General features: G+C 47.7%; 1 protein-coding gene across 4 annotated transcripts; it reads right to left on the bottom strand.

Moving 5' to 3' along the window:
* Positions 1–55,613: 55,613 nt before the first annotated feature.
* On the bottom strand, positions 55,614–141,847 carry ZNF516 (zinc finger protein 516). Of its 4 annotated transcripts, none has more exons than XM_036418225.2 (6): positions 141,360–141,847; positions 98,642–100,542; positions 70,637–72,043; positions 64,597–64,701; positions 63,695–63,762; positions 55,614–58,446 (listed from the first exon to the last, which is right to left on the bottom strand). In XM_036418225.2, exons 2-6 carry the CDS (start codon positions 100,365–100,367, stop codon positions 58,387–58,389), a joined length of 3,366 nt encoding a protein of 1,121 aa, XP_036274118.1. In that variant the 5' UTR covers positions 100,368–100,542; positions 141,360–141,847; the 3' UTR covers positions 55,614–58,386. The 4 variants fall into 4 exon arrangements, 3 of the variants coding, with proteins under 3 accessions (XP_036274118.1, XP_036274119.1, XP_036274117.1); XM_036418226.2 differs by lacking the exon at positions 141,360–141,847 and adding an exon at positions 140,953–141,089; XM_036418224.2 differs by lacking the exon at positions 141,360–141,847 and adding an exon at positions 137,677–137,775.
* Positions 141,848–144,179: the final 2,332 nt, after the last annotated feature.

Raw genomic sequence — 144,179 nt, 5'->3', positions numbered from 1 at the left:
TCAAATGCACAGGAACCCATGAATCATCCAGCGCTCTAATGAGAGGAGCCTGTGCGAAGATTGACAAGCCCAAAGCCCCACGTTCTCCGCCGATAAAAGTTGAACAAGAACAGGCAGCCCCTACTTCCCTTGACCTCAGTTCTGCTTTAGCAGAAACAGATTAACAGAAAGAAAAAAAGAAAAAAGAAAGAAAAGAAAAACTGACACTAATATTTTCCATAAGCAGCCAGAAGTCATCTGCAAAACTTCAGCACAAAGTGGAAGGAGGCACGTGGCCCTGGGACGTCCACCTCGAACACGTTCAAGGCACTACGTGTCGGGAGCATCCAGGTGAGCACCAGAGCTGAGGCAGGAGAAGGGCCGTGTTCTAGGAGTGCCTTCATCTTGGAACATGCTCTAGCAGATCCTCCAGATTGCCTTGTTTTCCCTCCATAGCGATCGGAGGAAGTTGGAAGCCTTCGATGCTTTAAAATAGAAATCAGTCCCAGTTCCCACTGGGACACGGTGTCACGCAGTGTGAAGAGTGTGCTCGGCTTCTCCTGGTGCTGATGAGTTTTCTGAGGCCCCATCAGGAAACCAGGAGAACTGTGAGCAAAGCTTTCTGGGGGGAGGCCTTGGCCATGAACAAAAGTCATTTTAGGCGAAAGCAATCCATGCGAGGTCTCCTTCCTCTCCAGAGCTCACCAGGACCTTTCAAAGGAGCCAGCATGGATATTGGGAAGACAGAATGTTCTCAGGGGCCCCGGAAGATTAAGCCTTGACAGTGAGATCAATGACCTGCAAGGAAGCCCCTAAACGAGGATTTTGTCAGCATCACGCTATTGATGTTCTGAGCTGGATGATTCTCTGTGGTGGGGGCTTCCCTGTCCACTGTAGGAGCTTCTACCCACAAGATAGGAAAAGCACCCCTTAATGTGATAACCAAGAAGGTGACAAAACGTGCCACCTGTGGGGAACCACAGCCCTAAGTGAAGGAGGAAGGTCTCATTCGTTTGTGTCACCAGATTTCAGCCAATGCCTATCACCAGACTAAAGGAACCATCATATGTTACACAATCAGACCTCGGCTGTGGGTGAAGAGGACAGAAAGGATATCCTCTTACGTCCTCCCCAGAGATTTCCAATAGGAAGACTTCCGAATGAGGAGGGTGATCCCTTGTGTTTCATGCATGGGACCCAGACCAAGGGTGCTCAGTTCACACCTTATGAATAACCACTTCATCCTCCCTAGAGGACAAACTCTCTGGCTTTCCAAGGACACCCAGACAGGTTGCTTAATGATCATGGGGACATTGAGGCACCGATTTTTAAAATGAAACACATATAAATAACCTGAGCTTCAGGACCATTTCTCTCTCGTCTTGATGCCGCTCTCATCTTAAAATAATTAGCAGGACTTCTGCACCCATAGAAGGTCCAGGGCTGTTTTCCTTGCATCACTTTGCAGGGTACTTATCCAAACCCAAAACAAGGCCCGGAAACCGAGGCGCCCTGGTGGGCTTCTATAGCTCTGAGTCCCCTGTGGTCTCGCAAAGGGTCACGTGGTGAGAGGCCAAGCTGCCAGACGTCTTCCCTCGCAGCCTTTTTAATTTCCTCTCTTCCTTCCTTTATCCTCAGAGATACTACATCTTCAAATAAAAGGCAGTGCACAACTTTACAGAAAATTTTATTTTAAGTAGAATGTTCTTGAATGTACAAAAGAAGAAGAAAGAAGAAAGACAGGGAGGAGGAGGAGGAGGAGGAGGCAAAAAGAAAAGTTTTTTCTTGATAACTTGCCTGGAGTTCTTGGCTCAGGCCGTTGGCCTGGTTCCCACTCACTTCCTTTTTGTGCAATCGGATACTCTCAGACAACTAGTCAATGGCAAAGGAGCCAACAAGAAAAGGACCGGCTCCATGGCGGCTTTTCTGAGGCCTCGCTCTGCACAGGAGATGCTCTGCATCTGCCTCTCTCCGGGCCTCCCTGTGCTTGCTGCTCCCTTCTTCCTCAGGGCATCCTCCCTGAGCCAGCTGTGTGCGCAGGGCTCACCTTGGTGGGTGGCCACCCTCACATTTCCGTGATGTCCCTTTCCTTTTCAGTAGGGTCCCCTCCCAGCACCCTTCATAATCACAATTATGGGTAGTTTGGGGACAGGCCCCTGAGAACCCAGTTCTTTCCCCATTAACACCTAAAGCCCCATCATAGGAACCAAAGCATTCTGCCTGACTGACAACAGGTCTAGGTTTGTCTCCTTTTTCTGATTTTCTGAAAGCTCACGCATCTTATTACAAAAGCAACCTGTGGAAGATCACTTCTTCCTCCTTTAGACAGTGTTGCCGGCATGGGAACCGTCTTGGCTCTCTCACGTCTGTGTGCTTTTATGCTGTCCCTACACAGGTGGAGGAGCCTGGGATGGCTGTGATGTCATTCTGAAAGGGAGAACTTGATTTTGGAGCCTACATTGAGGGCTTCGGGTTGTTTGCATTGGAGCACAGCCTCCCCGAGGACAGGTACTCGCACGAAGCCCTCTATCCTTTGTAGGGGTGTCGAACTCAATCAGAGAAGGGGCCAAAATCTAAAATCCAGCCTAAATCACGGGCCGAATGGTTTACGGAACAGTCATAAACTGTCATTGTGATGGAAATGCAGCGGAATGCAGTGATGACAGCGCGGTGCAGGCCACATTGCAAGGCCTGGCGGGACGGATTTGGCCCGCGGGCCTTGTGTTTGACACATGTGCTTTATAGCATCACCAGTCTGGATTTAGGACAGGTGTGGGCAATGACACGCTCCATTCATAGTCTGGATGAGTTTCATAACATATGATAGTCCCTGAGGGGGTTGCCTCCAGCATGTGGATGGACCCCACATGGGCAGAGGAAAATCATGGTTGTGTCAGGACATAACAGGGAGAGAAAGAATCTATGTCCAAAAAAAGGTACACAGGACCCCACCTGCTTGCTCAAATGCCTCCAGGGGAGTACACCCTCATGGTAGATAGAATATCCTGGCATTAGCTTGAGCTAAAGCTCAGGAAAACCATGGTGAAGTCATTGGGCAATTGAAGGAATGAAAATGGGCACATTGAGAAATAATGAGGGAGAAGCACTGAAAGAAAGGAGGACATTATGTAATGATGAAGTGTTGGCCCACCAAGAAAAGGTAACAATTCTAAAGGTATATGTATCAAATAATAGAGCTGTAAACTGTGTGAAGCAAACACTGATAGAATTGAGAGTAGAAACAGACAAATCGAGAATTATAGTTAGAGATTTCATTACTCCATTCTCAACAACACAGAAATCAACACAGAAAATCAGCAAAGATATGGATGAACTAATCAACATCATCAACCAATAGGATCTAAGTGAAACTAACAGAGCATTCCACCCAACAACAAACAGCAGAATGCACATTCTTTCCAAGTGCCCATTACCAAGAACAACCATATTGTGAGCCATAAAAGAAACCTTGCAAAATTTAAAAGAATTAAAATGAACAATGTATTTTCTGACCACATTTAAACTAGAAACTAGAATGAAATTAAAAACCAATAAATGCAACAAAAAAAAAACAGCTCCTAACATTTGAAAACTAATGATAAAACTGCTAAATAATTTATGGGTCAAAAGAGAAAAAATACTCAAATTACTGTTATCAGGAATAGAACAGAAGCTATCACTACAGATGCTATAGACATCAAAAGAATAAAGAAATAACACAAGTAATGCTACAACATAATTTAACAGATGAAATGACCAATTCCTGAAAAAAAAGACAAAATACCTTATCTCATCTCATGTAAAATAGATTTTTTAAGTATTCAAACAACTATTAAAGTAATTGAATTTCTTATTTGAAAACTCTTGGAAAAATTATCTCCAGGCCCAGATAATGTCACTAGAGAAGTCTACCAAGATTCAAAGAGGAATTAGCACCTATACTACACAATTTTAATAAATATAAGAGAGAACACTGCCCAATTCATTTTATGAAATCCGTATTGCCTTGATACCAAAAACAAAGACAATGTTTAAAAAAAAACACAACTATAGACCTAACCAGTTTGCCTCAGTGGATAGAGCATTGACCTGTGAACTGAAAGGTCCCAGGTTCAATTTTGGTCACGGGCATGTTCCTTGGTTTCAGGCACATCCCCAGTTGGAGATGTACAGGAGATAGCTGATCAATGATTCTCTCTCATTGATGTTTCTAACTCTCTATTCCTCTCCCTTCCTCTTTGTAAAAAAATCAATGAAATATACTTTTTTAAAAAACTACTACACACTGACATCCCTTATGAATATAGACATAAAAAATCCTTAACAAAATATTTGCAACAAAGAATTAAGCAATTCTATTATTTATTACTAGAGACCCAGTGCATGAAATTCATGCATAGGGGCGGGGGGGGGGGGTATGCCTCTCCAATCCAGGACCCCTCAGGTGATGTCTGACTGCTAGTTTAGGCCTTAACTAGCAGTCGGACATCCCTCTCACAATCTGGGACTGTTGCTTCCTAACCACTCACCTGCCTGCCTTCCTGTTAGCCCCTAACTACTCTGCCTACCTGATCACTCCTAATCTCTCTGCCTGCCTGATCACACCTAATTGTTCCCCTGCCTGCCTGATTGCCCCTAACCACCTCTGCCTGCTGACCTGATCATCTTTAACTGCTCTCCCCTGCTGGCCTGATTGCCCCTAACTACTCTCCACTGCCTGCCTGAGCACCCTTAATTGCTCTTCCCTGCTGGTCTGATCAACTCTAACCACCTCTGCCTCAGCCCCCCACCATGGCTTTGTCTGGAAGGATGTCCAGAAAACGTCTGGTCTATCCAGACTAATTAGCATATTATCCTTTTATTAGTATAAATTATGATCTTTTATTATAAATAGAATTAAGCTAAGGTTTGATGTACAAATGAGATTTATTCCAGGGAGGCAAGACTAGTTCAATGTTTGAACAGTTCCTGGCAGACACCAACTCTGCTCCACTGCAAGGCCTGGATCCCCTTTCTCCAGAATGTTTTCCCCACCCCCATGCACCCTGTTTCCAAGTGGCTAGCTCCTTCTCTGGACTCTGACACGTTCTTCCTCTGCCTCTTACTAGTTTTTGTCATGGAGCAGGTTATATCTTGAAATTATTTACTTTTTTTTTTTTCTGCTTAACGAAGTTTCTCTCTGTCTGGAGCCATGTTAACCAAGAGTTCTATCTGTTCTCTAGAAATGCTCTAGAACTGTGCTGATCAGTATGGCAGCCAACAGCTGCACCTGGCCATTCAGCCCTTTAAAGATGTGGCTAGTGCCACCGAGGAACTGTGTGCTAAATGTCACTTAATTTATAGTTTTTCCTACTTTGATTTTTTAAAAATTTTTATTGTTGAAAGTATTATATATGTCTTCTTTTCCCCCATTGACCTCTCCCTCCCTGCACCCCTCCCCCAGCCCCAGGCCTTCACCACCCTATTGTCTGTGTCCATGGGTTATGCAAATACACGAATGAGTTCCTTGGTTGATCTCTACCCATCCCCCTACCTTATTTTAAACTTAAAAAGCCACATGTGGCTAGTGGCTCTTGTGTTCTGGCCCCCTAGGATCTCAGCTTTGGACCTGCAAATATAATATCCGCTACCTGGAAATCACTACATGGATACCTGTGAACCTAACAACCAGCACAGGGCAAGGTACAAAGTTGTTATTCAAAAAGTACTTTAAATTAATGAAAATGCAACCTCATTTTTTATTTGCATTTTTCAAATTATAATGGGATTGAGCATATTTTCAAACATTTATTGACCATCCTTTATATTTCTTTTTTGGCATGGGGTGTCCATTTTTCTGTTTAAGCTCTTGATTCTTTTAAACATTTTTACATATTAGAAAATTAATATATAAATATTGGATTCTCCAATATATTGTAAATACTTTGAGATATTTTTATTGTGGCCTTGGCCATTTGGAAATTCTAAATTTACACAGAATTAGTTTTATCAATCTATTTTTATGGTTTCTGGGCATAAACTATAGAATGCTTCCTTTTATCCCAGAGTTTTTCATGAGAAGGAAAACCCCAATCATAGTTCAGAATTTCTACTTGCATCCTGTCAGTTATTCCTCTTTATCAGAAGGGTAATAAGTCTCCACGTCGGTGGCCAGTAACAACTATGAAAAGAGGTGGCTGAAAATTAACATGAGCTGAGAGTAGTAAGGAGAAGAGTTGCATAGTCACTGAATTAAAATTTCATTTGGGGATTGACTGCTTTGGTTTCCTAGGAAGGAAACAGCTGTTAAGAAACCCCACCCCCCAGCATGGGTGTTCAGAGGGGTGGCCCAGAGTGAGTGCTAATGGGCAGGAAGCTTACCTTGGACCTCCAGACACATGACAGCCTAAAACACAGCTCTGTGCGAAGTGGGAAGATAGAGGAATAAAAGCCTAACACCTCCCCTTACCCTCTTCTCTGGGGCCTTGCCTAACAACATGGTCATAAAGGCCAGCAGGAACCCCGCCTGCCTCACCAGGCAGGTGGGAGTTAAGATCACCTTGGGGACCAGCATGGTGGTCCCGGCCCCTGGATCCCAGCACACTTCTACAGGCACAGCAGGGGTCTGGGGAGGGAGGGGCGAGCACACTTCATTAGCAAATGCCAGAAGCCTCTCCCCTCCTACATCTTACCCACCGCTCTCCAAATTATCATGCTTCTCACTGTCATTTAATAAGAGTTCCCACTGTTGTGACACCTGACAGGCACTGCCTATGTTGGGGGAATCATCCAAAATGTGAGCAATTCATTGTTGACTGGAACAAATACCTGTCAATTCCAGACTGACAATTTCTACTTATGTTAAATTGCAGGAAAAAGATAAAACACCCTCTCCTATGAAATTGTGAAAAGAAATAAGGAAATATTTGATATGTGCTTTTACAGGTTTGAACAAAACCTTAAGCTGTAGCTTTCATATTTTCCAAAAACAGAAAGGAAGAGAAAGAATGAAGAGAACAGAGCTGACACTGTATCAGATTGATGGCTACCTCCCAAGGTCTCCTCTTCACACACATACATATGTAGCTTTGCATTGAGACTCCATCACATCGAAATGAAGAAGAAATTAAAAAAAAATAAAAAAACTGGATCTTGTTACTAATAAAGTGAATTAGGAAAATGTTTCTGGTGCCAAAAGTCTCTCCTTCCTCAAATGAGCCTAATTAGAAGGGCCATAAAGATCTTCATCGTTTCCTCAAACACGTACAGGTGTGGGCCTGGTGAATCTCTTCCGTAGGAAACTCCAGCCCTTTCCCTAATGGCTCATTTTCTTAATGGCCTGGCTGTTCCCAAGTTCATTTCATTGCACTGTTGCTTGTTATTTCCGACATGAGTTAATATTGCAAATGAAAACACTGAGTGGCATTTCTCCACCACATCCCTTCTCCCCACCTGCAGAGAAAGTGGGACAGAGTGAGGCCAGTAAAGAGGACCCCGAAATCCTGAGAGCACATTTAAAACTCGAATTGGAGGAAGGAGATGAGCTATATCTGGATGCTAGAATAAGTACCTCTCAAAATAAGGATGAGAAACATCTCCCCTGACACACACACACACATAATACGATAAGACCCTAAAAGGTAAAGAAGGAAACTGCACCCCCATGGTGCTGGTTAAGGCAGGGTCCCTGCTGGAGTGTGAGCAGAGACAGCCTGGGAGCCCACTGTGTCACCATTCCCACCCAAGACGGAAAGCAATACTGAGAAGCGCATTTTGCTCCTATTCTGACAGTCAGGAGCAAGCCCCACCAGCAAACACCTTTTTTTTTTTTTTTTTCATCAATAATCTCTGCTTGCATTAATGATCTTCTGTGTTGCCCATCACAAATTCACTAATGACGAATCCATTCCCTTCTATGTTATCCATGCAGGTCTGTCCCTACAGAAGTCCATCCCATAAAGCTGAGGGATGTGGTGGCAGGCATCCTTGGGGTTCTCTGGTCTAGCACTCAGCCTGTCCCAGATATACAGATGGAAAAGCCAAGATTCAGAGCAGTGACTTCTCAAGGTCACACCATCAGTCCCTGTCAAGGACAGTGCTACAACCCAGGCTTTCTAAGCCCCAGATCCGTGCTCCATGCCAGAACACGGTGACTCTCGTTAGATGGAAAACAGAAATATTTACAGGGTCCTGGGAGGGTCTTATTTCTTGAATGGAAAGTGAAGACCTGACATTTTTTAAGACCACTGGTCAGCTCTAGACAAGCCACATTAAATGATGAAGTGGGAACAGGGACTGTGAAAAATCTAAGGGTGGGAAAAAAAATTTTTTTTAAGCAAATTGCTGTAGATTTCAAAGCACTTAGAATTATTATTTTCCTTTCATATCCTTGGCTCCTTCTTGGATTCTGGGTCCTGTTCAAATGTTAGTTTTGCTAGAGTGTTTTATTGAGGCCAAATTAACATCCAAACTGGAATTAATGCTCACCTTTGTTCTGCAAAGTTAGACTCCCAGATGTCTCTTAGGTGTTGAACACATTTTAACACTCAAGAACATTTCACGCCAGAAAAACACATCAATTTACCAAAAGGCAAGAACCTCAAACTTTTAAACCCTAATCCATATTGGCTGCTAGGAAGGGACTTCCCTCCACCCCTCCCCTCCTCCTCCCTCACTCTCCCCCTGCCTGGGTATTTCTCCTGCATTGTGTCATCCTGGGACCAGGGGCTGCTGGGGGACTGGAATCTCTCCTGCAATTCTCAGTTCCTCAAGCAGTGTGACCTGCCTTCTGTCAGCCCCAAGGCAGGAGGAGGGAGATAAATCTTGTTCCCCGTGCGTTGTCACATCTCTGGGCGTGCTGGGGCTTCCACGCGAGGTCTCTGGGCACTGGAGTGCCAAGACTCCACAAGGCTGAATACCGGGTTCGATCGTCTTGGCAGAGGCACGGACTTTCCACAGACAAATTAACATTGTTTCATCTCATTTTGACACCATAATGTCTTTTCCATATACCTGCTCTGACATTTTCATGAAATCATTGCCTCCCAATCAACCGAGTGGGGAATTAGCATTGTTCCACCAAACATTCTGAGAAGTGTGGCTTATTTTTCATATCTAAATATCTCATCCCCATCTGCCTCTTTGGAGAGATAAATTCGAGATCTAACACCCTGCAAATTTAAAAGTCTAAAATATGTATATTTTGCTTTACAATCTCCCTATTTACAGTGCAGACCATGCATAGCTGTAGTCATACTTGGGTAAATGCATAACTTTACAGTACATCACACCTAGGACTTTCATGGAAAATGAATGTTCCCATGTTTTGGTGTGTGAAATTAACCAATACTTCTGGATTGACATCCCTGACGTTTCAAATAATGGTAATTATTATTGTTGTGATTAATGAGAATCATATTGTTTTTGAAATGCTTTCATATAGCTGCTACCATTTGTGCCACAATAAACTCCAATAGGATTATTTTATTATTGGCTTAACTCTACAGGCAGAAAACTCCTACTCAGAGATGTTGAATGGTGGGGGGAGATGTTTAATTATTGGGGAGAAGGGGTGCAAGTCCAGATTTTCAAACCCTCCATACATGGGACACAATGGGAGAGAACTGTCTTAGTGACTGCAAGCCACAACTTCTAATTGCAGCTAAAATGAATTTCTAAATCCTTCAGTTTTTTTGCTTTATTTTTTAATGTGTTATTTTGTGATCCAAGACATAGCTCCCCTAAATCATGTTGTTTGGGCTATGGGAGGCTAACTGAAAGTTTACAAATGTCACCACGGAATTGGATGGTGTGGACAGCTCTTTCAATGGAGCCTCACCTGTCTTGCCTCGGGCGTGGTGGGCAGGAAACTTCTATGGCTTGCTGATAAATAAAAATGTAAAGGAAACATTTGGAAATTGTTCCCATTCGTATTAAAGTGGAGGAAATTGTTCTTCAGTTTGCCCAGCAAGAAGTGCTTTCACAGATTTGAAACTAGCATTCCCCTAAGTACCTTTCACTTTCTCCTTACCTCCAACACTTCTACTCATCCTGCAAAACCTAAGCCAAATGCCATTTTTCTCTTAAGTCTTCCAGATAAAATTAATAATTATTAACCTATTACACACTCACTTTCAGCAAACATATTGAACTATATATACACTTGGTCCAAGTCATTGATGCCTGTGTTCATGTCAATTTCCCACTATTTCTACCTCCAACCTGGGACCTGTGGAATCCTCCAGGGTAGGAACAGGGTATTAATTTTCAAATATCTCTTTTTTATTGAATATGTTGGTGTTATATTGGTTAATAAAATTATAGAGATTTCAGGGGGACAATTCTGTAATACATAATCTTCATATTGCATTGTATTCACCACCCCAAATCATGTCTCTTTCCATCACCATTTATGTACACTTTACCCTCTCCTGCCTCAACCCTGCCCCCATTTCCCTTTGGTGAACACCATACTATTATTTGTTTATGAGGTTGTGGTTTTTTTTAATGATTACTACACAGAAAGCCTATTAAATGAACAAATTGTATAACAGCCTTCCTAAATAAAACATTAACCTTCCTCCTCCTGGAAATGATCTCCCTCGCTATCTATAGGGCAGGTAGAAAAATTATTAAATCAATATATCTCCAAATCAATACCACAAATATTGATCTCTCCATTCTGTTTAGTGATGCAATGTGTATACAAACCTGCCAATTAGCTCCATCCTTTTCCCAGTAACTAGTGTCCCATGCACATTGAGGGGAAATTAATCAGCAGAAATATTTTAATATTGCTATTCACATCTTGCTAATGAAAAGAAAATATTCTACTGTGTCTCTTATCTACCTACTCCAGGACTTCTATGAAGATCAAATGAGATGGGGCATGGGAAAATGCTTCACAAACATTTGTTTAAAGTATAAAATGTTTGCACCTGGCTATAAAGTAAGTTGGGTTCCTGGGCTGAAAAAACTCCAAGAATGCTAGTCACTAGGAAGAGGAAGCCTTGCTACATGACTTCATTAACTGGCACCCACAGCCACCGTTTGCTAGGCTGGGCTATGGGCTGCATTTTGAGCCATGAGGTCTTGGCAGCATTGGCTGTGATTTGGTGCTGTGTCACTCCAGGTGGTGGCAGGGCCTATATCCCACTTGGGGAAGTCAAGTGTTAGTTTGTCAGCACCAGGTCCATGGTGCCATTTATTTTTAAATGGCCAGTACACTTCATGGCAGCTCCTGCATTGAGCATCTGTCCCCTGGTGGTCACTGTGTGTCATAGCTACAAGTTGGACAGACAGACTGTTTTATATACATAGATTTTGAACACAAGTTTCTGTGGGTGCACCTGCAGTTTAAATAGAAAACATTCTATAAAAATCCAGGAGCAAAAGGTGAAGTTGCTTCAAAGAACTTTCTAACTTTATCTTCTTCTCCAAGCCTAAGTTTAATGTATTAAGGAGAAAAGTGTGTGGGGAATGTTACTTCACTAATGGTAACCCCATTCAAGTCCATTTGCTCTAAGCTGTTAATTCGTCACATGGCTGCTCATTCTAAAGGGGGTAAGCTTGGTAGAATTGATGACATTTTTTTGGTGACTGTCTATGGTTTAGCCTTCTCAGAGTTTGCCACAAAGAGCAAAAGCCTTAAGAAAGGATAATATTTTTCCTTTAGGTGCTACATTTTTTAACCGTGGATATTAAAAATGGAGTATTTAAGACACCCAGTATCATGAGTCATTCTACCTGATGCCAGTGAGATTATTTGTGTGGGTAACGGGTCTGGGGTTTCAGAAAGCACTAGGGACCTTCTGTAGCACCTGCATTTTCATGGGAACATGTCTGAGAAGATTGACCTTTAGCTGATGTCACACTTGTCCTAGTGACCTCGGTGTTGAATTGCCAATAAAAGTCCCATTCAGGCCCTGTCCCCCCAGGGCCTGGCGTAGATGGGACTCTCCCAATCTTAGGCTCCACAGGGACTGGCTATGCTCTGATGTCACAGGAAGGAGAGCAATGTACACACACAGCAGTATAGTCCTCTGCTCTGAGCTCTCCATGGCTCCCAGCACCAGAGAAACCTCTTTCAATCTCCACTGCCTTTTGTTAGAAAGCTGAGGGCCAGATTCTCAGGAAGTAAACCTACTTGAGATAGAAACAGTCAGCCTTGTCTTCACCCCTGCGCATGCTGGGATAGGGCTGTGAGCGCTTGGGCGTGATCCCAGCCCCATACAGTCACAGAGCCAGACCCTGAGGAGTAGGAGCATCAGTGGACTAACAACAAGCAACAGATAATAGACAAAACCTCAACTTCAGTTCCAGTTCATAGCGGAGCCGTGGCCATTAGGCCTTTTGCCTCCACTCGGATCCTGTTTACATGGACCTGGGCTATCGTTTAGGTTTTTAAATTTCAAAAGGTTGGCAGAAGATGACGTTTGGCTTTTCAGCAATATGTGCTCCTCTGTGTGTGCCCATAAAACATTACATGAGAAATACACGTGTAGAGAAAGGCCAAGTTAGAAGCTGAAAACTAAATGTCGTGGGTTGACATTCCCAAAGCCTTCCTCAATAGGTTGTTTCATTTAAGAGCCTCAGTTCTTCTCCTTACATTCCCACAACACATGCAAACCCAACCCCCATTCATGGTACAGGGCTGGGTTTCATTAGTAAACATTTCATTAAAAATAATAATAATAATAATAATAATATATACTAATAAAAGGATAATATGCTAATTAGACTGGACATCTTTCTGGATGACCTTCTGGAATGTTCTTCCAGACAAAGCCATGGTGGCAGGGCCGAGGCAGAGGCAGTTAGGAGTGATCAGGCCAGCAGAAGAGAGCAGTTAGGGTCATCAGGCCAGCACAGGAAAGCAGTTAGGGATCGGGCCTAAACCATCAGTCAGACATCCCCCAAGGGGTCCCAGATTGGAAAGGGTACAGGATAGGCTGAGGGACACCCTGAAATTCATGCACCTGGCCTCTATTAACCTCTTATATAAAAGTCCCATGGCCATCATGCCATAATGCTGTCATGCCGTCACAACCAAACGGTTGGGGTGGGGCATGAGCTACTCGCGGCAGAGAGCTACGAGTAGCAATAGCAACGGAGAGCTATGAGCTGCAGAGGGTGGGGCAGTGAGTTTTGAGTGAAAATGGGCAGGGTGGCCAGCTGAGGCAAGCAGAAGCGAGCTGTTCGCATATGATTTTGTGCATGCTGGGCCTCTAGTAATAATAATAATAATAATAATGGGCTGAGTTGTAGATGGTCTTAATCACCATCATTCCGCCTGTTTGTAGCAGGAAGTGTGTCTCATTCATTTTGGTCTGGCTTGTCTGTGACCAATTTCCCTTCAGGATTCTGGAGAGAACACATGTGCTCTTCCCTCTGGCTACTCTTTATCTGAAATTTCATCAATCTATTTATTGGGAATTTCAAGCATCACATAGGCTCAACGCAATATAAATATTGGTTTTGTGTCATGGGATTTGTGCTGAATTTGTCCTAAATTGAGGCAACGTTTATTCTTAGGATCCCTCCCAGACCACAGCTTCCTCCCAGGTATTCATGAGACCAGGATGTGCACAGCTGACATCTGCCTTCTGGTCTGGCTGTTTCATGAGCCAAGAGCTGGTGGGGGTCAGGGGCTCCTGAAGATGAAATGAGAAAGCCAAGGATGACAATGCTGTCCACAGTAGTGGCTCCTCCATCCTGGGAACTAAGGGTACTAAGGGCCCTCACTGGAATGACTGCTGAAAATTGGCACTCATCCGTTATTTAGATTCTTTGTTTATCATTGTTGTTCAGCCAAGAGCCCAGGTGTGTAGGGAACTAGAAAGAGCAAGAGAGAGTGGGGGAGGGAAGACCCTAAATGTAGACAGGTTTGCAGGGTGACATCTTGGAACCATAGGAGGTAAACATGGTCTAAATCTCCTGCGTTGGGAAGATTAGTGCTCAGGGTTCTGTAAGCTAAATGCTCACCGTTGAAATTTGATTGAAAACTTTGCGATGTGGAGACCGAAAATCACTAGGAAGGAGGCAAGCAGTGTTTAATCTCCTATTGGATGACAATTTCAGATGGGCTGATAGAGATGCCTGCCTCCTGATAGACCAGTCAATACTGTAGATGGTAGATATGTGCCAGAAACAGATCCAGGGGAAGGGTGGGGGTGGGGATCAGTCTCAGCTCTCAGCTCCTTGATAGGTCAGGTGAGACCTGTTAGGCCAGGTGAGACCTGTGCTTTGCTGTATCATGCTTATCACTCTGCAGACCTGAAAGCCACACCAATCAGATCCTGTGGACACGCATTTCTTTGGCATGTCATTTGTCCACGACAGAGGACACCTGTCAGTCTATCCTGAAAATGAGATCTATCTTGAGAAAAGCCAAATTTTCAGGCACAGAATTTTTTAGTTACTCTGTGCCTAAAATTCTCATGTTTTGTTTTGGTTTTAGTGCTTGGGCAGGAAGATATAGGCAGTCACAAAAGAACCAAAGAAATCACTGGGTTTATCCAAAGGGACAAGGAGACGGCATACACACATCTGCAGTGAGTAAAACAGGGCACGAGGGAGCCAGGGTTTCTCCAAGGTGAGCAGGCGGGTGCTTGAGGGGCCCAAACACCCTTGGAGGCGCTGGCTGCTGGCAGGACGTCCACTGTGCCACGTGTTTGGAGGGAATTGGGGAAGATTCTTTGAACGTGGTTGTCTTCATAGATTTTATTTATTAAATAACTCATGAGGCTTTTCTTCTGGAAGATTTTCCAGCAGAAGGAAAGCCAAGAGGGAAAAACATTTACAGCAAGGAGAGTCTCTGGACCAGCATCGCTCTGGGCTCTTTATCAGCTGAAGCTGTTGCACCACTGTTCCTACTGGAAATGGTTCGTTTCACTTCCCTCTGTAGGTATTTCCCCCCTACATGTCAGTGCCAACTGTGGGGGCTGGGGAGGGGGAGAGAGATAAATATACTAATACTATCTATCATTTTCCTGGTTTCCAGAGCTTCTTGTGTATGGCTCCACCTGCTGGATGGAATCTGGCAGTTTTGCTAAGTGTGGCTGGAGCAGCGCTGTGTACTCGGGAATTTCTCCTTTCATACAGACCAAATAAACATGTAGAGTAATTTACCTGTGTAAAATGAACCATGATGCATCAACCCTCGGCAAAAATTCTGTAATCAAACATATTTTAAACGTATTTTGGATTAAAAATAACTTCGTTTTTGTGGAAAATAGTTTATGTTGTTGCAAGTAATCTAGAATATTTATAAATATCGTCAATTTAAGGTGAAACGTAAGTGGTGGTGGTACATACTTTTATTGCCCGTGCTGCCGTCTATCTCTTTCATCGGCGGTTGAAAAGGCGGCTGCATCCGTCTGTATGTGGTGCCTGCATGGCACAAGGTGCATACACAACAGTGTATTCTGTTGGGGGCCATGCACCTGGCACGTGGGCAGATTCTAAAAGTTCACAGAATTTACCTGATAGATCAGGAGCCACTGCAGCCCGCTGTGTAAACCCACATTTTGGCACTCTTTAAAAAGCGGAATATTATTGACCCAATATACCATAACAAGCTCAAAGAATCCTGTTGCTATCTGTGATGTGAATCCTTCATGGAGAGTGTTTTATGGACCCTTTGAAGCCATCACTCCAGCCACCCTGTCCGTGCACCTAATGCCTGTGCTCAAAACGCCTCGGAAATTGAGTCAGATTTCCTTTGCTCTTATCCAATAAGCCGCAGCACAAAATTGGCTATTTCTACTGCCGATTCCAGAATTTTATTTCCCTGGGTTTATAAAGAAGTTGAATATTTGAAATGTGGGTGAAAAAGTGGTCATTTGATTTCAAAAATAGATAAATGAGAAGAAAAAGCATGGAGGAAACTGAAGAGAATCTTTGCTTTGCAGGAAGGCATCTCAAAGTCTGTGTGGATGTAGCAGCTCTGGAGGTTGGCAAACACTCCGTGAGAGTTCTCTCCTTTGCACTTTTTGGGAGTCGAATGAGATCTTTATTTATGGTTTACATGCTTGTTTTGTGCTTCTCTACCTACCTGTGCTCTTCTTACCTTTAAGAAAGTAGACACTGGACTATTTTGCCAGGAAAAAAACTCTTAGTTACTTGTACAGTCAGTAAAAATAAAACGGTATTTTTTTACTGAGGCTGCAAGTCAGGAAGCTGGATGCCCTCCTCAGCTGGCGGAAGCTCTGTATTGTCACCTCACACATACATGGAACAGACCAGCATGTCTGTGGTGAGGATCAAGCTGTTTGTGATTCTCTGTCCCAACATTGCCTATGCTGTCCACATAGGCATGGATCCCGCATCTTCAGGGGCAGGACATATCCCACAAACCAAGAAATAGAGGCAACGTACAGGCTGGTGTTACCCACCGGAGGTTGAGGCTTGGTGTCATTAGCTAACACCCTTGAAGCAAATGGGTGGTATGTCTGTGAAGCTGGGCGGAAATGTTTATGGAATGATAGTTTCAAAACATAGAGTCAGCAAAACATATTTGCTAAGGAGGCCGGTGCCCTTCACGGTATAGAAGAAAAACAGAAAAGGAAGGGTGAGACCCGTGCAGTAAAACTTTACTCTTGGCCCTAAGAAACAGTAAACACACCCATTTTTGTACTGTGTTATTTCAAGCTCTAAAAGGTATAAATGATGGCTTAGAATCCAACAGTCAGAGGTGTTGTGACAAATGGAAGACAGAGCACTAGCCACCTCTGACTTGCTTTTCAGGACTCTACCAGCTCAGATGAATGGAGGCAGAGTTAAGAACTACACATTCCTCAGGAATCTCCAGTGTGATTCTCCTGGGAAAATCCCATTTATTTCAGGTTGCAGATACCTGCTCACCATTGCATCACACCTTGTGTGTGCTGTAGACGGAGCATATGTGCATCTTCCTGACACTGTGCAATGAAGCTCTTCCCCGAGCCAAGGTCACCTGCCGTCCTCTGGAGAATCCATCTGAGTACCCTGGAGGACTCCAGCGGCTGCCGTGTCTCCCAGCGGCGGTACAGGTGGGCAGCCACTGCAGGGAGTCAAACCTATATCACTGTGCATCTCCGAAGAGAATCCCAGCCCCTATCCCGGCCCCACCAGGCCTGTGGCCAGCCTGCAGCTTGGGCAGGAGAGGGTTAACACACACAGCTGCCTAGCAGGAGCCAGCTGAAACATCTGCTGGGAACCCTGCTCCTCAGCTGCATTAACCCTCAAAAAAGATCCAGAGACCCAGGACCGAGGACAGCCAGCCTCACTGAGCCTCCAGTTCATTTATTCAAGGTTCACACACAAAGACACACTCACGCGCACAAACACACACACACATGCAAACGCACTCACACAGGGCTCCTTTTTGCCTCATGATCCCTCTGCTTCTTGCCCTGATTTGAATAGGAAGTGCTATTTCCAAGCACAGTATTTTCTAACAGGGCTATTTCTGTAACGTGCTGTGCCAAGTATCTGTCTTTTAAAAAAATATTTGGGCACACACTCACACACACACACACACACACACACACACACACATACCAAGCACAGAGACCTCGCATGCTGCTGCCAAGGAGATCCCTGGGTAGCCGCTGCCCTACGAGTATAAATACCCTCTGGTTTGAAGATCCGCTGGCCAAGGCTGGGCTGAGGTCATGGAGGGGCCAGCGTGATGGATTCTGCGCTGCCTGCGAGGCACCATCCCCACGTCCACATGGACTCTCTGAGCAGCACCCACGTGTATGGGTTCTGCACGTTCACCAGCGTGAATATTTATCAGCAGAAGGCAAAATGCCACTCTCTTTTCCTTGGAAAGAAGGAGGTGGATCCTGGAAAATATTTGAAATAAAATGAAACTCCAAGAGAATTAACCCCTTCCTTTTCCTGGCTTTTATTTGAATTGTGGTCTGGCCTGCATACGGGGAAATGGGCACCCATTGGCACCATCAAGCATGGGTGAGTTTGGCAAAGTGAGGATTTGGGCTCCTGCCCCGATGCTGAGTCACAGAAGACATGCTCCCAGCACCCACCCGCTGGGACTCCTGGCCCAGGGAGCCCTCTGCAGCCCACACCCCACCTGCACCACGTGTGTGTGTCTGTGTGAGTGTGTGTGTGTGTGTGTGTGTGTGTGGGTGGGTGCTGTCATACATCAGACTTTTCGGGCTGCACATCTCAGAAGGTGGATGCCCGTCACTGCTCAGCAGATACCCTCTCAGGATCAGCACGGGCTCACCCATCCAAGCACACTTTCCACTTTAAAAGCCACACATCCGAGAAGCACCTTCCAGAACAATGCTGGTCAGACTTAACTTTTTCTCTCATTCTCATTAGTCCTCAAATTTCAGATCCAAAGGGTATACCTGGTGGCCAGAAAAAAAAAAATTCTTGTGGAGAGAAGCCTGGGGGGCAGCCCCCTCCTGCAGGAAGCTGAGCCCCTCAAAGGCCATGTTCAGGAAGACCTGTGTGCGAAACCCTGCAGCCCCATTGGGGGAGGAAATGAGCCCTCCAGACACCCCGGCCAGGCCACTCAGGACAAGGTCCAGGAAAGCCCAGAGGCCCAGGCAGGACGCCCAGAAGCCCACTCCCCTCTGTGGCACGGTGTGCAGAGGCTGGCACTTCTGTCTGGGCCCTGTTTTCTGAATGATGGTGAGCTAGGTCTTTTGTTTAAAAGGAATGTGAAGAGAAGACAAACACTGGCGAGCCCAGAATAAGAAACGTGGTTTTTCTCTGGTGTCCATCTGTGTACATGTTCTACAGGCTGTCCTTCAGAGACAGAGGGGCACAGACACGTGAACACAACACGCAGGTGTCTTGGTGACCCCTGATGACACCTGTCTGGAGGAAGCTGACCCACAAATAGGCCAGAGCCCCTGGGGCTCTGTCAGGGGAGGGAGCCTCCAGGGAGCGCTCACCCTTCCTGAGTCCAGGAAGGAGGACAGAACTCTCTGAGCAGGATGGAGGCAGGTCCCCAAGAGAGCTCACTTATTGCCTTAAAACAGCTTCCCCTGAGCAAGACAGGGGTCTCAGCCCATCCTGAGCCCACTGTGTTCTAGGGATCAGAGGAAGAGAGACACCCAAGCTCCTCAGAGTTCCTGGGGTGGGTCTGGGAGGGGCCTGTGAGGAGCAGCACGTGGGGGCAATGACTTCCTGTTTCTCCGGGACAGGTGACATCACTTATGACCCATTATGTAATGACACGGGCCTTACAAATGGAAAAAATATCTCGGTCTCCTAAGATGTTGTAAATAAACGTTTCTGGAGAACGAACTGGAGCCCAGGAAGTGCTGGGGGAGGGGAGCCACTTCCCAGGGTCCGAGTCCCTTTATTTCCATGAGGTGTTAACAATGCACCGAATCCCCAGGAGCAGAGGAGGATGAAAACAAGAAGGCGAAGGACAAGAGGTGCAGGGGCCAGACCGCTGGACCAGGGCCTGGCCAGGACAGAAGTCAGAATTCTGTCAGTCACACCTGAGGCCAATTCCAGCCGTTCCTGCAGGGTTTGATCACCAACTCTGGTTTATTCTGAACCCTTTAATCATCTCCTTTATGGCTTCCTTAAGTAAGATCTGAAACCCCTTCTCCACACACCACACCCTTGTAAAAGAAGCCCGCAGTCAAAGGACAATTCCTCGAGCCTCTGCTCCCGTTCCCTGTGACTTCTCCGCTTTAACCCTAGTCTCTAACCTACTTTACACGCCTGCCATTTCCCCGTGTTAGAAGGGAACTTTTTTTCCTCCATCTTCCCCTGCGAAGATGAACTTTCTGGGCAGGCCTGGCTCCTTGGGCGCCCCCCGCTGGGACCATTGTCTGGGGGATAATAGGGGAATGAGTGCCTTTGTGGCAGGAAGAGAGAAGACAGACATTAGGATGATTGTGAATCCCAAGCTTTCCTCTCTTCTTTCTTCCCTTTTATTTTTTCCCCTGGATCTAACAGCTGTTTCCCATCACAACTGGTGTTTGAAAGACATTGCAAAAATGAGTGTATCGGTATCACAATTAGTTTCACAGGGGGCTAATAACTTACTTGCCATCCATGCCGGATTTCATCGGATGCCCGGATTTATGCCTGCTTACCAGCGCCTCTTCTTGTGGCTGGGGCCTCGGGGAGGGGCCCTGGCTCCGCATTGGCACTGGGGTTCTGGTGGAGGGAAACACCCTTCAGGGACCCTCACCATGTCCAGTGAGGGTGGACGGGACCAGGGCTCCTTCCCAGGAGAACCCCATCCCAGGAACTCCAGAGACTGGCATCCCAGTGTCTCTCCACCCCCATACCCCCAGCTCCCCTCCTCACACTCGAAGGTCAAAGAAACTTCCAAGGGTCACATTAATTCATACGTGGACGTGCCAAGCTGTGGTGGGGAGGCTGCCAAATTGTGCATGTCCCGATTTCTGATGTGAGCCACCGCTGCTCTTCAGGGGCGGGCTGACTCCCGCCACTCATTTGTCTCAGGGCCGCGCACTGGCCTGCGGGAGTCCCAGGGCTGAGAAGCCCCTTCTCCTTTGCTCACTCAGCAGCTCTGCTCTTTGGGGTTTTTTTATTAATGAAAAAATTTTTATGTAAAATAGCGGCACATTTTTTATGTAAAATAGCTGATCCACATTCAACCTCTTTGAGGTTGAATGTGGATCAGCTCTCGCAGGATCACGAGCAGGGAACCAGGGAAACAGCAGCGACAGGAAGCCCATGGACATCTGTGTGCTGGAGGCAGCAGGGCCCCGTTCAGGTGCAACAGCTGGGCCTCACCAGAGCCACAGGAACAAGGAAGGGGCGGGAGTCAGCCTGGAATTTTGGACTTCGCTTTGCTTCACGCAGAGCACCTCAAAATGGCCACGCAGACATCGCGAATAAGCCAGGCTTCTCTCTCTCTTTGGCCAGCAGACTCTACAAAGGAGTAAGGCAGAAGCATGAGCCAGCCTAAAAGCCACTTCATTTTGTGTCTAAACCACCAGCCTTGAGTTAAGGAGACTCGGAAAACCAATGAAATTCAGGGAGTAAAGCAGCAGAGCAGGGGAGAGGCCTGGACTCCAGTCCAGGTCCTCCAGCTCCTGCATCTGTCCTGGCAATGACAGGTGAGAGCAGGAGGAACATCAGGGCAGAGAAGGAAGGCAAGAGCCCTGGAGGAGGCAGCACACACCCTGGGGGCTCCCCTCCCCTCCTTTCCAACTCCCTTCCCCCCGCAAGACCCTCTCAGTCTTTCAGGTCTCAGAGCAGAAGCCTTGGCCCAGGGTCTAGGCAAGGTGGGGAACAAGGGCCATTTAGATATTTATAACATCACTCTCAGGCCATACAAAATTATCAACTTAAAAAATAGCCTGCTCTATTGGGTCAAGCATTCAATGAACTCATCCCCAATGTCTAGGCAGGGCCAGACCCAATAATTTCTCGGGCCTTATACAGCCTGAGGGCCAGATGTCCCCCACCCTTGGTAGAGAGTGACATACACAAGACAGCCAGCAGGGCAAGGGCCACAACAAGCAAGAATTCCCAGAGGCCCTAGAGGCTAGAGAAAGAACCCTCTGACTACACCCCGGATCAAGCGAGGTCCCCCCTACACAAAGGTGGGCTCCCACACAGCCTCTCACACCCGGATGTGTCCAAAACAGTCATGTCACCAAAGCCAAGGAAGCTGCTGCTATCGTACAGATGAAAAAGGAAAAACACCTCCTGGGAACGGGCCCTCACATGGCGACCGTGTGGCCAGCTGCTACGTCTGTGCAGGGGCCTCATCGGCACACGGTCCTCCTCAGGCTCCAGAGCTTGGCAGCCGCCAGGGCCCGGGAAGTGAAACCTGCGTTACCAGCAGTCACGGAAATCTGTTTGCAATTACTGGAGCAGGGGGAAAAGAGCAGATCTGAAAGGTCTGTGCTCACGGTGCTAAGTGGAGCTCTTGGGTTTTATATCTGTGCTCACCAGGAGCCCGTATTTTGGAGAAACTAGACCAGAGACAGGCAAGCACTCAGTTTCCCCCAGTCCTGTGTTTTGTTCTGTTTTGTGTTTTCTTCTGGGAGATGGCTCAGTGCTGGGACATCGGTGGTGGCTTCCTGGTTCATTGGGGACGGAGCAGAGAGGTCCCTCAGTCCTCACCTTAGGAATGTATCTAAAGGGAAGAAAACCACGACTGCCTGCCATCCCAGGCGAAAGGTGATGGAAACTGGATGCGGCGATTTTTCTTCCGTGTTTCTGAGCATTTTTTTATTTTATTTTATTTATTTATTTTTTTTTGCATGTGTAAAAGACAGATCGGGTTTGGGGTGTCAGCGAAGCGCTGATTGGACTTCCTGCCGGCTAACCGAAGTCAAAGAGGAGAGAATGAAAGAGAAAAGTGACAGTCCATCCATCTCACTCGGCATGTTTATATGTTCTTCCAACCAAAAAAGAGAAAAAACTGTTTACAAAATGGAGTGTCAGGAACATTGTGTAAAAGAGCACTTATCTGGGAGACTTTGATCTCTCTCTGAAGCGCCATTAGGAGGCCAAGAGGATGATAGCTGTGCCGTGGGGGCGGCAGGAGAACCGCAGTTTCCCAGGAAAAAATCGCATCATCGCCCTTAAAACGAAAATCCTGTGAGATCCGCAGAACAAGCTGGAGGGGATCGCCGGTGGGGAAACCCCATAGGCCAGGCCCACAACACCCGGACTTCTGGAAACAGGCAGCAGCCGCCACCCTCCCTGGGCTGAAAGAGAAGAGTTCCTGTGCAGAGGGAAGCCGGCTCCGGTACAGAGGAGCCAGGCCACCCCACTGCCCTCGTCACCAGCTCTGACCACACATATGACTTCTTGCTATGAATGCTAGCAGCGGACCGTGGGCCCGATTTGCAGAGAAATCACGAATTCCTGGCCCTGGCTGCACGGAGATCCCCATCCAGCAAGGAAGCTAAATTCCTTAGAGACTTCACCCCACTGCCCTTGGGGAGGGGGTGGGCCTGGCAGTGGGCAGCCTCCCAGTGCATCACGTCCTCTGGGCACACTGCCCACTTTCTGGCTGACCTGTGAGTACCTGGGGGAAGCTCTGAGGCCGCAGCAGCTCTCTCTGGCTCTGTGAAGTGGGGAATTATAAAACCCTCCTCTCTGTGCTCGGTGAGGATGGCGGTCCTATCAGGACAATGCAGGAGGCCTAACCCCCGCCCCCACACTCCGGCCACATAGTTTCCAGTATCTGATGTCCAGTCCCATAGACACCAAAGAAAGTCCCCTGTGCTGTTATTCCACTCTTCCTGCCCAGTCACTGGCTCTTAGTTCCTCCATCAAAATACACTTACGTCAGGCCTAAAGGTATCTGGCAGGGTTTAAAAAATTGTGTAATTTTCATGCAAAATGAATCCCAATCAATTCCCAATTGGCGTTCACCACTCGTAACTGGTGACGTAGGGTCTGCATGTACCACAGAACAACAGTCACCTCTGGGTACATGAAAATCTTCAGAAAAGAAAAACAACTAGGTAAAAATTTATTGCATGGCCCTGATAGTTTGGTAAACTTGAGTAAGAATATACCGGTACCACTTAAAGACTCAACCCACAAAATACACAGTCTTTTGTAATGTAATAATATTGTGATGTGCAGTGTTTTACATAGCACCCTGCCCACCCCGCTAACCAGCTCATCGTTTGGAAGGAGGTCACCCAACACTGTACCTGTGTCTTGCCCATCTGCCATAAAACTTGACAGCCTGGATTCCCCCTTTCCCCCACCCCCACCCTGCCCTTAACCTGAAGAGATAGACAGGTAAGTGTGCAGCCATTCTTTTAAGAGTTTACCTGCTCTATCAAGATGATGCACTTACAAGGTGGCCTTGAAAACCTGGCTTGATTGTCCTGTGCTCAGGGGACCAGGATGTGCATCGTGGAGAGGAAATAAGGGAAGTATGTTCCCAGCCCCCAAGCCTCCACCTGCGCTGAGGGACGTCCCACTGCGGAGAACATGCACCTTGTACGCAGATCCCACAGAAATGCACAGCTGTTGAAGCACAAAAATCACTCTTTTGTACTTCCTTGAGCAACGGTGCCCCTCATGTGAGATAAATAAAAATTCCTGTTATTACTGGACCCAGAACCCCCTGCAGGGTGGGGCGTGGAGATGGTGGGAAGGAGGCCTGAGAATGCAGGGGAAAGGACAGGAAGGGATGGAAGGTGCAGGAAGATGAACCAACTGGGACCTCCAAAGCAGGAAAGATTCTCAGAACCCTTCCTGGGAGCGGTTTTGTTTAATGGACCTTTCATATTTGACACTGTCTTTGCAACACTCTAATGGGATAAAATGCCCAGGTGTCATAAACAATCCAACCACTTAACCATTCAAAACAGTTGAAGTTCGCTGGGTAAGACATTGCCTAGATTTTATTAACAAAAGTGCACAAGCTTCTTCTGTTCCCCACAACCTGAGCACACACCCGTGTTTGTCTGCCCCATCCATGTGTTCAGCTTTACTCCCCCGTCTGAGTTTCCAGGGATCAAGGAACTCCTAAATGATATTGTAATATACATGGGTTTAAGCAAGAAAAGGGGGCCCCTTCTGCACCCTGAGTGGTCATGGGGCATTAAATGCCCTAGAACTGTGGTCAGCAAACTGTGGCTCCCGAGCCACATGTGGCTCTTTGGCCCCTTGAGTGTGGCTCTTCCACAAAATACCACAGCCTGGGCGAGTCTAGAAATGGCGTTAAAAGAAGTTTAAGTTTAAAAAATTTGGCACTCAAAAGAAATTTCAATCGTTGTGCTGTTGATATTTGGCTCTGTTGACTGGTGAATTTGCCTACCACTGCCCTAAAACTGCATAAAAAAGTAAAGGCAACCAGCTAATCCTATGAGCAGCGTGCGCTGCTGTCAGGTATGGTCACCAAGCAGTGCTAGTGACATCTTGTGGCTAGAGCAGGCGACAGCCCTCCCCACATCTCCACCATGAGGACACAAGCTGTCACAGCTTCAAGCCCTGTCATTCCTCAGACATCAGCAGAGAAACCTGGGGGCTCTGCTAACCACTGCCAGCACCCTCCAGTGCACCCACTGGGACTTCTCTCCGCCATGTGGCTGAGCCTGGCCACTACCACAGCTGCCAGCTTCTCTCCCACCAAAAGCCTTGAAGTGGGGGTGATGTTTGTGTTAAATCGCAGTTGTACCCTTTGGTGAAATTCATACAAAAAGATTCTTTTTCGGTGTAAATCTAGGTAATATTTGTGAAGGCTAAATAAACTCTGTAAAGAAAACAGTACAGGAAGCATGACAGGGAAATGCCACCACCAGTTTAGAAGGAGTGTCCTCGGTGTTATGCAGAAGCTGGATTTTCCAAAACTCAGATGAATGAGAGGTGCCAATGGTATACACTCATGTTCCTCTCTCATACATCTTCCCAGCACTTCCATTTTATTCTGATGATTTTAAGAGGTGATTTTTGAAGCCATGAATTCTTGCTTGGAGTTTGAGTCATTGATGCTCAGAAAAAGTAATATTATTTAATGAAAGCAAACATTATAATGCATTTATTTTCAAGAAACCAAGTTTCATGTTGGGACCCACCACAGTCCTGAATACAAATGAAATTACTTTACTTTGATCACATATGATTTTTCAAATCTGACCCTCTAAGCATACTGCATCAGTGACCATTATTACCAAGGATAATTAATATCGCACATCACTTTGGCTGTACTGATTTTTCTATTGTAGGCATTTTTATAACTGTTGTTTAATTTGCCTTCAGGACCACCTGTCAAGGTAGGAAACGAAGACATTCCCATTTCCATTCCCACTTTTTTCAATAGAGTAAATGGAAAAAGAAAGAATTTATCTCTGAAGTTTTGCAATTAGTGGCCTTGAGATAATCTTAAAAGCAGCAAGAGAAAAGCAGTTAGTCACCTACACAAGAGCTCCCATAGACTGTCAGCTGATTTCTCAACAGAACTTTGCAGGCCAGAAGGGGGTGGCAAGAAATATCCAAAGTGATAAAAAGCAAGGACCTACAAACAAGATTACTCCAAAAATCTATCATTTAGAATTGAAGGTCAGTTAAAGAGCTTCCTAGACACAAAAAAAAAAAAAAAAAAAAAAAAAAAAGCTAAAGGAGTTCACCACCACCAAAGCAATATTGAGGGAAATGTTAAAGGGTCATTTTTAAAAAGAAAAAAAATAAGATAAAAAATATGAACAATAAAATGGCAATAAATACATATCTATCAATAATTGAATGTACAAAATAAAATAAATGAACAAACAACAGAAACAGACTCATCGATATGAGAACATTTTGACAGTTGAAAGAAGGGAGGGGAGTTGGGGGAAGTAAAAAAGGTAAAGGGGTAAGAAGTATACATTTGTTCTCACAAAATTGTCATGGGGATGTAAAGTGCAGCATAGGGAATGTAGACATTAATATTCTAATAACTATAGATGGTGTCGAGTGGGTACAGACTTATTGGGATGATCACCTAATATCTAATCACTGGGGTGTACACCTGAAACTAATATAATATTGTATGTCAACTGTAATGAAAAATAAATTTAAATTTTACAAAACTAGACACCCTCCCTGCCTTCTTACTGGGGCTAGCACTCCTTCCTGTCTTCAAATTATCTCTCAACAGCCAAGGGCAGTCCAGTCTGCACCCACTGGGCAGGTACAGGCTGCTCTAGATGAAAAAAAAAAAAAAAAAAAAAAAAAAAAAAAAACACACACACAAAAACAAAAACCCACAAAGCCTGAGCTAGGGCTGCAAGTTTAAGAGAAGAAGCTCCAAGAGGAGGATCTAGCCTCCCTCGCCCCCCCACAGATGGGAGATTCAGGTGTACTCTGTGCAAAGGGAGATGGTCCTCCCCAGTCTATGCAGATGGCCTGTCCTGATGAAGCACATACACAACCTGCTCACCCTCAGCAGCAGCTTCTGACCCTCTGCACTCTGCCTGACATCAGACAGCCAGGGGAAGTTTGGTGGGGCTAAGTCAGGCTGAGACTCCCCTCTTTCTATATGGTTCCTTCCCACTGGCCTGCAGGTTCCTAAAAGAGGAGGAAGGAACCTTTGTCATCAGTGGGTGCCTCTGGAGACCCCTCTTTCCTATTCACACTTCAAAAGACAAAAGCAAAAGGCAGAGGTTTGAAAGAAGAAAACAGCAGGAAATGGCCTGGAGTCTGAGGACCGCCAGTGGAGAGCCTCAGTGTATGGGAGTCCACCCATTCCACTGGGTGCTACACTCAGGAGACCTGTGCCCAAGCCACCCCAAATAGCCTCTCCATGGGTTTTCAGTTATCATTTTATGCCCCACAGTCAAGGAGGCTTGCATATTTAATAGAATGGTTTGCTTTTAGCAATGATTTTGAAATGTTGACAACTCTTTAGCCAATTGCACGGTCATCCTATATAATAAAGAGGTAATAGGCAAATCGACCATCATGCCCTCGTACAAGATGGCCACCTCCATGTGGTCACAAGATGGCCACAACAAGATGACCAACAAGGGAGGGCAATTGTTGGTGATCAGGCCAACAGGGGAGGGCAGTTGGGGGTGACCGGGACTGCAGGGGAGGGAGAGCAGTTGGGAGGAACCAGGCCTGCAGAAGAGGGCAGTTAGTGGTGACCAGCAGGGGAGGGCAATTGTGGGTGATCAGGCCAACAGGGGAGGGCAATTGTGGGTGATCAAGCCAACAAGAGAGGGCAGTTAGGGGTGACCAGGCCAGCAGGGGAGGGAGGGCAGTTGGGGCAATCGGGCCAGCAGGGGAGCAGTTAGGCATCAATTAGGCTGGTAGGAGAGTGGTTAGGGAGAAATCAGGCAGAAGCAGTTAGGGCCAATCAGGCAGGCAGGCAGCCAGGCAAGCAGTTGAGAGCCAGCAGTCCCAGATTGTGAGAGAGATGTCTGACTGCCCATTTAGGCCTGATCCCATAGATCGGGCCTAAACTTGCAGTTGGACATCCCCTGAGGGGTCCCAAATTAGAAAGGCTGCAGGCTCGGCTGAGGGACACCTCCCTTAGTGCACGAATTTTGTGTAACTGGCCTCTAGTTTTATTATATCAGCACTCAAGTAAATTCTAATCCACAACCACAAAAGAAATGCCAAGAATATTCCAATATGTTCATGATTTTCCTTGCATTCTATTCCCACGTCCCACTGTCTGTGATCTGGACACCTAGCCATCCACACGGTGTTGCCGCTTCTTTTTACAGGAGCTTAGAGGCCTGAGTGATGCATACCACATGTTAGGACCATTATCATACTGGCTCTTATCTTTACCCTCAGTTATTTCATACATTTACCTCTGACCCTGAACTTAATTTGTAGTTTAGTTCCTTCTATATCCCAATCAATGATTCTCTCTCATTATTGATATTTCTATCTCTCTCTTCTTCTCTCTTCCTCTCTGAAATCAATGATGAGAGAGAATCATTGATTGGCTGCCTCCTACATGCCCCCCACTGGGGATCAAGCCACAACCCAGGTATGTGCCCTTGGCCAGAATCGAACCTGGGACCCTTCAGTCCACAGGCTGACATTCTATCCACTGAGCCAAGCCGGCTAGGGCTGGATAAAGGGGTGTTGAGAAGTGCCTGAGGTGGCCCTTTTCCTGTTAACACACTCAATGGCACCTAATATGCATGCAGAAAATTTCCCAGGCATTGGATTTGAAGTCTGGACTACCTGCACAGATGAGAACCCCTCCTGCAAACTATCAGAATGGTCATTTTTCTAACTAAAAAGATTCCATTCAAATGTTAGCTGAGTGACTTGCTGATAGGTAACTAATCAAGCATTACAAAGAAAATGTTTTCAGTAAATCATTTAAATCTTTCTGTTCTGCTATCAGGCCCAATAAAGATGGCAACTCAAGAATAATGATGTCTAATTCCCATGCACCAACACCCTCGCTTCTTCTCAATGCATGGGCATCACTGGTTAAGAAGCCCCTCTTCCGTGCAGCATGCACAGGGTGCTAAAATACTGACTCGGATTGAGACTATATAGTCATCGGTGTTCAAAAGCTTAGCATCGAGAAAAAGACCATAGACACATGGACATTTTAACTGGGACTGACAGTGAAAAGTGAGCATGAGCATGAGGAATAGCCACAGAACACATCACCATGACCAAATATGGAAAATGAAACCCTTCGGATGACTGGAGACCCCCACACACACCACACCACCCCCACCCCATTGAAAGACACTCTTGCTCCTCCAGGGTTAGGACAGGAAAAGAGAGGAGAGCTTTTAAAGAGAAGTTAAGCAACCCTAACCAAGCTCCTTATATGCAAATTTTCAATAAAGGACTAATCTCTTTGCTTCCTTCAAACTGAGGTGAATGTGGAAAGAAATGCTTTCGAAGTCGGATGCTGACCTCCCCCATCTCTGCGTGGCTTCATTTCATAAAGCACAGCTCACCAGATGATAGATGGTGAAGTCACTTGGGCAGTAGCCAGTAGCTATCTCCTTCTGTTCTGAGACCTGCATCCAAATTTGAGCCTGTGAAATGGCTTGGGTGATCTTAATTTGACAGTTGTCAACATTTCAAAATCATTGCCAAGTTCAACCAAATGGAAGTCTTTGATCAGGCCGGACTCTCTGTGCATGTGTGCGAGCGTGCGTGTGCGCCTGTGCAGTGTGTGTCAGAGAGCTGCCAATCTGAGCCCGTAGAGCACACCTGTGCACCCTTCCTCAGTCATGTCTCATTAGCGTCTCTCCACAGGATGAGTTTCACAGGAGGGGGAGAGCAATGGCACTTCAACTTCAATAAGTTTGGTCCAAGAAGAAGCAAAATTCACAGACGAAAAATGTCGGGTAGTAGATTAAATTAATTAAATATTAAAATCTGAAAATAAGAAAATTGTTGCATGGAATATAAACATTTACATTTTTTTTAAAAGGATATAATCAGGGACAAAGCAGTTCATAGTAAGCATCACTTGTTCAGTGCATATATTTTTCAGCACAAACATCTCAGCCTACACTAAATTTGAGGACAACTTGACTGATTCAACATCAGTAGAAAGGCAATAACAAAAGCAATGAAAATAATGATGAAAAGAGGATTTTTCTGAAATTTGTCATATACAAGATACCTTATTTGAAAATGAAACTATTGGCACAATAAGCATAGAATCACCATAGAGAAGATATTGAAATAAAAATGCAAAGATATCAAAATCCTACATGTAAGAGGCAAAGTTCTGAGTTTTTAAACCTCATTTCTGTATTCTATCATATATATACTCATACAGAACTAAGGTCCTTTCTCTTAGGGTCAAATATCATGAAAGCATGAACAGAAGATAAAGGATATGATAGAGAGATAAATATTTATACAGGAGCTTAGAAGCCTGCATGATGCATACTCAGATACTGAGATAAATGGCACATGCCTGGGTTGTGGCTTGATCCCCAGTGGGGGGCATGCAGGAGCAGCCAATCAATAATTCTCTCTCATCATTGATATTTATCTCAGTATCTGAGATTGTTGGGATACAGGTGGTGGCTACAATATTGTGAATGTACTAAACGCCACTGAACTCAACACTTCAGAATAGTTTTGTTATGTAAACTTGACCTCTATGAATAAAAGTTACCATTTGAGCAAAAACCAGTTTGGCTCAGTGGATAGAGCATTGGCCTGCGGACTGAAAGGTGCCGGGTTCGATTCTGGTCAAGGGCATATACCTTGGTTGCGGGCACATCCCCAGTAGTGGGTGTGCAGGAGGCAGCTGATTGATGTTTCTCTCTCATTGATGTTTCTAACTCTCTATCCCTCTCCTTTCCTCTCTGTTAAAATCAATAAAATATATATTTTTTTAAAAGATACCACTTGATGGAATGTGCTCAGAGGAAGGGAGTTCTCCACTGGTGCCCATCTGTGGGTCAGAAATGCTAGCAAAGGCCAGACCCTCCGCCTGTGGCACCTCCAGGTTGGACCAGCACTCAGCTTGAGGTGGGACAGAGAAATTATTGCAAGTGTGGTACTTTTTTAAAGTCCAAAACCACTTCTCTCTGTTAGGTAGGGTGCGTTTATGATGATATTTGTATTCTTTCTGGGAATGGATGTGTTTAAAAATAATAATAAGCGTTCCCCTAGCATCTTGCCCAGTCAACTCTCTTCTCACTTTAGGTACCCAGATAAGGAGAATAAAGGCCCCAATCCAGAAATCCAGAGCTGCCTCAGGACATGATGGAAGAGAAGAAGTCAAAGTGACCTATGAGACAGGAGCCCCCCTGGGGTTTCTCATGGTCTCCTCTCCATCAGGGAGAGTTGGGCAGTGAGCATGTGACTCCAGCATTGAGTCTCAAAGGCTCTGAAAAGGATACCAGATATGAGGCCCTGAGGCTGGGGGCAGAGGCAAAGGCCACTGCAAGGCAAGGAGTAAACCTCAGAGCAGAGGCAATGGGGATTTTTTTTTTTCCAAGGATGGGTTGGAAGAAGCGAAGTGACTGTAGGTGCCAACAATGGCTGACTTGGAGTTCAGCATTTACCTCGGGGTTCTATTGGCTCTGAGGAGGCATTCAGCATAAAGCACATTGAACTACATTATTAAAATACTCACAGAATTGACCAGCCTATGTGTTTGGAATCTCCTACCCCTCTGTCCACATAGAACTATTCTGTACCCATCAGATCTATCCCAGATATACAAGAAGTTACAGTACTTTCACAAGATCCTTAGAGGGGGGTGTTCTCTATTTTCCCTTTGTAACATTCCCAATTTTACTAACACTCAATATTCCACAATTATTTTCCTCTTCCTACTCTTTTAACTAAAAGTGTTTTTTTTTTAATATTTTATTGTGATGAGAAAACTTTGCAGTGATCATAGCCAGTTCATAAACTGAAGAGGTTTTCTCAGGTTATTCTCAAAACTGCTTACCCAGTTGTAGCTCCTGAAGAGTTTCCATGCCAGTTGTCTGTGATTCTTTGAAATAGGTAGAGTAAAACTATTTTCTTAACCTTAGAGATGAACCTTAGGAAATCAGTGTTGTAGTAATGAAGGGTAGATTTCCTTTTTCTACAAATAACTATTTGTGTACACATTCTCCAAATAGCAGGCCAAGATATGTAAATAATTGCACCTGTGAGAGCTTATTTACAGAAAAGCAGATGTTCTATCTGGGGTCAAGATACAGAAGGAAAGTTAATTCACTTCCTAGTATTTATACCCAGAAAAAAAAATGTCATTTCCAAAGACTCTTAAAGGCTAGATTCTTTACTTACCATCTTCAATTCACACAATATCTTGTAAATTAATCCATTTGATCCCATTTTACAGAGAAACTGAGGCTGAGAACCTACTCAAAGTCATACAACTCATAATTTTTTGTTGACCTGACCCTAGACCTAGATGGCACCATATCCTTTGATTGACAGAAAAATATACCAATAAGCCCCAGAGAGGACCAAACATTGATAATAGTGTAATTACTGTATTCAAATCTGACATTTTTACCATTCTTCTCAATATGAGATTTCTCCTTCCACTTAGTAGTGACTTTTATCTTTTCTAGAGAAACTGTGCATGTGCACATATGTGTCTTATTTTCTAAAACTGCTCCAAGTGAATATTTGTTCAAGTCCAGAAAAACCAAACAAGCTGGAGCTGAGCTGCTGGTGGGTTAAATTGTATGTCTCTTACTTTGGATTCACAAATTGGCAGTGCATTAGAATCACTTAAGGAGGCTCCCAAAAATACCTTTCCTGGGCACCATCCCCAGACATTTTACTTCAGTAAGTAAGCAATGCAGTCCTATATGAAATGCAAAGCAAAAGTTCTACTAGCACAAACACCATGTTCCATTAAAATCAGGACAAAATAGATACCGCCATTGCCACTGTTATTCAATAATCTTTTTTAGTCAATGCTGTAAAATAGGGGGAAAAAGTAGATACAGATAAAGGAAGACAAACTCACAATATCCTTACCAGTAAATCTAGAGTGATAAATATTAATAGTCATTGACTTGGTCCTGCTATGTGATAATACAAAAATTAATATATACCAGCAACATATAAACAGGCTCTATAGGAACAAGGAAGATGGTTCACTTTTTATATGCAACTGAAACTACAAATTCCTAGAAATAGTACTAATAAGAAATGTGCAATACCTATATTAAAGAAAATGTAAACTTTACTGACGGACATAAAAGGAAATATAAATAAATGGAAATTGTGTTATGAGATGGCTCAGGGAGATCTTGTAACTTTTGACATTTCTATCTCTTAGATTCATGTGTGCTGGCCTCTCCTTCAGTGAAGGAAGCTCCCATTCTGATTGCTCTGTGCCAGCGGGTCCCAGTGGTGCCCAATCATACCACCTTCTGCTGGGACTCGTGCCTCCCCAGTCTTGGGGGAGTCCTGCATTCCACCCTTTTCACACAGTTTCCCCATTAAAGCTTGTCACAAAGAAATCCCCAGTGAGATAAAAATTATTAGCCCTTCCTTACAGATGAGAGAAACCAAAACTATGGAGATCTACCTGAGTTCAGAATCTCCTTGTGCTACAATGTAGCAACTCTCTAATTAATGACTTGAATTCGTTTCAAAATTAGGGATTAGGCGATGGCAAAGATGATAGTTTTTTCTATCTTGGAATTTTTTTAATATGTTTTATTGATTTCAGAAAGAGGAAGGGAGAGGGAGAGAGGTATAGAAACATCCATGATGAGAAAAAATCATTGATTGTCTGCTTCCTGCATGCCCTCTACTGGGGATCAAGCCCACAACTGAGGCATGTACCCCGACTGGGAATCTAACCATGATCTCCTGATTCATGGGTCAACGTTCAACTACTGAGCCACATCAACTAAGCTCTACCTCAGAACTTTTGCCAAACATTTTTAGAATTTAATCACATTATTTAATTGGCAGCTGCAATCAGTGTGACTTTCTTTAATCAAAATTCATGATGCTGAGTTCAAAAAATAAAAAAGACTAGATGAAACTGACACTCCAAGAGGATCCAGAATTCCTTTAGTAAACTTGCTCACGGCTCTTCCCCAGTACTAGGAAACCTGTTAGGTCATGTGTTTCTTTAATAGTGGTTCCTTTGTAAATCTGGTTTTTAAAAATTCCTTCAATTTTTGCTCCAGATATAATTTCTATCATTTCATGTATAGTGGGGAGGGAGGGAACCTCTGTATTATACTTTATTAAGAAAACTTCTATTGAATTTTTTCTAATTTATCACCTCTGTCCTGAACGACTATTAATTCTCTCTTTATGTGCATTTCTGAATGACTCAGTGAAATCACTTTAATGACTTTGAGAAATCACTTGGATGACTCAACAAAATCCATTGGATGACTCCACAAAAATCAGTTGGATGACTCAGCAAAAATCAATTGGATGACCAAAGCGAAATCACTTGCTAGTAGCTTTTTTTCCCACTTGAATTAATTAATTCCATAAAATCCCTATTGGTCGCCTAAGATAAGTTAAAATTAATAGTAGAGTAGGATAAGACATAAAAATGTGACCACAGTCAAAAAAGCAGTAAATAAAACCATCTTTGAGGTGACTTATTTTTTCATGAACAGAAAACAATTTTAAATCAGATATTACAAAAATGGTCCTAATAAATGGATAAAAATGGGGAAACAAGGCATAGAAAGAGATATTATTAAAATAATCATGGTACTACAAACTACAGTAACCAAAATAAAAATTGACTGAATATGATTAGTGAGCAGAGAAAAGGTTCAGTACACTAAAAACAACTTGATATAATAATGCAGTCTGAGTAATAGAAAAGGAGAACAGAGAGAAAGGATTTCAAAGACCTGAAGGAGAATTTCAAGTGGCTTAAAATACATGTACTTTGAGTCCCAGAAAGAAAGGGAAAAAAGGGTAAGAATAATGGGTAAAAATTTCCCAGTTTAGTGAAAACTACTCACTTAATAATAGACTCTCTATTCTCTACTGGTTCTGTTTCTCTGGAGAACACTGATAGGACTACATGTAAATATAAAAAAAAAATTAGAAGATATTTTCAAGGGTATGATAAAAAACACAACAGATCACAAATTGTTAGAGGAATTTAAAGCAGTGCTTAGAGGAAAACTGATAGATTTAAAAGTTTTTCCTAGAAAAGAAGAATGGTTTAAAAATAAATGACCTAAGATTTCACTTTCAGAATCTATAAAAGAGCAAATTAAACATAAAATAAGTAGGATTCAATCCTGCTGTGAACCTAAAACAGTTCTAAAAATATAGTGTGTTAAAATGTTGTCCTCATCACAATTAAAGAGTCTGAATTAAAAAAAAAAAGTCTCAAAGTAAAAAACTTTATACTGTACCCATGAAATTAGACAAGTCTTAGATGAACTGAACAAAGCCCTGGACAACACAATTTACCCAAACTAACACAAATGAAATCAAACATCTGATAGACTTACATGTCTAAAAGGAATGTAATTCATTATTGAATAGGAAAAATTCTGTGTCTTCACCTACTCTCACCCGCCCCCACATCATAGCACCTTCTAACATCAGGTGTATGGGTTTCCCACCACAAGCACTTCTGTGACACCAGCTAAGTTAACGTAATTCTGATGCTCTCTTCTTCTATTACATTAAAGAATATTGACTCCAGAAATATACCCACACTTCTGTGAGCAAATAATTTTGAGAAAGACATCAGAGCAATTACTAGTAATGGAAAGCCATAGTCTTCTTTTTTAGCAGTATGGAAGGATATACACTTGTAAAAAATAAGGACTCTCAACCTCTACTTTACATGATACACAAAGATTAACTTGTGCAGCATCTACCTAATCATAAAAGCGAAGATATGAAGTTTCTAGAAGCAGAGGAAAGCGCCCTCAGGGCCCAGAGAAAGGGAAAAAATTTTCACATAAGAGAGTGGTAATGTGCAGAATCACAAATTCTCTGTCCTGAGATGGCAGAGTACTGATTCTGTAGCAGTCGTAACATTGAAGTGAAGGTTTGCTGATGCTAATGATAAAACTGGCGTGTATTAGTCCAAAGCAAACACTGCCGTCTTCCAGAAGAGAAAACCTCGCCACACAGTAGAGCATCCACAGAAAGCTCACCCACCTGCAGACGGAGGATTCGATTGTCATTTATTTTCTCAAAATGGACAGACTTGAACATTTAAGTCTCACATGGTAAGTTTCACATGTCATGTGTGATGATGTGCTAGCAATAAAGGCCAGTAAAGCTTCAAAAATTGGAACAACTAGAACACAAAGATTAGTTCACTCTAAAGTTACATCAAAGCATAAACATTTTCTTAGCCTGATTTTAGCTCTTTTTCTTCATCCAAAGTATCAAGAATCCGGGGTCTGGCTTCTTGGGGAATAAGAAGTCCACTCCTCACCCACTTTGGGGTGCTGAATCCCCCAATAAATGCTCATGAATCGAAACACATTTGAGACGGGGAGTGCAGAACTCACAAGGCAGACCAGTGTTCCCTTCTCCCTGAAGTATGGATCACCGATGATAGAAGCCAGCGTGGCCACTGGCTTTTCAGCCAGATGTCTGGCAGAGTCCTGTCTCTGAAACATGGAAAAACAACACAGAAGATCTGAGCCTGCCTGGAGGAAACCCTCCTACCTGTGTTGAAGTCCATTGGCCCCAAAGGGAAAAGTCAGGTTTTGGTGTGGGGCTCAAATTGACTCAAATACTTAAACAGCGACGTCTATTCTGTGGAAATGGGGAGGAGAATAGAGGCTGTGATCTTTGTGCTTGTTGTCATGGTTACTTTCTGCCCCACTTGACCGGCTTATGCTGGGGCAATCTTTAGAGGCTTCAGAATCAAACACTACAAGTCAAATAAATCGAGGGGATAAAAAGGTTTATTTTTGTTTACTTTTTTTTGGGGGGGGGTGGTTGGGGGAGGGAATCTAGTTGCTGAGAAAAACAGGCAGAGAGAAACCCCACCTGAATTTGCTTTCAAAGGTGGGAGTATCACAAGCCATCTCCCAGGCATGGTCATAGCACTGGAAGCCCGGGGCGAGAGAGGCAGTGGGATATCCGAAAGACACATCATGCTCGGTAGCAATATACCAGGGAAGGAAAAGTGCTCTTCCAGCTTAGAGTTCCACATCAGTTTTGCTTCCACAGAAATCTGTGTTCTTCCAGAAACTTGTGACATCAGGACTTCAGGACACAGCATCTGCCCACTCTCCCTTCCCAGCCTTCCCCGCCCACCTTCCCTGAGGTCTTAGATCATAATGTTTTGTCTTGATTTTTTTTATGGATTTCAGAAAGAGGAAGGGAGAGGGAGAGAGAGCTAGAAACATCAGTGATGACAGAAAATCACTGATCGGCTGCCTCCTGCACACCCCACACTGGGGATGGAGCCTAAAATCCGGGCACGTGCCCTGACTGGAAATTGAACCTGAGACCTCCTGGTTCATAGGTGGACACTCAACCACTGAGCCACGGTGGCTGGACTTAGGTCACAGTTTAAATCAGAGAGGCCTACTGTCTTCTGACATGCATCACACACATTGCCACAGGACAAACACTGCATTTGGAGAGAACTCGAGAAATAAAATTAAAGGGGATATGACTGATAGCAGTATGATATAAATTTTGGATAGAAAAACTTTCTGGACAAACACCATGAGATAGTTCATCAGAAACCTCCGGACATGACCAGGAACCAGAAGAGTGTCTTGGCCTTAAATCTGGTTCATGGAACCAAAGCAAGCACAGGTCAAATGCTTTGAGTAACAAAAGCAAACAGGATGGACCCTTTACTATGGCAAGCTGAGAGTACACTGATTTTTTTAAGAAAAGAATATGGAAGTCAGTCACGTGATGTGGGAGGAGGAGAGGAGATCTCTATTATTTAGTGTTGCTTTTTTTGATCCAGCTGAAACCTGGGAAAATACCAGAACTTTCTCTGCATGGAAAGCAGCCTCCAGGAAAACAGGATCCCCTGGCAGGGCTTCTGAGCCGCTGAAACATCCCGTGCCCTGAAAAGACACAGATCTGACAGGCGAGAGGTCATGGACTGAGCAGGAGAGGTGGTACCAGAGTTCCCGGGGATTCCACATGCCCTGCCACGGAATGGGGTGGATGCTTTAGGAAATGAAACACTCCCTTTAACAGCATTGCACATGTTTGAGTTTCTGTCTCTTTCACTTGGAGCTCATTGGGGAACCCCTCGCCACCATAAAAAAAAAAATCAAAAAAAAAATCAAAAAAACACACAATGGAAAAGAAAAAACTGTTCTCTTTGATGAATCCTCTACTCTCCATCGCTCTGAGTGGAAGCCAACATCAGGAAGGCCTTCCTCTGTTTAAGGTGTAAATAGCAACGGGGGTGCAGGCAGCTCCCCCTTTCCCACTCATTACTGTCACCCATTTGAAAAGAAAAAAGCAGAGGTCACTTATTAGAGGTTATTTTTCATGCAAAACACCCCATGTTAACTGTCATTCAAAAGGAGTTCGTCTACGCCCTCTCTGGTATATTAATAGGGCTTCGGGTCATAACCTTTTATGGCATTTGGAATTCCAGAACCTCTGATTAGTGCCATATTTACATATCCTTCCATTAAAATGCGCCTCCATAGGACGCAGGAGGTTTTGTAAATTTGTTTGGCCTTTAGTCCAGACTCTGCCTGAACTCTGAATTCAAAGCACGGTGCGTTGAACAATATTGTTTTGTTGGTGATGGTGTCCCATTCATGAGAGGCCAGTTAACCCTTTATAGATGGGCGAGGCTTTCACACCAGGGACATTAATCGAGGGGGATCTTTCCAATAACGTTAATAGTGGCCACTTACCCAAACTACCTCGGCCACCTGCCCCCTGTGTAAGAGAACTATTCCTGGTCAGTCATCCTTGATCAAATGGCCTCAATAGGACGTGAAATGGTGAAAATTTACTGGAACTGGGAAGGACACACTGAATTACTGCATCGTCATCTAGGAGCAGGCTGCCAGCCACGGGAGTCTCCATTTTCATGAGTATCTCTATAATTTGCCAAAGATATTGTCCCCCCACCCTGGGATGTGGGCAGAGTTCTCGCCTGGCCTGAGGGTATTAGCCAAGTGGGTAGATTGCCCCAGACTGCCATCCTTCAACACTTCAACATTTGCATGGTGGCCCAACAGGTCTGTCACCTCAATGCCAGTTTGCAGAGGGAATATATATATATATGAAGCTAGAAAAGGTGTCCCCTAAAGAGCAGACTGCAGACTCCTCACTGGAATTCCTCTGCCAGAGAATCCAAGGATTCTGAAACTTTGAACATTGTTTACAATACGTTTGCTGGAGAGGGGTGTTCAGTGGAGAAATAGCGTGTTAATTTTTTCTTTAAGCTAGCCCCTCCATGCCAAATCATGAACATGTGATCCCTGCCTTCCACAAGAAAAGTGCAGGACATGCTTTCTAAAAAATAGCTCCCAGTTTGACAGGTTGCTCTGCTTTTGAAATATAATGTTCAGGGAGTTCATAAAAAACCACAGAGAGAAACTGAAACTTCCAAGAGGAGTATCTCAGTTTCTTCCAGTTTAACCTAAGCCTTTTTGTAATCATTCCCATCGATTCCATGGTGGTTTCATGCACAGGCTCTGGAATTACCGGGCCATCCACACTGATTCCAGGCTGATGCCTCTCAGGACCTCAAATCTCAGGCGTCCACTTGAAACGTTATGAAATACCAGGGCTTCACGTGATATGTGTGTGTCATCACTCGACTTGTAACTTCTCTGCCACTCTGGGCCAGGAGATTGTGAACAAAAGCCTGCTGCTTTCATCTCGTTCCGTTTCACTAAAAATGCAAAATTAAAGAAAAACGAGGAAAGTTTAATATCGCCAGGAGTGTGATTGATCACGTTGTGTCACGTTGTGAGGTTTAATATTATACACTGAGTTTTATGTTCCTCTCTTCTAATAGTGACATATTCAACATTTTCAGACTGCATATAATAATTTTATGGGGTGAAATGGGTATTATGAGATGATTATACTGTAGTGCTTTGTCAGGTTCCTGTTTATTAAATACAAAAAAAAAAAAAAAAAAAAAAAACCTACCGTAAAAATCAAAGGAAGTTCTGCCTCCAGTCGAGGGAAGAGGACAATCCTTTCCTGATCAGCACTCTGTGCTCAGTGCTCTCAGCCCACATCAGGGAGCCATGCCTCGCGGCTATGGTATCAGACAGAAGTGCAGCAAAACTGTCAGAGCAGTTTGACTTGGAGATTATTTGGAAGTTTGTGCAAATATGTTCTACATTGTAAAGTGTCCTTGGGATGGGATCTCCTCCCTCACTCGTGTGAGATAAAGGTAATCAACTCAGGTCCAGCCACGGGTTCCTATACTGACCCCAGTGGGCTGACCATGCTACCAAGATGTATTTGGGCTTGAAGAAGAGTTTATTTACAGCTGTTCCTTCTTTACAGAAAACAACCTACCAAACAAAGGGGGGGGGGGGGGGAAGATGTTAGAAGTCAGAGCTTTGCTCAAAACCTTTGATGGATACTGACTAAAGGCTCGAACTGTTAGACTAATTTCTTGGGTGTACGGTCTACTCAAAATTCAACTATTGAAGCTTTCAAGTGGCTACACTGAATAATGACGAGAGGAAACAATTTGACATTTGTGCACTGACTTATTGTGCTGTTCCAGCACGGCCAAGGATGAACCTGGGCGGGGCGGGGGGGTTTGTTAGAAGACAGACAAGAGAGTGAAAGCTGGGTCTCAGTGGGACACTGCTTCTCTGATAGAAAGACAGCGACACTGCCTGCAAGCCAAGTCCTTATTTTATAGCCAGATTCCATGAGGTAAAGTAAGGGCATGGTCAAGATGTTTACAACATTCTCCTGGGTTTCGAATCTACTCAATTACATGCACTTGATTGAGCTTTGTTTACTTGTTGCACCCCCACAGCCCATGTCACTTAGCCATATGGGGCTATAGGTTTGGACCATAAGGTCAAGCTTACAACTATAGCCTCTGGCTATATGGGACTTGCACGTGGCTTTGCCATTAGAGGACTGTGCCTTCTCATTAGTCCGAAGCTTGAACCTGTCCAAACACTGTAGCCACTCTCCACAGCTTGTGATTTTCAAAACCTGCTTCATCAGAAGCTTGGGCCCACCTCGTTGGACTACTGGGCTCCCTCGGGGGCCTGTGGTGTTCTTACAATGGCAGACTAGTTGGAGAGAGTGAGGCACCGCCTGCCCCCCTCTTCGCCATGGCTGACCCTTGCTCACCCCGCACCCTTGCACACCCTGCCTAGTTAGCCTTTTTGGGGAAGACTTCCTGGAGAGGTTTGCTGATTCTAGTGACCCACCACTTCCTACCCTCCCATCCACATGTACCAACCTGTACTAATTTCAAGCCCATTTGTCCACCTGCAGCCTTGGCTCCCTGAGCCAGAAAAACATCTTTTTTATCTTTGTGTATTCAGTCTCTTAATGAAGTGATGGGGCCACCACTACCTACATGTGCCTGACACCCTGTTCCCAGCACAAGGTCTGGCATGTGGTGGGTGCTCATTGAACTTGCCGGCAAAATGATGGCAAAGTGGGCAAGGCTTCTGTAGCAGCATCTATTAGCAAGGGCTTCTCTCGATTGCAGTATTCGCATTGCCTGAGATCTGACCTGTGACTGCCCAGCTGTCCCAGTTGTGGAGTCTGATGCACCCAGCGCATTAGAACAGCAGGCGCCGGGGCCAGACAAACCCAAGTTCAACTCCTGGTTCTGCCATTTCTTAATTGGGTGACATCTGATAAGTTAACCTCCCAAAGCCTCAGAGTGGAAATGTTAATATCTTCAAATCTCCAAAGTGCAAACAATACAGTCATGCTGCCTAGGTTGTCGGTAGATATAAAGAAGATGTGTCTATGAAGAACACAATAGGGTGTAGACTAAAACAAGTCATTGAAATGCCACCAAAATAAAGCAAGATGGGGGAGGAGGGAAGAAAAGCCAGCTTCAAACTCGGTGGGAGAGAAATGGTCAGAAGACATTTCAAGATGCAGCTGCTCTGTTGTTAATGCTATTATTTACAAAGCATGTTAAGTGAGGAAGACATGATTCCGAACACAGACGATACATGCTCTCTATGAGACGTGAAGCAGGCCTCCTAGTGGTCTGACAGAGCACGGCGTTTCCGTGATGCTGAGAGCAAATGCAGATCGCTGTCCTCGCTCCTTCCCGATGCAGGTGATTTATGTTTGCAAAGTTATCACATGCATCCTCCAAAAGTCCTGGGGGAATGTTAGAAAAAAGAGAAAATGTGCCATTGCCTAAATCTTTAACCCATAACTTAACTTTTTCTTTTTTCTTGAAACATCCAATTGCTTAAATGGCACCGGAAATGTCAAGAAATACACAAAATAATTACTATTCTTGAAGGGTTTACTAGAAATCCTTGTAAGTATATACTTCAGACCTAAGTCCAAATCTGGGCTGAGAGATGGAAGAGGCAGGACTTCAACAGCTGGTATCCGATGTCCCTTTGGGCAGTAGGGCCAGATACAGCATCAGAATGCTGAGAGGGAGGTCTCCTTCCACAGCACCATCCTTTCTGAGGATGTTCTGTGTCCAACCCCTGTCAGGGGTTCTCTCTACATTGCTGCTTGTGACGAGTAGAGAGAGGTTTATCTTGGCTCCTGCCCTATTGAAACCAAAAAAAAAAAAAAAATCATCTCATAAACGAGGGTGTTGGTAGGGAGCACTTTGGTTGAATTTCAAATTGTCAAAAATTATAAAGCAGTCATTTTCCAAGTCATAGTACCACTGAGCTAATTGCAGGGACTATTTTATATTATGACATGGCACAACATGATGGTGGCACATGGGCTTGTCAAAACAAATAAACCTTTTTTTTTTTTTTTTAATGAAATCTATTGCAGAGAACGGTAAACAAATTAGAGGGTAGAGGCTCACATTGCCAGCACCATCAGCATGTGATACCTGGAGAAAACAGTGGAAACTTGCAGGAACTGACGAACATGTAACTGAGCACAATGGAAGGCTCTGGGATGGGTGGAAGGGTAGGAGATGGCAGAGAGGACCATGTGCTCCTTGCTCCTTGGTTACTCAGATCCAAGGTGAGACAGAGATATGGAAAGGAGATCATTTGAGGGCTCCTGGGCTCAGCTCATTCAAGGTCACTAAAATGCACAGATTCATTTGCATTCCAAACTGTTATCTCCTTGTTTTTAACCAGAGATGAGAGAATGGGCCCAAAACCAGAACAGCAAATTGATAATAAGTGACATCCTCACTAAAAACAAAATTTAAAAGAAGGGGCTTGAGCATTGCTCAGTGGTGAGAGCATCAGCTGCACACCAAAGGGTCCGGGTTCAATTCCCAGTCAAGGGCAAATACCTGGATATTCACTCCTGGTTGGGTGAATACAGAATCAATCAATGTGTCTCTCTCATATCAATGTTCCTCTCTCTCTCTCTCTCTCTCTCTCTCTCTCTCTCTCTCTCTCTCTCTCTTTTTCTCTCTCTCCCCTCTCCCTCCTTTCCACTCTCTCTAAAAAAATCAATGGAAAAAAATATCCTCAGATAAGGATTAACCCAAAAAGGGGACCTGCTTTAAAAGGAAATGCATGAAATGTTTGGGGAGACATTTAGGGGCAAATGGGGCCACCACACTCAACCAGAGCAGAGGCTGATGAACAGACCCTTCCTCAGGGTCTCAAAAGCCTTTAAAGGGTGGCCGTTTCAAGTTCAGGGACAGACCGAAGAAGGGATGAAATACAAACCATATTATTTTTAAATGGAAAATAACCTCTAAGCCCACCCAAACAGAGTGGGTTAAGTAAATGACACACCCACACACAGCAGGCTCTGCAACACTACACAGGCATTGTGGGTGAGCAAGGATTGGCATGGAAGACGCTCACATAATAGATTTAAAAACAGTATAAAACAGTGTGCCAAGTATAACCCTTTTAAAGGATACAACACATCCTGTTAGCTTAGTGTCATGTCACATATAAAAGCCCTTGGGATTAGGGTCCTGAAATGCTCCCAGTTACCCCTTCAAGGTGGGATTACAGATTCAGACTATTGCTATTCTTTTTGCTTACCTTTCTTTATTAATTTTTTTAAACTAACATGTTTAGTCTAACATTAAAGGGAAGTCATTTGGAATAAAAATAAATAAATAACTAAATAAATACACTGGTGCAAACTGAAGAAGAAGACGAAAAACACTAAGGAAACCCCCAAACTCAGAGCAGAGGCGGCCAAAGGCAAAAAGGAGGCTGTGGCTGTGGTTGTGGCTGTGGCTGTGGACAGGCTTCCTTCCTTCCATTGGTGACCAGCCTGTTCATGTGTTTCCAATGTGCAGAGCCAGCCATGGCCACAGCCTCCTTCTCTGTTTCCAAACGTCATAGGGAACAAGGTGCCAAAGCAGCCATGGGGATGTAGAGATGTACCTTGTGAGGGTTGAACTGGCCATCGTTAGCTAGAGAGCCAAAAGCACCACACAAGGGACCACGATTAGGCTGTTGTTGATGGGGCCATGAAAATGCTTGGGTAAGTGATACCAAGTATTTTATCCACTCAGGGACACTGAGTGACTTCCCCGGGGCTGGCATGGTGCTCCAAGATGAGGACCCTCCCCAGTGAGAGGTGTTCCTCTCCTGGGCACCCTGACGTAGCAGGTGAGGACAAGCAGAGGTTCCGGCCACGTGGGCGGGGGGGCTGGTGACAGCGGCTCCGAGTAGAGAACTCGGCTGCCTGGCGCGCTTCCTCTCATCACTCTTATACCTCATCAATATTAAGGCCATTCCGATGACATCTCCCCATGTGAAAGTCTTTCTTTCATTAACCTCATTTCTATGGTGAAGTTGAGTCAATTGAAAGCAGCCGGGTGTCATCTTGCTCCTTCGAACCAGATTACTGGAAATGCCCACTTTTTCTTTTTTTCCAAAGTCACTTGCACAGTTTGAGTGTTGCTGCCAAGACAAACCTATAAAAGGATCGTTTTTCAAGAGAGAAAAGGGTTGAACTCTGTAACCGTGGCATGGGCGTCTTCCCGGGGAACTCCTCTCGAGCCTGCCTGCCCACAGCCAACCTGAGTGGCAGCTCTGGCCTAGATCCCTTTGTGGGGATGATGCCTTTCTTTGTGTTGCTCTCTGTACCACTATGTTCTTGTGTGTGTGTGTTAGCTGACCGTCCCGACCCCTAAAAACATTAGCCCAGTTCCAGAGAGATGTCCTACTCCAATGGTCGGCAAACCGCGGCTCAAGAGCCACATGCGGCTCTTTGGCCCCTTGAGTGTGGCTCTTCCACAAAATACCACATACCCTAATTAAGTTAATAACAATGTACCTACCAATATAGATTACACTTAAAAAATTTGGCTCTCAAAAGCAATTTAAATTGTTGTACTGTTGATACTTGGCTCTGTTGACTAATGAGTTTGCCAACCACTGTCCTACTCCAATCATAACAACAAATCACTCTCCCGTGGGAGAAAAACAGACAACACATGGTTTTCATCCCAAGGTCAGAGGGCTGCACCAATGGCTTCAGCTACACACTTTCTTTTTTGGTTATTTTAGGTTGAGTTCAGGTGAATGCTTCACATGGACACACTATCTCGAAAGAGTCATATACATCACCCACAGCATTTAGTCCAACAGTTTCCTTCCCTCTCGGTGGAGGGTGGAAGACATAGATGTGAATGTCAAACTATGCACACACATGTAACATGTCCATCTCCTGAGTGAGGTGCGCAGACAGTGAGTCACCCTCTTCACTGAGTCTTGGGCGCTGGCTATGCATGGGTCCCTAGAACCAACAGCACCTGCCAATCCATCAGGAAAGTGGCATAGCTGAGGTTTAAAGGTGATATCAGAGCAGAAACTTGGGGGAAGAGAACAAGGGAACCTGCCAGCCCTGCTCCGGGTCAAGTGTCTGTGTCAGCAAAGCCCCCCTCCCCACGTGTCCAGTTTCCAAAGCCATAAAACAGATAGAAATATTTCCCTGCCACACCTCCCAGAGGCCTTGCAACAATCCAGGTGAGAGCTTAATGAAGAGCATGTAGTGAGTGCCAGAAAATGCCCAGTGTAGTTGCTCCATTTCCATGTGTCTGCATGAATGCCTATGTGCCATGATATTGGAAGATGAAAAGCTCTGGAAATCCTCCCCTTAATGAAACTTCACCCTCTGGAAGTTCCACCGACCTGCCCCTAACAAATACCTAAGCTGTTCAGCCAGTGCCATGGGTCCTCCTACAGTAGGGTGAAACTCTTGGTGTGAGCAATAACAGAAACCAAGTCTCCTTTTCCTTCCCATATGTTCTTTTCTTTCCTTCTCCATTATAGAGCACTAAGGTGGCGTTTATGGCATGGAAACAGGGGCTGGAAGTCAGAGAAGATTCCACTTGGAAGTTTCCCTTTGGATGAGCCAGCAAAGGGCCAAGAGCAAGGTGTTTTGTCCTCAATTTGTTTGCCACTAGGATAATGGTGATGTTGATAATGGTGGTGGTGATGATGGTGATGATAACGGTGATAGAGATGGCGATGGTAGTGATGGAGATGGAGTTGGTGATGATGATGGTGGTCGTGGTACTGGTGGTGGTGGTGGTGGTGGTGGTGATGGTGGTGATGATGGTGATGGTGGTGGTGATGGTGTGTGTTGATTGTGATAGTGATAATGGTGATAGTGACATTATAAGGGCTTTACCCTCTCCTGGACAGAATCTCTGCCTCTGGAGAAGATGGTGATAGAGGAGATAATTTAGAGAAAAAGAAAGAAGGTCAAACCTACTCTAATAAATTTGCAGATCCATGAAAAATAAAAAGATATAGTCACCCTAGTGGAAAACAAATACAATAAAGAATAGATGTATGCATATACACATATGCATGCATATATAATTATATGATATATAGTGTAAGCACTATGGAGGAAAACAGAGCAGGTGAGTGACTAGGGATACACTAGAGAATGAGGGATGGCTCCATTTTAGATAAGACAATGTGGGGAGGCCCCTCAGAGGACAGGCATTTGAGCAGAGAGCTGAATGCAGCGAGAGAACAAACTGAGCAAAGATCTAAGAAAAGTTGGTCCAAGAGGCACAAATGTCTTGTCAAGGATAATATTTTATCCACCACAGCACATGGCCCGCATCCCAAGACATCTATGAAGTTGCATCTTTTTTTTTTTTTACCAGAATAGAGAAATACAGGATTTAATGGGGCTTCAGCAATATTTTCAAGTGATAACCAAAAAATAGTAGCTATCTTTCCCAAAATAAGTGCTATTTCTAGAACAAATGAAATTAATCATAACTGTAGGTGGAGTCACTGTCAAGCTTTTATCTAGAAAGAATACTTAAATTTGGAAATCTAGGAAGCCCTTATAGCTTACTCACCTACATTTGACTTGTTCTTCAAGGGCTAGCTGTTTTCCAGAATTTTCCCATTATGTTATTATGTAATAAAGTGGAGAAAACCTACGGTTGTCTGGCATCATTCACAACAGATGAATGGGCTTGTTGAGAAGAGGGGACTGTGTTCTACCCCCTGAACCTTCCACCACATGTCTGGGATTGTGGCCCTGGGTTGTCAACTGTCCTTCCTCCCTTACCTTGACCAAGTTCTGAGAGACACATAATCTCTCACCTAGCCTGCCCGCCCAGTCCCGGGTCGCTGACCAGAGCTGAGTGGCAGGCCCATCAGGAAGGGGCTGAGTTCATGTGCCATACGCTCCTGGCCCTGCAGGAAGAGCAGACAAGCTGGGGCCTCACACTCCTGCCTACTGCTGGAGATCGGATTCACAACCGCCAATTCTCATCTCCCCTCCTTTAAGGCAATTCCTGAGCTTACACATTCTCCATGAAATATCTGAAGAGTGACTGCGATGGGATGAGCCCCAAAGCCTCGAGACAAGCCTGCAAGTTTCCCCCTCTGCTCCCTGGCCCCTGTCAAGCCAACACCAACTCTGCACCTAGTGGATCGGATGCTAACCCAGCCCCCTGTGGGCTGTCATTCAAATCTGGGGATGGGAGGCCAGGAGGCCTGGACCTGCTGGGCCCAGCTTTCGTCACAGCTGGTCTTCAGAGAGCAAACCCCTGGCCATGGGAAGGCAGTGCCTCTTCTGCCTCCATTTCCCCTCACACTGTCCCTGGGCCATGCCTCAGCAGGGCCACCCTCTCCTCTTCCAGTGTCTACTCCCCACAGGTTCTCTAGCCTCTCAGGGAGATACTCATCATTATGGGATGGATTGTGTCTCCCCAAATCTGTAGCTTGAAGCTATAATCCTCAATGTAACTGTGTTTGAAGATGGGGCCCCTGGCCTGAACCCAGCAAGCCTGCTCCCCACCGCTGTGTGGAGCCTCATGCCCAGGCAGGGAGGAATGCCATCCCCTGTCCGGTGCCAAGGAGTCCACACCCCTCGTACGCCTTTCCATGTCTTTACCTTGGTAACCCCCGGCTAGAAGCAAGCCCGCACTGCCCGGCTTGTGTTTATATATATGCAGCAGGTGCTCAATACATGTTTACTGATAAAAGTAATGGATGAGGTGAGTGAATTCAAAATTGGAGTCACTCTGCATTCACGTCTGGCCACTGTCTGCCATCTAGTGGCGAGAGAGAGCAAGTTCAGGATGGGAAGATTCTGGAGGAGAAATCAGGGACAAAGCTCATCAGATCCCAGGAGGTAGGCTGGGTCCTTCACCTCCAGGCTGCTTCCTGCGGTGGGAGCTCTGGGGCCTCCGCTGTGTGGCCAGATCTTGCACGTTATTGGGGAGTAAGAGGGAATGAACAGAAGAGAGACCGTGGTGTGAAATATGAGGGTGAGCTTTGTGGCCTCACGCCCAGGATGAAGGAATGCCAGCCCCCCTGTCACGCGCCGAGGACTGCACACTCCTGTGGACTGTGCTCTCCTAGTCCTGTCTGCACTTCAGGGGACAATCTCAGGACTTTGCTTCTCACTTTGTCTGGGGCCAGACACACACAGAAGCTTTAACAAGAATCTAGGGTCCGCGTGTTTCATATTTCCTTAGGAAAGAAACCCAGGGATAACTTGGGGGGAGTTAGAGTGAAGTGAGAAAAATAAAGAGTATGTGACTGAGGGGAAAGGTGAAGAGAATGCACTATAAACAGCAAAGATGCCCAAAGTACAAACCCTGAAAGACAGATGTAACACTTAGTGGGTAATATTAGGAAAACACAGTAAAGCTGCAGACAGTCATCAAGTACTTGTGACCTGTGGAAGGATCACGGGCCTCTCTAGACCATAGTTTCCTTCCATATAAAGGACAATGTTGCAGGGCGTGGTCTCTCAGGGGGTTTCCAACCTTCAAGTTTTGTAACTGTCTGACTTTAAACTGAACTTAAATTGCTAGACAAAACCTCAATGTACATTTCATGGCAGGTACGCAACTTCTAGAATTTTCCTTGTTTTCTTGCTTACCATTGGAGGATCGAGGAACATAAGGAATGCTACATGCCTATTACGTTTTTAAATATATATAACACGCAGAGATTGCACATTGAAGTATTTACATTGAAATGTCATGTCTGGGATTACTTGAAATATTCCAACTCAACACAATCGAAACAACAAAGTGAAAGTAACAACAAATGTGGCAAAATGGACTTGTTGAATCTGGATGAAGAGCGTGTGTGTGTGTGTGTGTGTGTGTGTGTGTGATTTTCCATAGAAAAAAGTTAGAGTAAAATGTAGAATAAGAGGAAAAAATAATCATATTCAACTATAGGTCCTTGCTAATCTTAACACGAGACATTTCTGTGAAGTATTAATAGGTGGTGGTCTGCCAAGCTGACTGGGGAGGGAGAAAGCAATGGTGGGCCACTTTTCCAGGAAAGTTGACTTTGAACCGCAGGATGGGACACGCTGATGGGAGGCATCAAAGGAACCAAGGAAGGTGTGCCCATGGTGGTGTTTTGGGGCCGAGGACATCTTGAGCGTGAAAGGAAGGACCAAACAGAGAAGAAATCTGGGGAAACTGGCTCAGGGACCCATGCATTCTTGTTGTAACACACCTGGAACTCACACCCAGGTCCTCAGGAGTCCCAGACAGTATGTTAGTTCCGAATTTCCAGGAGGTCAGCCAGGTGAAACGCTGATCCCTCTGAGACAGGCCTCAGAAGCCCCAGTCATCTCCTAACAAAATGGTGGTCCTTGCCCATCTCCTGAACCCCTCATCCTGCAGGCCTCTGCTGTGATCCACAGGGTAAAGGATATCCAGGCATTCTGGAAGTGTAATGTGTCACCCAGAGACCAGAGACCACCGTTGTTCCTGACCTGCCGGCCTTGTCTCAAAGCAGAACAAGAGCGGGTGGGGGGGGGGGGTTGCGAGCCCAGCACCCTCAACTCCAGGGATGTGTCTGCAAGTTACTGGCTGTGTCCCTTTGGGTGGGTTGCCCTGCCCTGCCCTCACCTGCTATTCTTTTCACCTGTGATATGAGTTAACAAGCCTCCTTTGAAGAGTGCTGTGAGACGTGAGAGATGAATCAGCTGAGAACCTCTACCTCCGTTCCTGGAACCCAGGCAGTCCTTAGTTTTCTGTGGTTGCTCTGAATTCACCTCTCAAGATTGGATCTAGAGTAAGACACTTTGCCCTAGTGGGTTTGGATCAGTGAGTAGAGCATCAGCCTGCAGACTGAAGGGTCCCAGGTTTGATTCTGGTTAAGGGCATATGCCAGGGTTGTGGGCTCATTCCCCAGTAGGGGGCTTGCAGGAAGCAGCTGATCTATGATTCTTTCTCATCATTAATGATTCTAGAAATCGATTTTTTAAAATGTAAAAGAAATATGAGTAAGGCACTGTACAAATCCTCTGTGGACCATGCCCTTCCTGTCTGCCTTAACTAAAAGGTTCCCCTTGAACCCCCCGGGCTCTCCCCTCCAACTTGTCTGGCTCTCTGAGGACAGCGCACACCACAGCTCACGCAGGAGCACACACCTCTCCACAATGTAGCCACTGGGCGGATGCAGGGCTTTCTCACGCTATCTTCCCCGTTGATACACCCTGTTGGCCTCTCTGCCTGAAGCCTCACTTTGAGTTAGTGTCATCAAGGAATAATTGATCATGATCTCGGTCCCTTTCTTCTGTCAGATGTGACAACTCAAAATATGTTCTAAATGTGCCCCGGAGACTTCCCAAAATACATTTCCTCAGGCTTTTCTCACTGAAATGCACATGTCAGTTTTCTCACCCAAATCAAGATCTTACAGAATGTCTAAGCCAACCAAGGTTTACTATGAGGTATAAATTTTATTTTAATTGCAAGTGTTTATCCAAATCATTTTATAAAATAAAAGTGTTTCTAAAGGTTCAGGCAGGTGGCACCTGGTCTTGGTGATGCTGGGCGCTTGGGTGATATCATTACACCCTTCACCTCTCTCCCCAGTGGGCACACCCTCTCCTCCAGCCTCATCCCTGCACCCTGTGACCATCTGAACGGGGCTTCACTGTGATGTCTGCCTTGCTCCTCCACAGTGAGATCATCAAGTACAGGTTCCAGAAGTCTGTCCCCTTTCTATCCCAGGACCCAAGACCATACTCAGCAATGGCGGACACCCAGAACTTGTTGAATGAATGATGTCAGAAATTTTCTGTATGATTTCTGCAATTCAGAGAAGCTTGAAATCTTTGATCAGATGGAACCTACATGCTCCTCTGGTTCCTAATGGTCCCCATGGGCAAGGATCCTGATACCGATTTCCTCTAAAATGAACTTGAGCTTCTGTGGGCCTTCCCAGGGCAGGGAGCCAGCCGGTCAGTTCCATGGGCAGCTCCTCCCATTGTTGCAGGGTCCTCAAACTTTTTAAAGTGGGGGCCAGATCACGGTCCCTCAGAGAGCTGGAGGGCCGGACTATATGAACTACTAATTCCTACTGTAACACCTCGGCTGCGCTCACTGCCCAAAAAACCTGGCGGCCCGGATCAGACTCCTCTGCGGGCCGCATGTGGCCCGCGAGCCGTAGTTTGAAGACGCTTGCATTGTTGCCTGGCCTGGTCCTCACTAATTCTGTGTGTTAAGTCCAAGGCAGCTGTGCCTTCCACCCACCAGCCGCAGTTCTAACACAAAACCTCCACAAGTTCCCACTTGCTGTTTCTTCTGGTAGACCTGCAAATACCCACAGCTTCTCACCTGACCAATGTGGGGTCTCTCTTCCCTAACAGGACCCCCTTTCCATCTCTGGATCCCTGTCCTAGAAACATTCTCATTTATTCTGGCCCCTCTTTCAATGTAACTCCAGGACCAGGCAGAAGGAGACATAGAAAATGGTGAGGCACAGAGAGAAATGGGTGTGGTTGTTGGGACCTGAATATTAACAAGCCTGGGTACAAAAAAACGTGAGAGTCCTCTAGCCCTTTAAAAGCTGGAACTTCCCTGGCTATGTAGTTGGTTAGAATGTCATCCCCATACACTAAGGTTTCGGGTTCATTGCCCAGTCAGGGCACATATATAAAACCAATGAATGCATAAATATGTGGAACAACAAATTGCAAATCATTGTTTCTCTTTCTCTCTCTCCTTCTCTCTCTTCTCCTCTCCTCTCTCTCTCTCTCTCTCTCTCTCTCTCTCTCTCTCTCTCTCTCCTACTCCCTTCCTCTTTCTTAAATAAATAATTTATTATTTTTTAATATATTTTATTGATTTTTCACAGAGAGGAAGAGGGAGGGATAGAGAGCTAGAAACATCGATGAGAGAGAAACATTGACCAGCTGCCTCCTGCACACCTCCTACTGGGGATGTGCCCACAACCAAGGTACATGCCCTTGACCAGAATTGAACCTGGGACCTTTCAGTTCACAGGCCAACGCTCTATCCACTGAACCAAACCGGTTTTGGCGAATAAATAATTTTTAAAATAAAAGCTGAAACTGTTGGCTCCCAAGCTAGGGGATTGTTCTGATGCCTGATTCTCGGCAGACATCCACCTCCCCCCCACCCCCCATGAAGAAACGGCTTGGAGGAGCCTCTCCGTAATATCTTCTTCTCTTGAGAAAAGGGGGACAGCAGAGAGCCCTCTGCCCGAAATCCTCATTTCACTCCGCCTTAACCCTTCAGGTCAAGGACACTGAGTGGAGGGCTGTGTGACTGTCTACCCTCCAGGTTCCCCATCCCAAGAGCCCACTCGACCCGCTGGCCGTGGGGGAGGACAGGGACTCCTCACACAGGCAGAGGCCAGGCACATCACCTTTTCTTTCAATGACTGTGCTCATCTCTTGAATAACAAGCCACCTCTTCCTTTCGAAAGGTAAGCTGGAGTGCACACATTAGAACCGATGAGAAATGCCACTGTTGTCCCACAAGACAGCGGCAGGGAAAGGCAGGGCCGTGCGGGCTGACTCACGTGCAGGTCTGAGGTTTGTGTGCACCAGGCCACGGCCACACCCCGCGCTTGCATCCAGCACCGCCCCTGACCTCACAGACACAGGGAGCTCTCAGCACCGCCTCCTCTTAATTCCCAGCAGCCAGGGGCCCTCGGCGCCTGGCCGGGCATCGGTGCTCACCCTGGGGCCAGGGGGCACAGAGAGGAAGGAAAGCTGCTTTCTTGGAGGAGGGGCATGGTGCTTGTAGGACCCCAGGGACTGGGGGAAGTGCCTGCCGGGGCTTGAATACACCATCATCACCAGCCCACGCCACTGGAGAGCAGTTATGCACGTCAGGTGACACACGGCGATCTGGACAGGGATTCTGTTTTCTCACCCACATGCCATCAGGGTTTCAGATAAAGGGTGTGGTGTTTCCACTTCCTCCTTGGGGGAGAGGCTCTCAGTCCCAGGAGCAGTAGCCTCACTCCTGACGAGGGCAGCCGGTTCCGCGGTTCCCACGTGTGGCAGGCCTTCGGAGCGTGGAGGGTGAGCTCAGTGCGCCGGCCAGTACAGGAGCAGACTGGGGCACAGGCCTGGCTGCTCCTGCAGGCCAAGCCCTCCACTTCCTTCCTGGGACACGGTGAAAGCCACAGCCCAGGACTTACCTTCGCCCTTCTCTGCTCTGCCAGTTGAGACAGAGTTAATACCTCCTAAATGCATCTTATTTAAATTAAAATTGTTAGTCCACCTGAGGCCTCCAGTCCTGTTACTGCTCTCTACTCAGAGAATCCTGGCGACCTCAGCCCCTGCCCTGCCCCGCCCCAAGGTTTGGGTACTTTTTCCTCGGAGGCAGTGTAAGAGCAGGGCGCGGGCTTCCTGTGGGGAACAGGAGATGGCCTGGCGGAAATGAGAAGCACAGAGTCACCCTCCAAAAAATGTGTTTAAGTGTGTCTATCCCGGAGTCCACAGAAGACGTGAAGAAAGTGCTCCAGTCACCCTGGCATCCTTCTCGACGAACTAGTCTGTGAATCTCCTGAAAAGGCGTCTGCCTAAAGAAGAGACCACTGTCCCTTCAGTTCGTGTTCAGCCAACAACAACAACAAAAGCACAGAGGATGTAAGCCACCTCCTAAATCAGGGGAAAAAGGTCTAACAAGTCTCAAGAACTCCAAGATGTTTTTATTGATTTCAAATTCCAATAGAATATGTTTTATCTAAATATTTTATCACACAACTGAAACATTGAACTTTTTTTTTCAGAAATAGTTAAATACATCCATCTAGTTACAAATTCTAATATAAAGAGTACAAAATATAATGTTATAAACTGTATTTTTAAAAAAAGAAATACAAATTCTATGGTCTTTTGCATTTTACTGCCTCAAAGTATCATTAGCAAGGTTGATGAAGAATGAACATCCTCCCCGTCGCTGCCCAGGGGCACGCGGGCCTGGGTGTGCGGGAGCCCTCCCGTGCAGCCCTGGCCTGTCTGTCGCTGTTTCCTTTCTTTGCTCAGTGAGTTACATGCTCTGCCATTAGAACTCAGCAAAGGCAAAATCAGCAAAGCGGCACGTGCGCCCCCTACAGGTAGATGCCTCCAGAGGGAAAGGTACACTGGTACAAAGACAAGGTCCCTCTCTCCTGGGCACACGCCTGAAACCTCTGCGGTGGGAGCAGGGGGAGGGGGAGGGGCTTTGTTTTCAAGAAGGAATGTTGTCTGTGAAAGTGCGGGAAGTGCTCGGACAGGCTGCTGTTCCCTCTGTGTGATGCAGCTCACACTCATCCTTGGAGACACACTCTCTCAGTTGGGAGAAGGGAGGCATCTTAGAGAGGTGCAACCTGCTCCCTGCAGCACCCAACAGTCCACCCTCATGGGTGCTGAGTCACCAGGCCCACCTGCCTTTGCATAGCTGTTGTGGGACGCCGGAGGCCCTGTGGCAGAGTGGCCGGACTGGGCAAGATCCACCGTCCTTCTCTCACCAGGTGGCCACAGGGGGATGCCCAGGGCGATCTCTGGGAAAACCTTCTTCTCAAGAAACCAGTGTCTCTCTTGGTTCAAAAAAATAAATAACTATTGGGGGGACCCCTTAAAGCACTTAATGCTTTTCCAAAACCAAAGTGGCAGGACCCAGTGGGCCGGCCTGAAAATGCGTGTTGTGTTTTGACCGAGGTGGAAGCTGTCCACCTAAGATTGCTCTACGCACGCCGGGGGAAGCAGGCGAAAAAGTGGCCAAGCAGTGGACCTGCCCGAAAGCCGGTTCTTCAGACAACTGAAATGTTCATTCTTCATGTTAAGGAGTACTAGTGAGTGACCTGAAAGATCTCTGTCGGCCCGTCGTCGGTGTGTTATCTGAAGGCAACAACGTGCAGGAGGCATGAACAGGAGGAGCAGAGCGAGCGGCAGCCATGCCAGGAGCCGCTGGCCTCGCCGGGGACACACACGGAGAAGCTGCGAGTAGACAACCAAACCCTTTATTGTCCAAGTCACATTAGATGCCAACACTGTAAAATCCTGTGAAGAATCGAGGAAACAGCAGATCGGTAGAGGTAGTAGAAAAAGTCTGGAACAGTCAGAGGTGACTTACAGGAGAGAGATCACACGGAAATCATCGTTCAAAGGAAAGCAAATTAAAACACATTGGCTAAATAAATAAGAAAACATATCATATTAAATACTATGGCAGGGCTGACAGGAAGGCATTCACAAACCAATACAATACTGATGATCGGTGGAAGCAGGAACCACAGTCAGGCCTGGAGACGGGGTGTCTCACAGGGGGGCGTTCTCGGGGGTCCTCTCCCCTCCGTGTCTTTAAGTAGAAACCTGATTCTGGCTCCTTGCAGCTCACAGTTATTTGCACTGGATACGATTCACCCTCTGCCGACGCCCAGGAACCACCCCTCAGCCCAGCCCGCCAGGCTCCCCAGGGAGGGGTCTCCGGGTAGGCACGCCCAGCTCAGGGGGCCAGCGGGGCTCCTGGGTGCTGCTTTCCAACAGCAAGAAGGGACATGATGCCTCCGTGTCCCTTTGGGTATAGATTTTCTTTAATGACTAAAAACGTAGGCCAGGACTATATCACCAGCCCCTGTGTGTTCCTAAACTGTCAACTTTCACTTTCAGCCAAGAAATGAAAAGCCAGGAAATGCAGAAATGATCACTTTGGGAAAACTATCGAAATGATCAAACCTAAGTCAACAGAAAGGCATTGTGGTTTCTAAGGTGAACAGAGGAATGTATCTGCAACATAATGCATATGCTTGAAATAACTTTACAGAACCGCCAGTCACAGTCGCGTAACCGTATTTGCAAAGACATTCCCAATTACACCGACAAGACAGGTCATTCCGGTACATATCTGGTGTAAGAATATCAAGAAAAACAAGTAAAAAAATTAGATATACATACACACATATACATATGTATATGTGCTGTATATATGTGTATATATACATATATACACATACATATATATATATATAAACTAGCCAGTTACATTGCATTGTTTCCAAGTGTTGCAAAGTAACCTGAACCGTCAAGTAATTTAAATTTCAGTAACAAGTAGAATCCAGAACCAAACACTATCTAATAACAATAATAACAATAATAATAATATAATAATTCAACAAATCATTAGAACAAAAACAAAAAAAAACGCACACTTTAGGGTGTGTGTGTGTGTGTGTGTGTGTGTGTGTGTTTAAACAAGTCTTTGTATCAGAAGCCCATTTTCTACAAAATCTGCGCTACCCCATTACGGTATGAAGTAAACTGTCGCTCTTACCGGTATTAAAGGTTAAGGATAATTTCTGTACATGTAAAATTATTGCTTTTTTTGAAAAATATATTTCGCATGCTCATTTTTAATCCACTTCCTGCCTTTACAAAAATCTCACAATTAAAAAAAACCTAGTAAAGCTTTTGCAAAAAATTTCACAGAACATTTTCATTCAAGGCAGCAGTAACGTTTGATAATGCATAAAATCCTATGTGCAAACGTCTGAAACTCTCAGAAAGGTTACCGTCATCACCCCAGCATCACGGTACCGAGAAAAAGAAAATAGGTGTATTTTCTGTGGAATAGGATTTTTCACTGCGCACACTGCAGGATTTCAGATCCTTTGTTGGGGGCCTGAACCCCACCACAAAAACTTGCATTTGCATGACTGAGGAAGAGGTATATAGAGCCGCCCACCCCACCCGGGGGCCTGGGGACCTCCATGCTCTGGGAACGAGGATGCTCGTCCTGTGGAGGGCACCGGGAGGGCACCAGGCCCCAGGGAGAAACAGGCCTACTTGCTGGGGCGGGGCAGGGAGAGAGAGCAGAAGGTTCCAGAGCACCAGCGCACGGTGATGGGCCCCCAAGTCTCCCAGGGCTCTCCTGCAGGACCAAAGTGGTCCAGACCTGGATGGTGTTACGACGGGCAGCCTTCCCTCGTGAGCAGTTTGCAGAATGTAGCCCTGTTTACAAGAGGTCCTGAGAATAAACAAAGAAGCCTGCTTTTCTTAGTGTTCAACCAGCTCTGCTCCGGAAGCAGAACAGAAACACCCCCGTAGCCATGTTCCCACCACACGCTGAGCACAGGCGTGGGGCGAAGAAAGGAGCAATGGGGGATGCAAAGGGCCCCGGGGGAGGCGACCGAACCTGACGGTGGAACAGGGAGGCTTGGCCACCGCCCCTTCCCACCCAGCCTGGTTCGCACAGCATCTGCACGCCCCCTCCTTCCTGTCTCGTTCACCACATAAATACCCACTCAGAGGGGAGAGGCCATAGTAGGAACGCTGTGTCAGCTCAACCCCAGCCCCGCCATCTCCCCACAGTCCCGCACACACGGCTTCCCTCGGTCCCACACGCGTGAGCAGCTCTTTTCCAGTGTCTCCACTCGTCGCGAGCAGCACCGACGTGTGCTCCCGCTGTGCCTGCCAATGCCACCGTCCATCACAGGAAAAAGTGGGACCATGGTCGACGCGCACGTATGCTCATTCGGAACCTCTGCACGGAGTCCTAGAGTTCAGCGTCTCTATTTATTCCTCAGCGTCTGACCAGGGGAGGCCTCGCCCTGCAGCCTCGGGGCCAGCACAGTGGTCTGAGATGGGGGTGGCGGGTGGGGAGGGCGGCCACTCTTCCTCGCGCGGGTGGTCAGGGTGTCTGCTGGGAGGCAGCTGGGACATCCGGGCGGGGGCTGCTGACGGCGGTCACGGGGCACCGGGGCTGCTGGAGAGGAGTCTTTAGGTGCCCTTTCTGAGAGGCACTGTCTGGACGGTGTCTGCGTTAGGAAGGTCTCTCCCCTGGATGAGAAAAGGAGACAAGAGGAACAGCTCATTTCTGCCTCTGGGTTTCTAAGTGCGTATTTCCTATGGATTTTCTTATCCACACCTAAGAACATACACAATGACCTTCTCGGAGCAGCTCCGCTGGGTTGGCAAAGACCCTGACTTCAGCTGTAGCTCCCTGCACACAAGCAGGTTGCATTTTTAAAAAGATTTTAATTGCTCTTTAGAGAGAGAGAGGAAGTGAGAGGGAGAGAGACACTGATTAGAAACATTGATAGGCTGCCTCCTGCACGCCCCCTACTGGGAACAGAGCCTGCAACTCTGGCATGTGCCCAGACCCCGAACTGAACCCAAAACCCAGGTATGTGCCCTGATCAAGAATGGAACCGGCAACCTTTTCAGTGCACAGGACAATGCTCAACCAACTGAGCCATACCAGTCAGGGCTACCCACATTTGGTTTAGGAAGTCTGCAGAACCTAGGTAAGCTGAGTAATGAGGTTGTTAAATTTAGCCCCCAAATCTAGATGCACAGGTGCCCCTTTCTCTCTATAATTGAAGGGAGGTGTTCAAATAGCATCTCATTGTTTGAGAAAGTCGTTTTCATACATTGATTCACTAAAACTGACACTTTACTAGTGAACATAGCAGTCCTATAGGATTTAAGTCCTACATGTTTTAAGGCATAGATGGAATTCACCTGCGAAATCAGGCAAAGGAGAAAGCACAGCTGTGGAACAGAGGCTTCAGAAATACAGGCACGAAGAGGACACAGGGTATTTTGAGCGCACACACATTATTTTGGGGTTTTTTTTTTCCCCCTCCTATAAAGAGTCATCAGGAAGCGAGAAGAGTGCTTTCAGAAAAGTAGGTGTTCTTTCTTGCAGTGTGTGGGCTTTGCAGTGCTGGTTGAAAGAAATACGACCTTTCTCGGAGGCATTTTAATGTTCTGGGAATGGATGCTGACTTCTGGAACTCTATGAGGTCTGCTCCTCCCCTTCTGTCTTTGTAAGCACGCTCACAAGAAAGCCTGTCCCCCCCCCCCCTCAGCCTCAGAGGGTGGACGGCCTTCAGAAGAGGCTCCCATCGACACAGGTGGTGGGTGTGAGGCTGCCTAACGGCTCTGCACCTTACTGATCACCGCCCCGACCCAGCCAGCCAGACACAGGCAGGGCTCTCCTGTCATTGTGGGTCACCTTGGATGGCTCACCAGTGACAGTCGTGTTGTAGTATGTCATTCTTAGAGAAAAGTGGACCGTGTGTTTCAAGATGCTCGTTTGGTTTTATGATGAAGAAAACTGCCAAGACGAATGAACTGAATTCTGGAATTGGATCTGAGAACCCAATAGTGACACTGAAAAGAGACTATGCCTATGTCCAAATACTCCAACATACGAGAGCCCCATCATCTACATTATAATACCCACAGCTGAACACAACACAAATTAGGTTGCCACTGTTTTCTCATTTCCTGTTATTTTGATTAATGGAATTATTCCCCCAGCTAGACTGTTTAAAAATAACACTTAGACTAATAAGAAATCATATATGAATCATAGTCTTTAAACTTTAGCAAAGAATCTAAACCAATCAAAATTCCAGTTTTCACATTTTTGCAAAAACCAGTCTGCTCTTTTAAATCCCCAACCCAGGAGCCTGGGGAGAGAGAGTTCATTTTTTTCTTGGTTTTAAACTTTATTTCATTTCCTAATGTTTCACAACCAGTTATAATGGAGACGGGGGAAAAACATTTCTCCACAACACTAAGAAATGCTTCTATAGTTGAGTCTTTTTTTACTAACATCATAGGACGATGATACCCATTTTGCAGCATATTATTTTCCAAAAGGTTCTTTCTAATGGTGACTATTGGTGATTACTAGAAATTAATCATGCCTAACATATGCCAAAGCATCTTCAAAGTGACAACAGGCATAAACTGCTCCCCCATTTAGAACTGTGCTTGGCCTCGTAGCTACCTTTGTGAACAGAATTATCATCAAAACACAAGCACCAACAGTGAGTGGCTTCAAGCCCAAGAGCTGGAAGAATCATCCCCACAGCTATGGATGCTTCGCCATAAAGACAGCCCCTCACCTCCAGTGCCCAAGCCCTCTCACGATAAAGCAAAAGGACGAGATGCCCAGAAGACGGACAGTGTGCCCACTCACCTCCTCCGGCAGCCCCGCTACTGAACGCACAACCTGAACGTCCATCTCAGTGACCCGCCCACGCTGCCCATCAGAGGGGTGTGTTGTGAAGCAATGCCCACAATTCCAGGAGCCCCACACCACGTGCGTGTTTGTAACACAGCAGAGGCTTACCCGGAGGACGTACAGAACAGAAATCACAGCCGAGACCACATCCAAAGGAGGCCACTGCACCTCTCCTCAGAGCTTGTGTTCATTCTGACCTGACTGACTTCAGCCCGTTTCTGCCCACGTGCCCGGACCACCTGCTGGGAACCGTGTCACTGGGCTGCAGGTGTGTGAGGACGAGTTAGAATTACCCAACACAGGAGACTCAGGTGTTGGCAGGGCAAGGGCAGCTGTCCTCTGGGTGGACAGGTAACGATGACATCTCCACCGACATGTGGTCTTCTGAACAGAGAGCCGCGCAAGGAAACGGCATCTAAGCTGACAATGTTCCCACGCTAATCTTTCACTGTCTCCTCCTTGTCAGGGGCAACTAGCAAACAGCCTGCCAAACAAAACAAGACCAAGCACACTTCCAGGTTCAGACAGACCAGACCGAGGACAGGGGCACGGAGCGTTGTACCAGCTGGTCTGGCAGCAGCGAGGGCACGTGTGCACGGGGAAAGGCGTGCGTCCCCATTCACCCGCATGTGCAGCACCCGAGGCCTCACCCTGCATACGAGTCTCCTCCGTTAGTAAGTACAGCCATTTTTAGAATAACTGACAAGAGCTATGGCTAAAGTGTGCCAGGCACAGTCCCCTTCCTATTTTGGTTTTCACGGTAAGAATACAGGAAGCGTCACTGCGGTCCTTATTTTATAGATGGCAGGCTCGGGCGAAGTTAACAGGCAGAAGGTCAGAGTTAGAGCTGACCATGCATCACCCCACCTCTCGGGTGACACGTCAATCCTGGCAGACACTTCCATTCCAAAGTAGGTTAAGGAAAATGGGATTTCCCTCAAGAACCAGACCGTGCTAGTGATGGACCAACAAAAGGTACTTCCAGCACAAGGACCCCAAGTGCTCTCAGAGCCGGGATCTCCAATGGGGCACCGAGCTAGGGAGCTGCCGGCACAGGAGGGGCATGGGAACCCTGCCTGAGTGACCGACCACTGTCCTGAGCCCGAGGAGGACAGCGGACCATGGAGAGCCAAACTGCATCAGTGTGAGCGGGTACGGGGAGGTTAGTGGGTAGTAAGTACAAAATAGCAGAACGAAGCTTAGAGAGACAATGTAGATGCATCCCTTCTCCGTCAGAGTCCAGGGTGACTCACGTGGCTAAGAATTCTCAGCATAACTATAAGCAACACAGAAATGATTTGAAACACAGGCCGGGTGGCTGGCTTTACTGAGCTTCTGCTCCCCGTGACAGAAGCATTTTAAAGAGGCTCCCGCAGAATTAATAGGCAGCAAATAAATGGACGGTGTTTCCCGGAGACTCGCTGCGTTATTCGTATCTGCCTGGGCTCCCACCCCTGTCAAACACGCGTCGAAAAGCCATGTCTTGGGTGGATTTAATGGGTCGTCTGTGCACACAGGAACCCTCTGGACTGACTCATGGTGTCATCTCAATATGTAATTCTCCAATTATGGCTCGACCTCGCTGAGACGCAGCCCACAGACGCATCGGTGCCTCTTGTCACTGGGGCTGATTTCTGTTTAAAAGGACAGTGCTTCGAGCCGAGGTCACATGTGCTTGGAAATCTTCTAATTCAGCATTCTGCAAGCTGTTATTTATTTCATAAGTTGTCACAGCATCATGAAATAACTGCTTGACATTCTAAAACTATAGTTTTATTAAAGAGCGAGAAGTCACTTAGTAAAACATGGTAACAAACGGGGAGGCATTTTGTCAATGACATGGGAAGACAGGCTTTGAACAACAATAGGGATTCTAAAAACTCAGAAATAAATTTAAAAAGGAAGTCCCTGGGCAGGTCAGTCCCTCATTCACAGGAGGTCCTGGGGAGGCCCTGTCACCTGTTACCATTCTCTTCCAGTGAGAAGACTAGAAGATGCCTGTGGTCCCTCTGACATCCCAATCCCCCTCATCATCAACAAGCAGTATGTCTCCAATGGCTGGGTTTGCCCTGGGGAGTGGCAGGGCGCCCTTCCTCCCTCTTACCACCTGATGGGGCTTGATGCTTATCTGATGGCAAACACATCCCTGTGCATGCACAATGGTACCATCTGCAGTTTCAGAACGTCCTAAGGCAGTGGTTCTTAACCATAAAATTATTTTTGTTGCTACTTCATAACTATAATTTTGCTATTGTTATAAATCGTAATGTAAATATCTGTGTTTTCTGATGGTCTTAGGTGACCCTGCTAGCAGTTCTCAACCTGTGGGTCGTAACCCACAGGTTGAAAACCGCCGCTGTAGAGCCTGTATTAAAGGGTCAAGGCATTAGAAAGGTTGAGAACCACTGTCCTAAGGCAAGAATGTTACACAGAAAACGATGGTGGGAGAACGAGAGAGTAGCTGTGACAACAAGGAAGGAGAGCTCTAAAACCACGTCCTCTCAGCCTAGGGTGGTACAGGGGACCACCGGTGACGATGTGTGTGTCCCCATAGCAGAGCAAGGCACACGGTCCCATCACTGCTGGTTCCAAGAGTTCCACCATGCTGTGCGGACGCTGAGTGGTTCACATACAAAAGCCACAGGCGCACGGTCCATATGCACAGACACGGGTATGTTTTTACACACTCTACACCTGCGGTAGAGTGCATGATGTGGAGGACACAAAGAAATACAAAAATATGTATTAAGAGAGGAGACTAAGCATCATTTCTTCTCAAAAAAACATATAAAAGCACCCGGGGTGAGAGCATGTGCACGCCAAGGATTTCGGGCTCCATCAGTCTCTCCCAGTTCCCACAGCAAGACCTCGAGCAGCTGAATGACCCTCCCAGTTTCCAGGCCCCTACACTGGGCTGTCCTCCAGGCCTGGGCTCCACCTCCAAGCCCAAAAGGTGTCCACACGTCTGCCCCAAGAAGCACCTCGGCTCCTGCTCCCGCTACCTCCCTGCAACCCAAGCCCCCTCGCCACGCCCGCCCGGAGACCTACTTGTTTGGGGGCATCCGCGGAGGTGGCGTGGACGTCAGCACCTCGGAGGCCGTTGGACTCAAACACCACTGTGGGAACAAGGGGAGTGTTAGCAGCAATCAGGGCCACTTCGGATCAAGCAGTCTCACACAAAAAGACACGGGCGCCTAGCCCACGGCTGGAAAATACCAATTTACCATCACACTTCCTGCTGAGGCTGGGATGCCGCTGCCCGGGGCCACTGCCCTTTTTAATTCAGGCGCAGCAGCGGCTGAAGAAAGCCGTCACTGACAACATTAATTACCGGCCTGTGGGAAGGGACCCTCCTCCTGCCGCACTTACCATTTGGCCCCTGTCATTTCACATCAGACCGGCTCACGTGTGATCCTTCACACGTCTGGGAACGGGCCCACCAGCCTCCCGCTCCCGGTGGTGGTGACACGCGGCTTCTCAGCCTGACATGGTCCCGGGGCCGCACGTTCCTAGGAGCCCGGAGTCCACGTCCCTCATGGGCGGCTCCGGAGGGGCCCAGCCACACCGCAGGGCCAGTGGGGGGGAGCGGGGAGGCCCGGCACCTGTCACCCTGAAAGCAGCTTTGGTCTCTGTGAGTGCTGGTGGCAGCACAGCTCGTTCGCATATTCATTTCTGAGGAGTCTACTCTCTAATTAAAACACAACATTTGCAAACAGGCTTATCTCAAATGAAACCACATGGCACTTGATGCAAATTGAGGGGAAAAAAAAACTGTTTCAGGGGAGTCTGATGCACAGTCACAGAAGGGGGCGCGTCACCCTCCCCCCAACAGGGGGCCTCGGTGTCCATGACGGTGGAGGATGAACCCCTGCAGAGGACACCACACCCTGCGGGGCCCAGGACAAGGAGGGATGGAGAGACAGAGGGGCGAGGGACGGGGCAAGCCTTACCCGAGTGAGCCCGCATGTGCGCCCGCAGGTGGCTGGGCTGGTGGAAGCACTTCCCGCACTCCACGCAGACGAAGTCTCCTTGGCGGGCCTGCGTCCGGGGTGTCCCTGGGTGGCAGTGGCCAAGGGGGTGCAGATGGGAGAGGGGAGGGGAGAGGAAACCATCATTAGTCTGTCTGATGTGACCTGGGGGAGCTATCTTCCTTGAGGCTCCTCTGATAGAGCAGGCACAGGCGGGGCCCCGGGCGAGCATGAATTCCAGCGAAAGAAACTCACTCCCGAGATGAGCCCCAAACGGCGGCTGTCAGGTGTGCGGCTCCCAGCAGCTGGATGCTCGCCCAGCCCTCTCAGGTTCTGTCAGCGGCACACCAAGCAAATCGGAGTGACACTGGGTGGCCAGACGGGGCGCCGGGATTCGGAAGCAGCAGGGCCGGGGCCGTCCCCGGTCAATATGCTAGGCCCCGGGCCAGGAGCCCAGCCATCAACACCTCACCCATGAGCCCGTACCTGTGTGCCCCACGCTGTCCCCACGGAGCCCACAGGACACACCTGGGAATGAGGCCCTGGGCCGAAGCACTGGCCTCGAGTTCCCTTCTGATCCTAACCGCAGTCGGCTTTGCTCAGAAGAGGGAGGCCGATACGCTCACTCATCTGAATACCGCTCCTGTTGTGGTGTCTTGAAGAAAAGGCTAATGTTCACAGAATGGTGGCTCCAGAGAGACCTCCCTGAGCTCAATGGTAACTCAACTCAATGGAGGAACAAGACCCGAAACCGCTCACTAGAGTCACCTCTGAAGCAACACATTTTTAAAATGAAGCTCAGGGAGCTGTTTATGGGCTGAAGGTGTGACATTTTCGTGTGAAAGGCTCTTAGTCAAGTCAGCAGAACCCAAGTCACGATCCCCAAGTCAGTTGCCTCCGCAGGTAAAACAACACACCATGGTTGATCCGTTACAGGTGGCGTTGGTGGAGAGAAGGAGAAAAGAGAGGCACGAACCGGCAGGCAGACCTGTCCGATTTCTCGCGTTAACAAGTCATTAACGCGAGCCTTACAGAAACTTAAGAACTGGCCCACCCAGTTCTCAGTGCAGGCACGCAAAAAAGCATAAGACCCATTGTAACCAACACCCATCCTGCTGTCATTAATGGAAAACCACTCACTAATGTTGGCAAGGTGCCCATGCAACGTACAGCAAGAAAAGCATGACTCAGCAACTTCCGCTATCACCCGCCGGCTCCTCTTCCCCAAGAGTTTTCACCAAGCGCATCGGTGGAGGGAAAGCTCAGGGGGGCTGTCCCTTCTGAGCGAGTCCCTCCTGCAGGGGCCGGCACACCCGCCCCCACGTCTCCACTGAGTCTGTACACACATCCCGAGTGAACATGGCTGCACCGCTGGCTTTGTGCCCAGGAACGCCTTTCCTGCCTCATTTGGGTTCAGGAAACGCTCACTCCAAAAGCACTTTGTTCCCCACGCCCTTCCACCACCCAGAGGCGCCCCGGTGGAAACCTCCTCTGACAGTCCCTGTGGCTGTCCCGTTTTCCCAGGTACAATCAGACTGCTTCCAATGCACAGGCCCTGCCTCCACGAGACACCTGCTAAAGATGGTGACAGACAGCACGGCACTTGTGTCTGAAGTCACATTCAAGCACAAGTCATTATAACACCTTTTTCCTGAGAAAACCTCTTAGCTGGCTACTTCCTATCCAAACTCCTACTCACCATCCTTACTTCCTTCATTAAGGATGCATCAGCATGCCTGCACACATGAACACACATACACACACACACTTCCCTGCTCATTCTGCCAGAGCTTTTTATCTTCACTTCCTAAAGAGAGGACTCTTGCCCTCAGTGGCCAATAATATTATGCCGAAGCTACTGCAAAATTCTGAGTTAATCCAAAGGTTGTGAACTTCATTAGAATTTGAGCCCACCCGGTGAGCCGCAGCGCTCACACTCGAACCCAGGAACCCGAGGAGTGCAGAGTGGAGTCAGAGGGGAGGACGCGGCCGGGCCAGCCTTCCTGGGACACTAACCTTTGTCAGATGCTCACCCTTGTCTGACAGACTCAGGCCAAGGAAGCACAGCCTTTCACATCATCGTATGACTGCGTCCCCGGTAGAAGGGATCATTTTTAAGTGCCAATAAGAAAGACCTTACATAGTATTCTACTCAGTACTATCCCATTCCCATTGCCTTTAGGTTTTTTGTGTTTGTTTTTTTAAATAATAAAACCCATACTATTCTATACCATTGGCTAGCCACAAGTCTGGAAACACAGATGATTTGTTATTTTATTACTTATCCTATCAACAAGCCATTCGTGTTAGAGGCACGTTTCCACACTTGGCAGCCACACTATGGAACATGATTTTTCCATTTGTAACGGGTGAGTCAGCGAGCCGAGGGAAGCGACAGTGTCACTTCCTGCTAATGCCTTCCTCTTTTGGCAGCGCTTCCAGACTATCGTGTCTTCACAAACAGCGTCCACCTGGAAGGTGTGGGGAAAGATCTCTGAGAACTGTCTTCCCTTCTGAAAACACCTGAAGCCTTCGAGACCCCGCCTGAGAGCAGCGCGCTGTGTGAATGGAAACATCACCTGGAAACATCACAGGATCTCACTTGCCGCGTCAACAGCACCAAAGACACAACAATGCACTCCCCCTCCTCCTCTGGAAGATTCTCTCCCGAGGATTTCTTTTCTGAGGCTGCAAGGCGACGCTATGGGTGTACTCGATGGCCAGAATGCCACGGGGTGACCTTCGCTCGCAGGAAACACCCCAGGAGGAGACATAAAGCGAATGCACCAGGTGACACAGAGCCAGAGTGCCCACAGACTCAGAGAATAAAGGTGCTTTGGACTCGAGATGAATCAGGAGAGAACCTAGACTCAGGATGCAAGGGTCCGCTGCCCACAGGAGGAGCGGGCACAGCCACAGTCGACAGCAAAGCTCGGAAGGGCGGTTACTGGCCCATGGAGAGACGTGTCTGTGATGACGGCCCTGCAGTCTCCGTAACAAGGACATTTACCCTCCGTCACCCCAGAGACCTCTCTCCTCCCAGTCGCTGGACGGCCTTCTGCCACAACAAACACCTCGAGGGCTTCCTGAACAAACAAACTTGCAAAGGAGGAAAAGGAACCAGCGAAGTACACGGGTCAGACTGTGGGAGCCTGTCCAGCTTGGGGTGCTTGGGTGGGAGTGGGGCCCCAGGAGAGTACGATAGCTGTGGCAGGAGGCAGCGCCCTGTCATGGGAAGGGTTCCGGCGGGTTCTCGCCGGTCCCTGAGTTGAGACCAGGACCCAGCACAGGAAAAGGTCACCAGGGTGGCGGGTCCCTCCTAGCCGGAGGCTACTCACGTAGCAGCCTGCAGAAGTGGCTCTCGGTCCCTCCCCATGCTCAGGAGGTCCTGATGCTACAACTGCACTTGTTGGTGGAGAAGCACTGAGCGACCCCCATAAGAGCGAAGGGAAACTCTCAGTCCTGACTATGTCAGTGTGTGTGTGTGTATGTGTGTGAGAGAAGGGTAATCCAGGGAGCATATGTGCGTCACTGAAGGTTGAGCACTTTTCACATTTATCAAAATAAACACTTAATTTCTTCTTTTTTTTTATAAGCCTTAGGACCAATTATATTTTAAAATTTTTAAGGAAAAAGAAACATGTCAAGCTCTTTTATATTTCTATCTCTGTCACCTAAAATTCTTAAAACCTTGACTTCAAACTCAATTCTTTTTTGGAGGGGGAAAACAATAAAAGCCACGAGCAGGCCGCAGAGAGGCATGGGAGACCCGAGGGTGGGTGTGATGTGTGGATGTGGGCGTGGGTCTGTGTCACCCGTGCAGCCACAGGGCTGAACTAACTCAGCAGCAGGTCTGGGTACAGGGCGAACATGTTGCTCACTCGCCGTGAGGATGCAGTAGGGTAAGGACGGGATGGGAGGGGACAAGGAGCACAGGCACTCACCTGCCACCTGGGTCTAGAAAGTCTCACTTTCCAGTCCAAAAAAATCTGTATCTAAAGAACGGAGGTGAGTATCAGATCCCAAAGTCTGGCCTATGTACTTCTACCCCATTACACAGCAAATAACCTGCACGCCTGAAAACTACGGCCAACTGTGTTGAGCGTGCTCAGTGGAACTGAGACCAGAAAAAGTGCAAACGCTGCCAATGTATTGGGTGAGGACCTGAACCAGGACCCACTGCATCTTACGAGCACTCAGCATAAAGCCTCACGACATCTCCGGCCGCCCAGGCTGTGGGTTCCACTCCGGTAAGTTCACAGAAAGTGCTGACTGTGATGTGAGCGGGACCCACAGGGCTCAGTACTTTTCAGAACGGGAGCCGAGGCCGGCCTGCAGTGCGGGCTCCACTGGACAGTCTCCAAGACTCTGCAACGCCCTAGTTGTCTCCTAGTCAAGAAACACCCCATTTTTTCTCTTAGAGTAAATGTGAAGCAAAGGCATCCCTGGCCAGACCCGGGCAAGTCCCAATGTCACAGGAGAAGAGCAGAACCTAACGTAGACATGCACGTGTCTGCCCAGCGCCATTTGGACACGTGTCTGCCCAGCACCCTTTGAGGTTATGTCAGCAGAGAGACACCCCGAATCTGGTAGATTCGGGGTGTCTCTCTGCTGACATGAGCTCACCTACCCTGAACCCCCCACCCCCCAAAGTGCTTCCAAGTTAATGGATGTGGAGGGGCCAGTCCTCAAAGGTCACAGTAAATGGGAATCTGCTTTAAGAAAGGGCAGGTGTAAAAAGAGAAAGTGCAGGTGCCAGGTGGACACTTCTGTCCAAAGCCAGTGAGGACCGCCCAAGGTGAGAGAACTCAGGGACAGACTCCACAGGGGTGGGTTTGTCTGGGTGGTTTTTCGTGGGAAACACTCGGATTTTCAGATTTCCCAGGGTGCTGGGTGTGCAGTGAGCGTGGCCTTCAACTCACGATCAAGGAGAAACCTGCTGGCAATTCCCTGTAATTGCTGTTAGGTGTCAACACTGAGGGAGTGGCGGGAAAGGAAATAAGCATTTAAGGAATATTTTTTTCCAGAACTAGCAAAAGTCCATTCCCCAAAGTTTAGATGGTACATTTCTAGTCTACAGAGGCTTTGCTCATTAATGCTGGCATACGGATGTATATGGATATATATATATTTATTTATTTTTAATTATATACAGTCAAACCTCAGTTCTCGAATGTCTCCCATCTTGAACAATTCGGTTCTCGACCAAGTTGTTCACGGGGAAAATGTCTCGGCTGCTGAACAAAACTTCGGTTCTCGACCCAACAACCCTTTCATGCTAATACCTGTATGACCAGTGACGTGTCTCTCAAGCTACAAACAAAGGAGAGAATGCACAAGTTGAGTCAATTTACCACTATTATTAGCATCTCGGGAAATTCTGCTGTGAGATATTTTCAGGGTACTGTTGCTTCTGCTGCTGCTCGTTATTATTATTAAATATGCATAGTAAGTCACTGTGGGTCCTGAGAAGGTTAGTGATAGCAGCAAAGGAAAAAAAGGAAGGTTGCGAGAACAGTGATAAGAGCTTCAAATGGAAATAATGGCAAAGCATGACAGAAGCTCATTTTCCAGAGTAATCGGAATAAGAAAGGTTAAAACAGGGAATCAGTTAGGGGCCTGAAACAGATTCGATGAGTTTACATTATTTCCAATGGGAAGGGGGGGAAAAATGATTTGGTTTTTCGAACAAATCACTTCTTGAACAGCCTTCCAGAACGAATGAAGTTTGAGAACCGAGGTTCCACTGCGTACATATAAAAATAAAGCTTAACAAAGGACAAGGAACATCTCCCGAAACTTTGCTTAGAATATCAAAGAGGTGACGTGCCCTGTGGAGGCGGCCTGCTCCTGTCAGCGTCAGCGCGGACGAGGTGGCACTGTTTCCAAAGCAGCGTCCCGGGAGGCAGCCCGGGGCCACAGGTGAGACTGGGCCAGCAGGCGGCCCTCCCAGCCGGAGGGCCGGAGGGGGCCAGCTGGGGCCACAGCTGCCTGGGACGCAGGGCGGGACCGCACAGCTTACCTCTGTGCTCGGGCGCGGGGCCACTGGCCCCCCAGCTCTGGCAGAGCGTGGCCAGGTCCTTTGGAATGTAGGTCTTAAAGATATTGAGGATGTCCAGGCGCTTCTCGTGGCCCTCAGGCGCTGGCTCCTGCTTGACGGCCTGTGGGGCGGGCTGGGCCTGCGGGGCTGTGCTCCCCCTGGAGCCCTGGCCGGCCTTGGAGGGGGGCTCTCGGGGAGGTAGAGCGGGCCCCCCCTCCTCTTTCACCTGCGGCTGACCCTGAGGTTGAGGGCTCAATTTGGCTTTCGGAGGATCCTGGGCACTGTGCTTACTGGGGGGGCCCAGGCCGGCCCCCACGGGGGCGATGACATACTTGTCCCCCGGCCTGCTGGTGGCCGGATGCTGGGAGCCCACCCGGGCAATGACAGTGGGGGTGGGGGTGGCACTTCTGCTGAAGCCACCGCCCGCTACGGGCCCGGGTCTGGGGCCGGCCTCCTGCTTCTGCCTGGGCGGAGGCTGCTGGGCCGGGCCACCGTGCGGCTCTGGGCCGTGGCTCGGTTTGCTCTGCCGAGGCCCCTCGGAGCCGGCTGCCCAGAGCGCGCAGGGGCCCTCCCGGCTCTTCGGCATGCCGGCGGCCTTGGTGGTTCCACACAGAGGCAAGGAGCTGCCTTTGGGCCCCGACGCCCCGCCTGGCACCTGGGTGCGCGTGAACCTCGCAATGGGCAGAGGCTGGCAGTCCTTGCCCCCCAGGGCGGGCGGGGGGCCTGTGCGTCCGCTCCGGACGAGGAATACCAGGTTGTTTCTGATGCTCTTGTAGCCGTTGGGCTGCGTCCACTGGGGGGCCATGGCGCTGCAGCTGACGCGGTGCCAGATGCGCTTGTGCATCCACAGCACCTCGGGGTAGTAGGTCTTGTGGCTGCAATAGGGGCACGGGTACACGGCCAGCGCCGCCTGCAGCGAGGAGGCCAGCTCCTTGTGGCTGGCATTGTCCCGGGTCGACCTCTCGCTCAGGTCTAGCGGGACCAGGTCCGGGGCGGGCGCCCTCCTGCCCCCAGAAGGCTCCTTGTGGTGCAGATCGCAGGGCTTCTCTTTGGGGTGGCCAGCCGGGGGGCTTTCCGAGGACAGCTGCAGGGCCGCTCCTTCTGGAAAAGCCTGACCCGCGCTTGAAGGGAAGTCCACGGCGGCATCCCTAAAGCCGCGGGCCTCCTGCTTGGGGTGGCACGCAGGCATCTTCAGGTCGACGGAAAACCGAGGCAGCTCCGGTCTCCGGGAGGTCTCCCTGCCGCGGTCCTCGCGGGCGGACGTGTCCACGCGGGGCCCGCCGGGGTCCTGGCCTGGCAGGCCGTGTCTGAGGCTGTGACTCTGGCCTCCGTTGGAGAGCAGGAGCGGAGCCACGTCTTCGGAAAAGCGGCGGCTGTGTGGCTTTGCCCCTGAGGATCAAATGTGAAACGTGAAGTTACCATTTCTCATCAGAACAGAACAAGGCACAGAAGCACAACCGGGCGCTGGGCGCAGAGAGGGTGCCCGGCTGGAATCAAAGCGCTCCAGGGTCCGGCCGGCTCCCCACTGCGCTCTGCAAGGAGCCAAGGAGCCGGCCACCACCAAGGGCAACGTGACGGGGAGGGGCGTCTTTTTTTTTTTTTTTAATTGATTTAAATGATTTGGGCGACTGTAGAGGAACATGAAATAGCTGGGTATTTAGTTCCTGTGACAACAGAGTCACTAGTGAACAGGGAGGCTAGTTCATCAAACACTGGGAAATGCATTTCCTTACACACAGTCTTCCCAGGCTCTCCAAGGCTCTAACTCAGGCACATTGAGGCTACCAGGGGGCTGCAGGATACCCACCCACCCCCCAGCCAGCCGCGTTAGGGTAAGAAAACTCAGAGGCCAATATGCAATCCGTAGCCACGTCACTCGGCTGGAAAACAGCTTACTCTGCCCAAGGGGCCCTGGCTGCCTCAGCAACTGCTACAGGCCAACTGGCCCGATCCCAAAAGGGTCCCTAGAACTCTCTCCTGTATGGTCCGACGTCCAAAATCTTGACACCGAAACTCTCCTGCACAGGCATGAAGAAAAGGGGCGAGTCAAGCCACTCATCCCCACCCTTCTGGGGAGACACCTGGACACACCCCCAGCTCTCGGCTCCTGGAGGGTCCTGCCTGGGCAACGTGGACCGCCTGCCTCCGCGGGAGGACCTGGTGTGACCAACCTCGGCTCTCCCAGGTGGATGCTACGTACTGTGAGATCACAGTCAAGCGTGGCCGGTCTGGCCTCAGAACCGAAGTTTTACAATTTCTGCTACATCGGACTTGACGATGACCAAGCGGATTCGACAGGACTTAAGAAAAATTCCGTCTTCAGTTTGCACTGGTGCCCCGGGTTTATTTAACTCTAGGAGTCCACAGTTGGGAGGTGTAAGAAATGTTTCTGGGTCCCTTAAACCTCCATTCTTCCTCCCCGGGAAGAATGTGATCTCGCTGTTGCCAGCGGAGGGGGGATGGGGTAAGAGCAGGTGTTCTCTTGTGAGAAGCCCAGGACTGTCGGCTGTTACACAAGATTGTTTTGGAGATTTTAACACTCTCTTGGAATGTAGGGGTCTGTCTACACAGAATGCTCTTTTAAGTGTCTGAGTATATTCTTGGAATAAACCTGCAAGTGAGGGGCTGCGAAGGGCTACAAAGTGCTGCCCTCTGCACGGTCAGGTCTGGGCAGGCCGAGAGGAGTGCTGCCCTGCTGACCCCAGGGCACAGGAGTTTTTCGGTGCCATTTCCAACTTAATTCACCGTCATTTCACCCGCAAGGCGGGCTTCCCAAAGAACTCCGTGCCACTGCCCCCACCACCAAAAAAGCAGGCCAGGCCCCCACCCACCAGCATGGAAGGGTCCCCTCCCTGCAGGATCTCCAGCCCCCCTGCCGCCCAGCTGTTTCTGCTGGTCACCAAGCTCCGTGAACACACAGCTGCCTTAGAGGCGACACGTAGCCAACACTTTATTAGATCACAAGGAGGACGGCCAGGAGTTTGAGCACAGCATCACATGCTTACGGCAGACAATGCGCTTGACCTTCACCGGGAGGCGGAGTGACACTGAGAACAGAGGCTCAGGACGGCCACATGTCCCTGTGGGCGCAGGTGCCTTAGAGGACCTGCACTGCTGTCTGGGCGCTGCAGCACATGCCGAGCCCGCAGGGAGCATGCAGCGTGTGCGTGACCCCACAAACACGCACCACCTGCATGCACACACACACACACACACATGCACCACCTGCAAGCACATACACACACACACACACACGCACCACCTGCATGAACATGCACATGCACACTCACACACACAGTCGTTTTTCCATAGCTGCTCTCTCCTCAGCCCATCATTTCTATGACACACACATGCCTTAAATTACTCCATTTCTTTCTAAATAGGACCTTCCTGAATGTGGTTTTAACACTGACCAGACCCACACCCCAAGGCTGGGGGTGCCGGGCTCACCTTGCACACACATCTCATGATGGAACACCCATCAGCCATAGAGGTTTGGGGGTGAGTTGGGGGCTTTCAATGTTTGGAACCCTGAGGCGGCATCTCCAATACACAAGCACAGCACTGCCCCTGATATACTGACACGGTGATCCCGCTACCTGGCAGGGGAAAAAATCACTCCCCTTTTACTTTTTTTAAAAAAACGTTTTTATTGTGATGGAGCATAAAGAGGGGCAGGGGGAGCTGGATTCTCCAGGACTTACCTCCCAGACTACTGGTGAGGACAGAGCCCCCAGACAGCCCTCCAGGGAACAGCTGGGATCCTGCTCCGAGGACACAGAGGGACGTGGGGACACGGCGTTACCCGCCCACACCCCCTTTACCACCACCCAATGAGCGCAGGTCAGACACGTGTGTTTTTCCTCTGGGCCCTTCATCATGTAACAGGACATGGAGCCATGTGGCCGGCTGTGCGCCCTGCCGAAGGGCAAGCTGGAACGCCCACGTGGCCGGGCTACCTTCTCACTGCACGTGTCACCACCGCACTGTGTCACACTGAACAACAAGACAAGATATGACACCTCTGCACAGAGACCTGCAGTGCATCAAAGGTGAGGTTCACCCTCTGTTCTCAGTCCCCAGGGGAATGAGGAGTCAGGTCAGAAGGGGCAAGAGAGAAGCATACAAGGACAAAGACCTGGTTTCCAGATGAGATGAAAACAGCGTGGCAAAGTGGGCGTATCACCATAATGATGGTAGATGTCAAACCTCAGCCCACAAGGCCCTAGGGTTGGCTGGGATGACTCTTCACCCAGGAAGTGGCACTCCTGGGCTGAAAAGATGCTCCAGGTAACACCAGGAAACGCAGGTTCAGAGCACAGAGGAAGTGCTAGAGGGAGAGGCAAGAACGTTGAGGAGGAGGAGTTAGGAGAGTGATGACCCCACACGGCATCGCCAACACCAGGCTTCCTGCAGGCTGAACAGCAGGAAATTTGGGGGGAACTCAGTGGACACTGGCAAAGGACTGGTTCTTCTGATCACGCTGCAGCAGATGGGGAGGGCCACCCGCCAGTCACCTTCTGGGGCCCACTTTTCAGAGACGGGCCCTCACTGCTTCCCCTTCCTCCTGCCACTGCCACGGACCCAGCTGGGCTGCAGGTGAAGTCAGAAGGGATGCTTCCCCCAAACCCTCCTGACACAGGGCAGCTTCCATCAGCAGCCTACTCTCTTCATCCAAGTCCCCAGGTTCCCTTTCCACTGCAGACCCGAATGACAGCTGGCTCAGGCCTCCCAGCAAACCCGCGTTCAGGTACTCGGTTCTCCAGCCAGGGGAGCTGTAACTATTGGACATCATCATGCCACTCCTACTTTCTGAGAAAGGTCCACCAAAGGAGTCCCGTACCTGAAAAACTCTCATAACCAGAAGCTACAGAATTGAAGAGAAATTTGAGATTTCAGCAGTTAATTTTGGTATTTGTGAGTTTCTAGCCACTCATATCAAATATGTCCTGTTAGCAAAGCTTGACATGACAGAAAGAGCATTGTAGCTTTAAGTAATGTTTCTTTAGAGAGACTTCCTTTGTAATTTTTCAGCTGTCTTAAAAGGGGGTGACTAGTAACCAGAGAGATACAGGCCAGAATACAGGCCTGATGCTTTGAGAGAGATGAGAACAATAGGCATGAAGATTTAGTGCAGCAAAAGTTTTGGCTTCAGTATCCGGGTGACTTTTCCATTAACTAATGTGATGTAAGCTTCCTGTGCAGGAGAAATGCAGTCCACGGTGAACCACACCGCCCCCGGCTGGCTGCATCTGGACGTTCCCCTCCTGGAAATAAAAGGAACCAGCCAAACGTGGTGTCTGCCCTATTTACACAGAGGGCTGCCGGGGAAGCATGTTCCCACAGGGACCTAGTTCAGGGGCTCCTGGTCCCCGGGGTTCCAGCAGACAAGGAAGTCTGAGGCTCCCAGACCAGGCACCATTGCCACACCAAAATGAAACTAGCAGCAGGGTCAGCAAAGGACAGCTTTGGTCTCCAGGGAGGATGGGGGGGAAAAAATTGCTTCTCACAATCCAGTATCATAGGTCAACCCTATGATCAGAAAAATTCCTCTTAAAGGAGTGTGTTAAAGTTCCCTCACTTATGCATGAATAATGCGGATGAAGTCTGAGCGGTGAGGAAACAAAGCTCCCTGGGTTAGGGAATGATATATGCAATTGCACGCACATGAACTACAGTAACGACAAGAGGAAGACTACATCATAAGAAAAATGATGGGACCAGCACACTGTGAAAACTGAGTCATCCCACCTTAAAATGCTTATACGTGGACGAATATTTTGTTCCCTCACTGGTTTCGGCTATTTCTTCTGTATAATAGAATACAGCATACAAGTTTCCATTTTAAGTAATTACCGTATTAACATCACTTGCAAAACTGTGCTGTATAGACCTTAATAGAAACCTTCATGAATATTTCATCCCTTTGGAAAGTCCTATTTTGATTTCTCAGGGAAAACGTTACAAATTACATACTGAATTTCTAACTGAAGTAACCTTGTTACACAAGAAAACCTAAACTTTAAAATCTGGGAAAGACGTTTTTCAGAAGCTTTCCTATCCGATGACTACAAAACCAACATTTTTAAAGGTTAATCAAATACCCAGTTCTACTCACAGCTCTCGGGTACTGAACAGTAGTTTGCCCGCCATAAAACACGGTCACATTCTGGGAGCCTAGATCTTACTAATTGCTTCCTCATTGACTGGACCATAAAACCACATCACTGGGGCTGCTGCTGAGTTGTTTGCTCACTCTAACCCAGGCTGAAGTGAAGGAACTCAAGTCTACTTCGAATGTGACTGTAACGTTTTATACACTCTCCTTCACCCCCAAAATCAAATAGCAAACTGTAACTTGGCTGTTTGGAGGGGGGAGGGAAGGGAGAATGCAAAGACATGTCAAAAGGAAAGGAAATCATCCAGCAAAACTTTACAAACCATGCTTGGAAATAAGGAGCGGTTCCAGATTACATGGGTAAAAAGAGCAGTCGAACCTTAACAAGGAACCATCCAAGTAACGGCTGAGAAGAAGGCACTCCCAGCTCTCAGAGGTTTTAAATGTCAACAAGGAAGTGAACAGTGAGGAGAAGGGCGGGAAGGAGGGGCACCCAGACCGGTTTCACATCCTCCTCCAATCACACCGCTCCTGTGGACTGGGAGTCCTAATCACTCACCAAGCATTACCAAGAATGCACTTAAGGTAAACCGCCTGTGCTTTCTCCTTCACCAGAAGTGTTTTTAAGGGATCAGGGGCCCAGAAAGACTTTGGAAGAGAAGTCTCACTGTAAGTCTCCAGCTCCAGCGTGACAACAATGAGCACTCACATACAACATAGTCATTTGTGGTTTCAAAGTTTTTCTGCTTGCTTAATTATCCAAAAATGCAAAACCCAAATTCTGTACATTTACATGGAAACTATAATGATCCTTTAAAAAAAAAAAAAAACAGCTGATTTACTAGCAGAGTCTTCAGATTTAAAGTCAGGCACGTGTCTGACTTGCAGAACAAAGGCCATTTCATAAGGAGGGGTCTGTGCTCAGAGTGAGGACAGCAGGCCGCCAGTCCAGCGGTGGTGCTGATGCCGGCGCCATGCTTGGCCTCTGCCGCTAGGTGGCGCCTGCACACAATATATAACCTCCCGCCTGGAGCTATGTGGGTGGTCCCCGGATTCCAGAAAGGGGATGGAAGAGGCATCTACTTTTAAACAACAGGTATTTATTAGCGAAAGACAGGCACCAAGAACTTGCTTTACGACCCATTAATACAATCTTGCGTATTTCTTTTGAAGCACAGCTTCAGGCCATGCATCATCAGAATGGCGGTTCATCAGAGGGTCTTAAAGCATCTCCGGCTTTGGTTTCTGTTCCTTCATCAATATTTTAAGAGGATTAAAACATGGAGAGCTTTGCCCTAACTGGTTTGGCTCAGTGGACAGAGCATCGGCCTGCGGACTCAAGAAAGCTCCCTGGCTTAGGTAAAGATATATACAATTCCACGCATGACACAAGCAACGTGAACTACAATAACAACAATAGTAAAGTCTAAGTCATAAGAAAAATGATGGGATCAGCACACTGTGAAAACTGAGTCATCCTACATTATATGGACAGTGAAGGGCATGTACCTTGGTTTCAGACACATCCCCAGTAGGGGGTGTGCAGGAAGCAGCTGATTGATGTTTCTTTCTCATCAATGTTTCTAACTCTCTCTCCCACTCCCTTCCTCTCTGTAAAAAAATCAATAAAACATATTTTTATTTTAAAAAATGGGAGAGCTTTAAATTAATGATATACTGGAATTATTTGGCAAAAATCCATTAAAATAAAATAACACATCCATATGCATTAGACTTTGGGGACCAGCATTATAATACCTCCAAAAATCCAAAGCTGCAAAAATTTATTCAACTTAGTGATCTAGTCACTGCCTGAAAATATTTTAGTGACTTAATAATAACCAACTTTAAAACGTTTTCCAATAGGTATTTTTGCATTGGCTTCAAAGCAGTTCATCTCAAAGTTAAAAGAGGAATGTTCCAGGGGTGCGGACACCGTATCCAGTCTAAGAAGGCAGGCTCATTTAATGTAGAACGCTGTCATGGGGAGACTCAAGTCTGTAGGTCTCAGTCCTTGTTGCAGGGCCACGTCTGATCCCAAGTCTAATATGGGAAATCACCTCCTCCAGTTATGCCAGGGGGGAGTATCCCTTCATCCAATGAGTGAGGGCTGCCCCGTGTGCCCAACACTCTGCCCTGCTCCGGCGATGCACATTATTAGCCCTTCCTCGACTTCGAGTCGGAAAACCAGAAGTAATTACTTAAGACTGTGTGTAAGGAGTAGTAGGGAGGAAAAGGGAAACCATTTCCACAGCTGGCTCTTCCCTCCAGTCTGTTCAGAGACAGACGACACAGGCGGGGCACCTCACAGGGTGCACGAGACAGTGCGTGCAAAGCGTGGTGGTTACATCCCTTCCCAAGCAGAACTTTGTCAAAACTGAAATTATTTTCATTCCTTGAGTATTCTCACGTGTGTCTTCCATCAAGCGGACTGAATGTGCTAGCTACAGCCCTTCTGAGCATTTGCCGGAACTTGCTAACTCCGTGCCCACAAAGAGAAAACTATTATTTAACAGAGCCAAATTCAATCAAAGGAGCATCCCACCTCGCCTCATCCAACAGCCAGGGATCCGGGTGGGAGAGCATGGCCGGGCCCAGCCCAGCACCTGTGGGTGACAGAGCCGTCGGCAGAGCGGTGGCTGTGGGGCCTGTAAGCCAGGTGGGCCACAACCTACCTAGCCAGTAACCTCTCCCACAGCGGAGGCGGGGCATGGGCATGTTACACCCCTTAATGAGTGTAAACATATAAATGAGAATAAAATGTGTGCATTTTCTGTCTCTCCGACATGACAAGTTCAAACTATTACAGAAATATTAAATCTCAAAAGTTCCACTTCATCAGAGACACTTAGTGGAAAGAACTGCTTTATCTATTTTACTTAATAATTTAAGCAAGTCTTCTCAAACGCCATCACTGAATGTTTCTGTAATCTCAGGCAGGCTGCCTAAGCCACATACTATGCTGAAATAGGACTATAATTACAGTATTCTTCTTTAAATATGAACAAAACAAGCATATATACATTCTCGTTTCTGAATGTCTTCATCCCTTAGTTTTATTTCCTCTCCTTTTTACCTAAAGGGACAATACACATATTCCCTCTGTTGGGTATCTTCAGTTGTGCCCCTAATTTATAGCTCATCTCCAATGTATGCAGTTTTGAAAGTCAGGATAGAAAAATCAGCAGCCTCGAGGCCACAATGCCGTTCAGAGGCTCCAGCATCTCTGGAAAGCCCCAGCTACTGACGTGGGTTTTCTCAATCACTGAGTCATCGTTCTATTTTGAGAAGGAGTTGCAAAATCTCGTTTCTGTGATTGTTTTCCAGGAGGCCTTGGCGAAGCAGGAGCCCTGCGTCTATGAATTAGAGGTTTGTAAAGCTATGTGAAGGGTTTTCCAACAAATCCTGTTAGCTGGACTGGAAAGGAAGTGCCCTCAGCCCGGTCCCGCTGCCCCCCTCCGGCCTGGCGTCCCTTCCAGGGCTGTCTAAGAAGGCCCTGCGGCTGGCCGGCCAGCCCGGAATAACTCAGCACGGGAGCTATCTGGGGCAAAGGTGAGGACCACGGGGCCAGGAAACAACGGGTCACCAGTTACGCGCTTGGCCACAAAGCTCCCCACCGCCTTCCTCCCTGTCCAGGAGCGTGACCTCGTCCGAAGACTGACAAAGAAAACCAGCCTTTCTGAGGCTGACCGCGAGACGGTTCCTGGGCAGCGAGGATATCACAGGGCCTGTGTGTGCACCGGGGTGCACGTGTGTCTATGTCCCTGCGTGGGAGAGGACGGCAGCCCCCCAGGGGGGGGGGGCGGCTCTCTGAGGACATATTTTGAGGGCATAGGCCATCTCAGCCCCATCTTCTACTTACTAAGGATGCCATCATGTTTGATACTAATTATTTATTCGCTCTCTAAGTAAAGCCTTTCAAATGTCAGGGCAAAGCCTCCTGCTGACTTCAGTGAGCAAAGCACACACCACTGTTCTTGCAGAGGGAGACAGGTGCTAATCAAATAACCAAGAGCAAACGTGACCGCCCAGAGATGGAGGCCGCAGGCCCAGGGTTCCGCCACCTTGGCTCGCTCTGCCTGCTCCACTGTCCACGTCCAGGATACCTCCCCATGACCTGTGTGATCTGAGCCCTGCCTGTGCACCCAGGTGAGGGAACAGTGTCTTCAGGGACAGGGCCCCAGCTCCACCCGAGCACACTGAGGTCGCTAAGGCAACGAGCAAAGAGGCACGACTGCAGAGCCGGAGGTGCCTGGAAAAGCTGCAGCTGCTGTTCCCGAAATTCAATTTTAAGAACAGCATCCACTTAATGACTCTGGCATCTTACGCGGTCTTCTCTCCAACCAAGAAAAACACCTGCATCAGGCTGCTGCGTCCCTGTCCCTCCGCCTCCCACACATGTTGGCAGCTAGCGCCTGCACACAGGACTGAAGCAGGTCTGCTGGCTGCGGTGGCCGAGTGACAGCACAGGGCGGAGAGTCCTAAACCACATCTGAAAACAGACTGTGCTCACAACCTTGGCGCTCCCTGCTGCTGAGTCACCCTGCCACCACCTGGACATCACGGCCACACTCACCGGCCATGCCAAACTGTGGCATCCCATCCCATTCTCTGTCCCAGTCTGCCTGTCTGTCCTGATGCTTCTCTCCTCACACACAGGCACATGTGCACACGTGTGCACACACAGTCCCACATGTACTATCTCAACGCAGTCACACACAGGAAGCCACATGGGTACACACCCGTTTTGCACACACAGTCATGCACACAATTTCCCACAAGAGAGCCATAGGGTTTAGGAAGGGAAGACCGTGGGGTCAGCACTGTCCAGCCAGATAATTACATACATGACCTAAGACCTGAGAACTCGCTCCCTCTCCCACAGCCAATTGCAAAGTCCAGAATGTCAACCAAAGGAATACACCACCCTTTAGGAGAAAACGTGTGTGTGTGTGTGTGTGTGTGTGTGTGTATGTGTGAAGGCTGTTTTTAAAAGCTGAGGGCATCCGTTCATACCCTCAGAAACTTAAAACTGACAAATCTTAAAGGCTAGCATACGCTGAGCAGTGCACACACACGTGTTCCATCTTTTCCTGTACTCAGACCTCTGTGGACTGTATGATTATATAACACACACACACACACACCAAATCTACATGTAGCTGCAGAAATGAAACGGGTATTATTTTTAGAAGCTGGGAAAAACTGTATTAGTCACACGCAATAGTCACAGTGTCTTCCACACCGCAGCTCCGCTGTGAGGACGCAGACGGAGGACGAGCAGCTCCCGGCAAGCGCTGACAGCTCCTGCTCGGCCACGTCTGGCACGCCACACCCTGCGCGCTCCTGCGGCGTCCCAGACCCCACACAGAGCCCAGCCCTGGGCAGGAATCACTGAGGTCCGCTTGGCAGAGGATCAGATCACCAGGGCGAGGACTGATGCTCTAACAGGCAGAGCTGAGGGAGAATACGAAGGCGTGGGTGATGCAGTACAGTTACATGAGCCCAGGTATCCACATGCTGCCACTCAACTCGGATGCAGCCACGGCTACACCCACCACCCAGAGCCCTTTTCTGCACCATCACCCTAGACCCGTGGTCGGCAAACTGTGGCTCGAGAGCCACATGTGGCTCTTTGGCCCCTTGAGAGTGGCTCTTCCACAAAATACCACGGCCTGGGCGAGTCTATTTTGAAGAAGTGGCGTTAGAAGAAGTTTAAGTTTAAAAAATGTGGCTCTCCAAAGAAATTCCAATCGCTGAACCGTTGATATTTGGCTCCGTTGACTAATGAGTTTGCCGACCACTGTCCTAGGCCAGCGGTCACCAACCTTTCAAGCCTCACTGAACACTAGTTGGCGATCGCTGCGCTAGACAGCAGCCAGTAGGCTTCGTCACTGAGGGACTACCGCATGAGATGGCCACAGTCGGGGGAAGTGTGTGTCTGGTCCATGAGGCAGGCCCCCATTCCAGGCCCGTGGTCTCTGAAGCTGAGTCCCCGACCCAGGCTCTCAGGAACCAGCTACTGGAGAAGGAACAGTATGCCAGGCCCTCTACCACCCAGGAAAGAAGCGTGTTCCCACGGAGCCCACAGGAAATGTCACCTGTCATTTCACCGGCACAGGGAACCAGGGGGACGGCATCAGGGGTGTGAGTGGCGCGTCCCGAGGGGAGTTCAGTTCAGAGGGCCTGCCTCCACTCAGTCCCCACACTCCGTGCCCAGGCGGCCAGGAAGGAAGGCCGACCCTTCCTCCCGAGGCGCTTCCTCAAAAGCTCACACCCACCCCACCAACAAGGAGCAGCTTCAAGCAGCCACTTCGGTTCCAATATCCAATTAGCTCTGTTTGCAAATGAGTCCAGATCCTGGCAGCAACTGTCCTCAGTCACTGGGAAGGAAGCCGGCTCACCCACAGGAGCGGCCTCTCGCAGCTCGTCCGTCCCCACAGAAGGCATGCTGCTCTGAATACGAGGTCAGGGTCCAGCCGGCACATGGATCCACTGAATCTCACTGGAGGGGGGAGACTCAGGAAAGAGCCACGTTCACTTAGGAACGAAGCCTCTGAGCAGCAGGATCTTTATAAAGTAAGAATAGCTTTGGAGGCTGAAACTGTTTTTGGCTCAGTGGATAGAACGTAGGCCTGGGGACTGAAAGGTCCCAGGTTCGATTCCAGTCAAGGGCATGTACCTTGATTCCCCAGTAGGGGGTGTGCAGGAGGCAGCTGATAGATTATTCTCTCTCATCAATGTTTCTAACTCTCTATCCCTCTCCAACTCTGTAAAAAGTCAATGAAACATATTTTTTAAAAAAAATAGCTTTGGAGACGGTACAGGGCACTCCTGGGGGAGCATGTCCCACAGGAAGATCGATCACACACAGGCCACTCGCTCTCTCTGACAGAAGCTGTGACCTCCCCAAATCCATCTCCATGTCACAGCGTGTCCTCGGGCAAAGCCAACGGGGGAATGTTGAACGTGCTTTACCCGATGTCAGAAGCCATGAATTCTCCCATTAATAACCCCAATAGGAGATCCGCAAGTTATCCACACTTACTGCTTTGGGCTTTTGGGCTTATAATCAGATAGTTGATCCAGTTTCAAACCCTAAACCTTGATCCAAGCCCAAAGGCCATGGTAGGTTCAAGAAACAGACATCAGCCGTTCTTACAATACTCACCACTCGGACTTCACCTGCAGCATCGGAGTAGTGAATGGAAGGTCACCTTTCGTAAGTACAAACACATACCTGAACCTCCAAGACCAAGGTTTAAAGTCTCATCTGAAGTACAACTCTGAGTCTTGAGTTTGGCAAAAAAAAAACATATATTTTTAACATATATATATTTTATATGCCTCCTTCCTGGGTTGATTCTAGATAAAAGAACGCACACTCCCTCATTTTTCCACTCTCTGTCTCCAAATTAAAGGGAGAGAGCAGCTTTCATCCCAAATTACAGCTGTTGTTAACCATCGAACCAGGAGGAAAGAAAGGCAGGAATATGGAGCCATTCTCATGCTTGGCAGACGCAGCCCGAAAGACCTCCATAGGTACCAGAGAGTGCGGGCCAGGCCAGTGGGGGATACTGAGAAATGAGCAGACACCGGGATCCCGTCAGTGCGCGGCCATTTGGAGGCCACCGAGTCCAGGATGAAACTTGGCAGCGCGTTCTGGGAGCTGCTTTGAACTCGCAGGCATCCACTCCTAACAACTACTGATGGCTCATCCGGTCCCTGGTCCCCGACTTCAAAGGGCAGGCTCTTGGCCCAACCCAGCCTCACCGTCTCCCTCTCTGTGCCTCCAGGCACTCTCGGCATGTCTTTAACCCAGGAAAACGTGGAGACCTAGGTCCGGAGGACGACTCCAGGAACCTGGAGAAACTTTCAAAATCGGAAAGCACTGCTGCCTTGACGGGATTTGAAAACTTGCTTGGCATGCGGTCCTGAGCAGGGTATTTGCAAGCAGAGCATCCATTTCTGGTGCTTTGTTAAAATATGCAAATGGGTGCCAGATCCAAGGACAATTTTTTACTGCCTTAACCCTATCACACTAAGGAATCCTCCATAAAAACCCACCTTAGAATTTACATCTGCTAAAGCTTTGCTACTTAAAGCCAAGAAGTAATAAAACTAGAAAGGGTTTGTGGGTTTTTTTTTTCCTTCCTTTTTGGATGTAATTAATTATATAAACGTGGAGCTTTCAATTAGAGAAAATACTGCATCAACGATTTTATTATTCCTAAAACCAGAAATACATAGTTCCTTTTATGGAATTACGGCCGGATGAGGTTCTGCATAAGCTTTGCACATTTCTAGCTTTATTTTCATCATCTCAACCTCTGAAGCGAGTGATACTGAAATAGGCAAAGGAGGACTTACCTGTTAAAATGGGAACTCCTGTAGTTTTGCTTGTTACCAAGTTGCAAATATAGCCTAGTGGTCAAATACAACTGCGACCTCTTAGAATCAAACGATAAGCAGTTTGTGGGTGAAATAAATGTGTCAGTAAGATAACAGTATTTTTAGTTTTGTTTTTAAATATGTTTTATTGATTTTTTTTACAGAGAGGAAGGGAAAGAGATAGAGAGCTAGAAACGTCGATGAGAGAGAAACATCGACCAGCTGCCTCTTGCACACCCCTTACCGGGGATGTGCCCGCAACCAACGTACATGCCCCTGACCGGAATCGAACCTGGGACCTTTCAGTCCGCAGACCGACACTCTACCACTGAGCCAAACCAGTTTCGGCAAGATAACAGTATTTTTAGATCACTCTTTCCCAGTGCTGTAGGAGTCCCCCATATACCTTATTACTGCTGGGGACAACGTCTTTCACTAGAAGTCACTTTGATCACTACCCAAAAGTCACTGGTCTAAGGCATTGTTTAAAAACAGGATAAAAAAGACAGTTTCTTGGATTATCCTTACATGTGACAAAAGAAGGGTAGACACCAAATCTTCTAGCAATAACTTCATTTAATGTAATTAACCTCCCTCTCCCCTTTGGGAGCCTATAATGCAGTGAGTGCTAAGCTACAAGAAAAAACTACCACCTGTAAAACACATTTGTAAAAGCACATTTCCACGGATGCTTCCTAGCCTTGACCGATAGGAATTGGCCCCAAATGCCAGGGGAGCAACAAGACTTGTCAAAAAGTACCTTGAGCCAAAACCAGTTTGGCTCAGTGGATAGAGCATTGGCCTGCGGACTGAAAGGTCCCAGGTTTGATTCCAGGCAAGGGCATGTACCTTGATAACTTAAACTTGGTAAATGTTTAAATTATTCCAGTAGGGGGTGTGCAAGAGGCAGCTGATTGTTGTTTCTCTCTCATCAGTGTTTCTAACTCTCTATCCCTCTCTCTTCCTCTCTGTGAAAAATCAATAAAATATATATATATATATATATATATTTTTAAAGTACCCTGGCAGAGGTGGCACTTGCCTGCAAACCACTTTCAGGTGAAGCTGGGACGGTCAACTGACTCACCAAGACCGCATCTCCAAGTAATCCCAGGATGCAGAGCTTATTTCCACCGCAGACCAATCCATTCCCGAGAACTTGAGATCTCCCTGCATGTTGTTAGGTTGGGGGAGTGGGAGGAGCCACTGTTTTTATGACTTTCTTGTCTGCGTGGTGGAATCCACGACTAATACGTCAGTAATTCTTCAACAGTTCAAGCACGGGACAAAGATTCCCAAGAGAACAGTGATTTGCCATGGATTTTTTTCACACGTATTTGCTTAGCGGCTTTTTAAACCAAAACTACGTAAGGATAGGCCATCCATAGGCAAAATCAATTTAGAACCAGGAGAAACGGGACCACTGATTTCCTCAGTCTGCTTGGGGGATGGGGAGGGAGGTGCAGAACAAATCCTAGAAAACCTCAGCCATAGACAGAGGATGTACCACTGAGATTCCCAAAACATGTCTCTGTGTCTGGGCAGCCTATGTGTCAAGAACAATTTCTGGGACTTCTTTGAATTTGGATTAAGGAGAGAGATGTATGCATGTGACACAGTTTCAGTGGTTAGGACTGGAGTCTTTCATTCACCCTTTAACTCTTAATAGACTCTGGGGGGCATTTGTCAATGTCCCAAATACAGGGAGAAACCGGGGCCCCTCCGACACAACAGGGACACTGGCATCCACCACAGAACAATGCCAATATAAGGGAGGCCAACAACCTCCACTCAGAAATGCCACCCACAGAACTCCAAACAAGACAGAACTTTCCAAAGTGATCTCCTAGCACCCTGCATAGTTATTATGATACTAGAGGCCCAGTGCACCCATGCACGAGTGGGGTCCCTCGGCCTGGCCTGAGGGAACGGGCCAAAACCAGCTCTCCAATATCCCCCAAAGGGTCCCAGATTGAGAGAAGGTGCAGGCCAGGCCAAAGCTCCCCACCAGTGCATGATCTGGGCCAGGGAGGGACCGAGGGAGGTGTCCAGGCAGTGTCCGGCCTATCTTGTCCAGTCCCAATCTGCCGGCCCCCAGCAGCAAGCTAACCACCAGAGTGTATACCTCCTGGTGGTTAGTGCACCAATAGTCGAACAGTCAGACACTTAGCATTAGGCTTTTATTATATAGGATTATTGATTATATTCCCTATGCTGAACTTCACATCCCCGTGACTATTCTGAAGCCAATCCTATATAATAAAAGGATAATATGCAAATTGACCCTAACAGTGGAACAAACGGTCGCTATGACATTCACTGTCCATCAGGGGGCAGGTGTTCAATGCAGGAGCTGCCTCCTGTGGTCAATGTGCCGCTCAGCCAGAAGCTGGCCCATGGCTGGCCAGTGCAGTGGTGATGGCGGGAGCCTCTTCTGCCTCCACAGCTGCACTAAGAATGTCCAACTATGATGTTAGTTGGACATCCCCTGAGGGCTTCCAGGCTGCCAGAGGGAGTGGGCCTAAGCCGGCAGGTGGACATCCCCTCAGGGATCCTGGACTGAGAATTTTCCTGCACCGGGCCTCTAGTATAAAATAATATCAACTGTAGTTGGAAAGTAAAATTTTAAAAAATAAAATCTGTATCAGCTGAAATTATGACATGCAGTTATTTCAAACAATAAGCTAACACAATAATTGTGCTCATTTACCAAGTTTAAGTTACTCATTAACACTTCCTAAAACATTTTGCAAAAGACAGGCATTTCCTCTCCAGTGACTGTCATCTGTGTCTGGGAGGCCACCCGTACAGCATCATCCTCCCTCCAGGACCCGCTTCAGAGACTGAAAGGAAACTTCAAGGTCAAGGTCCTCAGTGCTGTACAGAGCACTCAAGATCTCACACCACCCAGATGCACTGTGTACAACTGTTAGAAAACACCGAGTTATTTTTTAAAGGAGCAACCAACCTCAAGGTAGTTCTTTATTCTTCTGAATATCTTTTTCCATAGTACTAAACCTCAACAGAGCCTATATCTGGACTTAAAGTTTCATTTCCCCTTTTCTTCCTCAGCTAATTGTTCTTCTAACACTCGCAGTGTGAGAGAACCAGAATCTCCCGTCGACAGTAAACACACCAAGGATTGCTCAATAAGCTATCATCAGCCAACCATAGACAGACAGGCAACAAGACCAGACACTTCCACGTGCATGAAGTAACATAAGCTTCCCACAGAGGCCTAACGGCGAGACACTTCCCAGAGAAAACACAGGACAGCCAGGTGATCTGAATTCCAGAAGCACAACAAATAATTTTGGAGGCATAAGTATGTCTCAAATATTACGTGAGACATACTTCTATTATTTGCATGCAAAGATATACGCACCCCTATGTTCATTGCAGCCTTATTCACGGTGGCCAAGAGTAGTTTGAATAACAGCCAAAGTGCCCTATGATAGAGGACTGGATAAAGAAGATGTGGTATACACACAATGGAGTACTATACGGCCATAAGAAAAGATGAAACATGGATGGACCTTAAGAACATTATGCGAAGTGAAATAAGTCAGACAGAGAAAGCTAAGAACTATGTGATTTAAGTCATATGTGGAATAGAAAACTGGAACTTGGAACTCAAACAGCAGTGTGGTAGTTGCCAGAGGGAGGGGGGTGGAGTAAGAAAGGAGTCCTCATATGAGGTGACAGGAGGTTTGATGGGTGGTGGGCACATGGTCCTATATACAAATTTTGTACATTAGAATCCACACATGAAACATATATGTTCATGCTGAGTAATGTCACCCCAATAAGATTAAAAAAGAAAATGTAAAAAAATAAAATTAATTAATTAATTAATTAAAAAGAAACGGGACTCATTGTTTACCTGACAACCATATTTTTCAGGAATTCTGTACTGCTATTTACTAAATCTGGCAACTCCATAACTTGTTCTCAACTAAAATAAATGCATTATTTGGGTGAATTATGTCAAACAAAGGAGCTGAAAAGTGACAGGTCACAGGGCGATGCGGATGGCAACCCCAGGTGGCCCTTCAAGGTGCTCCTGGTCCAGGGGCCTCGGTCTGAGATTCTGTCTCTGGCCTTGGGACAGACGGCAGGAGAGAAAAGACCAGGCCCTCATCTCCACTATAGCCGTGCACAACCTGCTCACAGGTGTGACACTGTAGCTGTGCACAGCCAGCTCACAGGTGTGGCACAGCTAGCTCACAAGTGTGGTACTGTAGCCGTGCACAGCCAGCTCACAGTGGCTCTGTAGCCGTGCACAGCCAGCTCACAGGTGTGGCACTGTAGCCGTGCACAGTCAGCTCACAGTGGCACTGTAGCCGTGCACAGCCAGCTCACAGGTGTGGCACTGTAGCCGTGCACAGTCAGCTCACAGTGGCACTGTAGCCGTGCACAGTCAGCTCACAGGTGTGGCACTGTAGCCGTGCACAGCCAGCTCACAGGTGTGGCACTGTAGCCGTGCACAGTCAGCTCACAGTGGCACTGTAGCCGTGCACAGCCAGCTCAAAGGTGTGGCACTGTAGCCGTGCACAGTCAGCTCACAGGTGTGGCACAGCTCTGAAAACTACAAACATCTACAGCAATACGCCCTCCCCACCAAGTAGCAGATCTTTAAGTTCTAAGACAAAGATCTTTAACTTAAGGGGGGAAAATCATGAAATTCTGACCCAGAGTGGAAAAGGCAGTCCAGCCTGGGCGATTTTATCTTTTCCTAACTTTTCAAGCACATGCCCTTTGTCACTGGGGCTCCTAAACAATCTCAGGAATCTGATTCTCACTGGTGTGTGGGCTATCACCGTGGAAACTGAAGACTCTTCCTCCTGGAGCAGCACAACCTGTGCAGAAGCTTCCGGTTCAGCCTCCAAAATTCCCAAGTCAGACGTCTGTGACTGAGTCCCTCAGCCCGGCATTCAAGAACTTTGCAAGTCATCTTCAGGTGACATATTTAACTGCATTTTGGGGATAGTGCAGATCCTTCTCTGTCAGTCAAGGTTTTAGGGGTTTGTGCCTTGTTTCTAGTCTCTAGCTCTGCTTTGCCCTACCAAACATCATCATTTCTCATAAAGCAAAAACCAAACAAACAAAACAGAACAAAAAGCACAGTGCCCAGGAACATTTCTTAGAAATTTTCAATCTACCCCACCCCTAGTCTAATCCCAAAATAGTCCGTATAAATCCTATCTCATGAATCATGCAGTAATCATTTCTTAACCAATAATAATAATACAGGTGAGTTTTAAATCTAGGGAACCACAGTAACTAGACATCACTCTGGAAACCTGATCCTCATTTAGGAATCAAACATGATGTTCTCTCACAGTCAGTCCAGTGAACAAATTGCTCCAATAACGCTAACATTGGGTTCGGTCGCTGGACTGGTTAATGATTATGGAGGCACCACTCTCCAGCAGGTTTTGGATATGAGAGTCAGGCACGCAGAGCATTCTCTGGAGCAGTGGTCGGCAAACTGCGGCTCATGAGCCACATGCGGCTCTTTGGCCCCTTGAGTGTGGCTCTTCCACAAAATACCACAGCCTGGGAGAGTCTGTTTTGAAGAAGTGGAGCTAGAAGTTTAAAAAATGTGGCTCTCCAAAGAAATTTAAATCATTGTACTGTTGCTATTTGGCTCTGTTGACTAATGAGTTTGCTGACCACTGTTCTGGAGGATGGTCAAGGCATCGGAGGGTCCCACTGAATTACTGTTTCAAATGATACATCCCAATAGCCAACTGCATTTTTAGATGAAAACAGAACTCCTAGTACATTTGGAATGCAGTTTGTTCACTGTGCTGAAAGTCATTATTCTGCAGTCAGAAGAAAGAACATGAGTAATACTCTGATCTGCACATTTTTACGGGAACATATTTGGCAGCTAGCAGTTAGCCCAAATGTCTTACTAATCTGTGAGAATTCTTCCCTCAAATCAATGGCTGCCTGTGTGAATACACCAGGATACTGAACACCACGGTGTTGAACATGCACACAGAATGTGGCAGCAGTGGAAGGATGTGGTTAATTTTTAACCCGAGAAGAATACACCTCCTCTTGCCTTTTTACTGCTAGTAAAATCTGAATCTAAAACCACAATCGCTTTTACTATGCAGAGCTTATGCAAATTGTATGCAAATACTGGCTCCAGGGATAGCCTACAGAGGTTTCGTGAAAAACTGGCCTCAGATTCTGTCCAGCACACAGGACATTAAGAACCAAAAAGGGAAAATAACCCTAAACTTACAAATGAAAAATTTAAAACATGTGCCAGAGATGCATACACAACAAAAACACTCAGCTAATAAAACCTAAGTGCTTGAAGAGTCTAAACTTACTAAATAATTCAGTGCACCCCTAGGAGCAAGCTGGCCAAGGTGGATGCAAATGAAACAGCAGCCCGCTGAGCAGAAAGCCTCTGACCCCAGAACACCATGCCTGCTGGGAGGGCATCCCAACTCCAGAGAGGGGGACGGGTTTCCTTCTGAGTTCCTGGGCCTGGACCCTGCACTCCCCCTCGCAGTGGGCTCGGCCCTGGCAGGGATAGGGGGCCTGTTCTCCCAGCAGCCTGAGAATTCAGTACCGGGCAACAGGTCACATGGGCCAGGGGCTGGAAGGGTCTCTGCAGTTTCTCCCCACTGCACAGGAGGGCTCCCTCTGGAGAGGACAGCCTGCGGGCCTCCTGGTGACGTGGCACAAGACAAATGCCCAAAACCTGCAGCAGACATACATGTTGTAGGAACAGAGAAGGCCCCTGCCTGGAAGCCACCAGTGCAGGCTCTAGGGTGACAAGGCAGAGGAAGGGATCAGCCAAGGCGGCGGGAGAGGTGTCCAGTAGGTGTGCCATGGAACAGGACGCTCACATGGAGGGGGAGTGGAGCATTCCAGGGAGGATATTGAGGGACAGTGAAGGTGCAGCAGGAGAGATGGGTGGAGTATCAGGGTCCCGGCTGTGGTCCTAGAAGGCACTCCCGTGTGGAGCCCAAACTCTCCCTCTTGCAACCTAACAGTGTCTGAGCTTCAACAATGGCCTGAAGCAGATGCAGCCAGATGTGCCACATCCCAGGTACAGAGGAACAGACAGAATCACAGACAGGGCAGTGGTGGGAATACAGGTGAGACAGGAGAGTGGTGGGAATATGGGCGAGAGTGACATGTGCCCGTCCAGAACAGCTCTGAGACAAGGCACCATCTCAGGGTGAATGCACCGGAAGGGGCCCAGCTGCACTGACCAGATGTGAGCCCATGTCCACTGCAGAAGCTCTTCTTCCTCCAGGGCTGACCCTCAACCCCCCTCACATCCCGATGGTACACAGCCCATGGTTCAGAAGCGAGATCAGAGCAACTCGCTCTGTAGACACCCCTCGACCTGGCGCAATCCGCCTCTTCACAGATAAGGTCACTCCTGATGGGACTGGGGTGAAAGACCCATATGCAGCTCTTTCTATTCGCTATCGATGGATCAAATCTACAAAGAGGAGTCCTGACATTTCCTGTCAGGAGGAACAAGTCCCAGTCGGAACTGGAGAAGGTCTAGTGCTCTTCTCCATGATATAATAGCCAAGGTGACCCCTAAACCCCAGGGAAGGAGCTAAAATCACAGCCCATCACCCATACTGCACACTGAGGAAGATGAAGACTAGCAGAACATGGAGACAGACACAAAGGAGTCTGGGATGTGAGCGAAGGCGGGGACGTTGTCACAACAAATAAGGCTCTGCAAACACAGCACACGCGTTTGTATTGGAATCCAGGAAAACCGTTAATTTCATAGAGAATGGCCGTTCGGTGTTTCCCACAAGCAGCTTCCTGGGACAGGATGACACCAGTACCCACCATGCGGAAGACCAGCTTCTGCGGAGCAAGCTGAGCTGCCTCCATCCCATCCTGCCCATGGATGGCGTGAGAGCACACGGGGACCTGGACCCTGGACAGGGCTGAGCCAGCCTGTGACCGTGTGCCTCTACTCTCCAGTGGCAAAAGGGGACAGGAGCCCTTCCCCAGGCTGGGAATTGGACACGGTGGACCTGGTCTGGTTCTAACTCTAGTGTCATAAAGAGTGCCTACAGGACGCCCACGGTGCCAGGCACACACAGGAACACATTAGCAACAACCCCTTCAATGAGCGGCATGGCCCCCTCACTGTCACCATGGCAACGGGACACTCACAGGGCTGAACTTACTGAAGACTCACTGCAAAACACAAAAAACAAAAAAAGAATTACAATGTAGGCATCCAAGCTTACATGCCTTCCACCAACCACACTATCCTTTGGGAATAAATACACCACTCGCCTTTGGGCAAATTATAAGGTTTCCCTGTGCCTCAGTTTCCTCACTGGTATAACGGGAGGGGCATAACAAACATCTTGGAGTTTGCATCTCCCAGCTTAAAAATTCTATGATTCTACTATATTGTGTCAAAAAAATTACGAGAGCCCTAGCCAGTGGTTAGAGCTCAGTGAGCTGGAGGGTCGTAGGTTTGATTCCAACCAAGGTTATATACTTGGCTGCAGGCTCAATCCCCAGCCCCAGTAGGGCACATATGGAAGGCAAAAAAATAGATGTTTCTCTCTTTGTGTGTCTCTCCCTCTCCTTCCCACTTCTCTCTAAAACTCGATGGAAAAAAATATTCTCTGGTGAGGATTAACAACCACCAAAATTACAAGAGAAAGGGGGAAAAAAAAAAAATGAAGTGTTTGAATTTTGCTCACACACCAAAATGTTTGCATGGTGTTTGTTTAACAGTTCTGAGTGCGCACATCCCACATGTGCCTCCTGGTGACAGGGAGAAAAATCCCAAAGCATAATCTCTGGAGCCCGATGTCTTCCACAGAATAATAAATCCATTCTGGAATGGCAGGGAACACGGTGTTCTGTTCAAGCAAATACTAGCATGCATGCCATGCATAGATGATCAGCATTGGAGAATCGGAATACAGTGAAGCACGCTGTTCCCATCATAACTCAATTTTCCCCGGTAACTCAGAGCATCAGGCTACGGCAGCACCACATAAACAGTCGTCAGCAGGCCTGTGTGCTTACGAGGCTGACGGAGAGCCATCTCTGGTTGCTAAGATGCCGACTACACCACCAGGCATTCTGCACTCCACAGTCAAGTGCATTTGAGTGTTTTTCTTAAGAAACTTCTCTGCATTTGATCATGGATAAGAATTAAATATGAAGGTTTTCTACTCTTCCTTCATCTCTTCTCAACTAAATCGATTCCTCAGTTTTCAGGGAAGGGTGAAACCATGAACACTGTCGTCACTGGTTGCTTCTTTTAGCTAGATTCACTCTAAATCCTCTTACAATGGGTGGACATACACAAACATGTCCCCTAAGCTGTTCTCGTGACTGCCCACGCTGCACAGAAAGAAACAACAGTCGCTGTTCACCCTCTGCGCTAGCTGCATGACCCACCCCGGTCCTCCCACTGGCCAGCGCACAATTGGGGACAAGTGGCCAGTCGCAGAGCATGTACTCAGCTAACATTTTATAACCAAAGGCTGGATCTTCTTTCAATTAAGATGGTGCAGGAGTGTAGCCTGGAGGGAGGCAGCTGGCAGAGAAATAGGAAAATGCAGTAACCTCATTTCTCCCTTTAATTATCTTTCCTTCCCTTGACATACTGTCTATTTCTGAAACTATCTCCTTCATTGCTCCAGCTGCATTTGATACTGTGGCCCTAGTTCCATTGAGCCATCTAGCTTGGCATCTTGTTTAGTCGAAAACAGTCCCACGATGTCATCTAAAACTTGGAGGTTTACTATCCATTAAGTAACGGTGTTTATACAAAGATATATACAGAGGCGAGCTCCATAGAGTATGGATTTGATGGGATAGGAGAGGTTAGAATAATAAGAAATGGTGCAAACCTGGGGTATTCACATAAATTCTAGCAGAAATGATAGGCAACTAAATCGTAGAGAGAGGCTACTGGGAGTTTTGCATTGATACAGGTGCAACACCTATGATGGCCCCAGCACCAGGCAGGGCCGTCGGAAGGTGCTCCTCACCGTGGCACCATCTCTAAGGGCACTTTCACATCCACAAATCAGCGATTTAATGCTACACTCAACCATCAAAGGACACCAGGGTTCCGTATGAAGTAGAGCCTTCTAAACATGCTAGGTCAGTGGTCAGCAAACTCATTAGTCAACAGAGCCAAATATCAACAGTACAACAATTAAAATTTCTTTTGAGAGCCACATTTTTTAAACTTAAACTTCTTCTAATGCCACTTCTTCAAAATAGACTCGCCCAGGCCGTGGTATTTTGTGGAAGAGCTGCACACTTAAGGGGCCAAAGAGCCGCATGTGGCTCATGAGCCACAGTTTGCCGACCATGGTGCTAGGTGGCCTTCCATCGTCCTTAAGTCATCCATCCCCATGCTTTCTGGGCCTGGTGACTTGAAGGAATAGTCACTGTCCCCAGCAATGACTGCTAAGAGCCTGACTCTGCTCTGTTTGAAAATGTTGATTTTTATAAACTTCAGTTATGTGACCTCTCAATGCTCTTCTTCCCTAATGAACAGAATTAATTTGTATCAACTCCGAAAGTATACTTTCTACGTGGGCCCGACCACTTTCTCAATAAAATATTTCAATCTAGTTCAATAACATGTTTTATGTCATTGAACTTCATTCCCAACTTAGCTCTTCCTATTAGAACTTAGTGATGAGAGCTGCTAGGGCCAGTCTTAAATGACCACAAACACAATGTGACAATGGGTGATCTCAGAAGGACTAGGCAGCAACACTCAACAGATGGGGAATATCTCATGGAAAAATATATTTCTTTTAATCACTCTAATAGTGAAAATTAATCCCAGATGCAGAGGCAATATTCTGATCCATTCCTGGATATAAAATAAATAAATAAATAAATAAACAAACAAACAAATAAAAGTATCTGGGTACGCAAAGATCAGAATGTCAGTGTCAACTCAGTTGCCCCCACTGATCAGGCTCACTCTTATGAAGACCACTGTGATCTTGGTTCTCCATTTCTCTGGGTTTGCTCTAACAATTTTAATCAGTCGTCCCATCAAAGTTCTATGAGAATTTAAAGTCACTGAGTTGTTTTAAAATCTAAGAGAACTTTTAGTAACAGGAAAGAAGAGTATTTCCCAAAGTTATTTGCTTTTTTTTTTTTTTTTAGAAAAGCAATAACACAAACTACAGGTTTTATAAGAGAGAATCCAAAATACCCATCTCCTTTTCCAAAATAGCTCCTTTAGAGGCGTGAGCCAAACCCTGCAAGTGAGAGGGTTTGTTGAGTATTAAGTCCACACAGCACACACCTCTCTCCTTAAGGGGCATCCACAAATCAGTGATTTAATGCTATACTCAACCATCAAAGGACACCAGGATTGAAAAGTTGGTTGTTTTAGGAGGAAAGATACTGTCCTCTGGAGTTACATGCAGACCCACACTGTTCTTCAACGTTTTATGCCTTTGTCACACCATAAATTTATTTTTTTCAAGCTCTCAATAAGCTACAATATTTTGTTCATTCTACTGTCAACATGTTCAATTCAACTACCATCTATAACCTCATTATAGAGTCAAATGTCTCAAAAAAATAGATTACATACAGAGAAAATATATGTCAGCTTATTAAGAGGCAAATGATAATCTTTAGAATTTAGTGAACTAGAGAAAAAGAATCATTTCTAATTAATAGTGAAAACAATCTGACCTTTCCAACATCTTGCTGTTACTGAAGCACTACTGAATTAGCGTAGGATTAATTATTTGACTGCTATCATAACAGGTGAGGATAAGGCCTAAAAGCTTTCCAAGTATTCAAAACATCTGTCTTCAAAGTAAAAAATAAATAAGATTTAGGTCTAGCCTAATATTTTACCCGTGTTCCAAAAAGTAGTCATAGTATTATTACTAGATTGTGACCAATTAAAATCTCTAGTTGTAAAAATATTAAAAGGGGAACACCAAAAATTAAAATGCCACCCAGGGGTCACAATCGAATTTTTGTGTGTGTGAGAAACTGATAGAAGAATTAAAAAGAAAACAAAAAAGGCTCAGGAAACAAACAATGCATTTTCAGAGAACAATATATTCTCCTGCTCCTTCCAAGGGCTAATGACTAAGCAGTGAATGGGAAATGTGGTCAATGCATAATGTATTATTATTCACTTACCTGTATGTACAGTTATAAATGGTGTTTTCCTCCCTACAAAACATAAATAGCCCTGCTGAAGCAACTGGGTTTCCATCATCCCTGACCTTTTAGGTAAAGGCAACATCCATTAACCAGTTTTGAGGGAGAAGGAAAAAAAAACAAAAAACAAAAAACAAAAACAAAAAAAACAACATTCCTGGCAAGTTCTGGAACTTGTAAGAATTACCCAAACCACAAAAAAAAAAAAAAAAAAAAAAAAAAAAAAAAAAAAAAAAAAACAATGAAGAAAGTATCAAAACTTTCAAGATTTATAAAAAGTAGGAAAATGATGAAAACAAAGTTAGCCAAGCATCTTTAAATGTTTACATAGCTGCTCTTTGGAAAGTAACCCTTGCCAATTAGCTGCCTCTGAACCCATAGGGTTACCTGAATCCGGGGAGATTAATTATAACTGTAAACTGATTTGAAGTTACTCTTTTACTTGGCTGCCTGGTGCAGGGGAGAAGAGGCACAGCAGAACATGTGTGCGCATGCATGTGTGTGCACCCAGGAGTGGGCCTCCTGTGCCTGCTCCTGTGTGCTCGCACACATATGCACACTGTGGTGAGTGAACGGACTGCACAGGAAGAGAGCACGACTCCTGAGGAGCCTGCCACTTGTGGTCTGTCAAATGACTGATGCCCCAGAGAGACTGCAACTCAGCGGGCCAAAGGTGTTCATTTAGGCAAACACGTATGGGCAATGAGCAAAAAGGAGTCAGAAAGGGAGCACTAGGCACCTGCATCTACACCATCAGCCGGACATCAGCCAGGACATCCTGCTGGCCTACCTGAGCCCAGACTACCTGAGCATGGGGTACCTGGTAAAGGGCTACCTGGGCACAGGTTTTTTGAAGTGTTGTGTGTGTTTTTTGGTGGTTTTTTTTTGGTGCAGAACATTGAACTACCTGGCTCTGGGGCTGCTGGGCCTGGGACACCTGGGTACAGAGCTATCTAAACACCAAACACATTGGCATGGGTACTTGGGCATCAGGTCTGTCTGGGATCCTGAACTACCCAAGTCTGAGCCACCTGGCTAACATGGCTACTAGGCCCGAACCTCTTGGGTTCAGAAATACCTTGGGAAGAACTATTGGGGCACAGGGCTACCTGGTACAAAACACTGGGCTCAGAGATACCTGGGATGGGACCACCTGGGTGCAGATCCAAATGGGTATGGGGTTACCAGAGCCAGGAATACTGGGCCACCTGGGTGCAGGACTACCTGAGCCGAGACTACCGGGTATGGGAAAACCTGGCAACACAGGCGCATCCACTCACCTGGTGCAGGGTCTGCGGCTCCCTCCTCTCCGCTCTCATCAGCACCCTCCTCTGCCAGGCCAGAGCCTGGGGAGTCAGTGGCTGCACAGGCCGATCCAGGGCTGCTGGGCTGTGAGGCCGAATCACCCTCGCTGAGTGAGCCGCAGCGGGCACGGGACACGCGGTCCCCCACGCCCTCCTGCTCCCTGCGGGCACGGCGGTGCACCCGAGAGTGCAGCACCATCTGGTGGTAGGTGCGGAAGATCTTGCCGCACTCGAAGCACTCGGAGGACTTGCCTTGGCCTGCTGGGGTGGTAGCCCGGCGGCTGGAGCGTGAGGTGGGCCTAGGGTCCAGGGACCCGGGTGCAAAGTCCCCCGGCACGCCTGCCCTCTTCCGTGGGGGGCCCTGCGCCCCGGGCTCCAGCTCACGCTTGCGCTTCTCCTGGCTCACCAGGATGTACTCGCGCCGCTCCCTGTCAAAGGCCACGTCCCCAGCCAGCGCCTCGTCCCACGATGCGTACTTGAGGTACTCGGCCAGCTCGACCACCCTGCCCCTGGTGGCCAGCTGCCAGGCCTGGTAGCTGCTGACCGGGTCCAGCTCGGCCACCCGCTGCCCGGTCTGTCCGTGGGCTGGTGCCCCCGTCGTCCCCACGGGGCACAGGTTCAGGCACTGGAGGAAGAGCTGCTGGGAGTCCGCAGGGCCAGGCTCGCCCTCCCCGCTCAGGGCCCGAGTTCTGCCCGCCTCCACCCTGCGGTGGACCGTGTTGTGGGCGTTCAAGCTGTCCAGGTTTGTAAACAGGTTCCCGCACTTGGTGCAGACTTCGTAGAGGGCCAGGCCGGCCACGATCGCCTCCTCCTGCACCACGTTGTTGATGGTGGCGATGGGGTCCAGCTCGCTCCTGGGCCTGTTCTTGCTCGCCGCCTTGGGGCCGTGCGCCTTCATGTGGTTCTTCAGGAACCACGGCTCTTTGAACCGCCGGCCACAGATGTGGCAGCCATGGTCGAAGGAGCCCCGGTGCTTCTTCATGTGCGCCTTCAGGAACCAGGTCTGGCTGAAGGCCTGGCCGCACACCTCGCACGGGAACTCCCCCGGCGGCAGCTCCGGCTTGCCGTTGGCCACGCAGGCCTCGCCGCGGGGCCCCTGTGCGGTGATGTGGTCCTTCTCGATGTGGCTCAGCAGGGACTCCTCCCGCAGTGTCACGTAGCTGCACAGCCGGCACTTGAAGGGCTTGTGCGCCCGGTGCACATGGCGCTCCAGGTCCTTCTTGCGCTCGAACTTGCTCTTGCAGAAGGAGCACTGCACCACCACGGCCCCACCGTCCTCCGCGGAGCACGGGGCCCCCTCGGCCTCCTTCCTGCTGCTCCTCAGCAGGATCTTGCTGCTGTCCAGCTGCGTGGCGCCATTCAGGATCCGGTTGCAGGCCGACGTGCTTTTCGTGGGGCTGGTGCAGCCGTCCAGGCCCTCGGACACACGCGTCTCACCGGCCTCGGGCTCGTGGCCCTGGATGAGCGTCCCTGTGCGGTGGCTGCGGATGTGGATCTTGAGGTTGCCCTTCTGGGAAGCCCTGTGGTCACAGTAGGGGCACTTGTAGGGCTTCTCGCCCGTGTGCTTGCGCATGTGCTGCGAGAGGGAGCTCTGGAAGGGGAAGCTTTTGCCACAGATGCAGCAGCTGTGGCTCAGGGCCTTATCCTCAGCCATCTCGGGGCCCCTGCGCAGCTCCAGCTCGGCCTCCTGGTGACGATCCATCTCAAGGACGCGGGCTAGCTCAGCCAGGGTGGCAGGGCTCTCTGTCCGGCAGGCCTGCAGGACAAGGTCTTATCTCTCCATGTTCACGGGAGCCTCCCGCTTCCCAGCTGCAGATGCGCCTGCCACCACAACGGGCATGTCCTACCTGGAGCCCATGGTCGTGGGCAGTGAGCACCTGGAACAGAAAAGACACAGAGAAGAGCTTATTAGGAAGGAGGTGTGCAGGGGAACAGAGACCAGGTCACATCCACCCATGGAGCAGCGTGGTCCTCCTTAGAAACATCAATCCAATCCAAATTAAAGAAATGAGGAGCCAACAAGAATTCAAACAGATGTATAAGCAGCTCCTTTCCTTTCAGAGATCAGCAATCAAGCAATTAATTATTGATAATGACTGTGTTAAATAATTAAAACAAACCCATGTAAATGATTATGCACACTCAAATAATTTTTATCAAGAAGATACAAAATCTTTAAGAAAAGACCGGTGGCGATTTATGGGTGTGGGACACAGCTCTAAAAGAGGGGAGCGTGGGAACAAGGAGCAAAGTGGAATGAGGGGGGGACCGCAAAGACCGGAGGCAGCGCGCCTGCTGGGCCGCACAGCTGTGAGCAGCGCTTACAGCAGTGTGCAGACCGTAAGGAAAGGAGTCTTCCGTGAAGAACGTGGATGATGCAGTAAAAGAGAAGCAATGAAGTGCAAAAAGGGAAACCCTCAGCTGCTTCAAAGTCTGTGCCCTGAACCAACAACCCCAGGTGTAGGTGACCGACGCTGGCTACCCCATGGGCACCACTCCCAGGTGTGTGTGACTACAAGACCAGTTCCAGAGCACCATGCGGGCCTTGTCGCCTCTTAGATAAGGCGCAAGCTCTTCGGCCCACCTTATAAAGTTCTTGCCATCTTGGTCCTGTCCTTCATTCTCCAGCACTCCTACCCTCGCTGTATCCCCAAAACCACCCGAACCTCTGGCCGCAGGCTGAGTCCTGGGTGCAGAAAACCCTGTTCACTCCAGGAGGTTGGGCGGCCTCCCCGCTTCTCCACAAGTCAGACCCCACAGTGCCCTCCCGAGGAGGCCAGGTCCGCCTCTCCCTGGTGACAGCAGATGTGTCATCACTGTCACCTTCATGCCCATCTGCCCTCCAGAGAATGAGGGACAGGCCCCGGTCTAAGCCGCTCCTCCAGGCACCTGTGCACGATCCAAGGCACAGAGTGGGCAAGCCTCTACCCGTGGGAAACCTAACCAAACACCTGTACACCACCAAATGGGCCCACGACAGCCCACACTGAAAAGCAACCATGTGCCAAAAAAACAAGCATTTCCATCGGACGTGTGATAAGCAGAGTACAGGCAGACCGTGCGCCGTGAGCATGCACGTGGGAGACACTGCATCTTTCAGGACAGAGTTCTGACAGGCTAGCTAAAGACGGAGGGCCCACCTGGCTCCCCGGGGGCAGGGCTGGTTCTCCTCCTGCCCTGAAGGAGGCCCACTCGGCAGCCCCTCCCGATGCTCTCAGTCCACAGATGGGGTTTTCTGCAAACCTTCCAGCCACCAGTGAAAACGTAATTCCCTGCCACTGGCTCCCCTCAGTGGCCAAATCAACAGACTTCTGTGACCGTTCTTTTAGTTGTCAGCAAAAAATGCCATTGAAGACACAGTCATCCTTTATTTTCACACAAAAAATAGAAAAAGAACAAGAACACTGTCATCAGAACTTAGCACTTAAAAATGGGCCCGGGGCAGCCATCCCGCCATCCCAGCGACAGGGTTATGGGGATGTTATCAGCCCTCCTGGCACTAAGGGCTTTGCTGTCCTATTTTTTAAAAGCCCCTCAGCCTCTGGGAGCCAGGGAGTGGGGGAGAGGGGTGTCCTCAAATGCTTCCTCCCCGTTTACTGTGGCCCTGTGGGGAGTGGTTCACACTCCCAAACCTTCGGGTAACACAGATGCTACGAGGAGGGGTGGGGGTAGAGAGCCAACACACGTCCACGTGTCTCAGCTGACATGGGACAAGTCACCATAGACATGCGTAAAGCACAAAGCTCAGCCCCGCTGACCGCATATTTTGCCCAGAATGAATCAGAGTTTTGTTGTTATTGCCTTACACGCTCTTCCCAAGGCCGTCACTGGGAACTTGCCAGACAAGACTGTAATTTCATTGTTTAGGCATAAAAATGGCTTGCTGATTAGGGTTTTAAAATAGATTTCCAATGGATGTTTCCGTGTGTGTGTGTGTGTGTGTGTGTGTGTGTGTGTGTGTGTTTCTCTAGAGATGAATAAAGAGTTGGAAGCTACTTTTTGAAAACGCCTTTATGTAATTTTCAAAATGAAATTTATTTTGAAAAAAAAAGTTAATTTAATATTTATAAAAATAGGAAAAAAAATAACATGTTTACTGAAGAAACAAAGAATGTGTGTTCATAACCTAAGAATGCATTCTAATGGGCATGGGGAGGGGCTTAGGGGACAGAACATAAAATTCATGGAAATAACGTATTTAAGAAATCAGCCTGTGAGTGCACAGAGAAAGGCAGCGGCAGGCTGCATACATATGTCAGGCTGCCGCCCTACCCTGGAGACGTAAGAGCCTTTCCCGGGACCACTAACACTGACTGCAGGTAAATTTAATCTGTGGGTAGCTGTTTCAACTAAAAAAACACACACCCTTCTGTAAGTGAGGACCCTGGGACCTGCATCTTTGGCCTCAGCACAGAAAGGTCACTTCCTGCAGCCGCACACCCAGGTGACCCACCGCCCAGGGGACTGGTTCCGACCACCTGTTCTAGGGCACTCCTGTGAGAGCCGGTCCCGCACACCTAGCACCTGAGACACACGCCACAGGGAAAAGCACTCGAACGCAGCCAGAGGGCCTGTCAGGAACCCTGTGCAGCCTCACCAAGGTCCAATCCCACAGGACCCAATGCCCAGGGCTGCCTGCAGGCTCCCACTAAACAACGGGTCCATCACAATCCCTGAGGGCCTACTGTGAGACAGCAGCCCTGGGAATTTAACCATCGACTGTGACTAAGAAACAGGCTTAGCTTCTAGGAACCCGAAAGGACACATGGTGGGGGGAAAGGATGCTGGCGGTGCCCCTGCAGGGCAAGTGGAAGTTTCCGGAAGCGTAGGGAGGGAAGTGATGACCTGCATTGGTGTGTTATGGCTGCAAAGGAGTCCAGGGGAGTCTGAGAATAGATGGTCTGAGCTAAACTTTAGGGGTGAGAGGGACTCCCTCGTCCCAAGGACCCAACCCCAACACCAGAGGTCTTCTCCAGCCCTAACCTCTGTCTCCCAGCATCCTGTAAGCATGCTCATCCTGTTCTCTGTATCTCCAATTCGGTCTTGAATCCACACCCCCTCCCATCTCAGCCAAAATTGCAATTGCAGAATGCATGTCTGGGCAGCCCTAGACGGCCACCTGCACAGGTGTTCACACCCGTCAGATGAGGCCAAACCCTCCCCCCCGCTGGGTTTAAAGGGCTATTATCCTGCACCGAGAACACATGCCCCCTGACCCCCCAGTTCATGACCTCATCTCCTGCCACACCCCAGCAGAACAGACACTCACAGTCGCTGTGGGCCCTGCCACACATCAGTCACTGATCTTCCCGGGGCCTCACTTGAGCCCCTGTAGCATGCGATTAAAGTTGGGCCCCTGGAGTGGCCCCACCCAGCACTCTGCAGGGTCCAGCCCCATCTCAACACACATCTGGACACAGTACTGTTTCCTCTTCTTTACACCATCACACAATCGTACGTTAGACAATATATTTTGTGAGGGCAGGCCCGCAAAATATCAAGCTTTCTCCCCACTAAATCTCACACACTAGCACAGAATCAATCACACAGTGCGGCTCAGGGCACTGGGAAAGGTCTCGACCTTGAGCTTCAAGGTCAGACAAACGGGAGTGGAATCCTGTTCTGCCACTCACTTGGATCAGCTGTGCGATCCTGAACAAGTGTCTCAACCTCTCTGCTCCCCAGCCGATATCTTCGTCTTCAAAATGGAAATGGTGGTCCTGGTATCCACATTATAGTATTTTGTGAGGTTTAAATTAATGCAAGCAAGGTAGAATGTTTAACACAGTAAATGCTCCAGATAAGTCAGGTATTATAATTAATTAATAATTGTGGAATAAATGAATGAAATGTCAGTGTAGTGCCCAAATATACCTTGTCACTGGCAATGACAATACTTGGTTTGATCAATTCAGAAGGTCAAACAAGAGCTTAGGAAGCAAGCCCAGAACCACTCCCCAGTAACACCTGGGCCCACAGCTCCACAAAAGGTTTCAACACAACCACCAGGTCTCCCGCCAGCAGTTGCGGCCACCACAGCAGACGCCCAGCAGGCCCAGCTCCAGAACCTGCAGGAAAACTAACTTCCCTGTGGGCTGGACGGGGCAGCAGACAATACTGAGAGCTACCATGACTTCTGCAGGGTCACTCATGTCGGGGGCTAAAGTGGGAAAATGGGCTCATTTCTGGAGGCCTGTGATCCATTACTTTACAGGCCGTTTACCCAAAGAGAGAAAGCAAATTGTTGCCTCTCTGGGTCAGGGCCATGCAGGTTTAGTATTACTCTTCCTATCTTTTGCAGATTTGTTAATATTTTTCACAAAAAGAAAAAATGATTCACATTTGGAACCCCAGTAACACAATTGAGAGCACAACTCCTGTGGGCCCTTTCTCTCACATCTCCCCACCACCACCACCTCTACAGCACCCCTAACCCCTCCGCTCCCCAACTTAACCTACACCTCCTACCCCTTCCCCTCTCCCACCCTTCTCATCCCTCCCCAACTTGTTCCACCACTCCCCACCCTCCCCCACCCACTTCCCTCTCTCCCTGCAGAGGGCTCTAAGTCACGCAGTTAGGAAAGTACCTTCTGTTCACTGGAGTGTGTGAAATTCAAAGAAAGTAAAAGCATCTGAGTAATATGTAACCGTTTAAAACCAAAGCAGGATTTCATTTTAAGGGATCGCTCGCTGATGTCTCAGGCTTGCCCAGAGACACCCCGGGAAGCCACCCGGAGCCCAGGACTGCAGATGGTGCAGTGTGACCACCACCAGCCAAACTGTGCCAGCCCTGCTCCCTGGGGGGTCCCCAGGACCCCTCCCCCAGCAGAAACCAGCAATGCTGGTGAGGGTTTCCTTCCATGTTTTAAACCACCCTTTCCCAGCCAAACAGGGTATTATCAGAAGGAAAGGTGACTATCCTCTATTGTTAAACAATAAGCACATTTTTGAATCTACACTCAATCTTGCCACCTTCTGCTCTGTAAACGAAACCAACACTAAGTCAAAGCCGACAGGTTTTGTACTGATTCCCCCAGAATTGTCGAAGCCAGTGCTATCCAAGTGTTCTCCTGAAAAAGGAACCAGAAGGCTGATTTCCAAATGGCCTCTAGCATCCAGAGTAATTTCCATAGCAAAGCCGGTCTGCCAGTTTTCTGAAAGCAGCCCACGCAGAACTAGTGGACACGGAGGCAGCTGGAAGGGTCCACAGGAACAGGGTGCACCAGGGTCCCCGCTTTTCAGGTTAGGGAGCAAACCCGAAGCTCCTGTGGTTTTTCCAAGAGCTCTCCAGGTGGGTATTTTTTAGTTCCAGTTCATTAATTCACCACAGCATGATAGTAAAAAAAAAAAAATTTGTTTTGGTTTCTCAAAGCTGTGTGGTTACTTCCCTTCTCTCCCCCTCTGGTCACCTGCCGGGGGACCATGAGCAGAGTTGGCAAAGTCTGAGCCAGAGGCAGGGGCTTGGGGACCTGTCCTCTCCAGAGCACTGTTACTAGGAGCAGCTGTGAAATGCGGGAATGGGGGAGGTAAGGACAGTGATGCCCTTCCAGAGAAAACTGCTCTCAGCAGACGACAGACAGACAGAGGGCTCTGGACATGGACAGGGGTGTTCTGGCTGCAAAGGCATGCCGCAGAATAAAAAGAGAAGTCTCCAGTGTGGCCTGGCTTGTCTCTGAGGGGGACTCTGGCCACAGGGCATGCCCAGTGCTGGGGGCCCAGTGTGCTCAGTATACTGGGCGTTTGTTCCTCTGCAGACAATAAAGCGAGCTTTACTGGTTACACTGTAGTATTATGAGCCATGAATTAAAATACATCATTAACATCCTGCACCCGCTTATCAACTGCGGAGACAAAAAGCCCATTCTCTGGACAAATGGGGAGAAATTCCAGAACAACAATGAGGAGTTCCTCTCCCCACACACCAATCTGCCCCAGATTAACAATCCCAGGCCTATAGTCCCCAGACCAGGGTCCCTGTGGCTCCATGAAGCGAGGCTTTCACTGCCCGGAGAGTAAGGACCCTGATGGCAGGGTCTCGAAGCTGCCTCGCTTAGACCAATCAATAATCCATTATGAGCAAGCTGCATTTCCACTCTCATAAGAAGCAACGAATAAAAAGGCTACCAGGATCCCCCACCTTCACCTCCCCTAGGAAAGTAAAGGACACAAACCCACCATCCCGGGGCCCAAGGACACACACTGCCCATAACAGCCTCCCCTCCCAGCCTCCAGAGAGCAATGGGCTCCACATTTCCACCAAAAACACCGCCAAGGTGAGGCGCACACTTTCTGTTCGGGGCAAGAGGTGCTGGGAAGGAGCCATGGACAGGACGGCGACAAAGTTCCATTTTTCTCAATCGAAAGGTCTCCTTTACATCATTTAACACTGCCAAATACATCAAAGCAGACCCCACGTTCGTCCCCAAATATAACGGGGTGACTCCTGTCCACTATCAGATTACATTACCCAAGTTCCCTGGCCACATAAGCAAGCCTGGCCTCAGTGCTGCGAGCCACAGGCCACAGCTTTGGAATCAGCGCCCATTTACAGTAAACACGCCTGGGTGGCCTAAATGGGATCCTGCAAGTGGGCTACCCTTTATGAAGCTGCTTGCCACCGTCTCTCAAGAACCCAAAGGAATTCCTGGCTTGGAAGAGAGAAGCTCCATCTTCACCTCCAGGTAGAAGATACAAACAGAAGGACCAATATATTTCCAAAGGCGAATGTACATGAGCATTAACATTAACACCTGTCCTGATGTCCTTCTATTAAATACAAAGACTGGCAGTCCAGTCTGACCTTAAGGGAGGGGAAAAAACGGCAGATGAGTGAGCAATATAGTTACTACTCACTTTCAGAAAGTCCAAGAACCACCCAGGGAGGATGTGGGAGTCCGCTTTCTCCAGATGTTAATAACATCCTGAAAAACCCCACGTTATGGAATTATGGAGACTTTAATAAAGAGCTGTCCGTGTGAAAATGAAGGAGGGGATTATTATATCGAAAGAAGTGTCTTTTCACTTGCTTTTCTTTTGCTCTCCAAAATCAATGCGTTCGTGTCACCTACTTGTCACTGTTTCCCATCCTCTTAAGTAGTGACTGCATCACAAAAGGAAAGGACCCAAAACTTATTCCCTAACATTCTGCAGGCAACTGTCCTGTTAGGGCACCCTGGTTGTCCAGAAGAGCTGGCACCTTGCGGGACCCTGCTCCCTGGAGGGAAGGCAAGCTAGTGCCATGATCTTGGCAATGGTCCCATGAAAAGCCCCATTTCCCAGAAGCGTACAACTGCATCTCCCCCAAACAGGGCAGCTCCAGCAAAGACTGCTGTCACGGAGGGCTGGCTGCTCAGCTTTTCACAGCAACAGAGAACAAATCACTGGCTGCTCCCTCCACGAACCACAGAAGCAGCAAGTTTCTAGTTTTGACTCTTTTTGCACCCTGTACCCAGATGATTGCTGCCACCAGCCACATTCAGAGTAACTCAGAAACACTGAAAACTTGGGGAACTCCAGTGAAAGCGAAGGTGCGTAAATTTCTATTTTTAAAACAAGCATGGAAGGAGGGCGAACATCCCATTGAAAAGTAGCTGATAGCTTTTTTCCTGACCCTAAACCCAAAAATGCTGAAACTACCTATTCAGTATCTAATTAAAAAAAAAAAAAAAAAAGTTAATTACCAGCAGTGAAAACGATCAATCATGTATGGAGACACTATATTTCCTCACTATGCAACACCTCCTGGTCAACTGGACAATTTTTTTTTTTAATTCCCATTAGCTGGCTGCAAAACATATTATAACTGAAATTTGTTTCTATAAGTAAACCGTATTTTACTCCATGTAAAAAAAACAAAAGGCTGTATTTGCCCCCAACACAAGCATGCTGACCTATTTTCCAGCCTCTTGCCCAAAACCAACGTCTCTCTCTCAGTATAAGAAAACAGGCTGCAATTAATACCTATCTCCCATTATCTCTTTCTTCTGTGCGTTTTGTGAAACGGCCTAGAAGTCCCCACCATCAAATGAAAGAAAGAATTGTGCCTGGGAATACAGAGGGAGACCATTACGCGCAGGAAGCCATAAACCGCTGTTAAACATTACCTCCCCAGGTGTGCTGTTTGGCGCAGAACTCAGCCCCCAAAAACCCCTCCATTAGGAGCACGCAGGGGAAAAGCAAGCACACCGATAATCGATCTTGCTGAATTCCAACCCATGGCTCATACACATTTTCTGTAACGATACCCTGAGTTGAGTCTGTTTTCAATGAAAGGCATACCATGCAAGAAATTATTGAAGATGTTGTTGGCCACTGTACAAACACCAAGCAATACATTAAGGTGAGCAAAAGCATACAAGGTCACAAATCTTCCCCAAAGGCCTTGCTGTACGCACAGTGGACAGCATGCATACACGTTAACCAGTTTAAATTTTCCAGACCCGCTAGCTCCGGTAACCACTGCAACGTGACCCACTTTATCGCTAATGCACGCAGCACCTTTGAAAGCAGCTGGACTGTCTGCCTCTTAGGGAGAGCGATCTATCAGAGCCTGTTTACGAAGAGCGGTTCCCCACAGGACATGATGTCACGTTGCCCAGGATTTATGCGGCCTGCCTGTCCAACAATGTATTTTTCATGCATCATCAAATGATGCATCACTGTAAGGCCTCCTGCCTTCTGAAGATGAAAGACCACCTATACTTTTCTCGAAAGGAACAAAACAGAATCCACAAGCAAGAGTCCACGCTCATTCCCTATAGTCATGTTTTTGTGTTACTCGGCCATCCACGCTAAGAAAGCGCTACTGCACCGGAAGTGACATTGCAGAAATGAGAAAGGACTTTTTCCTAAGCGAAAGCATCGTACCCAGCAACAGCTTCTGGTAAAAGTAAACGTAAAATGCTACGAGGCACATTGTTGAATTTCAAGGCTTCCACCCCACGCCTGGTCCTCGGAGAGGACAAATAAGGACCCTGAAGTTTCGGATCTGCCAGCCAGCCCAGGCTGGACCATCTGGGGGCATAGCTTAATGAGCTAGGAACATCCAGTGGCCATCAGAGCGAGAGCAGCAGCCACGCCAGGTGCTGCAAACATTTTCCAAAGACCCAGAGACCACGGCCCAGATCCATTCGGTTCCAGCTACGTCCATCCTGACGATGAGAATCGGAATGGTGGCGCATGTGCACTCTAAGGGGTTCTGTCACTGTTCTCCCTTTCCTCCCTCACGCTCTTCTCATCCCACCCCCCAACCCCCACCCCAAGCACACAACACACATCCAAATCCAGGTCCCCTGTCCCGGGTCTGTTCGGGGCAAATGCAGAGAGCAGATTGCTGGGCACTGCAGACAGGCAAAGGACGGCGGTGCTTGTGCACACATGTGCATGTACAGGCATGTGCATAACCCAAAAACCCACCTGCTCAGAAACCCACCACACATGGAGGGAGCACTGTGTCCAGTTCCAACACCACCCCTGATAGAACACACCCCCATCCCAGAAACATCGCCTTCCTAAAGGTTCCAGTACCTGGATCACTGGCCCTCTGGGCTCTGCATACACATCCATGCCCATGACCCGCCGGAGGTCACCTCTACCCGGCATTCGGGACTCAGAGCTCCTTGCTGAACCCAGCCTACACAGACAGTGTCCACCGCATCGTCTAAGGACATCTGGCCTTCCTTCCAGGCACAGGGTCACTCGCCACCACCAATGCACACACAACTCGGGAAGGGCTTGCAGGTCAAGCCCATGAACCAACTCGGGAAGGGCTTGCAGGTCAAGCTGGTGACCCCTGGGAATAGCTGCCCATCTGTCCCACTCAGGACCCTCCCTTTTGTCTGCACAGTCTTGGGGACCTAACGGGCAAAACCACCTCCCGCTCTCCCTCAGATGTTCCGGCACTGACTTCCCTCAGGTCTGAAATAACACCGTCAGGATGCTCCACACACAACCTGCCTCTGCCCTCTATGCCTTCTGGCCTAAGGCCAGGAGGCTGTCATTGGGCAACAAGCTGGCTTCTGTCTGCAGAAGGCAACCAGGGCTGGACGCTGTGCGGGACATCAACAGTTGTCTCGGAGGGCAGAGGCTGTATCCAACAGGGAGATCCCGGTGACCGCAGTCCTGTGTTGATGAGGATGGTGGGATCAAGTGCCAAGACCCCAGCAGATGGCCACATTCGAATGAACAAAGACATGGTGAAGGGAACCCTGTCACCAGTCCCCAAAAATGAAATCACGTCCAAATCACTGGAGCTTCCTCTGCTCACGGCCATCAGTGTGAGGCAAGGAATGAGTCCACTAACAACTGGAAGGCGCTAATACCCAGATAACGCCACCCGGGTCACACGGGCCGTGAACGTGACCCTCCTAGAAAGCAGGTGGCAAACTGCGCCCAACTGTTGAATGACGCTGAACTTCCATTTAGAAGTTACCAACTACACTATGACCTCCCCTTAAAGGGCTGCATCCCAAGTACAAAACCCACATCGGGGTCACGAGTGTGATCAGAACAATCGCCATCAGCCAAGCAGGGAGGACCATGACCCTCCGGAGCCCAAATCCACGTCCCTGAGATGGGAGGCAAGGTTTCTGGCAGCTGGTTGCAGGTCGGCCGCCAGCCAGTAACAAAAACCGGGCCCCATCGGATGGACTGCTTTTCTCTCCTTTGAATAAGCCTCGCAGAGCTCGTGAAACACTGCGGAGGGTCGGTCACTCTGTTATTACTCGGGGCGAGTTTCCCCAGATTTGCATAACCAGCCTACTGTGTCTGAGCACAGCCCAGGAAAGATATCACTAACAAAAAGCTACGGGGAAAGAAAGGGACACACGTCCCCAAACAGGGCCCGTGTGCCTCCTTGTTCGCCAGTGATGTGTATTCCTGTGTTTTTTCGGAAAGTAACAGAGAGGCAAGAACTGATTTTACAACCTACTGACCTTGATGCGCCAGTGATGGTTCCTGAAGACCACAGTACCAGGCACAGGCTGCGTTTCTAAGGGGGACCCAGCCCCCAGCATCAATGGGACAGCATCCTCCAGGGAACATGACCTGCTTTCCCACCTCTCTGTCCACTGAAAAAGGGGCCATCTGTGTGGCACGCATGGATGCGTGGGCAAGGCGTCTGAAGCCTTCTCACCGCAAAGAGGACCGAGGGGCCAGTGCCTCCCACGCAGGGGCCACACCTCCCTGGAAAAGCCCTAGATCACCCCATTTAATGTGGCAGATCCTGGGGGGCTCACCTGGGCATCCACACCCGCAAAGACAGGTGCCCACCTCATCCCTGCAGGCGATTCTCTGTCCCTACTGCTCTGAGAGTAAAGTCAAATGATTGTCACCAAATTTGGAGATAAAATGTATAAGCTTTCTTTTCTGACCCTAGTTAGCGTCCAAATGTCTTTCACATTAATATCAAAGTTAATGCTTTCCCTTTGGCTTCTATATTCATCTTGAACGTGTGTTTGTCACAGAGGAACAGTTTTCTACACGGCGTGACCACAATGACCTGCCCAGGCCGGGGCTGGGAGGGGCCCACCCAGACAGCAAGGTCGCCGGCAGTTTCTCTACCTCAGAGACTCCTTCCGACTCATGCAAGTCAAGCCATCTCACCACTGTAATCAAATGACAATCCACACAACTGCAAGAAGAGAAGACGGCACCACCGTTCCTCTCCTTATAAGGAGCTGCGAGCCCAACACGCTTCAGCTCCCAGAATGTCCACTGAGGTGGACACTCAGAAGCCACACACGAGTCCACACACACACACTGGCATACACGGTGTGCAGACAGGCTAGTGACCTCGCTCAAGGAAGACCTGCCCAAGAAACACTGAAACCTTTCCCTCTCGCCTCTCCCCTCTCCCCAGAGAGACCCACACACACAGGAAGGAGGGAACACTCAGGGGTTTGTGATCCAGGGGCCCCGTCCCCAGGCGGTACCCCCAGAAGGGACAGGGTGCTCTCTGCATCTCTGCAGCCCTCTGCCCAAAATCACCAGAGGCGGGCGGGAGTGAGTGAGTGTGTGTGTGTGTGTGTGCATGCGTGCGTGCGTGCGTGCGTGCGTGCGTGCGTGCGTGTGTGTGTGTGTGTGTGTGTGTGTTGATGATGGGGGGAGTAGCATTAGTTTTACTTATATGCAAACTCATACCCTTCCACCTGCTCCTTCCCAGATAACAAAAATGGAAGTGCAGCCTCCACTGGGCACCAAGCTCAGATCTGCTGACACAGCCGTCTGGTCTCTCGGGAGAAAGTTCCGAGGAGCTGGCTCTAATTCACTCCGTGACCCTGGGCGCTCATGAAAAGAGGGAGCAGGAGGCCTCACAACAAATGTTCTTGTTCTGTTTGGGGTTTTTTTGGGGTTTTTGTTTGTTGTTGTTTTTTTCTATTCATCCATCTCCACAAAACCCTTCTCCAGCTACGCCAGGAAAAGCCACCCTGCCCCAAGGTCAAGGGAGAACTGTCTTAGCTCCGATGCTTCCCCCAGGTCTGCAACACCAACAGGAAGGCGTCCTCCTGGAACCTGGCCTGACCTTCCGGTGGATGTGTAAATGAGTAACGAGACCCTCCAGGCATGTCCCCCTCAAAGCTGCCACACTGGGGACCAGGGAGAACTCCACCCACCCCACCCCACCGAGTCTGAAATGAGCAAAGTTCATATTTAAGTAGTCACTTTTTCAAGAAAAGTTTGCCAATTTTTTTTTTCTTTAAGAAAAAAGCAAATGGATGCAAATGCACCAGGCCGTTCTGCGCTATGGCGATGTTTTGTGTTCTGTTTTGTGTTTATTTGGTTGGTTAGTTTTTTTAATTAAATGGATTGGGGGTCTCATTGGTTAATAAGATCATCTAGGTTTCAAGTGTGCATTTCTATGATACACGATCCGTCTATCGCACTGTGTGCCCACCACCCAAAGTCCAGACGTCTTCAGAATAAATAAAAGCACGCAGAGGACAGCTAGGAGCAAAAACCTATAAAGTTAGTGCCTGTAGACAGGGGACTTCTCGTCCTGTCTGTGAGTGACAGCCAGCAGCAGCACAGACTCTCGAGGCAGCGACCTAAGTACTAAGTCACCAATGGAGAGTGTGACCTGCTTCTTCATGCTGATCTCTCCCTCCGAATCCTCAGCCCGCCCTCGGGGTGACTGCAGCACAGCCCACAGCCCTAAGTGGGGATGAGTCCTCCTGCAGTGACACTGAACCTCAGTCCACACGCACCTGCCAACCGACCCTGCAGTGTCCGCAGACACCAAGTGTCCCTGTGAAGGGGGCAGTACCTGGTCTGCACGTGACAACAGGAAAGCTGGAGCTGGCTCTGATGGACCGAAAGGTCGAGAGACACCCGGAACCCGCTTCCCACTTTCACAGAAATGTGTTTTTCTGAAACTAGAGATGCCAACATGAGGACTGGCAATGCCCTTCCACGCTGGTGATCTGGGCAGACCAGGGCCCATGTACCAGGAAAACCATCCATCACAAGGAGCTGTTTTTTTGCAGCAAAAACTCTCACAGGGGCACACACAGCAGGTTGGACAGTGTTCCCATGAATGCTATGGGTGAGTCCTCAAAGCCAAGGACAGCCCTGGGAACACCACCCGTCTTCTCACCACTGCACACACATATCCGCATGTCTCTGAATCAGAGACCCTGAACCACGGACGTGCAGCACTGATAAAGAACATGTACTGGGAGGAACTGGAGGTCGGGAAGCGCAGTCACATCACCGACTTCCTAAGCTGACTGTAAAGGCATTCAAAGGCCATTCTCCAATGGGTTTGTGTGTTCTTTTAAGGGAAGCTATAGTGTTTCCACATGTGTAGTCCTGTACGCCTGAATATAAATAACTAATGTCAAATGAGGGGGTGCTAATGCTGCCCTGGCTGTAAGACAGCTCTGCCCTTCTCCCAGCAAAACATAAAATTAGCAACCGTGGTGCAGGGCTGAAGTCACCAGCCCCAAATTATACCCAAACTTATTATTATTAAGGACCTGCTGTCCTGTTTTATATATATATATATATATAAAACTGAGAAAACTCGCTATGTCTTTATATTTAGTGGGCTTTTTAAAAAATAAGTTGTAGTAAAGGTCTATGAATGTGTGTGTTATGCAGAGTGGACAGTTCAAAGAAAGTACTCATGATGTTAGATCACATATTTTCCCCTCTGCATTGAAATAACCAGAACCCCAGTCAGAGTTTCCACGACTGACTGCATTGAGGGAAGAGTGCCTTCTTTCAGTGTGAGAAGAAATTCAGTGGAATTGCTGGGCGGGGCCCAGGGATCCATATTGTGGATAAAAGGGATTATGCTAACTTTAGTCTCCTGCCCAGACAGAAACTTTAATACTTTTAAAATAAAATTTCACGTTGGCATTAAGCAGAGCCTTCACTTGATGTGTTTATCTTGTGTAATTCCAAAGCCCGGAACTCTGAAAGGTGAAGTCACACTGCACTCAGAACCTCAGACAGTTGCCCAATGCTTCTCTCAACGAATGTTCATTCATTATAAAAACCAATATAGGCATTGACCTATACACTTAAAAATCGCCACCATGGCAAATTTTTTTTTGTATATATTTTTACCTCAATAAAAATTCAAAATAAATTTATATAGTAGGTTTTTAATGTTTGCAATCATTTCAAATACTTTGACACTACCACCTTTAAAAAATCATCACACAAAGTATAAATGAATACTATTTACAGGTTTCATTCAGTAAATTATGAAAAGTACATGAAATACATCACTTTTTTTTTTTGGGGGGGTGGGGAGGTAGAGTTAGAGAGAGAAAAACATTGAGCCCAAAACCTGGGCACATGCTCTGACCATGAATATACTGGTAACCTCTTGGTTCATGGGTTGATGCTCAACCACTGAACCACACCAGCCGGGTGAAATATGTTACTCATGAAACAGCATAACCCCAAATGAAGTTGTTAGACTTCTATGTGTCCAAGGCCATCACTGGAATCCGAAACTGTTAGACAAAAATATATATATTTTTTTTCTAGATGAGGCAGCCAATTTTCTTGTGCCAAATTCAGAGCAGCCTGCTGGTGGATTACCCTGTTCCACTTCATGTTCTCTGCTATGAGTTCTCTGGGCCAAAAAACTTACAAAAAATGTCCCTTTCTGCGCCAACCCACTCCCCAACCTTTAACTTAGCCCTTGATCCAAATCAAAAGTTTGGAGAATATAATTCTAACCCGTAGCTGTAAGGGAAAGGTCCAGAAAGGGTATATTTCTATCCAGCACAAACCTGATTCACAGGGTCCCTCCTTTTCACTAGCTGCTCCACAAATTCCAACTTCAAGTTATTTTGGATGCAGACACTGTGGTGTGGGCTCCAAGGAGCCCTTTCTTCTATGACCCAGCTCTGGAACGCCCACTTCTTCCTGGCTGGAAGTCCCACACCAACCCCACTCTGTGCTCTTTGGTGTATCCTGAGAATTTCAATCCATTTCATTTTTTGTTACAAACATTTTACAACCACCCTCGGGCCAAAAGCAGGAAATTCTGACTTAAATTCACATCAGGTTGTCTGATCTATATTTTTTCTATAAACCCTGCCCTGGAAAATGTTTCCATCAAGTTCAAGAAAACTGTTTTTTTAAATTCCTCCCATAGTCCTTTATCCTCCTTAAAAGTAAGCTGCTTAATTAAAAGACATCTTTCAGATGTTTTATTCTACTCACCTCAAAGATACTGATTTACATTATTCCTCACCAAATCCATTGGCCAGAAGAAATAGGAAACACAGTTAGAAATACTATTACTATTACTATTACATTACTATTTTACTATTACTATTACCATATTTTCCGGCGTATAAGGCGACCCCCTAATTTTACAGTTAAAACATAGGTTTAGGCCTATATTCGCTGTATGAGACTACCCCCCACTTCCGAGGCAACACCAGTTCTTTTTTTAATAGACCCCCTCTCTGACACTGGACAATCTGAGCAGGCTTTTTACTAGAACACAGTGTACATGTTCTGTACCCGAAGCTACACTGTGTTCTAGTAAAAAGCCTGCTCACATTGGCCAGAGTCAGAGAGGTGGTCTATTAAAAAAACAAAACAACTGGTGTTGCCTCGGAAGTGGGGGGTAGTCTCATACAGCGAATATAGGCCTAAACCTATGTTTTAACTGTAAAAATTAGGAGGTCATCTTATACGCTGGAAAATACGGTACTATTACTATTAGTATTAAAAACATTTAAAGAACAATTTTATCAATATGCAGGATGTATCATAAGTTCATGGGTTATGACATTCAATAAATCCTCAACCTTCTGAACTCAGGAGTGTGCTGCCAGGACACTCAGGAGTGTCCCCGCCCCACAAAAGGTGACAAGGCTGAGCTGCTTCCACATGCCCCTGACTCCCTCACACAGGGCGCTTCTCCGCCTAGCCCTGCTCCCTGAACTACAGGAGGGGCCTCAACTCTGCAGGCTGAATTCTTTGCCCCTGACTTTTCCAGGTGAGACCCAAGAGCCTGCTCTGGGCAGACAGACAGGACCTGTCCCTTTCTACAGCTAGTTCCATGGGAGCCACTCCAAGTGTTTCCGGGGCCAGGAGGCCTGAGCCAGCCACCATGGCTGGAACATGCCACGCCAGGTGGTCAGACCTCTTTGCACAGAGAGGTGGTGGCCCACTGGATTGTGTTATGTCTTTGACAGGAGATCCCATGCCTCGCAGACACTCTGAGATCCTAGTTCAGCTCTGGTGACAGCTAGCTGGATAACACTGCTGCTCTAGAAGCACATCCCGGTCTTGGTGGCACCTCTGCCCGGTGCCCCCACACTCACCATGTCCACACGCGCCTGCCCTCAGCCCTTGGCCTACGTCCCACAACATGCAGCCCCTCCCAGGGACCCGACCCCACGCCAGACCCCTCCATCTCTCACCGTGTCTAACACATCATCTTTCTATGTGACCCAGCCCCCGGTCTTTTTTCTCCTGTCTCATGGCCACGCATCCAGTAGCAAGCACCACCCTCCCCTGGACCACCTCCCTCGAACAGCCCCTTCTCAGTCACTCACTGGGAGCCCCCACTACCTTGAAGGGTCCCCAGAACGTGGCCCTCATCTCTGCTGAGAGAATATTCCACCCGGAGTCTTTACCGCATCCACAGTCCTGATGACCTGTCCTGGTGACCTCACAGACATCAGCCCTCACCTGCCTGCCACCGTACACACACACACACACACACACCACACACACACACACACACACACACACACACACACACACACACACCAAACTTCTGCTCTTGGGCTGGGACTATTTCCATCACCCGGATGCTTGCCCAGCACCTCCCGGCTCAGGGGGCTTATTCTCCACATGATTAGTGTCCTCACCAGCTCGTCCTCCCAATCTGTGTGAAAAGGTCATCAGGTCACCACAAGAGGACTCAAAGAACGCACAGTAAAAAAGTAAAAATGTAAGCATCTGGCAACAATCATTAAACCCAGTAAACACAGTGAGCATAAACTGAGTAAAATCCACATACCCATGACCTACATGTAAAATAAACACATTATCACAGTTCTTATAATTAAATATCTATAATGTTAAATAATAAAATTAACAATAGGAAACTAAACAGCCTTCAAAAAAGGTATTACAGTTCAATTCGGGGAGAGGAGACAGATGAAGACAGGAGAAGGTGGTAACAAAGGGCACAAATTTCTTCATCTTCCTTAAAGAGGAAGCTGGCTTAGACTTACTGAAGTTGATAAATTGTGAAACACAGTTTAAGCAAAAGTTATAAATATAATCACTAGAGGAACTATAAACATTAGACTGTGGATCTTCTACTTTCAAAAATTAAAAGGAGGCAATTCAGATACTATTATAATAAGTTGGGGGGGGGAGAGAAAGAGTAAAATAAGATAAAAAGTGTGTTCTTTAAAAAAAAAAAAAAGAAGACAAAATAATTTTTTTAGCAAAAATATAGACTACTAGAGGGGGGGATGTCCTTCAGCCCAGCCTGCACCCTCTCCAATCTGGAATCCCTCTCACAATCCAGGACTGCTGGCTCCCAACTGCTTGCCTGCCTGCCTTCCTGATTGCCCCTAACTGCTTCTGCCTGACCACCCCCTAACCACTCCCATGCCAGTCTGACTGATGTCCAATTTCTCCCCTGCCAGCCTGTTTGCCCCCAACTTCTCTCCTCTGCTGGCCTGGTTATCCTTAACTTCCCTCCCCTGCAGGGTTGATCGCCCCCATCTGACCTCCCTTGCAAGCCTGGTCCCTCCCAACTGCCCTCCCCTGCTGGTCATCTTGTGGCAGTCATCTTGTATCCACATGGGGGCAGGATCTTTGACCACATGGGGGCAGCCATCTTGAGTGTTGGAGTGATGATCAATCTGCATATTACTCTTTTATTAGATAAGATAGAGGCCTGGTGCATAGGTGGGGGCCAGCTAGTTTGCCCTGAAGTGTGTCCCAGATAAAGAGGAGGGGTTCCTTTAGGGCATGGGGCAGAGGGGCCAGTGGTTGTTTGCAAGCCAGCCATGCCCTCCAGCAACCCAAGCAGAGGCCCTGGTATCTGGGATTTATTTATCTTCTACAATTGAAACTTTGTAGCCTGGAGCAGAGCCAAGCCTCCTGCTGGCTCCAAGGTAGCAGCCATTTCTGTTGGAATTTATGTATCTTCTATAATTAAAATTTTGTACCCTTGAGTGGAGGCCTGGGCCTGCCAGGGTGTGTAGAAAGCTTGGCTTCCTCCATTGCCAGGGAAACCCAAGCCTCCCTCCGGTTCTCTGTGGCCGTAGCCATCTTGCATACTTGCTCTGATTGGCTGGTGGGTGTGGCTGGTGGGCATGGCTTGTAGGTATAGCTGATGATTAATTTGCATATCACTCTTTTATAAGATAAGATATTTATTTATTAAAAGACACTCTGTGATAGGGTAAAAACTAAATCCAACTATCTGTTTTCTACAAAAGATACCTAAAACTAAGAAACTCAGAAAAGCTGGACCTGCAGACAAAATAAAGCAGGAAAATATAAATAAAAGCAATAGTAAATGTAAAAATACCATTAGAAGTTTAATGCATTGTTTTTAAAAGGTACTAAAATCACATAATGTAATTATTAAGGTTAAAAAGGAGAAATCACTAATAAGGTTAATTATTTTAAACCTTTATATCCAATAATACAGAATAAAATCCATAAAACAAGCAAGCCAATGATCACATAGAAAGATCAGCAGAAAATAAATGGTTTGGGAGAAGCGAAACACCTCCCTCAAACCTGAGAAATTAAAAAGGCAAAAGTATAGGAGAAGACTCAAATTAAAAAGGAAGGATAACCCCTAACCAGTTTGGCTCAGTGGATAGAGCATCAGCCTGCAGACTAAAGGGTCCCAAGTTCGATTCTGGTTGAAGGCATGTTATCTTGGTTGCAGGCACATCCCCAGTAGTGGACCTGCAGGAGGCAGCTGATCAATGTTTCTCTCTTATCAATGTTTCTAACTCTCTATCCCTCTCCCTTCCTCTCTATAAAAAAATCAATAAACTATATATATATATATATATATATATATATATATATATATTTTTTTTTTTTTTTTTAAAGGAAGGTTTATGTCACAGGTAAGTATCAAACCCCCAAACTGGGCAACCACCACAACGATAGCCTCTTGAAAAGGTCATCAGAAAAAAAATAAAATAAAACATATTAATAAAATCAGTAACTGGTTCTTTGATAACTCAATGAAATAAATAGCTGATCTAATGAAAAAAGGCATAGATGGGGAAAATTAGATTTACTGGCCACCTACAGGAGGAAAATTAAAAGAATATTTTTCAAAACTTCAGGTTAAGAAATTGGATAATATGGATGAAAGAAATGACTGATTTTCTGGTAAAATATAAATGTCCCAAATTTACTCAGGACCTGACAGAAAAAGCAGACCAAAAACCACATGAAAAATGGAAAGAACTATTATACATGCCTCCACCCACTCAAATGCACAAAGATCATTTAGACACCTTGTGAGAAACAGGTCAGATATAGGCAGTCTGAATATTTCTGAAGCACAAAGAATTTACACGTGACATAAGATACAAAATGATAAACAAAAGGCAACAAACATAATTGCACAAGGCAATTATCCTAATAAACCAAATGTTTTTAAAAAGCAACAAATTAAGAAAAACTGAGTGGAAAAGTTGAGCAAATAAATGAGCAGGTGACTCACAAGAAAAATAAAATGATCAGGAAATGTAAGAAATGATGGACACCACTTAAAAGATTTTTAAATACAGTGAGAGCGTTTCCTCTCACGCTGGCTAAGTCATAAGAGACTAATAACACCAAGTGGTGACAAAAAAAAAAAAAAAAAAAAAAAGGCCATCACTCACATGGACTGTTTGTTGCTGGTTGGTAAAATGTCATTTTGTTATCTTAGTTGGGAAATTTGGCAAGAATTACCAATTAAAGTGCCCCTTAATTCCAAAAATTCAACTTCTCCTGAAGAGATATTCCCACGAGAGCACAATATTGTATAATAGTCCATGAACTATGCCTTCTGCACACAAGCACAACTGCAAACAAGACTAATATAAAGGAAGGTCCCCCAACCCCCCAATGGCGCAGAATAAATACAGGGCAGCTTCCTCCGGTAGATGTCAGCTCCAGGGTGCTGGCCCACTCCCCTACTGGCTGCTCCCAGCCAAAATTTTCCTGATGCATTAGAACTGGGCAGCATCAAGGCTGTGTGCAAGCAAGTGCCCTCTACACATTCCTTAAAGAGAATACCGTATTTTTCGGACCATAAGACGCACCGGACCATAAGACGCACCAGTTTTTAGAGAAGGGAAATGAAGAAAAAAGATTCTGAAACAAATAGTGTCCTAAAATATTTTATGTGCATTAAAACCCAACATCACAGTCATAAACACATGTAATCAACCCTGTAAAGTAAACAGCAGCATTTAGAACCATTTTAGAGCCGGGCAAGCACACAGAGACCACACAGAGCCGGGCAAGTAAAAAAACTTTTTTTTAAAGTATATGTGTAGGCTATATTTGGACCATAAGACCCAGGGACCTTTTTCCCCCACTTCTGGGGGCGGAAAAGTGCGTCTTATGGTCCGAAAAATACGGTAAGTTGTGGTTGGCCAGTGTGGCTCAGTGGCTGAGCATCAACCCATGAACCAAGAGGTCACCCATTCTATTCCCCATCAGGACACATACCTGGGTTGTGGGCTCAATCCCCAGAAGACGGCATGCAGGAGGCAGCCAATTGATGATTCCCTCTCACCATTTATGTTTCTCTCTCTCTCAAAACAATAAAATCGTCTTTTTAAAAAAGAGAGTAAGTTGTAATGGCATGACACATGAGCCTTTCATTTTTTAAAGTGCATATACATTTTTATTTTTTAAATTTTATATATATTGAAAATCTTAGTAGTCATTAAGTTAATGTATTTAAATGCCTAATATGGCGATTAGCATTTAGCAGGCACTCAATACATAGCAGCTTGCATAAAACAAAACTACATCCATGTTGTGAAATGTCGAACAAGTTCTTTGATTTCAAAATGCAATTTCCTCTTTAGACTGTAAATATCTTTATGGCAAAGATGATGAAGACTCTGTAGTTCCTGAACTATGCCTTCTGTATAATTATATGAAAAGAAAGCGTTCAATTCAGGCAGAACTCCCTGAAGTATCTGGCTATCACTACATTACTCAGACAAACGTGGGTGGGAATGAAGCGATGTGTCACTTACTGTGCCGCCCACCCTCCCTGAGCCCCCTTTGTGATCCTAAAGGGGAAGTGTGATATCTTAGACCGTTTGTGCACTTCCACAGAACTTACTTTTGAGAACCTGTGTATATGCCTTACAAGGTAATACTCGTACCTGTCTTCACCCCCTGCCAAAGAGAAACAGACAATGGGAGACATTGGATACCTGTTGCCAACGTTTAATTCTGATTCAATAATTTCATTATACAGCTTCCCATAATTCCCTGGAATAATGACATCTGGCTCAACTCCCTGCCAGCCAAAAGAGTTCCACAGAAAAAAAAAACAAAGTAGACATCGCAGGAGTGGGGGAAGGAGTTGGCTTGTTTCAGCTCTAAGTGTCCTTTTCATTTAAAACCAGGACACTGTCCACATCATTAGCATGGACTTTGGACATCTTAAAATGAAGTAAGCAAAGTGACTTTCCAATGAATATGAAAGAAATAAATTCTGACCGGGAGTGACTCAATGTAAGCCTGCAGTTTCGTGTGTCTTTTCCAGGAACCTCCAAAACCAATCCAGGTCTGTGTAAAAAAAAAAAAAAAAAAGGTTGTTCTCACCAGGACACTTTAATTTACTGTGATACCCAAGTGCCATCTGACAAGCAGAACCTCAGGCAACTGAACACCTATAAATCTCACATGGCAGGGTGGAAACCGCCTACGTTCCCCTCCCCCACTCCCATGGATGGCCAATAGGGGGTGACTGGCTATGGAAGCTTAAATCATGTTCAAGATAAAGGCCCACTTATGAAATCTAACTGGGTGAGGCAAGTAGGATTTGCAAAACTCTCCCAAGAATTTTAGGTCACACACTAACTGCGATCCCTACACCGAAGGTTCGCATTTCTCCTTCAAACATAAAAATCCATTTGCCTGGGTAGCACACGTCCAAAGCACTGTTTGCTGAGCCTCTGAAACATTCAAGGATAAGCAGCACTCTTTATCAGCGCTGAACAATGTCGATTTGGACTTTGCTATTACACCTGAACGCTAGTCGATCTTATTAAAAAATAAAAATCTGATAAGTTTCCTGTGAACATTGATACGGCCATTCCACAGGCAAGACGGTAATCAAGAATTCTGGTTGGTTCCAACACCAGTCCCAATATCAGAAAGGGCATTTCAGGGTAAGAAATGGAACTTGAACTTGACCCTCAATCGCAATAATAAACATGTTGGGCTGAACATCTAGATTTACAGGCAGGAAGCATAGGTGAGCCACGGCGTTGCCACAAAGAACGGGATCAGCCCCCGAATGAGGAAGCAGCTTAACTGTGTCTCACCTTGAAAATGGGACAAAACCGAACCACCAAACACACCAGCAGCCTTGAGCCACATGAGGACAAAGACTAGCTTAGCTCTGTCTCCTAAAAACCAGGGCAGCGTTTTTAGCCTACCTGGAGGCACATATTAAATATACCAACACAACGTGATTCTCTTACAATTTTACACTCATGGATCTTTTCCCTTCCACCTGGCTTCCAGACCGCCCTAAACACACTCCCTGCACCCACAAAATAGTCCATTGTTACACCCGTGAGGCAGAACCCATTACATTCCTCTGTGTATCTCGCTATTAATACCTAGCAGCTCAGGAACAGTACAGAAATCATACACACAAAAATACTGTGGATGTGAATGAAAACTCATTACAATGCACCAGTCCTCATCTCCTTAAAATAAGCATCCTCTTGCCCAGCTGGTGTGGCTCAGTAGTTGAGCAGACCTAAGAACCGTGAGATCACCCTTCAATTCCCTGCAGGGCACATGCCCAGGTTGCGGGCTCGATCCCCAGGAGGGGGGCATGCAGGAGGCAGCCAATCAATGATTCTCTCTCATCATTGATGCTTCTATCTCTCTCCCTCTCCCTTCATCTGTGAAATCAATAAAAAATACTTTTTTAAAAAGAAGCATCCTTGCTGGAACCGGTTTGGCTCAGTCGGCCTACAGACTGAGGGGTCCCAGGTTCAATTCCGGTCAAGGGCATGTACATTGGTTGTGGGCACATCCCTGGTGGGGAGTGTGCAGGAGGCAGCTGGTCAATGTATCTCTCTCATTGATGTTTCTCTCTATCCTTCTCCCTTCCTCTCTGTGAAAAATCAATAAAATATTTTTTTTTAAAAAGGAAGCAGCAGCAGCATCCTCTTAAAGGAGGTATGTTTGCTTTGACAAAGTTACTAACGTCCCTTCCTCCTGAGAAACAGCTTTTCTGAGCCATTATTGTTACCCATTGGGGGAGGGGAGGATCTTCATTTTTGTTATTATTCCTGTTATTATATTTAAACGACCTACTTGGAAAGGCCTGATGAAACACATCTGTCCCAGATCCTTTCTGAGGAGGGGCAGTTTTGCCTTCCACGCCGCCCTCCTAAGTAAAAACCCCAACCACAAGCCCTTCCTGGGCTGTCACTCAGAGTTGGAAGCGAACTCCAACCCCCACGTCTCAGACCTCCAGGACCTGAGTGGAGAAACCCAGCGGCATATTCCATATTCCTCCATGACTGTGGGAGGGTGGGCCCCAGCCTCCATCGCCTCACTCAAGTCCTCAGTTACGTGGCAGAAAGAGCACTTGGTGGCTATTCCGCCACCACAACCACCAAGTACAAAACAAGAAGTCAGGTCTGCCTGGCTCTCCCGGCGCGGATACCTCACACCCAAGCCGACTGACTGCACAGCGCCTACGTTCTATCACTTTGCTTCTGACACCGTGAGGTGAACCAAACTATAAATAGCATCTACCTCATTCAATTAGATCCCAATCCTCATCTCTTCTAAAATCAAACATAATGTTTTTTTTAACTTGCAAAAGTTAAAAATAACCAAATTGCTACACAGTTTTGATTCTGGATGTAAAATGATCGCTGAATGAGACAGAATAAACTCAAACCATCCAACTTTCTGTTTTCTGGAACTCTCAGGGTAAGGGCCTCTGTCTGTAACTATTTAGTTGCGAAGGGCTCCTTTTCCTTTCCCCCAGAGCACCTCTTGCCACCATCCCGGGCCCTCAGGGAAGGCCAGGCCCATTTCCACAGGAAGGGGTGCAGGGCATGGGCTCCAGGACATGCCCAGAAGCACCATGACTGCAGGCTGGGCTCCATCTCACTCAGTTGCTCTCCACCTCCCCCAGGGCCAGAGTTAAGCTCAGTGAACGGGTGCCATTTAGAAGGTGGGTCTGGCCTCAGGGAAGTAGGAGAAAATCCTAGACAGGATGGGTCTTTTATCCAAGAGCACCCTCGTCAGCCTACCTGGTCAACCTACCCAGTCAACCTACTCGGGACTCCCAGTGCCAGACGCGCTGAGAGTGGGCCCCAGCCTCCTGCCCACCACCCACACTGCCACCACAGGCTCTGGCACAGACGCCAGAGTGGTAAAAGGAACCTTTTTCCCTCTAATTGCTAGAATTCCACTGAGATAGCTCCAAGGTAACATTTCTTCCCTCAATGTCTTTGTTTTTAAAAAGCTGAACTTGTGGAATGGAGATTTCTCCCTCCACACTGACACCTGGCAGCGAGCTACGGAGGGGGCTTCCCAAACTGGGCTCGTCATCCCAAACCCCCCCCCACACACACACACACACACACAGCTGCACCAACCTCTGTGGGGCCAACGGCACCAAGTCCAAATGGGGGCGGGCCGTGAAATACACACCAGATTTCACAGACTTAGTATGGAAAATAACAAAAAAAACATATTGGTAATAACTGGCATGTCATCTACATGTGCAAGTAAAGTTTGGGATCTATTGGGTTAAATAAAACATATTAGCATCCCTTCTACCCATTTCTTCAACTTTTTTCACGTGGTCACCAAAGAAGATCTCCCATGACAGGTGCCTCGCATTTCCATGGGGCAGCACAGTCCCAGCGGGTCAGCAAACTGCAGCTGTGGGCCAAACCCTGCCCGACACCTGTCCTTGTAAAGCTTGTCAGCTACAAATGGTTTTCACATTCTTAAGTGGTTGGAACAAATCGAAAGAACAATATTTTGGGGCACGTGAAATAATAGGAAATTCAAGTTTGAGTCCATAAATGCAGTGCATCTAGTTGCTGCCATTGGGTCTGGCTGCTCCTCCTGAGCTACAAGCCTCAGCTAGGTGGTGCCCACAGAGACAAGGGCCCACAAGGCCCAAAATACTCTCAGGCCCCTTACAGGAAAAGTCTGCGACCCCAGCCCAGGAGTTTTAGAAATACAGACCCCGGATTGAGAATCCTAGCGACCAGGAGAACAGGAGAGAGCGGCAGAGGGGTCAGGGAACAGGGGTAGGGCCAAGTCCCTCTAATGGGCTGGAAGGCTAGATGGTTCCCTGCTTCAAACTCTCAGACTTCCCCTCCGTGCACCTCCGCCCCCTGAGCCCAACATCTCTCTTTCTTTTTTCTTTTTTTTTAATATATTTTATTGATTTTTTTTTTTCTTTTTACAGAGAGGAAGAGAGAAGAATAGAGAGTTAGAAATATCGATGAGAGAGAAATATCTATCAGCTGCCTCTTGCACACCCCCCACTGGGGATGCACCCGCAACCAAGGTACATGCCCTTGACTGGAATCGAACCTAGAACCCCTCAGCCCGCAGGCCGACTGAACCAAACTGGTTTCGGCAACATCTCTCTTTCTTGGTGGATTACTCAAAACTTTGGCTTGTCTTCAGAGCAGACATGGCCATATACTGATTGGGTCCCAGCTCAGGGGACACTACACACCAACTCCCAGCTCCTCCAGGGTGATTTAGCAGTGATCCCAGCCTCCTAGCGAGGAAGGGGCGAGAGAGGGACGCTGGTCTTCCATCATGTGATACAACGCCAGGTGGCTCAGACCGAGACACAAATAACTCGACACATTTGAACAAGCGTGAGGAAGACCACAAATTCAAGGCGATTGCCCCAAGAACGGTCCACTCAGGCAACCCAGAGCTGGCACTGTGACCAGGTTGCTGAACTGTGTGGGCTCCCAGTGTCCCCATGGGGGAGAGGGACTAATGTGACTCCCTGTCCTCTTCATTGGAATGATGCCCAAGATCAGGGAACATAAAGACAGGCAGGCATCTGACCAGTGTTTGTGGACAGAGTTATGTGGGACTGACTATTGAGGCATTCGCCAAGGTTGAGTCCTATAGGAAGTCATTAGTAATAAAAGTTAAACCTGTAACATAACGGGAAACTGTCATGCTCGATAAATCCGGTCATACTGTCGTGGAGAGTCAAAAACTAGCTCTCCACGTCTCTCGTTTTGCTCGTTTGCCATTGGTTTTTTTGTATCCAAGGGAGGCCGCTGTGTCATGGGACTTGAGAATACTGTTGAAGGCATTGTCTATGTAAAAATATGTATAGAATCAGCCAGTTTAAAATCAACGTAAAAAAGTTTCCTTATGGTTACAAGCTTTTAAAGGCTTTTTTTTCCACTAGATCATTGGTGAGTTTTACCCTTCTCATCAGTGCAGCATATAAATGGTCATGTTTCACTCTTGCTTTAATTGCCAGAAATTCAGATTCCAACTTTTGATTCAAGTACACCCCCTGAAGGGGACATTATGATCTGGATACGTCCTATTTTCCCCTCGTTGTGACCTCTTAGTCCATTTTCTTCTTGGTTTTCATTTTTGTTTCACTATTGATTTAACGTGTAACCTCTAGTGCACCTCATCCTTTATTATGGAATGAGATGGGTATGCAGACGTCAACTGCTGCGACCCACATGCAAATAGCAAGATTTCAATTCCCAGAACTCAAGTGAGCCTGCAAAATCCCTCACACACATCATTCTCACACAGGATGAAGGCTGATCTTACGCTGATCACCAATCTGGGAAATTCTTAGCTTACACTTGGTCATCCAAGATTTTGAGAAATTTCTGGAAAGGTAGCAAACTACCTCGGATGTAATTTCAGATAAATAATGAAAACGTTCTCAGTATTAGCTTCTTCAGAAGGGGAAAGCATTAGAAATTTGGGTCTCAGCTTACTAGTTTTTCCTCTTTGGAGAAAACCTAGAATGTCAGCCATGTTTGCTCACACGGAGAATGCAAAAGGAAACGGGTTTTCTATGGGCCTCTGACTGGATGAAGAAAACCTCACTGCACTGGCCCCGCTCCATGTCCCAGGAGCCAGCTGAGGGGCAGGGACCCATCTACACTCTGGTCGGTCTGCCAGAGTCTATCCAGCAACCAGGAGCAGGCCAGATGCCAATCAGCCAGTGCAGGGTTTCCCAAGAAAACTTGTGTCCTGGCCCCCTCCTGAGCTAGAGAGCTGTGCAAACAGCTTCGGGGTCTTTGGTGGCCTGGTCTGCCCTTGCAGTCTCCTTTGGATGGGACCATACGTCCAGTTTTCACACAGACATGATATCCTCATTGAGAGATGCAAAACTTTATGTCTTTCTCTCTGGAGCTCTAGCTAAGCATTAGAAGTGAAATAGATATGGGGACGGTACAAAGTCTCCTTTCTAAATGCCTGATCACTGCATACTACAAAATGACCAGCTCTTAACAAGCTCATTGTTTTTTTTTAATTTGTTGATTTTATAGGGAGGGAAGAAGAGAGAGAGAGAGAGAGAGAGAGAGAGAGAGAGAGAGAGAGAGAGAGACAGAGAGAGAGAGACAGAGAGAGAGATCAATTTGTTGTTTTGCTCATTTATGCATTAATTGGTTGATTCTTATATGTACCCTAACTGGGGACTGAACACACAATCTTGGCATATCAGGACGATGTTCTAACCAATGGAATTACCTAGCCAGGGCAACAACCTGGTCTTGAATGTGGAGTGTTACCCCACCAGACTTTGTGCAATCAGTCTGGTATAAACTTTGGGGGAATCAAGTAAGCTGGCTTGGAGCCCTATCCATCACTGAGTCACTAAATCCTTTATTTCAGTACTTGTAAAATATCAGGATTCACCCAAAAACAAACTCTCAGTTTCCTGCCCATTATAAAATACTAGAGATCTGGCACACGAAACTCATGCACGGGGTGGGACGGTGTCCCTCAGCCTGGCCTGCACCCTCTCCAATCAGGGACCCCTGGGGAATGTCCCACAGGGATCCAGCCTAAACAAGCAGTCAGACATCCCTCCCACAACCTGGGACTGCTGGCTACTAACCACTCACCTGCCTGCCTGCCCCTAACCGCTTTTGCCTGCCAGCCTGGTCACCCCTGCCAGCCTGGTCACCCCCCTGCCGGCCTAATCGCCCCCAACTGCCCTCCAGTGCCACCTTATCTCACCCCCAATTGCCCTCCCCTGCCAGCCTGGTCCCCCCCATCTGCCCTCCCCTTCATGCCTGATCACCCACAACTGCCCTCCCCTTCTGGCCATCTTGTGGTGGCCATCTTGCGGCATGAGGGCAGGCGTTTTGTGGCGGCCACATTGTGGCAACGCTGCACAAGGGGGGTTGCCCAAGGGCATGATGCCACCTAGGCTTTTATTATATAGGCTATATAGAACTCAATATCAACCTTCTAAAACAAACCCAAATCGGCCCTAACTCAGTGGACAGAGCATCAACCTGTGGACTGAAGGGTCCCAGGTTCCATTCCTCAAGGGCACACGCTAGGGTTCCAGGCTGGATCCCCAGTAGGGGGCGTGCAGGAGGCAGCAGATCAATGATTCTCTCTCATCATTGATGTTTCTATCTCTCCTTCTCCCTTCATCTCTGAAATCAATAAAAACATATTTAAAAGATAAAATAAACCCAAATCGAAATAACTTAAATTCATAAAGAAAAGTAAATAATCATGAAAGTCGATGTTTTCCTTCCCAGCCGCTCCACAGAATCGATATAATACTGCTAATATGAAATCCATAGTTGTTGGTTCCACAGAATCTATTTAATACTCATAACCAATATGAAATCCATACTCTGGGCCACATGTACTCTGGTTTGGACAAGTGGAAGTGGAAGCCACCACCTTGGAACTACCCAAAGGGTGCCTGTGGGGCCCAAGGGATCTAATGCGTTTTCCTAAATGTTTGACAACTTCCCAGGACAGTTGGTAGACCTGCCATTGGGACAGTCTGAAATGCATGCTGGCACCTGTGCCTTCACGGGCTGTAAACCATCTCCCACAGGCACATAAAATTTCAAATTCTTACCGCAATAAATTCCCTTTTTAACCAATTCCTACAGCTACTGAAAAAAATGGGTAGCTAGGAAAATTAACCCTCCCTTCTAAAATTCAAATTCTAAGCAAGTCATAATCTTTCATCAACCTAGAAAATCACTGATAAGCCAATCTTCCCATAAAGCCATCAATAGATTCTGCTTTTCTGTCACCAGGGTAATTTACTGGGGACAATTTCAACTCTACCACAAATCCCAGGACTCCACAGAATTGTCCCCAAGTTTACTCGGCTATGGCAAGTATTTTCACATTTGAGATTCGCTTACTAAGGGTTATAGTCTCTAAGCTGGCTTCACGAATGAGATCATCTTCCTCGCCCCTTACTTTGAAAAGTAAAAAGCCATTTTTGGAACAAGAAAGCCATGTGAGCACCTGGGCCACGCGGTACTTAACCACAATCCTGGGAATCTAAAGCTGCTTGGCGATACAAAGGGACAAATTATCACCATTATGCTAATGGTCACACTAAGGACACAGAAAGCTTTGGTGTGATGAATCTAAATCTGCGGGGATATAATTACCAATGTCAATGGTGATATTTTCTCAAATGGCACAAAAGTGTTCCCTCCCTGTCACGGATAATGTCAATATAAATTATGCATCAACAAAAGCAGTGCAGCAGTGCTTCTGCCCAAGGCGGCAGTTCTCTGTGCCACCCAAGCCCACCTTCCTGTGCATGGAGGCCCCACTGTGGGCACACACAAGGAGGAGTGCAAATACGTTTACTTTTTTTTTCCTTCAAATGGCACCATCCAAACTAACAAGAGAGATGCCTGGAGACACGTAAGCATGTGTTAGCATTGTCAGCATGTGTTGACATGCGTTATCATGGGTTCCTATAGATTAGTATGGGTTGGCATGGGTAGCAAGGCCACAGCCCTACAGGATGTTAAAAACGAAGGTGGAATGTTCTACAACGCTCTGTAGTCACTGGTTCCCAGGACAGAGCTGAAGAAGCCCCCCTGCTGAATTAAATACAAGTCGATCCAAAAATGCAAATGAATAATATAGCATGTGTGAACAAAACAAATCCCTACGTGGACACATTATAGATCTGCCTCATCTAGATCAGCGGTCGCCACCTTTTCAGACCTCACGGACCACGAGTGGTCCAAGGACCACCGGTTGGTGACTGCTGCTCTAGACAGTTCCAGAAGAGCACCACAAAAGTTCCAACTATGAAACAGGATCGCAGTTACGGAATAGTCACGGGATGTAGAGTACCGCACAGGGAATAGAGTCGGTGATATGGAAACAAATGATGTGGTGTCAGATGGGCACGAGACATATCAGGATGATCACTAAAGTAAGTTATGTAATGTCCTATCGCTGGGTTGTACACCTGAAATTAATATAATATCGTATGTCACCTATAATTATGGTGACCAGATGTCCCGCTTATGGCGGGACAGTCCCAATTTTTAACGTGGGACAAATTGTTAAAAATCAGGACTGACCTGCCAAAAGTGGGGCGTCTGATCACCTTACCTATAATTGAAAAACGAAAGATTAAAAACTATGAAATAGGATCTGCTCACCGATTCATCCATCCATTCAAAAATAGCCAAGTCTTTAAGGGGGGGAAAAACAAAAACATATTTTCTAGCTCTAGGTTAAAATCATTGGAGTACTCAGGAAGGAAGTAGTTAGTGAAGGTCCCTTCTTACCAACCCAGCCTCAACCTACCTGCAATCAGCAGAAATTTTAACTCACAGTGGGCTCCGTGCTTTCCTGAATTAACTCAGTCATCATTTCATGTTCAACTATTTCCTACGAAAATTAATTCAGGAACAATAACAGTAACACCAGCTCACTACCCTTGAATATCAGCTAAACAAACTGCTACAGCCAGGGACAGCCTCTCGCACAACTTTTGGTGCACCCGGCGCTGTACATTTCAAAGAACATTCTCGAAGGCTGAAATAAATCAAGGCAAGCGCAGTGCCGAGTCAGCCCGAGCCACGTAGGTTAAATAGTGCCATATGGCAGAGACAGACACATGTTGCCCTTTTCTGAAACAAAGGAAAAAATTCCTGAACAAACACCCTTTCCTTTGACAGGGAAGAGTGAAGAGGAAAGGATTTGTCGAGGGGTTACCAAATAATGCAAAAAATTTTTTTTTACTAATTCTTAGCCATTAAGGAAAAACTACAGTGTTTTAACATAGAACCTACATTTCTAAGTCTCCCTTTCACGGGGCGCTGAAAGCCAATACCACATGTCGCCTGCACTCACTATCCCCTAAATGAGCAAGAAAATAGGAGGACAGCTGTATCCCAGGGCTGAGCTGACATCAGCAATTCCCTGGGGTGCCACACGGTGAGAGACAAGTCTACCTGCTTCTGAAGGAATAAAACACAGATTCATTCTGCCTTGAAAACATACTACTAATATCTCACCCTCTTCTCACCACTCCGGCAAGGAACTATCTAAGCTTCACTGTCATGTACAGGGTGGGACAAAAGTAGGTTTACAATTGTTTGTAGGGAAAACAATAACACATAATAATCCAAGAATAAACTGTGTTTCGTGTATTCACAACTGTAAACCTACCTTTGCCCTACTCTGTATAATATCTTTTTCTTAAAGTGGTTTTGAGAACTTAGCGATTACATTGCTGACCATACACACACACACACACACACACACACACACACACACACACACACACATACACACACACACACACCAGGGGGAAAAATCAACTAGAATGAACACGTATGTGAAGTAACCAGCAAAATGTATCTATATCTGACATGGCTGCTTTTTAAACTGTTTTTCTATTCCTCTGTGTAATGTTCTGCTCATTACAGATATTCATATGTTTGCATGCTGAAAACAGCTGCATTTCTAATTATTGCTGCTTTGTCATTTTCAGTGCCATTGGAAGTGAAGCCTAAATGCCCAATTAAAAAAAAAAAAAGATTTTTAAGGAAAGTCCAGAGCCATAGAATCACACTTCCTTACCACTCGAATGCAGGCCACTAGAAAACATCTCATACTGCACATAAATATGACAGCCAGGCGAGCTTCGGAAAGAAAAGCTTCAGCTGCTCAAATCATGTGTAGCCAGATTCAAGGGACAAAGACTACACAAACGGACAGTTACAACTGCTCCTTTCCCCACTCAGACACACTTGGCAGACCTGAGCCGCTCTTGGATCTCAAACACAAGCCGTGCATTCGCAGCGCCCTTATATGTACCCTTCCTACAGCCAAGTCATGCCCCTAAAATGGTCCTCTGCTGAAGAAAATTAATTCTAAGTAAAGATGCTTTTTAAAGAAGTAGATGAGATTTCAAATTCATAAAGTTTTTCTTCAGTCTTCCCATAAGGTTAATTTTAATAAGTTTTTCATAAACATTTGATGTGACTCCTTCCTTAAAATGGTTTGTGACAATTTGCCAATATTCCTGAAAACTGTAAGATAATTCATAGGTAGAGTCAGTGATAAAGAGTACTCCCCACTATAAGTCACTCCCCCCATTTCTGGTGAGTGGGGAGGGGATGTGATCTCACCTTACTCAGGGCAGAGGTCACCCCTCCATCAAAGAGAACTGTCTACCTCCTGTACCCCAAACTCACTTGTTCCTGAGGCCAAAAAAGACCGAGGTCAAGGCCTGTTTCTGGAAAATGCTGTCACTCCCAAGACACATTCAGTCCTTAACAGGCTGCTGCCAACACACTCGCTGCTAGCCATTGGATAGAAAGATTGTGGGGGCTGAAAGCACCAGGGAGGGGAGGAGGGAGGAGGAAGAAGAAGACTTCTTCCTGTATGTGGGTTAGTTTATGCTCCCCAGTTAGCACCAAGCCCAACACAGAAAGAAGTCAAATAACTGCTGCTCCCCAAACTGTTTGGTGAAGTGCACAAAGTTTGTGGGTTCAAATCAGTCGTCCACACTTACATCTGCCTCCTAGAAGCTGCATCCTGACATCTGTCTCCATGACACATGGGCACATCTTCCAACCAGCTCCTGGTCAGGCTTCAGAACACACTCACATCCCAACAATGCAATTCACTTGAAAAATGCAAACCCACATGACATGCAATTTCCACCAGAATAAGGGTCTGGGAGCTAAAGACAGTCGTGCAATTAATTATTCGCATTTAGATATTAATAATTCTGGAAACCATCAAAGGTGCCATGTGGTAAGCCAGCCCAGGCAACTCTCAGTGCTGGGTGCTAGCTGGGCAGTATGAGCCCACACTGAAAGAACAAGCTTTGGGGTCAGGCCAGCACACACCAAGCCTCATAAGGTGCCTAAGGGCCCAAAGGTATTGTCTGGACTGCATGCACTAAGAGGGGGGCTCATCAGACTCTCCCACATCCTCCAGGACTTTTGAGGAGGAGAGGTCAGGAACAGCCAAGAGATGCATTTTGGAAAGAATTAACTGATTGTGTCAGATTGGCTCTATCCACATTTACTGCTGTAAATGTCTACACATTTACAGCAGTAAAGATGTCTGCCTTTGAAGAAGGAATGCTACTTCTACATTTAAGTATTTATAATGCAAATATCTCATCAAATAAATGTAACATTCTTCTGCTTTCTCCCATTAGATCTATGACTTCTGCTTAAATCTATGCCTATCACCTAGTGTAGATGTCTCCAGCTGAACTGGCCCTCAGATGCCAATGAAAAAGTTGTTTGTTTCCTTCCCATAAGGCAATAGAGAGGCCTTATTCACCCAGAAATCTAATTGCACTATAAGCAAAATGCCATTTTTAATTATATAATTAACACACGCCCTTTTCTCCAATGAAAATAGAATAAAAACCAAAACAGAGTACTGTCCTGAGCATTTGAAACAAGCATATTATATCAGGAAAGCGCACTGGTTTGGACAAGCTCCTTCCTGCTGAAAGTAATCAGCTTATATTTCAGTTTCCTATTTCCATGGCATTAAGGTATAATGCCGCTGAAACTCTAAACACAACCTCCAGTCAGATTTACAGCCCCTCCCTCCCAATTTTAAAAAGACTCCTTCTGATAAAACATAAATAAGAGCTATATATATATATATATATATATATATATATATATCCTGAAATCAAATAAATAAAAATCCACAGCAACCCAGTAAATGGAGTACTGGTTTTTCAAGAACAATCCATGACTAAGCCCTACTTAAATTTGCAGATCACATTATCATTTTCCCCTATTTGGTAAGGCCGAAAACCATCTGTTAAAGTGGACCTCATTTGGAGGCACTCTTTTTAAGAAGCCTCCTTTCCTTGTTCGGTTCATCTTAGTATCAAGACTTAAGGTAAATAGAGGAGAAATTGAATTTGTAGAAGTGGAGACAACATGCTTTCAACAGTGACCTCTTTCCACCACCATCTCTTATTCTATTCACTGCAGGCTGGTTTCTGGGATAACATCTTGTAAAGTTAGAAACGCGGGCCTTCAGACTGATTAATCTCTAAATTAGCCAGGCAACTTTAAAAGTTGTTTACAAATAAGAGGGATTAACTCCTGCCGTATAAAGTATTCCCAGATCATCAGTGACACATTCCAGAGTTAAAGTTCTTGAGCCAGTACGTTTCAGTACAGTAAGTCTTTTGGGAAGATGACTCAGAAACAAAAATAAGCAAAACGCCTGCCTCTGGACTGCTGAATCCTGTTCCTACCAAATATGCATTTAGCTGTTTGGTTTCACTTCGGGAAGGCATTCCTAGGCCCCTCCTGCTCAGCGCTATCACACACCCAGGGGATTATTTGTTTAGAATGTTAAAGTGCCCTGAATGTTTCAGCATATGCAAATGAGCAAGTTTAAGAAAACAAAGTCCTAGAAACGAACTTAAGAAAAAATAGGAGGTGTGCTGTGTGTATCTCAGCACATCCACATTCTAATTCCATTACCAAAAGACTTGAGCCTTGCTCAGAGCTCAGTTTCTCCCAGGGCCCATTCAAGATGGCATGGCCGTCTCTCTCTTGTGAAACCAAAGATGTCCTCCCTGTAATCCAACTCTCAGACCCAGGCACCACCCCCAGCTCCTCCGCTCAACTCTCTCCAATTTTACCAAGAGGGGGGGAAACTCTCCATTCACACATGCAGCAGTAGCATGTGGCATGTGGCATGTTTAATTCTGGCTGGCCTATGTAAATATAAATAACAAGTGATTGCGATGCCACAAAGAATGCCAGAGAAAAGGAAGGAGGAACAGACAAATGATACAAGGAGCTGCTTTTTACGCGGCAGGAGAAAGTAGCCTATTGAATAGCCTACATGCCTCCTTCCTGAAAGTAGCACTTACATTCCTCAACCAAAATATCCCCATCGTATTCGTGGGGCGGCTTGGGGGGGGGGGGGGGGGGGAGCCAGGCCTGCGCCGACGACGTGGGTCAGTTCTTTAAGGGTATTTATTCCGCAGCCTCGGCGTGGAGATACATCCATTTTTAAATCATCTTTAATCAGGACGGAGACTTCATGGCAGGTTCACGGGGGTGGGAAACTAATGTTTAATTCAGACCACTGTCTAAAGTTCCTTTTGTGACTTGCTGTGAGGTCAGCACAGTTGCGCGGCCCGAGGTCCCTAAGCCCTGCCCTTTGTTACGCGGGGGACCCGGCTGGCAGGCTCGGCCCACGCCCACTGGCACATCTGGGCTCCCCAGGCGGCCCCCGTGCACCCCGCTCCCCGCGCCCGGCTGGGTCAGGGCGCCCCGCAGGACACACACCCACGCGCCAGGGCCCCGCGCCTGCCGGGTGCCCGGGCCGGTGCGCCCCCAGCACCTCCAACCCAAACCTGCGCGGGGTCCCCGGCCCCGGACCACATCAGGTGTGTGACCACTTATGTAATCGTCCTGAGGGCCACGCCTTTCCCACCGCCCCACCTCCGCCAGAACAAAGTGAAGTTTAAAATAGAAACCAATTACCTGGTCTCCCTGGCGCCTGGGCCCCGGAGCGCGGTCCCTGCAGAGCGCAGACCCCCGAGCTGGGCGCAGACCCCCGCCCCGTCCCCCCCACACACCCCCACTCCCGCAACGAATCCCGATCCAGGTCTGGCCTCGACTCCCCAGACCCGCGAAGACCCCTCCACCCCGTCCCCACAGGCCCCCACTCCCCAGCCGTCCCACTCCCTTATCCCGGCCCCTCCCCCCGCCCCCCGGCCCTCTCCCTCCCCAGCTGGTCCCCCTCCGACCCGCACGGACCCCCGCCTTTGTTACGGTGCGAAGTTGGGCCGTGGGTCCCCGTCTCTTTCACTTCTTGGGTTACAGTGCAGGCGTGTGACGTCCGCTCCGCATGACGGGGACGGGGGGCGGGGGGCGGGCGCCGAGGGGCGGGGGCGCGGGCCGGGCCCTCCCCCACCTCCATCCCCGCCGCCCCGCCCACGGCCCGCCCCCAGGAAACCCGGCAACAAGCCGCCGCCGCCCCCGCCCCCGGGGCGGGCAGGTAGATTCCCCCCCCCGCCCCCGCCCCGCCCCCAGCCCCCCCAGCGGCGCCCCAGACCCAGCGCCAAAATGCTCGAGATTCAGAAATAGGAATGATTTAATCCAACGACACCTCCTCCCCGCTGCCCATTCCTCAACCGGCGATCTCCCTGGGAGGGCGGGAGGCAGAATGGATCCAGCTCCGCCTTGGGGGGAGGAAATGGCCCGAGTTGGAGGCGCTGGGCCGGACACCGCCTCTTCGCCGAGTTAGGTTCTTGCAGGGGGGAGGACAAAGGTCGTCTGGGGTCGCCCGCAGGCCCTCGGGGTGACCTCGGTCCGGCCGGGTCGCTGGGGCACGGGCGTCTCCCAGGTGTCTCCCAGCAGGGGATCTCTGGGCAGGGAGGGGGCACACGTGGGTCCTTAACCCCTGCACCGCATCATCACCATGCATCCATCCAGGAGGGAGGCAGCCTGGCAACTCCAACAGGGACAGATGCTGCAAAGGCCAGCTCTGGTCCACTCGCTTCCACACACACCACTCCCCACGTTCCCAGGGAAGCTGGTGCCAGATCATGCCCGCACGGAGGGGGGGGAGGGGGAGGAGGGGGGCGGCGGCCGGTGACGCTCTCCGCCCGGGCTCCGCACTCAACTCGGCGAGCCACAGAACTTCCACTGACCAGGAGCAGGTCACCTTCTAGAATGTGGCAAGGATTAAGTATCCACTTTCAAAAAAAAAAAAAAAAATTGAAGTCGAAAGGTACATGCTGCCTTCATTTTAGTGCGGAGTTAGCAGCAGTTTGAACCATTCTCGTTCTCTGGGCACTTTGAGCCGGGCGAGAGGGCTCCCTCACCCGAACCCCAAGAGCGCTGGGGCGCGCCTGCCGCGTGGGAACGCGACGAAAGGAGCCGATTCCCCAGTTGTTGAGAAGCATAATCACAACACTCCTCTTTTCTTCCCCCTTCTCCAGGTTTGGACTGGAATCCGAAAGCGCCTCTTAGGTCCATTCTTTAGAGAAGGACACCCAGAGGAGGCAGGGTCTCCATTTGAACTGCAGTGTGCCCATCAGGCTGCACAGACTAGAATCAAAGTGTGCCCACGTCTACAGCACACAGCTGTGCAAATCGGGAGCCTGCGGGTGCGCGGGTCTAGTGGGACTTAACACATGGGCGCGTGCACGCGCGCGCGCGCACACACACACACACACACACACACACACAAACTCACACTCCAAATTACCTCCGGGATGGAGAAAGCCTCTACGGATTGGCCAACAGAGCCGTCATTCTCACTCAGGGGGCAGGGAAACTTTACAAGGCTGTTTCCTCCCCTTCTCCCCCCCCTCACCATTTCATTTAATGGTAAAAGAACAGCAGAGCTCTGAAAGTTAGCTGTCTGTGGAGAGAGTTTTCCTTCTTTAACGAGGGGGGCATCAGACAATATCCACTTAAGTATATTTTGTACTTCCACAATGGGTGAAAAGGGAATTAGCAATCCCGGGAGGGGGGGCGAAGAGAGAGCTCAGGGTAAGGAGAAGGGGGGGGGGGGGGCGGGGACGCTGGGAGGGGTGGACGCAGGGTGAAGAGCTGTACTCAACATTCAAAAGGAACTTTGACCTTTCACTGATCTCGAAATAAAAAAAAATTTTTTTCATAGGTCAAATTATAAAAAACACCGGTCCTAAATCAAGAATTTATTCTTTTAATTTTATTTAAGCATGCGCCAGCAATCGCGTTTCCTTAAGAACTGACCTATTTTGGCTGGAGATAAATGATCATGTTAACAGATGTTAATCTTGTAATCTGTTTTTCCTGTAAGCACTTTACATACCCGGGTTTCAGACCTTAAAAATATCTTTTCCAAAAAGACCTGACGTCACAATTCACTCCCTGAAAAATGACTCCCCCTCTCCCGGTTGCTCCCCCCCCACCCCCCCACGCAATGATTTCAAAGACATTAAATCTTTTTCACTTTATAAACGCCGATTTGTTCTGCCTCAACTCCCACAGGCTTTTATTTGCATTTCAAATTCCACAGGTTATACCAGTCGCCTTTTCAAAAAAATGTAAACCAACAATGAAGCAGCAAATGGCTTTTTGTGCATCTGGATTAAATAAGGCGCAGAATGAATATATTTTAAAAGGGGCCTCAGCAAGTTAATCTTTGCACACCCGGAGACCGAGTAATTCTTTACCAACAAGCCCAGCGGAATGAGGAACACACAAACACAGCCCAGAAGCTCCCCGCCTGCTGCAGGGAGCTTATTAAGGCTGATAATAAATGGGGCTGACTTACAGACCCACATTTGCTGGTTAAAAGGCTGGGTCTCTCTGGTTCCTAACCGCCGGGTCCACTGCCTTCCCAGCCTACTGGGGCAGACTGTCACCGCACCAACCTACCTCCTGTTTTAAATAACCAACGCTCTGACTGTTGGCGAACTTACCCATACGAAGTTTCTTTAAAACTTAACGAGACAGTTTAATCTAAAAACACACTGATCGTAGCTATTCAGCATGCTAGTTCTCTCTGGAAATGGCAGACTAAGCGCTTTTCCAACCCTCTCCCTCCCTCTTCCCCCCCCCACCCTCCCCCCCAACACACACACATCCACAGCATTCTTCTTTTCTTGGATATACCCGGGTGTATATTGAGATCAGTAACTACCCCCTTCACCCCCCTCCCACCACCACCATCACCACCATCACAGCCCCTGCTCCAGCCTGGCTGGGTGCCTCTCGGAGGAGTCATAGCCATCAGGACCCCTCTTCCCACCCCTGTCCAAGGCATTGCGGGAACCCTCGCCCCCGCCCCCACCCCTGCCCCTGCCCTAACTTCCCTTTCAGGCTCTCACTTCTTTAATGTTAGGGTCACTTCTATGCTCCCTGCTAATGGGCAGGCAAACAGGGCAGGGGAGAGGGCAAACAACCCCCCCCCCCCCCCGGCCCTTGCGCTAACACTTCCCTGAGGCAGCAGCGCTCGGTACCCACCGCATCGATCCCATCAGCCAAACCCTTAATAATTGAAGCGGCTCCTCGGGGCCCCGCAACCCCATCACTCACCTTCATTAACCAGAGCGTTTTTACTTTAAAGTAAGGCAATTTGCTCTTTGTCTCCTAATGGATGGAGGGCGCATCCGAGCTCCCCTCCTCCCGCGTCGCCTTTGACGAAGTGTACAAAGCCAGAGCCTCTTCCGCGCTCCCACCCCGGCCCCCACCCCGCCCCTCCACTGCGGTAAAAGCCACCTCCCGGCGCTCGCCTCGCCACCCGAAGTTGCATCTTCCCTCTCCTGGAATTGCGGAGCCCAGCAACTACCGGTAGGGAAAGCCTAGCCGCCCTCCCAGCTCCCGGGAGCCCCTCCCCGGCGCCCCCCACCAGCAGCGCACCCAGAGGTCCCCGGAGCGTCCAGGCCCCGGGCCCAGCGCCTCCCGCCCCCGCGGGCCCGCGGCGCCCCCACCGCGGTCCCTACCTTGGCGGGGAGGCGACGGCCCGGGGAGGAGGACGCGCACGCCCCGCGCCTCTGAAGGTGAAGCCGAGCGCCCGAGGCGCGGAGCCGAGCGCTGCACTAGACCGACCGCGCCAGCTGCGCCCGGGCGCGGGGGACACGCGAGGGCGCGCGGAGCCCGCCACGCGCCCGTCCCCCTCCCCGCGCCGCCCGTTCGCGCCCCGGGCGCGCCCGCCAGGCGGGGACTCCGAACTCGGCGGGGTTCGGGGAGCTGCGCGGCGCGGGGAGGAGGCCGGGCCACCGCGGCCGGGCGCAGGCCCCAGGCTTCCCCCAGCCCCGGAATGGTCTGCCCTGTAGGAAACGCACACGCTTCACTATTGTCTCATCAGCACAAAGTTCTGCCACACTGCGGGGAAAGTCTGGAGGCTCGCGATGACTCAGAAGCGGCTCATTCTTTCCCTAATAGTCCTGAATCACGATTCCAGCGGCTTGTCGTCGCCCCCTCCTTCCAAGGACTCCGCTGCCGCAGCTCCAGTTAGGAGAAGCTGTTTGCGCGCACACACAGACCCGCACACACGCACGCATCCATACGTGCAGACGTGTCGGGGATGCATCTCAGCGGGCGTGGGTACCTGAACACTGAGCCGCGAGGCCAGAGCGATCCGTGGGGCTCCTTCCGGAGATCTCGGTGCATGTGCATTACAAACAGCCTGGGGCAGGGGGGCAAGGCGGGGGGGGGGGGGGGGGGCGTTTACTCAACTTCCTGGCAAATGCTTTTGGGGGCATTCAGACGCGGAGTATCAATGCATTAAGTCCTGAACCAAGATCAAAGGTCACTCTGGAAAGACTTCAGAATGAGGATTCTGCTGTAAGGCAATTTTCAAACGATTGTGTGTTTTGTTTGTATGTTTGTTTGTTTATCCTTGAAAAGTTCTCTAATTTTTCTGGTTTTCAAACTTCGTTTCTTCACACAAACTACTCTCCCTGGGCCGGTACTTAATTGCAATAAGTTGAGTCTGGGAACAAAAATCCCAATTTGACTCCCAAAGAAAAGCATTATTGATTGGGGGGGGAGGGGGTGTTGGGGAGGGAGTGAGGGGAGTTCCCCCGCCTCCCTGGTGGTGCAGCCTGGAGCTATAGCCTGGGAAGGGGGAACCGTCCTCTCCCACCGCTCCTGGCCATATTGTTCTCCCCTCGTGATAACTCCGCAGTGGAGATGGATTCCGTCCAAGACACTGACTTCGCCCTGCTCCTCCAGCCGCGCTGCAGCCCATGTGTTGCCTTCCGCGGTGACATTTCTCGGTGCCTAAAGTGCGCTAACACTCACTGCAGCTGCAGCTCAGGGCCTCTCCAACTTAGGGCATTTACAACAAAAACTACTACAGACAGCTCACAGGGAGGAGCTTGTTCCTGCAGCGCCAGGCTCAGACACAGGGGCCATTCTGCCTGTGTACTGTGTGCACGCGCGTGCATGCTTGCGATGTGTGTGTTTCAATGGAGGGAGGGGTCGAGAGGGAGGAGAACCTTCAAGAGAAGGATCCAGAAGCCTAATGCGTAAGCTCTCTTGGTGATCCGTGATCTGCACTGCGCTGGAGAGCGGGCTTGGTAAGTGGGGGCCTTGGACAATTGTTGCTGATTCCAGCGTGACCACCTCTGTAGATGCAGTCCTTTCCCACCCACCCCCACCCCCAGTGGATGTATTTTTGAACAATCAGATTTAAGTCTGATTCACAGTAATGTATTCAAGTGCCCACAATTCACCACAATCCACAGTACAAATATACAAAAGTATCTTCTAATTTAACTAACGACAAGGATATCAATGGCATATATACACATAGATATATTATCTTGTATTATCAACCACAGAAATTAAAATTGGAATACTTGACATATTAATAGCTTTTTTTAGTATTTTCAAGTGGATTTGAGTTTATGGTAAAAATCTATATTCATCTGCATACTTGGGTCTATTGAAAACTACAGTATTGCATGAGTAACTTTCATGTGTTGAACATTGATAAGTTAGATCAACAAAAGGGTGAGCAACTTCCAAACTCCTCCATATAAAATGGAGATTTCTGTGACTTGCCTCCTTTCTCTGGGCTTTGAATCACCCACATGTGATTTCTCTCAGGGCTATGACTCTTATACAGTAATATTGTGCTTTTAGAAAATTTTTTTCCTTCCACGGTTCTCTAAGATGCATACAGAATCTGAGACGGTAATATGAGAGATGGGCAAGAGTTACATTCTGGAAAATGGCAGCTGCAGGGCCAGCCCGGTTTTGTTATTGAGGAGAGAGCACCTTTCATGACAAGCAAAATGTGCTGGACGTTATTTGTACACAAAGTCACTGGTCATTGTTCACTTGTTAATGCACCATTCGGGGCATGTTCCAGGGGAAAATTGATACAAAAACAAAATAGGTAAAAGGGTTCCCAAACTATTCCTGTAACATATTTAACCTTGCCAAAATTTAAACTGTTTAATATCTTCAGATGTTTAAAGTGGCCACTCAGGGTTAAGGACACTTTCTAGACAAATGACAAATTCCTTAAATCTCCCAGAGGTTCTCCTATTTTGAAATCTTTAGGTAAATCACAATATTTGGGTGGAGAAAAGTCAGCAATATTAATGGATTAATGGTTGAATAAATATTTGCCTGTTTACTAGTATAAATTTATAATTTTATAATAATTCTGGTTCATGAAACAGATGGAGAAGAAAACACATATTCTCTTGTTATTGTCTAATGAATTCTTTGTTCAGCATTTGGGACTCTGCTTGTTCGAGCTAAGGAAAATGGCCTTTTAGTGAAACAGTGTTCAGTGGCCTGTCTGT

The sequence above is a fragment of the Pipistrellus kuhlii genome, unplaced genomic scaffold (genome assembly GCF_014108245.1).
Source record: "Pipistrellus kuhlii isolate mPipKuh1 unplaced genomic scaffold, mPipKuh1.p scaffold_m20_p_6, whole genome shotgun sequence".
NCBI lineage: Eukaryota > Metazoa > Chordata > Mammalia > Chiroptera > Vespertilionidae > Pipistrellus > Pipistrellus kuhlii.
Note: the sequence above shows the minus strand (reverse complement) of the source record. Positions and strands in the feature narration are given on the sequence as shown.

Coding starts and splice junctions, on each gene's coding strand:
- ZNF516 (XM_036418225.2), bottom strand. CDS start 100,367: ATGGATCGTCACCAGGAGGCCGAGCTGGAGCTGCGCAGGGGCCCCGAG. Junction 64,702..70,636: donor CCCCGCGCCCGAGCACAGAG/GTAAGCTGTGCG, acceptor ACTGCCACCCAG/GGACACCCCGGACGCAGGCC. Junction 58,447..63,694: donor CCGCGGATGCCCCCAAACAA/GTAGGTCTCCGG, acceptor TTTCTCATCCAG/GGGAGAGACCTTCCTAACGC.